The 121,896-nt window shown below is 34.0% G+C and overlaps 10 protein-coding genes, 1 non-coding gene and 1 pseudogene across 19 annotated transcripts; 5 read left to right on the forward strand and 7 right to left on the reverse strand.

Annotated features, from left to right (window-relative positions):
- Positions 1-23,052: 23,052 nt before the first annotated feature.
- Positions 23,053-23,128, reverse strand: TRNAF-GAA (transfer RNA phenylalanine (anticodon GAA)). Its single transcript has one exon. It is a non-coding gene; the product is annotated as a tRNA-Phe (tRNA).
- A 15,226-nt stretch (positions 23,129-38,354) lies between these two features.
- On the forward strand, positions 38,355-39,301 carry LOC108489937 (plastocyanin). 2 transcript variants are annotated; one of them, XM_053027871.1, is made up of 2 exons: positions 38,355-39,044; positions 39,152-39,301. In XM_053027871.1, exons 1-2 carry the CDS (start codon positions 38,570-38,572, stop codon positions 39,157-39,159), a joined length of 483 nt encoding a protein of 160 aa, XP_052883831.1. In that variant the 5' UTR covers positions 38,355-38,569; the 3' UTR covers positions 39,160-39,301. The 2 variants fall into 2 exon arrangements, with proteins under 2 accessions (XP_052883831.1, XP_017650187.1); XM_017794698.2 differs by having other exon boundaries at positions 38,355-39,301.
- A 7-nt stretch (positions 39,302-39,308) lies between these two features.
- On the reverse strand, positions 39,309-44,215 carry LOC108489936 (uncharacterized; annotated as a pseudogene).
- Positions 44,216-57,394: 13,179 nt separating this feature from the next.
- On the forward strand, positions 57,395-58,909 carry LOC108465469 (24-methylenesterol C-methyltransferase 2). Its single transcript, XM_017765790.2, has one exon. The coding sequence runs from the start codon at positions 57,548-57,550 to the stop codon at positions 58,631-58,633; it is 1,086 nt and encodes a 361-aa protein (XP_017621279.1). The 5' UTR covers positions 57,395-57,547; the 3' UTR covers positions 58,634-58,909.
- A 2,644-nt stretch (positions 58,910-61,553) lies between these two features.
- Positions 61,554-62,782, forward strand: LOC108465471 (thioredoxin-like protein CDSP32, chloroplastic). Its single transcript, XM_017765792.2, has one exon. The coding sequence runs from the start codon at positions 61,744-61,746 to the stop codon at positions 62,644-62,646; it is 903 nt and encodes a 300-aa protein (XP_017621281.1). The 5' UTR covers positions 61,554-61,743; the 3' UTR covers positions 62,647-62,782.
- Positions 62,783-72,931: 10,149 nt separating this feature from the next.
- LOC108465472 (uncharacterized protein At1g76070-like) lies at positions 72,932-74,191 on the reverse strand. The gene has a single exon (XM_017765793.2). It carries the CDS (start codon positions 73,925-73,927, stop codon positions 73,178-73,180), a length of 750 nt encoding a protein of 249 aa, XP_017621282.1. The 5' UTR covers positions 73,928-74,191; the 3' UTR covers positions 72,932-73,177.
- A 577-nt stretch (positions 74,192-74,768) lies between these two features.
- LOC108465470 (pentatricopeptide repeat-containing protein At1g20300, mitochondrial) lies at positions 74,769-77,763 on the reverse strand. The gene is made up of 2 exons (XM_017765791.2): positions 76,033-77,763; positions 74,769-75,681 (listed from the first exon to the last, which is right to left on the reverse strand). Exon 1 carries the CDS (start codon positions 77,652-77,654, stop codon positions 76,062-76,064), a length of 1,593 nt encoding a protein of 530 aa, XP_017621280.1. The 5' UTR covers positions 77,655-77,763; the 3' UTR covers positions 74,769-75,681; positions 76,033-76,061.
- Positions 77,764-78,969: 1,206 nt separating this feature from the next.
- Positions 78,970-82,502, forward strand: LOC108465477 (probable prolyl 4-hydroxylase 3). Of its 3 annotated transcripts, none has more exons than XM_017765800.2 (8): positions 78,970-79,342; positions 79,420-79,504; positions 79,965-80,062; positions 80,319-80,416; positions 80,748-80,877; positions 81,026-81,213; positions 81,443-81,530; positions 82,169-82,502. In XM_017765800.2, the coding sequence occupies exons 1-7, from the start codon at positions 79,152-79,154 to the stop codon at positions 81,514-81,516; spliced, it is 864 nt and encodes a 287-aa protein (XP_017621289.1). In that variant the 5' UTR covers positions 78,970-79,151; the 3' UTR covers positions 81,517-81,530; positions 82,169-82,502. The 3 variants fall into 3 exon arrangements, 2 of the variants coding, with proteins under 2 accessions (XP_017621289.1, XP_052884639.1); XM_053028679.1 differs by having other exon boundaries at positions 80,319-80,412; positions 81,031-81,213; XR_008283225.1 differs by lacking the exon at positions 82,169-82,502 and having other exon boundaries at positions 80,319-80,412.
- LOC108465476 (RNA pseudouridine synthase 2, chloroplastic) lies at positions 82,492-85,000 on the reverse strand. 2 transcript variants are annotated; one of them, XM_053028678.1, is made up of 8 exons: positions 84,541-85,000; positions 84,327-84,470; positions 83,996-84,229; positions 83,705-83,874; positions 83,541-83,619; positions 83,283-83,458; positions 83,083-83,185; positions 82,492-82,866 (listed from the first exon to the last, which is right to left on the reverse strand). In XM_053028678.1, the coding sequence occupies exons 1-8, from the start codon at positions 84,880-84,882 to the stop codon at positions 82,849-82,851; spliced, it is 1,266 nt and encodes a 421-aa protein (XP_052884638.1). In that variant the 5' UTR covers positions 84,883-85,000; the 3' UTR covers positions 82,492-82,848. The 2 variants fall into 2 exon arrangements, with proteins under 2 accessions (XP_052884638.1, XP_017621288.1); XM_017765799.2 differs by having other exon boundaries at positions 83,705-83,907.
- Positions 84,972-89,762, reverse strand: LOC108465474 (calcium-dependent protein kinase 29). 3 transcript variants are annotated; one of them, XM_017765795.2, is made up of 8 exons: positions 88,626-89,762; positions 87,389-87,532; positions 87,037-87,189; positions 86,754-86,869; positions 86,412-86,582; positions 86,189-86,316; positions 86,008-86,107; positions 84,972-85,480 (listed from the first exon to the last, which is right to left on the reverse strand). In XM_017765795.2, the coding sequence occupies exons 1-8, from the start codon at positions 89,293-89,295 to the stop codon at positions 85,331-85,333; spliced, it is 1,632 nt and encodes a 543-aa protein (XP_017621284.1). In that variant the 5' UTR covers positions 89,296-89,762; the 3' UTR covers positions 84,972-85,330. The 3 variants fall into 3 exon arrangements, with proteins under 3 accessions (XP_017621284.1, XP_017621286.1, XP_017621285.1); XM_017765797.2 differs by lacking the exon at positions 84,972-85,480 and adding an exon at positions 85,521-85,937; XM_017765796.2 differs by lacking the exon at positions 84,972-85,480 and adding an exon at positions 85,521-85,926 and having other exon boundaries at positions 88,626-89,761.
- Positions 89,763-97,600: 7,838 nt separating this feature from the next.
- LOC108465473 (NEP1-interacting protein 1-like) lies at positions 97,601-98,916 on the forward strand. 2 transcript variants are annotated; one of them, XM_017765794.2, is made up of 4 exons: positions 97,601-97,898; positions 98,011-98,189; positions 98,307-98,453; positions 98,565-98,916. In XM_017765794.2, the coding sequence occupies exons 1-4, from the start codon at positions 97,754-97,756 to the stop codon at positions 98,703-98,705; spliced, it is 612 nt and encodes a 203-aa protein (XP_017621283.1). In that variant the 5' UTR covers positions 97,601-97,753; the 3' UTR covers positions 98,706-98,916. The 2 variants fall into 2 exon arrangements, with proteins under 2 accessions (XP_017621283.1, XP_052883945.1); XM_053027985.1 differs by having other exon boundaries at positions 98,014-98,189.
- A 2,736-nt stretch (positions 98,917-101,652) lies between these two features.
- LOC108465478 (probable nucleoredoxin 2) lies at positions 101,653-105,601 on the reverse strand. 2 transcript variants are annotated; one of them, XM_017765802.2, is made up of 4 exons: positions 105,180-105,601; positions 103,102-103,599; positions 102,350-102,978; positions 101,653-101,992 (listed from the first exon to the last, which is right to left on the reverse strand). In XM_017765802.2, the coding sequence occupies exons 1-4, from the start codon at positions 105,342-105,344 to the stop codon at positions 101,824-101,826; spliced, it is 1,461 nt and encodes a 486-aa protein (XP_017621291.1). In that variant the 5' UTR covers positions 105,345-105,601; the 3' UTR covers positions 101,653-101,823. The 2 variants fall into 2 exon arrangements, with proteins under 2 accessions (XP_017621291.1, XP_017621292.1); XM_017765803.2 differs by having other exon boundaries at positions 103,102-103,596; positions 105,180-105,599.
- Positions 105,602-121,896: the final 16,295 nt, after the last annotated feature.

Raw genomic sequence — 121,896 nt, forward strand, 5'->3', positions numbered from 1 at the left:
ATTCTGATCGGTAGTGATCCTGTATGTGTTGCGGACACACGCAGCTCTTATTAGCATCCCAATATAAGGCTCTCCAGAGTTTCCTGATTAAAAGCTCTTTCATGAGCTTCCTAATAATAACTCTTTGGAGTTACCCGTTAAGCTCACATGAGCTTTCTGATTTAAGCTCTTATGAGCTTCCTGTTATTAAGCCCGGATAAGCTTCCCATTACAAACTCACATGAGCTTTCTGTTATTTGGCTTGGAAGAGCTTCATGTTTAAATGCTCAATGTGCATTCCTGAATATGAATTGACGGAATATAGTATGTACACTTTGTGTGTACTAACCATGTATCCATCGATATTATAAGTGATTTAATGGATGAATTTATGACAAATGACAATATGAATTTATGATAAAAGATTATGGACATATATTTGATCACATGAGCATGACTTGTATATAAAGTTTGAATACATGATGTGGAAAGTACATGAATAAGGAAATTTGATTAATGATAAGTTCATACTTGTTTATTGTTATTCACGTGAACTACATGACTAAAATGCTTGATGAGGATATGTGTCTAAGAAAAAGGCCAATTTGGCTTGAACATGTTTATTTGTTTACCTTAAATGTGAATTAATTGGTAAGTTAATTTCCTGTTATACGAACTTACTAAGCTTAAAAGCTTACTTTGTTTTATTTTTTCTATTTTATAGTACTAGGAAGCTCGTAAAGGTTGGAACTTGGTCGAAGCCACATCACACTATCCCTCAGACTTCTCGGTATATATATAGCAAGTTAATTTTTGTTATAATGGCATGGATAAGTTAAATTAGCGAATGATGACATGTAAAAGTTTGATTGAAACTAGCCACTTGTATGGCTTGTGTTTAATATATTTTGTTATGTATATACATGGTCTAAGCATGTTTGACATGTGTGTTTAAAATGGTTTAAATAATGGAAATCATATGTATGTTTGGATTAAACTAACATATTTGGTAAAAACATGCATATATGTGAATTGGGTCAATTAGGTAAGTTTGAAAACATGAATACATGTGATGATATGTCATGTATAAAACTTGATTTTGGCTTGATTTGAATGTTTTTGTAACAGCCCAATTTTCATTGGTGTCAGAACCAGTGGTTTGAGATCATTAAAATCTAACAAATGAGCTTGTAAATTTTTTCAGTTAGTATTTATGAGCAATTTATAAATTTAGGAAAAAATATGAATTAGTGATTTATGTTTTAGAAATATTTATTAGATTAATTGGTTTCAAAAACGAGGAAACGAGTCCTTGATTTCATAAACCGAGCCGTAAACATTTTTATAAATATTTATGGAGTGTTATTAGGTTAGTATTAAATTTTTATTAGAAAATTTTAACGTCTTGATAGTTAATTAATTAAAAAGGACTAAATTGAAAAATGTGCAAAACTTGCCAATTAAAGAAATAGGGATTAAATAGCTTAAGTGGTAAATAAGGGAGGACCAAAAAGGAAATTACACATTTTTAGAAGGCTGAAATGATTTGTGCAGAGAAAAAATCTTGAAATTTTATGACTTAAGGGCAAAATGGTCATTTGGGAAATTAAGGTAAAAATAAAAATAAGTGACAAATTGCATCTAGACATCTCTTCATCAATCTTCCGCACAAAACAGCCATAAGAGATCCTCCAAAGCTGGTTTTTCATATTTTTACTACATGTGAGCTCAATTCTTGCTCTTTTCTTAAAATTTTTGTGTTTTTGAGACTTTTACAATTAGGTCCAACTATTTAATTCATTAGTTTTTGATTTTATGGGTGATTTTGAAAGTTACCATGCTGGAATTGTATAATGAATTAATATGGATTTGAAGCTTTAATTTTGTTATATGATGAATTTATCAAGTGATTTCAATATAAATTGATTATTAGGACCAAATTGTGAAAAGATTGAATCGTAGGGTTTAGTATTAAATTGTGTTTATAAAAGGTTGTGTAATAGCTTAGAATATTTAGATAAAGTGTTAATTGAGAAAAAAAATTAGCTTATTTGGTGGGAAAATTGATAATGGACTAAATTGTAAAAACTGTAAAAGTTGAGGTAAATGTGTAATTTTAAAAATTAAAGGGCATAAATTGTGAAGTGAATTAGAATTTAATTATATTCTAATGAATGAATAATTTTATCTTATAAATCAAGAACCCGAAGAAAATCGTGAAAAAGGGAAATTAGCTGAATAGTCCCTGAATTACAACAAATTCTATAAATTGGCCCAGGTAAGTTCATATGGTTGAACTTTCATGATTAATTTTTAATTTAGGAATGATATAATGTATTGTTTCATATTTTTGTTATTGAATTATGATTATTGTAAATATATGAAAATTGAATTGAAATTTCAAACTAAGTGGAACGTAGGATTAAGTACGATTGTTCTGTGACATAAGATGAATTGATGGTGTAATACCCCGAAAATTTTTACAGTAAAATATTATCCGTGATATAGTAAAATAAGGAAATAAAGTGACAAAAAGAGAATTTTTGAGTGATGTCAATATTGAGAAGTATATTATGATATATTAATTCAAGAAAGGACTAAATTGCAAAGATGAGAAAAGTCTTGTTGCACAAGAGTAAAAACTCAAAATTTAAGGGGTTGAAGTGTAAATATAAAAAAGTTGAAGGACTAATGGTGCAAATATTTTAAGGGTGGAATGATCTAGAAACCAAAAAAAATTGATGAATTAGGACCAAATTGAATAGGTAAAAAATTATGAGGGACTAAATCGCAATTTTACCGAATTAAGTGATGACTCAAGAATGGAATTCTAAAAGATCATGAAGGGTAAAATGGTCAATTAGTAAGAGAGAGAATTCTAGGATGTAATGATTATGTTGATGATATTTTAAATTAATTAATTAGATAAATATTATTTTATTAATATTTTATGAGATGTTTATTATTATTATATTATTATTTATTTAGTATAAAAGGAAGGAAAGATGAAGAATTATCAACACATTTCCTTTCCCATGCAAACTAACGTAAGATAAGAAGAAGAAAAGAAGTTTGCTTTCTTTACAATTTAGTCCTTCCACCAAAAACTCATTATTTTCACCTAAAAATTGAAAGAATTTCCATAGCCATCAAGAGAGAAAGATAGCAAGGAGATGATGGGGAGCAAGAATATCAAGTTGGATTCAAGAAATCGAAGCTGGAGGAGAGAGAAAAAGCAAGTTAAAGGTTGAAGTAAATAAGAAAAAGTAAGTACATCAAGATTTCAATATGTTTTTAAGTTTGTTATTATTAATAAAGCATGGAAATAATGTTATAGTAGAGTTTTCTTACATAAGGTCCTATGTTCTTGATATGTTAGTGAAGAAAAAATAAGAGAAAGTGATGAGAAATGGTGTAGAAAAAGAAAATAAGGATGTTATAACATGGTAATTAATATCTGGTACTAAAACAGTTTTGGACAGCAGCAGTAGTCTAACTTTGAAAAATCATCAAAAATTGTAGAAATCTAATTATAGGATGAATAAAATATGAAATTAAAGCTTATTAAATTTATATGATGAATTTTGTGAGACAAGGTCAGAATGATTTCGGGTTCCCCTGTTCTGAATTTGTAAAATCATAAAAAAATTGGATAAAAATAATTAGGGGCTTAAATTTATATGTTTAGAATCCTGAATGAGTCTATTTTCAATAGAAACAAATATGAACATCATTCGAATTCTGTACAAGGAGATAATTAATTTTTAGTGAAGAAGGGTCACAATTGTCAGACAGCAGAATAGGGGTAACTTTAAAGAATAAACTGTACTTATTGACTAAACCAAAAATTCTGAAAATTTTATGGTAAGAATATATATGAGTCTAGTTTCAGGAAAAATTATCGGATCTTAATTTGGAGTCCTATAGCTTCAGATATAAATAATTTAGTGACTATGACACAGATGGACAGCTTGAATATTCATAAAAGTAAATAATAAAGATTATAGATAATGTTACTTACAAGTGTGCTACATACATCAAGGATGTGGAATGGAGAGGAGGAGGAGGAAAACATATATGAATATTTATTAAGCATGGCTAATTTTCATATTTTAGGCTTAGGGACTAAATTGAATAAAAGTAAAACTTTATGGGTAATTTTGTAAAATGTCAAAAATGACCAAATTGCATGAAATGGATTATTTTATTATTTAAATTACAAAATTGAATGAAATTATTAATTTAGTTCAAGATCGGGGGAAAACATGTTTTAGGGATTAAATTGAAAAGTGTTGAAATTATGGAAAATTCGATATTTTATAGAATTCATGGACTGTTATCAATATATATGAGAATAATAGCTGGAAATAAGGATTAAATTGCAAGAATTTTATTTTCCTGACCTTAAGGACGAAATCGTCATTAATTAAAAGTTTAGGGGTAAAATGGTAATTTTGCCTAGAGCATTAATTAAATGCATTAGAAGATGAAATGAATGAAAATGATGATCAAATTTATTTATAAAGATCCGACGACTCAAATATGAGACTTGATCGTGGAAAAGAAAAGATATCGGATTAATGAAATTATAAACACAAACAAGCAATGAGGTAAGTTTGTGTAACTTGAATTGTATTTTAAATACTTGAAATATGTGGTTATGTGATGAAAATATGATTTGAATGTTCAATTCATGATATTTGATGAAATATTGATAATACTCGATATAAATTGAAAATAAATCCCAATTGAATAAAAGGAAAATTCAAATAAAAGGAAAATTCAATGGATCTCTGAAAAGGAATTGACGATAAAAAGGATCTAGCCCGGACGGGTGATCCTATTCTGATATAGCCCTCCCGAAGAATACGTGTAAAATGGATTTAGCCAGACGGGTAATCCGAATTAGGGTCTCAATTTAGCTTTGACCGGTAATTCGGATCCAAGCTCATTAAAGTAATTGTTGTTGCAAGGGATTTAGCCTGGACTAGTAATCCCGACAATACTCTATGAGTTTATATTACAGTGGATTTAGCCTGGACTGGTAATCCCATTGTAAGGATGAGGTTCGCGAGTGTGCTCTCGATATGAAATGTGTAAGACCATGGTTGAAAGATACCATGGCGACTGATATGAAATGTGTAAGACCATGGTTGAAAGATACCATGGCAACCTGATATGAAATGTGTAAGACCATGGTTGAAAGATACCATGGCAGCCTGATATGAAATGTGTAAGACCATGGTTGAAAGATATGGAATGTGTAAGACCATGGTTGAAAGATACCATGGCAACGTGATATGAAATGAACAAGACCATGGTTGAAAGATACCATGGCAACATGACAGAAAATGAGTAAGACCATAGTTGAAAGACACTATGGCATCATGTCAAAGATAAATAAGACCGTGGATGGGAGACGCTCTAACATCTTTGAACAATTGATATTCAGGTAATATGTATCAGATGACGAATGGTTATACGAAATAATTATGAAGATAGATAAACGAAATAAGTATAAGTACATGGAATATAATTTATGTTAAGTTTGATATAAGCTATTACCTAATAAATATACATAAAATATATAGAAATGATGGAGCATGAAATATTGATATAATGAAATGAATGATATATGCTTATGAAGAAACAGTAAGAGCATGATATGTTTCATGACATGTACATATATGATTATATTTGATATGTTGATACAAGGAAATTATGTAAGTTAAGACTATTATTAAACTCAAGTGCGATATGTCGAGAAAATAGATATATCAATGTTGAATTTATATGAGATATGTGCAAGTATACTAACAATGTTGCTGTTTGATGCTTATACAAGTGTCAAACTGTTGATTGAATGGTAATATATTTATTTATATGATGCATTGAATCGGTAAGTATTTAAATTTTTTTTTAGTAATCTAGAAATGGTAGTAATGCTCCAAAACCCTGTTCTGGCAGCAGATACGGGTTAGGGGTGTTACAGACGGATAAGACCATGGTTGGACCATGTCAATGTTTGAATGTAAGACCATAGCTGAGCTATGACATTTTAATGAAAAGACCATAACTGGGTTATGACACCTTGAATGTAATACCATGGTTGGACCATGGCAGAATATGTATACGTGTAAGACCATAGTTGGCCTATGGCATCCTGATGATAAGACCATAATTGGGTTTTGGCATTATGAGTGTAAGACCATGGTAGGGCCATGACAATTGTGTAAGACCATAGTTGGATTATGGCATTAAGAAAATGATGTACTCAAATCCGTAAGACGTTCTCTAATTTGACAAGGATTGATAAGTATTACATGAATTAATGTGAAAGAAATTAAATAGTTATTGATATTGAGCTCAATTATGTGAATTCATCAATCGAGGTTGTGGTTGGCAAGAAATGTAGTGAAATACTTAATCTAAATGAATTATTTAGTACGTTCGGTAAGATTTATATTTAAAGCCAGTGAACTTACTAAGCTTCATTAAACATACTCGTGTTTTTTAATGTTCTTTGTAGATTAGCGTGAGGTCGGAGGATCGGATCAACACATAAAGCCACACTATCTAGATTAATCTGGTAGTTTTTGTAATGTAAATTTTGGTTTATATGGCATGTACAGAGTTGGTTTGATAATGAAATAGATTGAAATGTGGTTATGAATCTTAAATGTTTGTATGTAAGTAGTTAGAAATAAAATTTGATAAATCTATAGAATCAGTTAAATAGGTAAGTATAAGTAATGAAATTGTTTGAGATGTTATGTCATGTTGAGAAAATGTTTTGGCATGCATTGGTTGCATGCTTAGGATATATTGGTATATGAGATTGTTGTGTGCAAGTTGATGTTAAAAAGGGTGAGAAAAGTGGCCTTAAAATGTCCTATTTTTGTCCACACGGGCAAAGACACAAACGTGTGTCTCAGCCGTGTGTGACACACGGCCTGGCACATGGGCATGTGGTCTGGCCGTGTGTCCCCTGTACTTTGAAATTTCAAAATAAAATGCCTAGGTTTTTGCACACGGCCTAGCACACGGGCATATGGCTTGGCCGTGTGAACCCTGCACCTTGCACACAGCCTAGAACATGGGCTGAGATACGATCGTGTGTCTCACATCGAATGCCCACACGACCTAAGATATGGGCGTGTCTCCTGGCCGTGTGAACCACACGGTCTAGCCACATGGGCGTGTGTCCCCTGTTTCTAAGAAAATTTTTGACATTTTGCGAAAAAATTCTTGAAGTCTTCAGTCGAGACCCGATTTACTTCTAACGCCTATTTTGGGCTTCGAGGGCCCATGTAAGGGACCATATGAATGTTATATGAATGTGTAACACCCCTAACCCGTATCCGTCGCCGGAATTGGGTCATAAAGGCATTACAGAATATAACACAATTCTGAACAATTGAATAAACATTTAAATAATCACAAGAATATGTTTCGAAAAATTCATTAAGATTTAAAACGTAAGCTAACGGAACTTTTAATTTGAACATTTCATATTATTGATATAAATTAGGCATAACGTTTATAGGTAACTATATTAAGTTATATTGCATCAACAATTCTATAAATACGGCATTAACATGGAAATTTTTATGAACGACATATATTTTACATATTAACTCTGTTAATAGCAAGCATTTGATAATAAGTCAACTTACTTCATCCCTTGGTCTAATTGGCTATCATATATATGTTATACGCATTCATTATTTACACTTATTTAACAAGTTCATATAACCATTAGCATATAAGTATTAGACATACATAATTAGTAATACATCTCCGGTACCAAGCTCATGAAAACTTAATTAACATGTAAGGCCAAATGCATGTACGCATGTACTAATTGAATAAATGAGCATTACAATTGTGACTTGCATATACTTTTCTTTTTACCTAATATTTTATAATTTATATTAATCCAATGTCATTCATAATAGGTTACATGACCGAATGTACATATAATCAAGACAAGTCTATTATATATTATAATTACGTCTTGTATATAGATTCAATTCAAAACCTAGCATACATGTATTTATGTAACATAATCATCTTATGCTCATGCAAGGTACGCATTTACCCAAAAAGCCAAGGCCACACTTGATATTAAAGTATCCAAAATATATCACTACAGGAAAACAGACTTTTAGCGGCGTTTTTTTTTGCCTTTAACGGCGCTTTTAAGCGCCACTAATACTTTTAGCGGTGCTTTCCGAAGCGCCGCAAAAAACGTCACTATATGCAGCGCCACAAAAATTAGCGGCGTTTTTTAGAAAAAATGCTGCTAAAGACCAGGATCTTTAGCTGCGTTTTTTATAAAAGCGCCGCTAAAGACCAGGACCTTTAGCGGCGCTCTTATAAAAACGCCGCCAAAGACCAGGACCTTTAGCAGCGCTTTTTTAAAAAACGCCGCTAGAAACCAGGACCTTTAGCGGCGCATTTAAAAAACGCCGTTATAGACCTGTACTTTTAACGGCGCTTTTATAAAAATGCCGCTATAGACCTGTACTTTTAGCGACGCTTTTTTAAAAAAACGCTGCTAAAGACCAAGACCTTTAGCGGCGCTTTTTTAAAAAACGCCGCTAAAGATCCTGTACTTTTAGCGGCGCTTTTTTAAAAAACGCCGCTAGTTTGCCCGTTTTGCAATATGTATTTTTACACCTATATCCAACCCTCCGCAAGAAATTCAATAAAAACAAAGAAATATACCATGAAATCCAACAAAACCAAGACACATAAATTTAAATAATACAAAATTATCTGAAAAATATATTATATAAATTGTAAATGAATATTCAAAATATTCTTAAAATAATGTTAAAAGTTACAAGAAAACAAATGTCTATGATGGCGGATTTTGAAATTGGTGGAACATAGTCATCATAGATCAAGTCTCTTTTGGAGTTCATTGTATTTCTGCTTACTGCTCCGCCTCCCTTGCTTGCCTCCGCCTCCTCCTCATTGCTGCCTCCGCTCTAAGTTGAGAAATTTGCTCATCTATGCTAGTTTGTATCTGAACTATCTGATCTTTTAACCTCTGAACTTCAGCTTGACTTTGACTCCCGGAAGGCATGTATTGGTGCGAGGTGGATCCAAAATATTGGGTCGGGTTAACACGGATCCTTGAAATCTAACCCGACCATACCTTTCAGGACCCAAAACTTCATTAATAATTACATTATCAATATCCTCAAAATTAACGAACTATCGATCAAAGCGATCGCTTCATACTCGCCTTCTTATCTTTTAATTTCTCCTAATAAATCGGTTAAAGAGTTAGAAACGAAATATACAATAAAAGGAATACAACATAACATTATTTAAATTACACTAATAAAAACGATTTAATTAAAACATTATAATTAAATATTATAAATATTTATAATGAATCAATTTTATTAAGTAAATATACCATAATTTCTCCACCTTAGATGACATCGGAGTTCCATCTTTTTCACATGCGTAATGTCAAAAAGTTGGGCGTCCAACTTTTGACAGACGAGGCTTCCTACAATATAGTAGTAAAAATATTATTTAATAGTAAAAGTTATTAATAGTTGATAGATTTAATAAATCCATAGTACCTCGGCCTGAGCTACACAAGCAAAACTTTTCGACCCTACCGTGTGCGTAAATTTTTGTTTTTGCCTACTGCTTGTTCCAACTCGCTCACGGTCCTACATAATGAAATTATTATTACGTATATAGTAAATACTATAAACCGAAAAATTTATAAGAGTTTGCAAGTACATAATACCTTTTCTTTCTTCGAATTCCAAAATCGAACCGCATCTTCCCATTGGTACCTCAGCATTCCCGGTGGGACATTTTGCAATTTTTCTTGAGGCTTATGGGTTTTTAAAATATTCTTTTTCAAAATGCTTTTATTGTCTCTCCATTTTTACCCAATGCCTTCTTGATATAGGCATCGAGACCTCTAAAGCAAACCTATCCTAAAAAACACAAGTTTAAGAAGTAAATATAAATGAAACTTAAACAAAAGTATTATAATTACATTAACATTTTGTTACCTTAATATTAGAGAGAGCTTGATTTCTATTGCTATCAGGCATGTTATGCCATGATTCGTAGTTGAGGGGCAACATATTGGCATTTCGTGCTATAATGCCCAAATAGCCTGCTAAAAGTCGAGCTTCTTGTCCAACAGTGACCATGGTCATTTCTAGTTACTTTGACACGCTCGATGAATTTAAGTTATATAAATCATTAGGAGCGTCGTCCTCGACCTCTGTAAGCGTCCCACCATTTTCAATTGAAAATAATAAATTATTACTATATTGAAATTTAAAATAAATCAAGAATAAAATTTAATACAATTTGTAAAATAAACTTAACATTACTTTGAATTTCCACAAACTCGTCAAGTGTCTCCTAAGCGCTTGAAGATCCAACAACTGTCTGCATTGCTCAAGACTTACTTCTTTCAATTAGTAGTATTCATACAATACTAAGATCTCTTAATCTTCTTCTAGGCATTTTTCACGCAACACATAAAATAGATAAAATTTTAGTAAGAAATAACAACAATAGTAAATATAAAATAGTTAAATTATATAACATGACCAATGTTAATATTGTAACATTACATATAAATAAAAATCATAAAATCTTACTACATCATAAATCGTAAATATCTTCGTCTACATCCTGACGAACCCATTGAAATTGTGTACTAGTACTAGGGATATTTTCATCTAAGTCTTGTTCTGGAAAAGGCAAAGTTTCTGATCTTTCACCGATGTCATCTCTACTTCCATTCCCCATGTCAAACAAGTCTCTAGGGGTGTTTCGGAGTACAACGTACCAACCCTCATCAATTGGATCTTTCGAGTAAAAAACTTGTTTAACTTGAGAAGAAAATACATACGGCTCGTCTATCAAATGTTCTCCAGTGTGAATTAATCGAGAGAAATTCACCATTGTAAAACCAAACTGATCATTTTTAATTCCGTAAGCAGTATTAGCATCAGCCCAATCACATCGAAATAAGACAACTTTTCATTTTCCATAATAATCCAACTCAATAATGTCGGTTAGAAGTCCATAATACTCCATATTTCCCTCGACAGGATTACTGTCCCTAGCACTAGCGTAACTTGTAATTAAAGAATTAACAACTACTCCACAATTTTGAGTTCTTCTCAATCTCTCGCGATATTTGGTATGAAATCTGAATCCATTCATGATGAAGCCACTATATCTTTTTACTACTCGATTCGGACCTTGGGAAAGCCATTTAACTTCGTCATTAACGATATTCCCATTCCAAACCTATTGAATCAAAAGTAAATTGAGTAATTGTAAATGTTATGAGAAAACATTATTATTTGTCAATAAAATGTTGAGTTGCATACCGTTTGGCTTAACCTGTAACACCCCAAACCCGGCCCAGACGTTATGGCCAAATCTGATGTGCCACATTGGAGTTAAAAATCCGTGTTTCGTTTTACTGTTTTAAAAGCCATATATTTTCTTTGAGTTAACAAAGTGTATGGAAGCTAGGCACCGTGTAGGTATCCGAGGCGGAGGAGGTGAGCCATGAAGGTCGCTTAAGTACCAAGCTCTTTGATTGGATCCAATCTGAACAAGCCCACAACCATAGCCACACTTTGTTATATCGAGTTTAAATTTGTTTAAATGAATGACTTTGATAAATCGATTAATCGTGGTGTTGAACTCTTTTGGAAACAAGTATCATTTTGAAAACACGTCCTAAGTCTAACCCATTTGAATAATTATCAACCAGGTTTAAAGTTATTAAAGTTAAAATAATCCCGAAAAGAAATAAAAGAAAAGTTAAAATGGCCTTATTACAACCCCAAAAAACTATAATAATAAATAATATTTAATGGAAATTTAAAGAAAACCAACGCTATTTAAAAGTCCAAAGACAATCACCGTGGCCATTCTGAATCCCCTCCGGCCCAAGTCCCCACATCAAGGCTCACCTGCAAGGTTAAGGAATCGAACGCCAACTATAGAAAAGAAAAGAAAAGGTTGCTGGTCACAAAGAATCGGCACCCCCTATCTTCACCGATTTGACTTTTTGGTATTTCGGTAGAAGTAGAGATTAAGGAAAGAAACAATGGTGAATGGAGGAAATAGTGGGCTGTTTTGAAAGAAGAAAAGGAAGAAAAAATGAATAGGAGGGAGGTAGATTAAATTGGAAAAGAAATGAGAGAAAAGGCTACACAACAAAGAAGAAATCGGCACAACTAAGACCCTAATGCTGAAATTACTAACCTAATACCCTTCTCAAAAATCTCCTCTCCAATCTCCCTTATTCGCCAACTCTATCTCCATATCACATCCCTAAAATCTCTCCCTTATCCTCCTTAATTTATGCATTTGACTTGATCCAACTCTCCTCTTACGTAATCCACTTAGGTTCCAACACTTACCCTTCCCGCACATAAAATAAATACTCTTATTTGCCAACACAGGAATCGAACCAGGTCTTCCTCTATGCTCCACACGTCACCTTTTAGGAGCTTAGTGGCGTCACCCTTGCCACTTTACCAAAGCTCTTTTGTGATACATTTTACCCACAACTTAATATAAGGGCACCTAGCTAGAACCCCTAACTCCTAAGTCCAAAATTTAAAAATTCTCTGTGGTTTTGGCCAACTCATGGGCCTTCCATAGCCTATTTACATACCCAAATTATGAATTCTATAATCACATACCAAATTTTAGAAATTTACTTAAAATATCAAGAATCGCGAAAAACCCGAAAATCAGGATGTTACAACTCTACCCTCCTTAAAGAAATTTCGGCCTCGAAATTTACGATCCAAACAGTTGAGGGTATCTACGACGCATTGCCTCTTCGGTCTCCCGGTAGCTTCTTTCTTGCCATGGTTCCTCCAAAGTACCTTCACCAACGGGATGACCTCCTTCTCAACACCTTGACATCACGATCAAGTATTTGCACAGTTCCTCTTCAAAGGTCAAATCCGATTGTACCTCAATTTACGCAATCGCACGATATGAGTTGGGTCGAACGATATCGCCTTAGCATGGACACATGGAAGACATCGTGAATGCGATCCAATTCGGAGGTAACTCTGGTGATAAGCCACCGCCTATCCGTTTAGTGATTCGGTGAGGCCCAATAAACCGTGGGCTCAACTTACCCTTCTTACCAAATCTCAAAATCTTCTTCCAAGGCGAAACCCTCAGAAAGACCATGTCTCCTACCGGGTATTCAATATCCTTACACTTCAGATCGGCATAAGACTTTTGTCGATCCACCGCCTCTTTTAACCTCTTCCTGATCACCTTAATCTTGTCTTCAGTATCTGCTACCAACTCTGGTCCAAGTATTTTCCTTTCCCCCAATTACGCTCAACAAGTAGGCGAACGACACCTTCGCCCATACAATTACTCATATGGAGCCATCTGAATACTTGCTTGGTAGCTGTTGTTATCTGTGAACTCCGCCAATGGCAAATGGTCCTCCAGTGCCTCTAAATTCAATAGCACAACCCTCAACATATCCTCTAAAATCTGAATAACCCTCTCTGACTGCCCATCCGACTGAGGGTGAAAACCGTACTGAAATCCAATCGCGTTCTCAATGCCTCATGCAACTTCTGCCAAAATCGAGATGTAAACCTTGAGTCTCGGTCTGAAATTATCGATACTAGCACACCATGCAACATTATTATTCCCGCCACATACAATTTGGCCAACTTCTGAAGAGAGTAATCGGTTCGGACAGGTATGAAATGAGCAGATTTCGTGAGTCTATCCACAATCACCCAAACCGAATCCTTCTTAGAAGGTGTCAACGGCAACCCACTCACAAAGTCCATAGTTACCCTTTCCCACTTCCAAAGTGGTATCTTTACCGGTGTAACAATCCAAAGGTAGTTGATGCTCGGCCTTTACTTGTTGACATGTCAAACATCTTCCTACAAATTCGGTCACCTCTCGTTTTAATCAGGACCACGGTACATCTCTCGCAAGTCTCGATATAACTTATTCCCTCCCGGATGCATAGCACAAGGTCCATTATGTGCCTCTTTCAAAATCATCAATCTCAAATCGGAGTTCTTGACATACAAATTCTCCTCGAAAACAAAGAACTCCTTCACTATTTAACCCAAAGTCGATTCTCCCCTTCTCAACTTCTTTGAACCAGAAACCAACGACTCATCCTCCAACTGTTGCTTTAATCTGTTCTACCCAAGTCGGTCTCACTTGTAACTCGCCAACAAACTTCCGTCGTCATACAAACTTAGATGAGCAAACATCGCCTTTAATTACGCCACATCCCTTCGACTTAGCGCGCCGACCACGACATTCGCCTTACGGATGATACTCGATCGAGCAGTCATAGTCCTTTAACAACTCTATCCACCTTCACGCCTAAGATTCACTCCTTTTGAGTCGCAAGTACTTAAGACTCTTGTGATCCGTATAGATGATGCATTTCTCTCATACGGTAATGCTTCCATATCTTGAGTGCAAAGATTACATTTGCCAATTCCAAGTCATGCGTAGGGTAGTTCACCTCGTGCGACTTAAGTCGTCGTGAAGCATAGCGACCACTTTACCCTCTTGCATCAACACGCACCCAAACCTACATGTGACGCATCGGCAGACACAGTGAAATCCTTACCGGACTACTTGAATCAAAGCTGGCGCTTAGTCAAAACCTTCTTGACCTCTTAAAAGCCTCTTCGCTTATTTGTCCAAACAAAAGGTGCTCCCTTCCTTATAAGTTTCGTTAATGGTGTTGCCAACACGAGAAAATCCTCCCACGAATCTCCGATAATAACACCCAACCCAGAAAACTTTGAATCTCATTATCGACTTGGTGGCTTCCATTCAAAATTGCTTCAATCTTCCGAGGTCCACCTTGATCCCCGGCGGACACAACATGCCCCAAGAAAGTAACTTCCTTCACCAAAACTCGCACTTACTAAACTTTGCATAAAGTTGCTTCTCCCTTAACACTTGCAACAACACGAAGATGCTCATCATGCTTCTCCTCCATTTCCGAATACACCAAGATCTCGTCAATAAAAACGACTACGAACCGATCCAAGTATGGTTGGAACACCGATTCATCAAATCCATGAATGCCGCGGTGCATTAGTCAACCCAAATGGCATTACGAAACTTCGTAATGACCGTGACGAGTACTAAGCGCCGTCTTATAAATAACCCCTCTTTAACTCTTAATTGATGATATCCGATCAAGATCGAACTTAGAAAACACCGAGGCTCCTTTTAATTGGTCGAACGGATCATCGATTCTTGGTAACGGATACTTGTTCTTGATAGTCGACTTATTCAACTGCCGATAGTCAATACACATTCGCATAGTCTCATCTTTCTTCTTTACGAATAATACTGCACCCACGGAAACACTTGGTCTTATAAACCTCTATCCAACACTCTTGAATCGAGCTTTCAATTCTACCAACTCCTTTGGTGCCATCCGATAAAGCGCAATGGACACGAGAGTCGTTCGGTAGTAAATCGATTCCAAACTCGACTTCTCTCTTGAGGGTAATCCGGAAGTTCATCCGGGAATACATCTTGAAATTCCTTAATAGTCCTAACCGACTCTCCGTTATCTCCTCAAGTCCCGTTTGACTTACAAGGGCCAAGTCGCCTCACAACCTTCCGAATCAACTTCTCGGCTCTTAACGCCAAAACAACATTGATAAATAATCCTTTTGTTCCCTATGACCATTATCTCCTCATCTTGGCGATTCTTAGTACCATCCTCTATGCGGCACAATCCAACGTCGCCTTGTGCTTAGTTAACCGATCCATTCCTAAGATAAGATCAAAATCCCCAAATGGCGGCTCCATCAAATCTCCTTCAAAGATTTTATCTTGTGTCACTAATGGTACGCCTAAAAATTTTATCTACCTTAACCGAATGTCCCAATGGACTTATCACGATACCCCACTCACGGTCTTCTCGGAAGCACATCCAAAGCCCCGATACATCACAAGCAACATACGAGTGGGTAGAACCCACATCAATCAAAGCGATGTAAGGCATGTTATGGATGAAGAACGTGCCGTTATAACATCGGAGCGTCACCCTCCTCACGACGTCGTGCAGCATAAACCAACGCCAGTTGTCGAGCTTTAGTATGTCCAACACCTCTGCCAGGTGCCCCACGTCCTCGTCCATTACCATTGCCACCTCTACCTTGCACGACCCTCTGTGGTGGTGGTCCTCCTCGCCGTGGTTGGACATCCCTTTGCTCTGCCGCTAGCTCTCGAAATCATCCTCCGAGGACACTCTCTCGAACTTATGCTCCTTAGACCCACATCGAAAACATGCTCCGGTTCGTTTCGGCCTCCCCATATGCACCTTACCACAATCCACGCAAGCTGCGGTCTATAAGTATTCTTGGCACCGATCGACCGGTTCCTCCATCCTTGCTCTTTTAACATTTCAATTCGCGGCACTTGAGGGTCTAAAATCCTCTTGAATGCAGGTCGATCCTTCTCACGATTCATCGCTCGATCGACTTCACCTCCTCGGCTATCTTAGCATTTTCTACCAATGCAAGAAAACCACGCTCCTCTGTGGAGCTATCAATATCCTAAGCTCATCGCGGAGACCATCCTCGAAGCGGACCTTTGCTACATATTCGGTTGCCACTATGCCACTAGCATATCGACTCGACCTCAAAATTGCGCCTCATACTGCTGCTACGATCTTATCACCCGAGTCAAATTCAAGAATTTCTTCCGACGAGCATCCACATAGCTTGCTCCAACATACCTCCCTTTAAAAGCAGTCTTGAACAATTCCCAGGTTACTTGCTCAATTGGGGTACTCTCCCTTACGGTGATCCACCAACGGTATGCCTCGTCCCGTAGCAGCGACACAGCTCATTTTAGCTTTTGCTCCACTGAGCAGTCTAGATCGTCCATGATCCGTTCTGTTACCTCTAGCCAATATTACGCCACATTTGGGGCTACTCGGATACACCCTAAATACTTACGCTCCGTTGGCGGAGTCGCTCGATATAGACCCCTATTCACCGTCGATATTAGCTCCACCACTCTTTCTAAAACCCTTAACATGGCTTGGGATAAAGCGTCATCCCCATGACCCGATCATAAGACCAGGTCTCCGTTGCTTGTGGCACGATGGCTCCTCGGTGGCCTATGCCACGAGGATGAAGATTCAACTTGCACCCTTCCACGACCACATCCGCGCCTCGTCCACGAGCTCCTCTTGTACTCATATCAAATTTTACATTTACGAGTTTTATGAAATTAGTATAACGTTCTCACATTTTATTAAGAAAATGTCTTATGAAGATATAGCGGTTCAAGGATTGTTTTCGTATCATCGTAGCCTAGCTACGGTCTCATTCCTACTGTTCTGACTCTACCTAGCTAAAGTATCATAGTAGGGTCTCAAAGACTATTCATAATATCATATATCGTAAAGAAAATATACTTACAGACTTGGTGCCGAGGATTCATCGCCACTTCTTTCTCAATCCATTTAGAACTTAAAACCATGTTTTGATCATCGAAAATAGAAATTTGAAAACTTTGATTTAAAACTCCCTCTATTTTGAACTCTTGATTTAAAAGCAGAAAAAGCGGTACCTTTTGACCTATATTCTCCGCAAAACATCTTTAAAATGAACTTTTCAAAAACCATTTTCCAAAGATACCCTTCTTAGGCCTAAATTTTCGAAAAATTTTCGGACCCGATCCACAGCCGAATTGTTGCAACTTAGCTCTGATACCACTTAATGTAACACCCCAAACCCGGCCCAGACGTTATGGCCAAATCTGATGTGCCACATTGGAGTTAAAAATCCGTGTTTCGTTTTAGTGTTTTAAAAGCCATATATTTTCTTTGAGTTAACAAAGTGTATGGAAGCTAGGCACCGTGTAGGTATCCGAGGCGGAGGAGGTGAGCCATGAAGGTCGCTAAGTACCAAGCTCTTTGATTGGATCCAATCTGACATGCCCACAACCATAGCCACACTTTGTTATATCGAGTTTAAATTTGTTTAAGTGAACGACTTTGATAAATCGATTAATCGTGGTGTTGAACTCTTTTGGAAACAAGTATCATTTTGAAAACACGTCTTAAGTCTAACCCATTTGAATAATTATCAACCAGGTTTAAAGTTATTAAAGTTAAAATAATCCCGAAAAGAAATAAAAGAAAAGTTAAAATGGCCTTATTACAACCTAAAAACTATAATAATAAATAATATTTAATGGAAATTTAAAGAAAACCAACGCTTATTTCAAAGTCCAAAGACAATCATCGTGGCCATTCGAATCCCTCCTACCAAGTCCCCACATCAAGGCTCACTGCAAGGTTAAGGAAAGGGGTGAGTTTGGAAACTCGGTGTGCAACAAGCCCTTTCGAGCCCAAAACAATAATCACTGTTGGGTCTAAACCCAAATCCAATCTCAAACATATCTTGGGCCATAGCCCTTTTCATATTCATATTTCATAACACCGGGCGAAGCCTTTTCAAGTTTCATATTCTTGGGCGAAGCCTTTCTTTAGAAACTGTATGGCCCATAGGCCTATTTTATAACACATGTAATGTCAAATGAAAGAATGCAACCCATTTGGGAGACTACTCAACCCACCATTCGCTACTCTCCACCGTACCAACCAACACACCATGTGGGATTAACTCGACCCACCCCGCCATAACTCTCCACCGGCAAATATAGTTTATCATATAACCGGAGGCCTAGCCTCTTTTAATAACTGGGGCAAAAGCCCTTTTAATAACTGGGGCATAAGCCCTTTAATAACTGGGGCATAAGCCCTTTTGATAACTGGGGCATAAGCCCTTTTGATAACTGGGGCATAAGCCCTTTAATAACCGGGGCATAAGCCCTTTTGCACTTCCTCCATCCATATAAATTCCCAACCCAATGCATTTATGAACATCTCATGTGCATATCATACATATCATGTGCATATCATACATGTCATGTGCATATCATACATATCATGTTTATCAAAATCCCATGCATTAAGTTCATATATAAACCCTAGGGGTATAATGGTCATTTCATATTATAAGGGTAATCTTGTAATTTTACCAAAATTAGGGTTTCCATGTTCATTAACATTTATAAACAATTCATGGGTGCAAGCAGTGATTACGGCCCGTTTTTAGCGAAATCGAGTTATTGGGCCAAAAACCCCTAATAGGCCCTACTTAGCCAATTTCGTCATCTAGGCCCATTTAGCCTATATTCCATAATGGTTTTATCAGTCTCGATCATAATTTAACTAGTTTTCATATTCTACCAATTTTACCCAAATGGGCTGAAAGCTTTGTTGGGCCTATTGCGACCCTCGAGGCCCAACTTACCGTGAATGCCAAAAATCATGTTCTTACCGTTTCCAATGTTCCCGATCATCATCTCAATGAATCTAACTAACTAATGAGCATTCGCTTGCTCACGAGTCCTCGAAATGCCAGAATTTCGGCATTTCGGCTTTTCGGCATTTATCGCTTTAAGCTATGAAAGGGTTCGTTTACACACCTGATTTGTGATATTCCTCGACGAGATCTCCTACACGATTTCTCCTACCATCAGTTGTTAAATAGATCAGCTCGCAATAATTGAACCAAATCAAGAACTATCCAATATCAACACTTACACATTCGGCCACCCTCCATAATGGCCTTAGGCACCTTACCTTTGTCGCGATTGATGACTAGGCCTAGCTACTCCGGTGATCCAAGCTACTCCAAGTCGACACTACACCTTGCTGCTCCTTTAATAAATAAACCAAAAATATTAAAAGAAGACCCCATAAAGTCTATGCCCATATTCGGCCATCTCCCTAAATTTGGGGTTTCGACTTTTGGCCAAAGTTACACTAGGAATTGTTTAGAGTTTGAACACTTACCACAGTCTTTCTCCTCTTGAATCCAGATGCCTAAAAGGTAAAGGAATCGAACGACAACTATAGAAAAGAAAAGAAAAGGTTGCTGGTCACAAAGAATCGACACCCCCTATCTTCACTGATTTCGGCTTTTTGCGGTATTTCGGTAGAAGTAGAGATTAAGGAAAGAAACAATGGTGAATGGAGGAAATAGTGGGCTGTTTTGAAAGAAGAAAAGGAAGAAAAATGAATAGGAGGGAGGTAGATTCGGCTGGAAAAGAAAAGAGAAAAAGGCTACACACCAAAGAAGAAATCGGCACAACTAAGACCCTAATGCCGAAATTACTAACCTAATACCCCTCTGCTGAAAATCTCCTCTCAATCTCCTTATTCGCCAACTCTATCTCCATATCACATCCTAAAATCTCTCCCTTATCCCTCCTTAATTTATGCATTTGACTTGATCCAACTCTCCTCTTCTGAAATCCACTTGGGTTCCAACACTTACCCTTCCCGCACATAAAATAAATACTCTTATTTGCAAACACAGGAATCGAACCCAGGTCTTCCTCTATGCTCCACACGCCACCTTTTTAGGAGCTTAGTGGCGTCACCCTTGCCACTTTACCAAAGCTCTTTTTGTGATACATTTTACCCACAACTTAATATAAGGGCACCTAGCCAGAACCCCTAACTCCTAAGTCCAAAATTTAAAAATTCTACCGGGTTTTGGCCAACTCATGGGCCTTCCATAGGCCCATTTACATACCCAAATTATGAATTCTATAATCACATACCAAATTTTAGAAATTTACTTAAAATATCAAGAATCGCGAAAAACCCGAAAATCAGGATGTTACATAACCATTCATGAAAAGATTCTGTGAATAACCTATTAATCTCGCGATGTTGTAATCTTCGTGAGCGTGAACGAGATCTTAAGACTTGCTTGTACTCACTATGTTAAAAACATGTTTAATTTGTTAAAAAATAAACAAATAAAAAAAAAGATGAATATTTATCATATTCTAGAACTTACTTGCGTAATTGTTCAAGTGCATCGTGGTGGAAAAGAACATATCTATGTGCTTGTATCCAAGATCGGTCATCTAATTCTGTAATTTCAACTTTGCCGATTGGTTCTCTATAACTTTGAAATAAATAAGTTCCGGCCAAGCTAGGATCATTGAGTCCGACATTTCTACTTGGTCTATTCAATCTTGTTTTAACATCTTCTAAATATCTAGAATAGAATGTCATACACTCCTCTGCCAAGTAGCCTTCAGCAATCGATCCTTCCGGATAACGCTTGTTACGGCAATAAGACTTCAATTTTCTAAGGAACCAAAACACCATATACAACATTATCAAAACTGGTAACTATAGGTATAAAGGTGGAATGCCTTCGAAATAAATTAGCACCTTTCAATTGGATACATCCAACGATAGAAAACCGGCCCACCAATTATTGCTTCATGAGGGAAATGAATGACAAGGTGCACCATAATTATGAAAAAGGAAGGTGGAAAGATCTTCTCCAAATTGCATAATGTCAAAGCGGCTCGATCTTGTACTTTTTCAAGTTCTTCAACATTCAAAACTTAGCCACAAATTGCTTTCATTATATTGGACAGTTCAATTATACAAGATGTTACCTTCTTTGACATACAGCACCGTAAAGCAACTGGAAGTAGATCTTGCATCAAGATGTGATAGTCATGTGATTTTAATGAATATAGTCTTCGATCTTTAAGACTTACACATCGAGATATATTTGATGCATACGCATCTGGAACCTTTATATCCTTCAACACCGTGCAGAACATTTCTTTCTCTTCCTTTGACATTGCAAAAATTGTAGGCGGCAACCAATATTTTCCATTAGGACGTACTTGGGGATGAAGATCACGTCTAATTCCCATGTGAACTAAATCAAGTCGACTCTGAAGATTATCTTTTGATTTACCATCGACGTTCAAAATTGCCTGGATGATGTTCTCGCAGACATTCTTTTCAATATGCATCACATCAAGATTGTGGCGTAATATGTGATGCTCCCAATAAAACAACTCAAAAAAATACTTCTTTTCTTCCACAAGTCGCCTCATTAGGGTCATCCTCCTCGTCGATTCATCATCGATTCATCCTCGATCGTCTATTTGTTTGCTGTTAGATGGTTGATTCACTTAGTAATCGAAATCCATATCTTTTAACATGAATAAGATTTGAGATCAATGGTCCTTTCAGGAGCTTTTTCAACTCTTGATGCATCAAATAAAGCTCTCGAAATCTATAGCTATGATTTTCATCTAACCACCGACGATGCCCCATATAGCGAACTTCTTCCCATTATATAACCATTGTGAACACGTTTGAGCGGCACAACAAGGACAAGCATAACGTCCTCGGTACTCCAACCGGATAAATTCGCATATCTTGGAAATCATTAATTGTCCACAAAAAGCGAAGACGTAGGTGAAAATTCTCCTTTCTCAATACATCATACGTCTCAACACCGCCCATAATTGTTTTAACTCTTCAATCGGTGGCTGCAGATATATGTCAATATCATTTCCGGGGCCTTTCTCTCCAGGGATAATCATAGATAATATCAAAGAAGATTGCTTCATGCAAAGCCATGGAGGCAAATTATAAAGAACAAGGACCACAGGCCAAGTACTGTACGAGGTGCTCATGATTTTAAAAGGATTAAATCCGTCAGATGCTAACCCGAGCCTTACACTCCGAGCATCACTTGCAAAGCTTGGAAATTTATTGTCAAATGATTTCCATGCTAAAGAATCAGCAGGATGCCTTAATAATCCATCATCCGTTCGTTGATCATGATGCCACGTCATAAACTCGACTGTCTTTGACGACATGAATAGCCTTTGAAGCCTTGGGATTAGCGGGAAATATCGCAAAATCTTGTTCGGTTTCCTTCTTGACTGTGGCCCATATTCATCCTCATTAACATCTTCTACATCTCTATTCATCCAACGAGATTTACCGTAAACATGACAAGACTGTTGATTTCTCCGATCACCCCAATACCAAGAGAGGGTTTACTCTCAGATACCTAGCTAGATAAGTATGTATTATGTCGATCCATATCAATTAATTTGTAGAGTAGATACTCATACAAATTAATCATATGCCAGGAACCAGATTTGAACTGGTGACACGAGGATTTTCAGTCCTCTGCTCTACCAACTGAGCTATCCGTTGGGCAACTATGAATTTTGTTGTAACCAAGGCCCAAATCTTTTATCACTTTCTTCATGTCTTTACATGATTGAGGGATTTTTGCAAACGGGAACATTTCTTCAAAAGCTCTAACAGCATTGTCAAAGAGTTTCCGATCCACCCTCCCAAACATTTTAAGTGGAAAAGGCGAATATAGAATGACATTTTCGAAAATTTTGATCCCTCATAAAGTTCTTCATTCATTTCACCAAGTAACGTGTAGAACTTCGCCGCTTCTTCATTCGGTTGTTCATCCGGTACACTTCTTCTCGTTTCCATAAAAGTATTCCCACCGATATTATAATCATCGATGCAACATAGTTTGGTGGAAATGATTGGAAACTTTCACTCGATATATTAAATGCATCCCGCATCATACCTTCCATGTCATCTTCTCTAACATGCTTGACGGTAACCACTATAAGGATAACCGGATTAATCATCGAAGAGGCTCCACTAGGTGTACACTCTCCATGGAAAATCTATTTTTATACCCCGAATGAAGCCATCAACAATTAGATGTTCGTGAGACAACTTCACGATAATGCCAATAGATATTGCCACACTTCTTACAGGCAAAGAATCATATTCTCTTGGCTTGAATTGTGAAATGCAAAATCTAAAAAGGATTGCACTCCATTTTGATACTCGTTGCTTGCCCTTGAGAAATTCATCCAAATCCTATCCATTTCGTAGTTGTTGAAGTCTAAAGTTGGCAATAAGTTACACGGGTAAGTTGTATATTATGTAAGTCTTGATATGATATATATTTATGTTTTATGTAAGTTATGAAATTTGAACTTTTAAACTATATGCTTTTAAGGAAATTATTAGATTAAACTACATGTATTAGTTAAGTTATGTAAGTTGTTATATACGTTATGTGAGTTATGTAATTTATTTAAGTAATGATCAATATTAATACTATTTTGATAAAAATTAGTTATAATATATTTAAACAATGATCAATATTGTTATATTGATAAAATAATTTATAATTGGCCCTTCATTGTTGAAATTTTTAATTCTTTTTAAGGTCGATAGAATTATTTATAAGCTCCATAGAACATTTTTGGAAATATTTTGATTTTTATCCAAATACATTTAAAATATTAAATATTAAAATCAAACATTATTAATATAACAAAATAGTAATTTGAATATAATAATATCAAGAAAGAATCGTAGTTTAATTTTTATAAGTAAATTGGAAATAAAGTAAGGTTATATAAATATTCAATAGCGATAGAACTTTTTTCAATTCTTCTTGAATTTTTTAAGATTCATCATACGTGGCGTTGTTACACCTAGGGAGGATCCATTATATCTTGCAGCTCGATATAAGGCAACCCGTCAGGTTTCCAGCCTATATACTTTGAATCTTTAAAATATTTAAAATAAGGAATGGACAAGCAAGCTACATATATGGTAATAAAATTAATTCATACTTATTCATACTTCAAATAATTAATACTATAAGGTCAGGTTTCCAGCCTATATACTTTGAATCTTTAAAATATTTAAAATAAGGAATGGACAAGCTCAACTATTGTTGTAATTATAATGGACAAGCAAGCTACATATATGGTAATAAAATTAATTCATACTTATTCATACTTCAAATAATTAATACTATAAGGTCGGGTTTCCACCTATATACTTTGAATCTTTAAAATATTTAAAACGTACCTTAATAAAGCGTGCACTGGTCTACTCCACTCTCACCAACAAGCAGGCTGGAGTCCAAAAAGTAATATTTGTTAAGTAATTTAAAGTGAAAATGCATAGAAATAAGGAAAAAATTTAGCAACTAAACGGCACATGCGTACCTAGAACAAATGTCAATGGTCGTGGTGTATTTAGTTGCACCAAATATTATTTCGGTGCTCGATAGTACCTAGAACAGATGTAAGATTATAAGAGTAGCACCAAATATATTTCAGTTTAAGCAAATATAAAACTTTATCTATATCGATACCAAATTTTAATTGAAGATTAAATGGCGACTTCAGTTGAACCAATACTTGCGGGAGGAGCAGAAGCGATAAATGAAGTCTGTACACCTCAAAGAAAATCGCAAAAGCGCAACTGTATAGAAAGCACACTTATCATCAATGGGACAAAGGAAACTTAAGGATATGATGACAGGAACTACTCAAGAAGACACCGATTATCACGTGTTCTTATTCATACTTATTCATACTTCAAATAATAATTAATACTATTTTGATAAAAATTAGTTATAACTTTTACAGACATTTAAAAATATTAAATATTAAATATTAAAATCAATTGCTTCAACCCCAATCAACTGGAATTTGCCAATGACCATGAAAATCATCATAATATATTGAGTCTTGCTGCAATTTACTATATCCAATATAAGGTTGCCATTCTAAATACCATTATCAGTGCCATTTTCTTCCTTCACCATAGTATTTATTACCTTCAATCGACATCTCATTTTATAATTAGAAATTGAAAAGCATTTTCAAACAAAATATAACAATTTTATTATATAAAACGTGAGCAACAAGACAAAGATTAAACTCTTAAATCAATCTAAGTCCACACTAAACACATAAGTTGGATAGAAACATGAAAATGCACCAAAAAAGAACATCTAAATAACCAAAATGGAATACCATTATTATGTAAACATGAAAATGCATGATTGAAACAAACCAACTTTGCATGTGCGAATCATACTCCACAAAACTCATAAACATTAACTTCTCCTAACCGAATACCAACTTTATGTTTACAGAGGCCTTGATGGAAACTAACATAATCATTGATATATAACTTATCTAATAAGAATCACGAATATGCGAGAAAGTACCTGAGTATTTAGTATCAAGAGAACCATGTATTCAAAGGAAAAGAGCCAGAAATTGATCAATGTAAGATTATAAGAGTAGCACCAAATATATTTCAGTTTAAGCAAATATAAAAACTTTATCTATATCAGTACCAAATATTAATTCGAAGATTAAATGGCAGCTTCAGTTGAAACAATAGTTGCAAGAGGAGCAGGAAGTAGTAACTGAAATACATACAACATTAATTCACTAGTACAGACACATGGAACTATATCCTAAAAGTCAAAACACAAGGAATTAAAGTATATGTACCATATTTAGTATACAATATAATTTTACTTCATATATATTACTTCATATAATTATTATAGTAATAATTAAATTTATTAACAATCGTCATAGTACAAAAATAGGGAAGAAAAAATTAGGTTTTGGTTAAAAGCAGTCAAAAAAATACTTTTGTACAAAATTAATTCAAATACTATGATATATTAATTTGGTAACAGGTACTCGGTATCATGAAGTTTAGTACATTAGTTAATATTGTAAAATAGAACAGTTTCTAAGTAAATCTTGATAGAATAACCCAAATAAGAAGGAATTATAGAACCAACCTGCAGTGTACAAGAAGTAACAGATAGGCATTTGATACTTGATAAGGATGCTAACAAACTGATACAAAAATTATCAATCTGAATGGCTGATCATTTTTCCAATTGCTCCCTGGAATGCATTGATTTATCAAATTAGATTCAATACAGAGAACATAAATGTAAAAGTAATTAAGTAAAAAACTTACTTGCGTCTCGTAAATGTGACATGAAGAATGACCACGAAAAAGTTTAAAAATTAAATGTCGGAAAATCCAACCGATTTGTACCAAATTAGATCATCTTCAAACTACAACCATCTAAATTGAAAATTGATATAAGGCATAATGTGACTAATCCAGTCAATGTTCAAGATCAAGTGATGGAGAATTGAAAGACAATGACATTTCCTTAGTAAAACTTCATGTCGGTTTTGCGATATAATTCATCAAAATAAACTTCTCATTAAAAAATATGCGATGAGTTCTTTGCAAATGTTTTTACATTACATGTATTTATAATTCAGTCAAAATAAACTTCATGTCAGGTTTTCCTAGATATAGAAAAGGGATAGAAATGACATCCATATTTAGACACAAGTAAAAGTTTAAAAGTCTGCGGTGTTTGCAAAAGCTAATCATGAAAATATTGGTCAACAGATTGTTAAAAGACATCAAAATCTTGTTGTAAAAGATTGTTGATATTAGCAAGAAGTAAACTTTGGCCTCTAGCCTTAACAAGTAATGTGATAAGAGAAGTTTCCAACCTAAGTTAAGTGTTAAAAAAAATCATATAAAAGGAAAAAGAAAATGGGGGAAGTAAATGTTTTAGTCGTTCACATCTGAGCCTAAGAATCAAAAGAAGTTTATAAGAAGAAACTCATTAACAGACATTACAAACAATAGGTTAAAAACAAACAGATCTGATAATATGGGTCAAACCATCTAGCCAATGGAACTGATTGGCCAAGAAATTTTCATTAGACATTTCTAACTTTATGAACTTTGAACAATGGATGGGGACCAGCATTTGCAACTCCATGACACCATGATATTTTACCATTAAAATGGGGTTTAAAATTTTAATCAATATCTTGTGAAGTACATTGATTCAATTATGTTAACCATTGTATCAAATATCTACTACATGAATGAACTAATCCACCCAGTATTAACAAATTCAAGAACAAAACAAACATTTTCAAGCCCAGTCCAAATACAAGAAGAAAAGATCAATTCGGATCTCATCATATGAAACGGGGATCAAATAATCAAAGAGCTGAGTTTCAGTTAAAATTCGTTTCTTTTCGTAAATGAACGAGAAAAACAAAGACCCAAAAAATCTTACTAACAAACAATCCCACATTTCTTAAGAAAAAAGAATAAGCAAGAAATGGAATTAATTGGGGAGTTTCAACAAACAGAAGGAGAGCAAAATAAAACAAGGAGAGAAAGGAAGATTAAAACAAGAAAAGCAGAAAGACCCAGAAAGCAGGAAGACGTTAAAACATTCCTTGTAAAATTTGGGTGTCATTGGGAATCCATGGAAAAAGCTAAATCCAAGAAAGAAAAGCACATTGGTAAGAAAGAAAAACCCTAAGACAGAAAGAGGGAGAGAGAGAGGGAGAGGGGAGAAAGTCAACGTGTTCTTTTGCTTCTTCTCTGTCGCTGGATGCAATGCGATGTTGGGAAACTAGGGTAAAAAATTTGGGGGAGAAGAAGTTGGGGGAAATTTGGGGGAAATCAGGGAAATTGACTTTGGCAGAGAGTAAAGCAATTTCGGGCCACACAGAAACGACGACGTTTTAGTTAAAAAAAATTTAGAGTTTGCGGCGTTTTCAGAAAACGCCACTTATAAAAATAACAAAAAACGACGACGTTTCCCACCAATCCCCTAAAAGATATTTGTGGTGTTTCCTTCAAAAACGCCGGTAATGACAACTTTTTGCAGCGTTTGTGATAAAGCGCCACTAATAACAAAATACTAAACGACACCGTCTGCTTTCTATTGGCAGATATTTCTGGCGTTTTATAGAGTTCGCCACTAAAAAATAAAAACGACGACGTTTCAATTGATATAACGTTGTGGCGTTTTTGAAAAACGCCGGTATTTCATGCTGTTTGTGGCGTTTTTGCTGAAAGCGCCAGTAATAACAAAGTATAAAACGACAGCGTTTTGCTTCCATGGATATTTGTGGCGTTTTCAATAAAACGCAGTAATTTTAATATCATTTTGTCTTTATATTTTTATAATATTTTAATTAATCAAAATACTTAATATTATTAACACTAATTAATCAAAACTCTAAACCTTAAACCATTAAACTATATCCTTATAACCTTAAACCCTAAAATATATCCTCTAAACCCTAAACTATATCTCCTAACCATAAACCACAAAACAATAACCCCTAAGCCTTAACCACAAAATGTATGAATTAATCATAACCTTAAACTATATCCCTTGATCCTTAAACCACAAAATAATAACACTAATTAATCAAAACTGTAAACCTTAAACCATTAAACTATATCCCTATAACCTTAAACCCTAAAGTATATATATCCCCTAAACCCTAAACTATATCCCCTAAACATAAACCATAAAATAATAACCCCTAAGCCTTAACCACAAAATGTATGAATTAATCATAACCCTAAACTATATCCCTTGATTCCTAAACCACAAAATAATAACACTAATTAATCAATACTCTAAACGTTAAACCATTAAACTATATCCCCTACTAAAGTACCCTAAATTATATCCCCTAAACCTTAAACCACAAAATAAAAACCCCTAAGCATTAACCCCTAAACCATTAACCCATAACCCATAAACCCTTAACCACTAGCCCATAACCCTTAAACCCCAACCCTTAAACCATAAGCCGTAAACATAATCCCTAAACCCATAAACCCTAAACCTTTAAATAGTAAATCTTAAACCTTTAACCCTAAACCATAAAATGGGCAAATAATGTACTGTTTTAGTTTTTTTTTAATCGAGTTTTAAGCGGTTTAATTTTAATATATATTATTTGGGTCTAGTCGAGATTGATATAATCGTAAAATTTTCCTTCTAATATAATTACCAAAATACTTTTATATCTAATATTAGTTTAAAATAGATGATGATAAAATTCATATCATTATTTTCTCGGCATAATGTTATAATTATAAAATGATTAATGATTTCGTTAAAGATATAATAAAATTTTAAAAATATTTGTTGTATTTTGATTAAAATATAAAAAATTTCAAATACATCATAACGTACTAATAAGTTATTTGTTCTATTTTGATAAAAAATATATATTAAAATTTTAAAATTTTGACATAATTGCGGCGTTTATAACCCAAAACGCCACTAAAGCTTAAATCATAAAACATAGACCAAGTTAAAACTCAAGCTATTGCGGCGTTTTCCACAAAGCGCCGCTATGCCACTGAAGTAAAACGACGTAGTTCTGCTTGATCTTTAGCGGCGCTTTCTTAAAAACGCCGCTAATGCTCAGATCTTTAGCGGTGCTTTCATAAAAATGCCACTAATGCTCGATCTTTAGTGGCGCTTTGCTAAAAACGTTGCTAATGCTCGATCTTTAACGGCGCTTTGTTAAAAACGCTGCTAATGCTCAGATCTTTAGCGGCGCTTTGATAAAAACACCGCTAATGCTCGATCTTTAGCGGCGCTTTGTTAAAAACGCCGCTAATTCTCGATTTTTAGCCGCGCTTTGTTAAAAACGCCGCTAATGCTCGATCTATTCGATTTTTAGTGGCGTTTTCAATTCAAACGCCGCTAAAAACCTGTTTTGCAGTAGTGATATCAAATGGTTGACAGCTTAAATCATGAACCATATGCAGTATTTATCATTATTAATTAATCTAATAAAATTAGAATATAAATACTTAACATTAAAACAATGTCACATCTTATATTTCCATCACATGATAATGAATATACCATACATACGTTTTATCTATACTCATTCAAGGTCGAACCTTCACTGCCTAAAAAATCATATATGCACCCAAACTTCCATCATAAATTATCAATAGATAGACTCATTAAACATTTGACTAAGAATTTTAGCATAATCGCAAGCCATTATCAAAACATATAGTGCTCATCACAAACATTATGCATTCAAGGCACACCACTTAGTAACCAAGATTAATATAAGTCTTACCTATCATAACCAATCATTAATATAATAATTTAGCCATTTTCGTATGGCTTTTATACAAAACCAAAATTCATCAAGTCAAGCACACTTTAGTCTATACATGCCATAATTTGCATTTAATTTATAAAGGTACCCAAAATAGCGAGATAGTGTGATGAGCCTCATTGACGATCCCGAAATGATAACTTGATTTCCAAAATCTAAAAAAAAATAGAAACAAATATACACACGGTAAGCTATTATAGCTTAGCAAGTCATAAGTAAATAATTAACCTAACAAAGTGTTCCACTCAATTAGGCTAATACATTGTAATTAAAAACTATATACTATTTAATCTCGACCTACAACCTATATATAAATCCCCATGTATACATTCGCACCTAGACATTAACTAGGCCGAATGGTCAAAAGGCCAAATTGTCTTATTATCTTACAACTTTCAAAAAAACTAATTATATTATAATCAAACCTGCATATACTTTTACATAAGCTAGTAAATTACAATATAATATCGCATAAATATTTATACATATATGTATATCACCAACAGGGCCATTTATATATATAATCACACACTTGCATATAATTATGAATCATTTCTTGATGACCAACTTTTAAAATCACAAAGCCGAATTCACATACCAACAGCACTTAAATTTATTAATATCAACTTCACATGAACAAACAATTTATTAAGTATAAACTTATATTATCATTAAAAAAACAACAAACTAATTCATACCTGGCCGTTTAACCCGTAATACACACTCGTATCCAATTTACCTTTGCCCGATGAACCATTCGAAATTGGATAGGACACTCGGATAATCACACAAGTCGTTCAATGCCAACGTCCCAGACGTGGTCTTACATGTAGTCACATATCGATGCCACTGTCCCGGACAGGGTCTTACTCGTAAACACATATCGGAATCATATAACGATGCCATGGTCTTACTCGCACACATATATTTGAATCCTATGTCATGACATATGTATCCTAACTATTCCTAAGGTTCATACGGCACTTTCGGACGTCGTAACTCGGTCGAATCGAACTCGGAAGTGTAGTAGTCAAATGTAATCATTTTCGGCCATAGCATATTAAAAATTCTACATTTCATAACAGCATATAAAATTGACATTTAATTACTAAATACACATGTCTATTTGCTTATAAACTTACCTCGGACGGTACAAAACGGAATCGGGCGGCTAGTCGACAACTTTCGTTTTTCCCCGATCCAAATCCGATTTCTTTAGTTCTTGATCTAAAAATATTTAAATTAAGCTCATTCAAACATATTTTCATTCAATTTAGCCAATAACATATAAATAGGAAAATTACCAGTTTACCCTTAACATTTATAATTTTTACAATTTAGTCCCTATTGCACAAAACACAAAATACACAAAATTTCCAATTACCCTTGTTTAGCTGAAAATTACCCATTACTATACAAGTCCATATATTTCATTAATTTTATATTTTAGTCCCTCAAATTATTATTTTTGCAATTAAGTCCTAATTACTCAAAATTATCAAAAATTTCAAAACAAAATATGTTAATCTAAAACATATCTTTCATTTTTCATCATCAAACTACAAAAATCACAAGCTATCAACAATGGCACAACTCAAAATATTCATCAAAATAAAAAATTCAAGCATGGGCTTTGTAGTACTCGAAGCAACGATCTCAAAAACGTAAAAATTATCAAAAACCGAACAAAAACGAACCTTGATTTTAGCTTGGAAGATGGCCGAACCTAACTTCTATTTCTTTTGCTTATATTCGGCTATGGTTGAAATCATAATATGAGCACTTTGTTTTATTTATCATAAATTATAACATATATATTATTTTTTTATTATTTTACTTTTTAACCTTAGTTAATAAATTATAAAATCACATATATCATGCCCACTACCGTCCACTTCATATATAATGGGTTAATTTCATCACAACTACTCCCATTTAGAAAGCCATCAACAAATAAGCCCTTTACAAAACAAATTACCCACTTTTTAATTTACGCGATTAAGTCCTTTTATTTAATCGGACACCTAAACAACAAAATTAAATCACGAAATTTTCACAGACATAAATTGACATAGAGTAAACACAGAAAATAATTTTAAAATATTTTTCGACTCGGATTCGTGGTCCCGAAACCACCGTTCCAAGTAGGGTCTAAATCGGGCTGTTACAGAATGAGTTATGATATATGTATTAAAGATTATGAAATGTTCGTAATTAATCCATAAAGTCCAGTAATGCTTCATAACATTATTTCGGCAATGGATATAGGTTAGGGTGTTACATTTATTGGTATCAGAGTTTCGATTTAGTCTATTCTCGGAACGAATGTAACGTGTAAAGTGTCTAGAAATACATGCCATATAAATATGTGATAATGTGATGTGTATGATCTGATCTAATCTTTGTTTTTTTATAGATTGTAAAGATGTCAGATTAATCTGAATATGCTGAATGCGTAATGACCCGAATTTTTCAGTTATCGAAAAAGTGCATTTTCGGGTCTTTATTTTTGAAAAGTGGATTCGTAAATATTTATTTAAAAATGTGTACGAAGTTAAGTGAATAGTTAATTAAAGCTTAATTAAGAGAATTTAACTTAATTAAGAATAATTAAGTATAAGGATTAAATTGAATAAAGAATAAAAGTTTAATTATAGAATAAAGAAAAATGAAAGGACTAAATAGGCAAATAAGCCAAAAAAGGTGACAAATGTATGGTTAAAATAAGTTAAATGTGTACAAATATAAATGGTACACATGTATTATACATGTGTATTTACTTATTATATAAGTAAAATAATAATAATTAAAGTATATTATATTAATATTATTTTATATTAAATAAATAAATAAATAAATAAAAGTTATGACAAGTGTAAGGTGATAAATGAATACATGTGTATTAATAAATATACACATGTATAAATAATAAATATTATAATAGTTTAATAATAAAAACAATGAAATAAAAGAAATGAAAAAGAGAAACAAAGCAAACGAAACAGATAAGAACAGGGGAGAAAGAAAAGAAAGAAAGAAAGAAAGGGAGAAAAGGGAAAATCAAGGTTTTGAAGCTTTAAACTTTAATAGGTAAGTCAATTTAGCCCTTTTTACTTAATTTTGATGTTTTAAAAGCTTGAGAACAAAGTTTTGATGAAATTAAGTTGATATTTTGAAAGTTATTAGATTTCTAGATAATGTTCATGTTGAGTAAAATGATGAAATAAGGGTTAAATTAATAGAAATTCAAGTTAGAAATGAAATAAGGATTGAATTGTAAAGTAATTCATAAATTTTATGTTGTAGGGACTAAATTGATGAAAATATGCTGAAAATTTAATAGTTAAGTATGAGTTTGGACAAAATTTGAATAGAAATGAAGTATGAATTAAGATAGAAAAAAATTTAAAATTTTACGAAAAATTTTCTAAGCTTCCGAGCGAGCCCCAGTTTGTTTAATGGTTCTTATTAAGTACTGTAGACCCACTAAAGCTACATAAAGAAATGTATAATATTGCATTTATTCTTGTTTTACGTATAAATATACTGTATTGACCGGTAATACTCCATAATCCTATTTTCGGCGACGGGACGGGGTTAGGGGTGTTACAGAATGTAATGAAACTAATAGCAAAGTACAAACATCTGAGCATGGGACAAGTAGTAGTGTCTCAATTTCTCCGATACAAGAACAAGAACTCAAAAATATGTTTTATAGGTTTATGAACCAGTGGTTTAATGAATTTATGTAAGAAAGAAATCAGGCTTAAACAACCTCCTTCCCTTACTACACTATCTGTAGCACCCCTGGTTGCACCTCCACCTCCTCCAGTAATTGAATCCAGTAAACATACTCCTATAGAAAAACTTAGAAATTTTGGGGCCGAAGAATTCTGGGGTAGGTCAGATGATGATCCAGTTAAAGCTGAATATTGGCTTCAGAATACAATGAGAATTTTTGAAGAAATGGCTTGTTCTCCAGATGATTGTTTAAGATGTGCAGTTTCTTTATTGAAAGAGGAAGCATATAATTGGCAGATGACCATTGTGGCTGTGGTGCTAAAAGAGAAAATCATTTGAGAATTTTTCCAGAGTGAATTTAAAAAGAAATATATTGACAAGAGATATTTGGATAAAAAGAAAATGGAATTTCTTGACTTGCGACAAAGTAATCGATTAGTAGCCGAGTACGAAAGGGAATTTGTATACCTCAGTAGATATGCTCGGGAAATTATATCAACTGAAGAAGAAATGTGTATTCGATTTGAGGAAGGGTTAAATGATAAAATTAGAATGATGATTGGGGGTACGGAAAGATGAGAATTTGTTGTTCTGTCAGATCGTGCTAAAAAAATAGAAGAGGTGTACAATAGAAAAATGCAACAGGAATGAAGGAATAAGGAATCCTACAAGAGAAGCTCTTCCAAATTATTTTCAGCATTCCTGGCTAAAAAGTCTAAAGATGATTTCAGTCGACTCACCTAAATGTCGGAATGATCAAGTAAGAATAAGACGACTTAACAGGATTTCAGGGTAACTATTAAACCTACAGCTGGTGTGGGCAGTGTAAAGAATGCTCCCAGGCCTAAATGCAAGTATTGTGGGAAAAATCACTTCGGTGAATGTAGAGGCAAACAGGAGCTTGTTATAAGTACGGGGCCACTGATCATTTTATACGAGATTGTCCTTAACTGCTAAAAGAGGAGGGAAAACAAAAAGAAAAACAATTAGCCACTTCTCAAAAAAGTAGAAGTTCAGGTCAGAGTAGTGCTATTAGAACTGCTCATTCGGATATGAGAGATTCGACTGCCCGGTCAGAGGCTAGGGCACCTGCACATACTTATGCTATCCAAGCGAAAGAGGAAGCTATAACTCCAAATGTAATTGCTGGTACATTCTATCTTTTTAATGTTACTGTGTATGCATTGATTGACCTTGGGTCTACACATTCTTATGTTTGTACTGCATTAGCATCAGAAAAGAAATTGTCTGTTGAACCTACTGATTATGATGCTCAAGTCACTAATCCATTAGGTCAAAGTGTAATAGTTAATTTGGTGTGTCGTGACTGTCCATTAAAAATAAAAGGATGTGAATTCCCTGCTAAACACGGGCGTGTGGTTGGCCGGGTGGCACAAGTCAAAAAGTTACACGGGTAATAACATGGGCTGGGACACGGCCGTGTGCCTCACATCGAATGCCCACACGGCCTAAGACATGGGCGTGTCTCTTAGCCATGTGAGCCACATGGGCGTGTGTCCCATGTTTCTCAGAAAATTTTTGACATTTTGCGAAAAAATTCTTGAAGTCTCCGGTCGAGTCCCGATTTACTTCTAACGACAATTTTGGGCTTCAAGGGCTCATATAAGGGACCATATGCGTGTTATATTAATGAGTTATAATATATGCATTAAAAATTATGAAATGTTCGTAATTAATCCTTAAAGTCCGGTAATACTTCATAACCCTATTTCGGAATGGATATGGGCTAGGGGTGTTACAATTTTGTGTTGGCTCGAAAATGTGTTAAAATGTCATTGTAGGTAGGAGAAAAATTGGATGAGAAATAATGCTTGGAAATGACCTTATTTTGTCCACATGGGCAGAGACAAAGATGTGTGTCTCAGCCATGTGTGACACACGGCCTAGCACATAGGGGTGTGACTTGGTTCTGTGTCCCTTGTATCATTAAAATTCAAAACAAAATGCTCAGGATTTTTCACACGGTCTGGCATACCGGCGTGTAGCTTGGCCGTGTGACCCCTGGACCTACACATGGCCTAATACACAGGCATGTGACTTGGCTGTGTGACCCAAGCCAGAGAGTTACATGGGTACAGATATGGGTTGGGACACGGCCGTGTGTAACTAAGAAAAGTTTTGAAATTTTTTGAAAAATTCTCTGAGTACCTGGTTTAGTCCCGATTTGATTCTAATATATGTTTTGGACCACGAGGGCTCACATAATGGACGGTGTGATTGAATTCTGATATGATTGGTAAATTATATAAAATTTCTTTTATATGTTCTGTAAATTTTGATAATACTCTGTAACCCTATTCCGGCGACGGATACGGGTTAGAGGTGTTACACTCCAAGTTCGGGTTACCAACTAACCTTGACTGCATGCCAAGGTTGAAATCGAGGACTGAAACCACTGAGTGTCTTCCCATCGATAATTCTGAAATTTTCTAATAGGAGCTTTGTAATAATGCTATAAAACCACTGCACAACCATGTGATTAGACTTTTTGCTTCTTGTTCCCAAAACAAATTTACAGGAATTGTTGTTGATCTCTAACCATTTTCCTCGACATTGTATATCAATTTCATTAGAGCAATGCCTAACGAGCATCGCCTTGACATCCATGTCGCCTTTGGCCTCAAATATATCATATCTAACAAGGTTCAGTGGCATAATATATCTATATTTCAAACTCATAATTATCCTGCAATTTGAAGTCGACATTTTCTTCTAATTCTTGACCGAAGCTCATTCAATTTTATGTTCCAATAGAAAGCCAATTTTGTAGATTGGGCTGATACAAAAATGACCCCAATATCGGTGTTATAAATTTGACTATCGTAATAAATAACAACTTTAATTCATCTACTCATCATCACCCAAATAACTTGTTTCACATGTTTAAAACGAAAACATACTACAGAAAAAAAGTATTCACTATTCAAATTAAAATAGAGACACTTACTTGAACTAATTTACTTTGTTGGGTCAATTTTTAAACGTCAAATTTTAACATCAACAATGGCCTCCTTATGCAAACCTCCTTATGAAAACAATCTACTCGAAATTTAACTATGTCAACTTCTACACAATATGTCTTCATTTTATAGGAAATTCTACCACCGAATATGAAATATAATTTCAAATTGTTGAAAAAGATTGGACTTGACAAGTAAAAAATACTTATTGGTAAAAGCATTTTTTTGAAAAAATTTTAAAGATAACATTATTATCTGCCACGAAATAGATTGGATGGAATGTGTGAATTTTATCTTGGGATTCCTAGGTGTAAGGTTAGGGTTGGATTATGGTTTTAAGAAATGCGCTATGGGGGACATGTTTAGCTGAGGGAGGCGTTTTTGTTTTCTCTCTTAAAAAATGACCAATGTCCCTAAATTTAGGGAAAAATAACTTAAAATACTAATTTTTATAACAAGAGAATGATTAGCTAAGTAGATTAAGTATGAAAAAAAATATCAAATCCAATGATTTAATTGTTTGGTAGTTATCATCAATAATGTTTGAATCAGACCGGATTAGTCGGTTGAACTAATTAAATTGAGCATTGATTAAGGCATCGATTGAGAAAAAATTATTAGATTAATTAATCTAGGAGACGATATGAATAAATTGAATTAAATAGTTAAATCAATTTTTAAAATTTTTAATAATTTATTGAATCAAATCCAATTAATAAATTAATAACTTAATTGATTCCGTGGTAAATCCGATTTTGAGCTACCATGGCTTTATTAATAAGGCATAATCTTTTCTCATCCACTCCATCTCTTCTCCACCTCATATTTGAGGGTAGATACCACGTCGTGGGATAGTTATCTGGGCTAGCCAATCATATCAATCCTAAAGTGGATGACCCATTTCTCCATCCATTCACCTTAGCAACCTGATAAACACCTATTCCTCCTCTAATTCCAACCACACAAATCGAACCTCATCTTATTAAAAGCCAACCTCTCATTGTTTTTCCATTTGAGTTACTCTCATTGCAACTCTGGATATATTCAGCAAGCCTTGCACAATGGCCACTATCACCTCTGCCGCTGTCGCTATCCCATCTTTCACCGGCCTTAAAGCCGGTGCAACCGCAGCTAAAGTTAGCGCCACAGCCAAGGTTGCAGCCTCTCCAGTCCCAAGGGGCAGCATCAAGGCCTCCCTCAAAGACGTTGGTGTTGCTGTTGCGGCAACTGCTGCAAGCGTAATCCTTGCCAGCAATGCCATGGCCATTGAAGTCTTGCTCGGCAGTGACGATGGGGGTCTGGCTTTCATTCCCAAAGAATTCAGCGTAAGCCCAGGGGAGAAGATTGTGTTCAAGAACAATGCCGGATTCCCACACAATGTTGTGTTCGATGAGGACGAAATCCCAAGCGGCGTCGACGTATCCAAAATCTCCATGCCTGAAGAAGAGCTACTCAATGCCAAAGACGAGACTTACGCTGTTACCTTGACTGAGAAAGGAACCTACAGTTTCTACTGTTCTCCTCACCAGGGTGCAGGTATGGTTGGAAAAGTCACAGTTAACTGAGTTATACATTTATCTTTTCAACCCCTTTGTGCTTTGTATGTATCATCTCACACATCTCTTCTACTTTTTGAGCACCAGAGTTTTGAGTATTGGGGATGGATGAGGTGATCTTGAAAAATCAACTATGATGCTTTTGTATCTTCCTATCTTGTACTTTAAATTTGTCTCATATTTGCTTGTAACCGGATTTTAGTTTTACCCTTCAACATCTTAGCTCTGGTTACCCAACAGATGATTTAGTTTAATTCTGCTTTGCCATCTAAAGTTTCTTTTTAATTTTAACTGACTCCTAATGATACATAGTTGAAGGGATATTCCCAGTTCTAATGAAATAAATAAAACATAATAAGCCACTCCCAAAAAAACATACAAAGGAAAAAATCATAAATGTGGTGCTCCCAGGACGAGGTAGCTGCACCACCCATCGAGTAGCCTCTAAGCTCTATATCTATGATACATACCACAAGTCAGATGGTTTGACAGAGGACCATTCCAACTTCCAGTGAGGAATGGGTTCAGCGTTTGGAACAGACATTCCTTGCTTAGGCTGTTTCCATGTAGTTGCAGTTGCCAACTCTTTGACTTGAAATTGGAGGGATGGCCCTTATCATGAGACTCTGGACAAAAGCTATCATCTGCTTTATACAAAATAATAACAACAACAAAAATTCAATTAGTAACTCTACCCCTATCATGTAGTTGCAGATTAAATGTCCTTCGCAGCTGCATTTTACAACTCCGAAGTGACAGGACATGGGACTGAATTATTCCTCCCATAACATGTTGTGTTCTTACCGAGGCAAACCCGACGCACATAATACTGAAACCGGGGAAATAAAATGGCGCTCTTTCGGACAGGAACAAAGCTGGAAGAATGAGTAAACTAAGTTAGTCTTAAATCCTGAATCAGTATAAGGATCGAGTTTTGGTTAACCTGTTAGAGGAGAGAAAGCCAAGGGGAAGCAACATTGGCAAAGGAACCTATGCCTGAAATAATCCCTTGAGCCTTCCCCTGAATAAAAGAAGTAGGCATTAGCCTGTTTTAACAAACGCATACAAAGCTTTATCTACCAAATAATACCTGCTCACAGGGCCCAATTTGTTTAGACACGATGCTCCTTATCTGCATTGTAAAACAAACATTGGTATGCTGCAAGTATGTAAGATTTTGTAAACAATAAGTAAAAGCTTACACATGGTTGTGAAAAAACATAGAATAAGGAAAACATGGCCGCTGCATAAGGTACCTGCCATTTTATTTGAAGCAAAACGACAGTTAACCGTATTAAAAGTTCAAGGAAACTAGAATTTTGAGTGTTGGTTAAGTTCAATATTTACCCAGAAGGACCATGCAATGCTATAGAAGATCATCTGCATTCAAACCCATAAATTATTAAATAAAGAATTAGGAAACATTACAATTACAACAGTTTAAATATACAGAATATTAATGGAAAATGTAGCTTACATGTGCAGAGCTAAAAAATAGGCCTACGGACAACAATCTCTCCTCTCCGAGGGCAGGAGCTAGTATGGGCATGAGAAGCAGCTGCAAGATTGTTTTCATTTTCAGATCAACAGAGAAATTGCAAATAAAAGAAGAACCGAATGACTAAAAGGAAGTGTCATGCCTGGGATATGGTCCCTGCAACTCCAGTTATAACCATTAAATCAGCAAACTGATCTTTGTTGAAGTGAAACCTGGCCTTTAAATAGTACTGCAAAGGTTCATCTGGTTCATCTATTGGTAGCACAATTTAAGATTATAAAAGTTGAAATCAAATCAGGAAATTGCCGAAAAACGTACCAGTAATGAAGCATGGAGGCCAACATCCGCAAGATTACTGAAAAATGAAACAATTGCCGCTTGTGAAAATGTCAAGCTGTTACACCATTGCCGTTCAATTAAGAATATTAGGTACTGTCGTTCAAAGAAGAATCAAACAATAAAAGCATTGAAGTAAAAGCTTTAATGCCAACTAAAACTCTTTTTATCAAACAAAGGATAACTTCAGACACCTGCTCTTCAACAAGGCAAGCATATCCTCCATGGAAGGCATGGTTTTGAACACCTGCATTTTCTTGCCCGGCTCCTCGTTTTGATTAGCAACATCATCAGATTTTCCTTCGGAGATAATCGGGGTTGAAAGGTTATCATTTATGATCGAATCCGGGAGGAAAACCCTCATGTAAACCGCTGAAAGCATCGCCATTGCTGTCGAAACCTGGAAAGTGGAGGCAGTCGAGAGAAAGCGAGTAGACAGAGTTCCGCAGACAAATGCACAAGACCCAATACCAGACAGAATCCCAAAAGCTGAAGCTCGTCGCCCTTCCGGAACATTGTCTGCCTGAAAAACATCTCAAGTTTCAGACACTGTAAAACATTAACGGCAGAAAAATCATGGAGAGAATTTGGGTAAAGACCGTTAGGATAAATAAAACTAGCCCGCAGTACAGAGGCAGTCGCTCATTGAGCTTAATGGCAATTTAGGAAAGGGCCGAAAGGCCAATTTAATGAAGAGAAACGAAACAGATGTTTACCACATAAGCAAGAGAGAGACAATGGACACTTCCTTCGCAAAACATGGCAGTGAGAATCTTGAGGATATAGTAGGCATAAAAGAAGCTCCTGGTTCTGCTGTAAGCCAGTATTGCTGCCAAAAGAGGAGTGCGTCATTTCCATGTTTTTCGGTCTTCAACAGTGGCAAACAATTTTGCAACATCATAGTCAACTTGCAATATTATCCAGGTTAGGTTTTGCTAATTCTTTATTGCCACTCCTCCCTGGTTCCTATTTTGGTTAATAGATGTTGGTACGTAGGTTGAAGCTTTCCCTTCTAGTTTAAGTCCTCAGGACTTACGACTAAATGCTACATAGTTTCTGTCATTTTCAACTCAGAAAATGAAATATACATATACAGAGTTTTGCACTGCAATTTTCCATACTTATCAGAGAGATTACCAACCAAAGGCATCATCACAAAGGATCCAAGCCCAATGATCTGCATAAATCGTGTGGCCCTTTATGTTAATGGCTGCTTTTGTTAGTTAATAGTATCGTCAGTAGTAACCCCGAGTAAAGAAAGATAAAAGGGAATGCCAATTGGCCATTTCATGTTTATAAAAGACAGAAGTTCCAATTCCAAGAAAGAAGGGAAAAGAGGGCAACACATGTGACATTAATGTGAGCGTGGGTCCTCTCTGTCTCACTCTACTTTGTTCACTCTCACACACACATAACTGAAAGGAAATAGCCATAAAATATTGTTTTTTTCCCAAAAACCGAGGGGAAGTTTCCTTTCATTAACATCAAAACAAGGAATTTTTGCCCTTAATCAAAATCTGCTACTGTACCCTTGAAAGATACAAATAAAATTAAACAGACAACATTGACCCTTGAAGATGGTAAAAAAAACAAAAAACAAAACAAAACAAACATATTTGATTTGATTTATAATGCAGAAACTTCATCACTCAAAAGAGGTTTAATCAGTCAATTCAATGAAAAATGCCCAGCAAATGATAAAACACTATTATCTAAATTAACGTAAATGTCAACAAAAACATGGATGCAATTACTTTAATAATAATAAAAAAAAAGGGTGACAAGGAAGAGTATTGCTAAATGAGATTTGATCGAGCTCTTTATCCATGTTTCTTTTTATTCAGGCGACACTTAAAAGGATCCATGAGAATGGCACATTGCTTGTGAGTTACTCAATAATGAATTTAATGAATTTTATCCCTTCTTTTTTTTTTTCATATTTAGTAAACATTACGAATTAAAGAGAAAATTTTGATCAAGTTAAAGAAAAGTTAATGTAGTACCTATCATTCGTTAACATTCAGTACAAGAAGGAAATACCAAGTTTACACACTAAGCAACTGTTGATTCATTAGACTCTATCTTTAACAATATTTCCTTCATTGAACCCTGTAAAAATCACGAATGTTGAACTATAAAAGTAAAAGAGACTACGAAAGGGAAATAGTGGAAATTATGTAGAAGGTGCATGGAGGTTTTGAGATTGGTCCACGTGTGTTCAATGGGGAGGAGACAGAATTGGAAAGCATCTCTTTTGAAAGTTGATATAGAAGGGAAGTTTCGTTAAGTTAGTAAGACAAAACAGAGTACCATTTCTGATTCCTAATAGTTAACATCACAGTTTGTTAGAAATTGTATTTCACAACTATATTTTTTTCCATTTAAGATTAACCAAAACCTTCAACTATGTCTAATTTAAGGACGCCCTTGTGTGTGTGTGTTTCTGATAAACTGGAGATGGGAAGGAACTGCATCTTAAATATGTTTGGTTTTGGATGACAATGAACATATATATATATATATATACATGCAAGAGAAAACCTTAAAAAAAGTGGCACTAGTATATTATTACCGCTTGTTGGAATCCGGAGACGTAAATGGCGAGAGAGCATTCATCTCTTCCGGGGCAAAGCGCGGCCATTGTAACGTCCGTGATGGCCGGAATCACCATGAAGGAGGCAAAGTTGTGGAGGAAGAGTGTCATGAAGAGGTGTCTTAGCCCTGACAGCTTCCCCATTGCTCTCTCTCTCTCTCTCTCTCTCTCTCTCTAACTGCAAGCTATAGCTCTCTCAATCTACAAGCAAATAATTTGAAAACAAGAAGACTGTAAAGGATGTTAATTTAAAGCTTAAGTGAAGTGTAAAGTTTGCCGATTTTATATCACAGTTTCGCATGTCATTTTCGCTATTTGTAGTGGTTATTGGTGAGTCATAAGCTGACAGCTTGTTTTCCACATGAAGAAATCACAGACAAATAAGAACAATAACAAACTCGACGTTAGGCGGATGCTTTGGGGGGGTTCAATGTAGATTGCTTGATCCTCTTGATGCCAAAATAAGGAGGCAATGTCACAGGTTGTAGCTTTAACCATGCTTCTTTTCCCTTTCTCTATTTTTAATACAGCCGAAAAGTGAAGTTAAAGATAATTATGTCAGAATGCGTAGCTTGCAAGACCTGTCAAAGGGTTACACAAATTTGAAAAAAGAAAAATCAAATAAGGACCCCCTTTCGAAGCGTTAGTGAAGTATCTGATTACGCCTCGAAGCGTGCAAGCTTGGTGTTTGGCATTTGGATTGGTTTACGTCACTTGAACTAATTCCCCGGGGGGGGGGGGGGTTACTATGTGTGTATATTTGATTGATGACGACATACTGTTCTATATTTTCTTTTATGAGCTAAAGTTTCATTCATCCAAAAAAACAGGAATCTTGCAATAAAGAGTAATTAAAATAAATCTAGCATAATTAGAAGTTGAAAGTAACAAAACATATAGCATTAAGGAATGAGCGAGTTGTGACAGAGGTCAACATTTATAAGCCCCAAGCTTGCAGAACTATTACTACATTTTTATATATTTATAATATTTCAATAATTATAAATGAAATAATTTAATTAATTAAAAGTTATATATTTTGGTTACGAGTTCATTATAATAAGTTAAATTTCTTAAATACGAAGAGTTATAGTATTTAATTTTTGACAAAAATATAATTATTCAAACAATATTATTTGAATAGTTATGTTTATTTAAGAGATATTAGTTGAATAATTAAATCTCTTTTAAATATGTGATTATTAAAAAGATATCTATTGAAAGTTATATCTCTATAAAGAGGCATGAAAATTCCTATAAATAGGAGTGGAATTTCATTTGTAAAATATACCAAAAATTCTCAAAAGTTCATTCTATTCTTCCTCAATGTTCTACTATTCTTAGATTGTTTTGAAAAAATTTACTGCAGAAATTCTTTATAGAAATTAATTTTCTTGTTATACTCTGCTCAGTGCTTAGCAAACTATTTTTATCAATGCAAAACATAAATAGTCATTGAGTTTCATTGTATGCTCGAATTTAATTTGCTTGAAACTCACTTGCACAACGAGTATACGTAGGGCGAATAAAACTTTAAAATTAATTTGGCACAAGATGATAATGCATGGTGGATTGATATTGGAGCAACCAAACATGTATACAAAGATAAAAACATGTTCGCAAATTTCACACAATAACAATGTGAATATGGCAATAACTTGTACATGGAAAGTTCTTCCGCCGCATCGAACTACAAATCACTTCTGAAAATGTTTTAACCTTGAATAATGTATATTATATACTAGAAGTTAGGAAGAATTTAGTGTTTGGAAGTATGTCAAATAAGTTAGAATAAGTTTTTTTTTGTCTAATGGAGGATTTTTGGTAGGAAAATGGTATATGTATGAAGGTATGTTCAAACTCAATATTATTCTTAAGAATAAAGATGTTGTTTGTGCTTATATGGTTGAATATTATTGTTTATGACAAGATAGATTAGATAATTTGAATTATAGAAAATTGAATGACCTGCATAAGTTAGATTTAATTTCTTTTTATTAATAATATTAAAAATTCAATACATGTATGTTGACTAAAATTACTAGAAACCCTTTCCTAATGTTAAAAAGAAAACAAAAATATTTGATTTGATACATAGTAATTTATGTGACATGTATAATACTCCTACATTACGTGGAAAAATATTTTATTACTTTTATAATTTTATTGATGATTGTTCTAGATATTGGTATGTATATTTATTGCATTCAACAAATAAAACGCTAGATAAATTTAAAGTTTATAAATCTAAGGTTGAACTTCAGTGTGAATCATTTATCTAGTACTTAAGATAAAATAAAGGTAGAGAATACTATAACCCTAGTTATTTTGAATTCAATGGGATTATCCATCAAGTTTCAACTCCTTACACGCCACAAAAAAATGGAGTAGTGCAAAGAAAAAACAAATAAAGCCTTGACTAAAATGGTAAATTCAATGTTATTATTTTCAGGTCATAGACAAGAATTTTAGGGAGAAATTGTTCCGACGACGGCTTGTCACATATTGAATAGAGTTCTTAATAAGGAAACTAAAATAACCCCCTGTGAACAATGGAATAAAATGAAACTAAATTTTAATTATTTGACGGTTTGGGGTTGTAGAGCTATTGTCAAATTTCTAACACCTAAACGTAAAAAATTAGTGAAAGAGAAATTGAATGCTTTGATTCATTCTTCAAGTGAGAATGAGATTTCATTGGAACAAGTTGATAATAATGATCAATATTTTCAAGAATTAATAAGAAGTAAAATATTAAAAAGACCAAAGATTTTGGACTAAATTTTATTATGTTCATTGTAGAATGTAAAGATGAAAGTTTAGGCAATAAGATACATTATTGTTATAATACGAAATTTGATCTTATTACATTTGAAAAGGCAATGAAATTTTAAGACTCTACTTTTTAGAAAGAAGCTATAAATAATGAAATGGATTCAATAATGGAAAATCTCTATATGGGCTTAAACAAGCACCAAAGCAATGGCACCAAAAGTTTGACAATGTTGTTCTAGCTAATGGCTATGCAATAAATGAATTCAATAAGTGCATATATAGTAAATTTGAAAGGAAATGGTGTCATAATTTGCTTATATGTAGATGACATGTTTGTATTTGGCACTAAATTGAAACAAGTAGAAAACTCAAAGAAATTCTTGTCAAGCAACTTTGCTATAAAGGATATGGGTGTAGCAGATGTTATTCTTGGGATTAAAATAACCTGAAAGGAAAGCACTATAGCTTTATCACAATCACATTACATTGAAAATATGCTTAAAAAGATTGATCATTTCAATTGTATACCAACATCTACACCCATAGATCCTAAAAAAAAGGATTTAATGTTGGTAAGAAAATTGGTCAATTGAAATATGCAAGTCTAATTGGTTGTCTTATGTACATAATGACTTGTGGCAAGACTAGATATTGTATATGTTGTTGGGAAAATGAGTAGATACTCAAGTAACCCAAGTACTTTACACTAGCAAGCTTTGAATAGAGTACTTAAGTACTTAAAGAAAACTATTAACGATGGGTTGTGCCATAAAGGATAGGGCTGTAAATGAACCGAACTTGAACGAACAAACTTTTGTTCATGTTCGTTTGTTTATTTTTAAGCTTGTTCGTGTTCAGCTTGTGTTCGTTAAGAATTTCAAATTTTTGTTCATTTTTTTTGTTTAATGTTCACGAACATGTTCACTTAACTTAATCAAACATGTTCGCGAATATATAATTGAACATGTTCACGAACAATGTTAATAAATAATAAACAAATAATAAATACATACATACATACATATATACGAACATGTTCATCGAACGCTCTATTTATTTACAGCTCTATATTTTTATAAGAAAATATCACCACTAAATAAACGAGTCAATAAACGAGCTTGTTCGTGAACATAAACCGAACACACATTTGTTCGTGTTCGTTCCTTTATTAAATGAACATAAAAATTTTATTCATACTCGTTTATTTAGCTTAATAAAACAAAAAAAAAGAACGTTGTACGAGTAGTTCATAAACAGTTCATCAAACGTTCTGTTCATTTACATCCCTAATAGAGGACATCCTTTAATTTTAGAAGGATATTCGGATGCTAGTTGGATTACAAGTTTGGAAGATCATGCTTTTACTGGTGGATAGATATTTATTCTTGGTAGAGGTGTCATTTCTTGGGGTTCTAAGAAACAAACATGTATTAATAATTTCACTATGGCAGTTAAATTTATTGCATTAGTTGCTACATCTAAAGAAGTAGAATGGTTAAGAAATTTGCTTTATGATGAACCTTTATAGCCTAAACCAATTTCACATATTTCTATCTGTTGTGATAGTGAGGATACTCTAGCAAAGGCATGTAGCTAAGTTTATAATGAAAAATCTAGACATATTGGATTAAAACATAGTTATGTCCAACAATTAGTTTCTGATGGAGTGCTCGTTATTAATTATGTGAGGTCAAGTGAAAACTTGGCAAATTTTTTGACAAAAAGTCTTGCTAGAGATGTAGTCAACAAGACCTCAAAAGGGACGAGACTCAAGCCCATTAATTAGAGTCACCCATGATGGAAACTCAGCTGTAATGACCTGAATTTTACCGATGTCGAAAAAGTGTATTTTCAGGTCTTTATTTCTGAAAAGTGGATTCGTAAATATTTGTTTAAAAATATTTACGAAGTAAAATGAGTGGTTGATTAGAGTTTAATTAAGTGAATTTAATTTAATTAAGAATAATAGGATAAAAGGATTAAATTGAATGAAGTGTGAAAGTTTAATTATAGAATAAAGAAAATTAAAAGGACTAAATAAGTAAATAAACCAAAAAGAGTGCCAAGTGTATGGCAAAAATAAAATACAAGTAGAATAAATATAATACACACATTTGTAATACATATATGTATCTGCTTATTATTTAAGTAAATATTAATATATTTATTATTATTAAATTAATATTATATGATAAATAAATAAAAAGTTGACAAATGTATGGTATGTATAGTGACATGTGTGATACTAATATACATATATTTGTAAAATACATGTATATTTACTTATTATATAAGTATATTATTAAATAATTATTATATAATAAATAGATTAGTGAAAGACAAGTGTGATATTATAATGGATACAAATGTTAAAAGAATATTTGTTATTAAATAGATTTTTATAATGGATAATTATTAAGTTATTATATATATATATATATATATATATATATATATATAATGGTTTAATGAAATAAAGAAAGAAAAGAATAGAAATAGAAACAGAATAGGTAAAACGAAAAGCAGGGAAAGAAAGAAAGAAAGAAAGAAAGGAGAAAAGAAAGAAGAAAGGGAAAATTGGTTTGAAGCTTGAGGTTTAAATAGGTATGTCAATTTAGTCCTTTTTACTTAATTTTGATGTTTTAGAAGCTTTAGAACAAAGTTTTGATGAAATTAAGTTGATATTTTGAAAGTTATTACATTTCTAAATAATGTTCATGTTGAGTAAAATGATGAAATAAGGGTTAAATTGATAGAAATTCAAGTTAGAAATGAAATAAGGATTGAATTGTAAAGTAATTCATAAATTTTATGTTGTAGGGACTAAATTGATGAAATTTCGAAATTAGGAAAATATGTTGGAAAATCAATAGTTAAGTATGAGTTTGAACAAAATTTGAATAGAAATGAAATATGAATTAAGATAGAAAAAGTAAGTGAATTTAGTTAAGATTAAATTGAGATTAAAGTAGAAATTGAATAGAAATTGTATTAATTAGATATAAATTAGTAGTGAATTAATGAATATGAATTGTTTTAATTCCGTAACTAATGTTGTCTCGGGAAATCTCGACTAAGCAAGGAAAAATGGCAAAGACAACGGAGTTAGCTCAAGAAAATACAGTTTGTATTTCTATAATCTGAACTTAATACTTAAATTGTTGGATTTATTATTTAATATATATATATATATATGTAGTAGGTGTTTTAAGATGATTATTTGAATTGGATTGAATATTGATTATATTGAATTAATTTATGAATATATGTGAATGTTTGAATTGAAATGAATATTGATGTGGAAATTGAATAATAAATAATTGTTATATTGGAAAATATATGTAGTTGGGAGTGTGATGAAATTGATAGAAAATTGTGATTATTGTCAAATTGAATATTTATTAGTGAAAAGTGAATGGAATTATATTGAATTGAAAAAAATATAGTTAATTAATTAAAATATGAATTAATTGAAAACTGGAAAGTGAATTAAATACCCTATTAACTAGTCGGGCTAGTCGGATATAGTTAGCATGCCATAGGATATGGAAGAGTACGGGTTTTGCCGGCTTACTGATCAGGCACTTATGTACCGACTACTATTACCGTTATCGTTACTGTTACCGATTTGGCACTTTGTGTGTCAGATATTGTTATCATATTAGATTCTTTATCTTGTTCGGATTTGTTCCGATGAGGTACTCGTGTACCGTATCGCTCTCAGAATCGCTTCGCTTCGCCGATGAGGCACTATGTGTCGTCTTGGTGTGTTGGTTGGATCCGTGTATCTGCTCAGGTCCGAGTCATGTTAATAGGGTAAATAAAGGAACTGGAAAGATCAACTGTTACTGAATAATTTAATTGTTACTGTATATTTGATTTTTACTGAATAATTGACTGTTACTGGATAACCGATCAATTAATTGATACTGAATAACTGACTATTACTAAATAAATAATTGTTCTAATTGACTGATCGTTAATGAATATTACTGATTGATTAATTGCTATTGAAAAATAATAAATGATTTTGAATTTAAAGTAGACCAAAACATTGGTTGGAAAGTGAATGTTTGAATACTCATTGAGTTTGAATAGTTCAATATATATAAATTAATATGTTTTATAATTGTTTAAGTGTTCAGATTATAGAAATACCACTGAGTGTATACTCAGCGTACGGTTTGTTTCCGTGCACAGGTTAAGTTAAGGCTAGATCATTGAATCAGCATCCCAGGCCGATCCCGAACTCGATGAGGTAAAGAATGTTGAGTATTGGTAATGGCATGTACCTAGGATGTCTTATGAGAGTCATTTAGGTTGTGAACGTATTGATAAAATAAGTAAATTATGATTGGCAATGGTATATAGTATGAATTTGAAATTTGAAAGAAAAATTTGTAGTAATTCGCATTTAGTCCCGAATTGATTTTACTGTTCATATTGGACGCGAAGGCCCATTAAAGGGACGTCATCTTAAAATTATGATGAGTCTGAACGTTTATATTTAATTAATGTCTGTATTGTACTGTACTGATTGGTAATGTCTCATAACCCTGTTCCAGCGATGGTATGGGGTTAGGGGTCGTTACATCAACTCAACGTTTGGTATAATGTCAAGTCTCGAGTTCAATGAGGCAGTACATCATTAGTATGTGACTGCTAGCACTATAAATAAATCCATCCTAAGTTTAAAGTGCTAGGTACTGGTAATGATAAGGGAAGGATGGGTAACATACTCTTAATGGACCCAATTTCACATATTTTTATCTGTTGTGATAGTGTGAAGTGTGACTGCTTCTAGAAGCTCAAGGGCTTAGCTTTAACAGCACTCATGAAAAGAGGACACAGACACATGACCTTAATAGTGCCCCTAGATACTATACATTGACCAATGTTGAAATCCTTGCGTGACGTGTTCAGTTAATCAAATGGAATAGTTGGCTCAAACCTTAGTCTAGCATGCAATTTCGATTAACTTTAACATGTTTTCACTAAGTGAAAGTTCAATCGTAAAATACTTTCATTTATGCAAATTGATCTCCAAGATTAAAAAAATTTTAAAATACTTTGAAAATGGGGGGAGATTCTGGGAATATTTTCAAGTATGTATAGTGTTCTAATAACTATAAACGAAATAGTGTAATTAAACAAAAGTTATATATTTTGGTTATTGATCAAGAGTTATGACTATTCATAATAATAAGTTACATCTCTTAAATACGAAGAGTTATATCACCTGATTTTTTGACAAAGAATTATAACTAGTTAATTGTAATATCTATTTAAGAGATATTTTAGTTGAATAATTATGTCTCTTTTAAAGATGTGATTATTCAAAAAAGATACCCACTGAAAGTTATATCTCTACGAAGAGACATGAGTATTCCTATAAATAGTAGTGGAATTTTAGTTGGAAAATATTCCAAAAAAAATCTCAAAAGTTCTTTCTATTCTTCCTCCATCTTCTATTATTCTTAGATTGTTCTATAAAAAATTACTGTAAAAATTCTTTATAGAAATTGATTTTCTTATGCTCTGCTTAATGCTTAGTAGACTATTTTTATTAGTGCAAAATGCAAATAATCACTGAGATCCATTGTATCTTCGATATTGATTTACTTGAAACTCATTGTCACACCAGGTATAGATAGAGACGAATAGAACCTTAAAGATAGTGCATTAAGACACACCTTGAAACATTTGTTAATTTCTATTAAATTTATTTTATCCCTAGCCACCAAAAAAAATTAGTAGCCTTTCAACCTTTATTTTGCGCAAAAAACACTTAATAGAACCTTAAAGATAATGCATTAATACACACATTGAAACTTTATTAATTTCTCTAAAATTTATTTTATCCCTACCCACCAAAAAAAAAATTAATAGCCTTTCAAACTCTATTTTACCCGGAAAACACTTAAGGGCCAGTTCGTAGCAGCTTGCTTGCTGTATCACATTTTTGAAGATTACTAGTTTAGAAATGGTATGGTACAAGTAAAAACCTGGACTCCACAATCCACATTCTGTTGCATTGCGTAACACGCAAGTTCTACTTGTCATAGAAAGATCTCAATTTTCTTTCGAACCTCTTTGAGTGGCAAAAAGTCTACGAAGAGATAAAGGAATATCGAGGTCTATATGTGATAAGTTGTGCCGATCAACTTTTGTCTGCTTTGTCCCTGTTTAGCCTGCCATTACCAGATGCCTCCTATATGGTATTTTCTAAGCCTAATGATCAACTGTTAGTGACTTTAACGTGGCATCAATGTTTTAAGTGTTGTCCTTGATAGCTATTCCCACCATGTTATGGTGAAATTCATGGACATACGGTAGACTTGTCAACTCCACTTTTGAAGTCCAAATCGCACCACCAAATCAGTCTATACTTCAAACTTATCACGTGTGAATAAAAAATAAAAAAAAATCACTCTTCAACTATTGCCACGTTAACAGGTTGAATCTCCATCTTAAATTCAAAAATATCAAGGTTGATAATTATTTGTATGCTAAATTATTGTAATACGTATAAAATAACACGCGGCTGTATACTAAATTACTCAACGTTAAGTTTTTGGGTTTAAATCAAGATGGCAGAAGATGGACGTACAGATGGAACCCATTTATTATCTTCATGTTGGCCAGCAACCTAATTCTGGGCCTAAGGTGTTGTAATTCGGCCAGTATGAAGTTGGGCCTGAATATCGATCTATGTTAGATACTAAAATGGATAGGATCCATCCAAATGCAGGGGATCTTAGCTTATGATCTTAATTATTATTATTATTATAATTAAAACGAATCAAAACCTGAGTATCATTGTTCTCTACCACATTATCCGTAATATTAAAGGAGGGTGATGATGTACAGATAGCCATTTAATTAAATTTAAGAGTTAAAATTAGACGAAATCCTTAAATTAAAAAAAAAAAAAAACTCTTAGTATTTGTTTTCTAAGCCCACAAGAAGAAAAGCTGACTTGTCTATCACTAACCCAATGAATATTGATATGGAGACTTGCTTTTTTACATATGTATTTCCTCTCTTTTTTTAACGTCATTTTTTTATTATTATTACCATTTAAAACATGACAGGGAGTTAAAAAGGAGGTGAATGTGTTTGGTCCTTTGCTATCTAAAAAGGCAAAAAAAACAGAGATATTCACAGATCCAATGGCAGAAAAAAAGCATCTACTGGGTGATGCTTTTCTCTTTCTTCCTTTAAAGAGAGAAAGTAGAAGTACAAAGTGTGTTTGCATTGCATGATTATTAAATGAAGCTTCCACGTGATTTCTTGACACGGCCAGCCTACATTTGTTTCCCTGATCTATAACTACAACTATACCACACATCTTACCCTCTAGCTTTAGGTAGGGTTCCATCCTGCAGTGCTGCCATTGTGTATTTTGTGTTCTCCACCTAAAATCCGCTTTTGTCCCTTTTCTCTTTCTTGTTTTACCTAAATGACACAATTCTCTTCTCCCCACAACTAGATAGTCGAAAGTTGGAAGCTTTTTTTTTTTCTTCTTTGCAATTAAAATATGTACTTAATTTGTTATTCTGGCCACCCACCCTATATATATTTGTCTTTTTCTTGTGGTTACAAATTAATTTAATTTCAGGAATGTCACTTAACAATATTGAAAAAAAATGGTGACTTTTCGTTTCAAAACAGCGGAATGACATACTTGTTCAGGTGTGGCTGTCTGTCATGCTGGAAGGGCGAGAGCACGTGACAAACATCAAATTTTTTAAATTTATTTTACCGCATTTAGTCAAAGTTAAATAATTATTTAGTAAATATGCATCACACTTGGTAAAATAAAATGCAACTTACTTTATAAATTTAAAAATTTTAATTTACTAATTGATTCTTAATTCATTATTGGTATTATTATTCGTGAAAGATAAAAGTAAATTTGTGTTTTAACATTTTATTTAAGAGTTAGTAAATAGTTATTAATAATTTAATAATTAGTTATTTATTAAAATTTAAAAATTTAAAGATAAGTTAAAATTTTAATTTTAAATTTTAATATTATTGGATTATTAGATTTTAGTCACACGTTCACTAACTTACATTATCCCTTAACAAGGCGAAACATGATACATTAACTCCATGAGTTAATAATTAATTTGGTCTTAAAATTATAATTAAAATATTATTTTAATAATAAATTAAGAATAAAATTAAAACATGATCTTACTATATTATTTAAGTAACGTTAAGAGAAATCCGAATGAAGTTGATTGGTTTCATGCAAGTTTCTCACAACTGCATTTACTTCAATTACCCATCTTTAAAACAAAACCAAATTAAATAAGAATAAGAATTGCAAAAAAAAAAAAAAAAGGAAAAGAAAAAAAGGAGAGACGATCTAAAATCTTGAAAGTGTGTTTGGAAGGGAAAAGAGGGATTGTATACAATCCTACTCAACAACACGAGAAAAGGCGAAGGAGCTGCCCATGCGTATATGCAGGGGTGGCATGGTGCCTAGCTCTTAAATTTTTTTAAAAATTTTAAATTAATAATGGTAAAATTACATTTTAGCCCCCTTTAAAATTATAAAAATTCAATTTAATCCTTTATAAATTATAAAAATATAAACTATAAAAAATTAAAAATTCATCTGGCCCCCCTAAAAAGATTTTCTAGCTTCGTCCCTAAAAAGACTTTTAAATAAGAGAATAATGTGTTTCAGTAATACTTAAAATCCACGTCCTCCTATACTAGCAGTAAGACCCATGCCAATCAAACTAAGACTTGATCGGTACACATGAATATATTTAACCACATTTAGGGACTTGTAGGCTTTTTAATGAAATAATATTTGATGCACTATTATTATATAAATCTTACGCACATCAATGAATAATAACATACATCTCACCATTAAATAAAAAATGTTGTAGACTTACAAATAAATACTAGTAATTTTTTAAACACAATCCAATATTAATTATAACTATTATAAATAAATATTAATAACTCTCGTATATATATATAGGATCTTAGAAAATAAAAATTATGTTTTTGTTTTATTAGAAAATGGAAAACATTCAATAAAACGTGTTTGGTTGAAAATTTTAAAATTAGGATCAAATTTAGAATATTTGTAATTGAGAGTTAATTTTTAAAATTATGACGAAGTCAATATAATATATAAAAGTTGAGGGCTAAATTTGTTATTATATAAAATTTTTAACTATTACGTCAACTTGCACTTTATGATTTTAACAAGAGTGACTAAAATGACTAAACGTAATATGGGTGCTTAAATTACAAACTTTTTATTTTGAGTGCTTAAAATTAAATCTTTTATATAATTGGGTAACTATTTATGTAATTTATCCTTTTAACACCGAAACTTATTATAACCCATCTAAGCAGAATAATATTACTGTTAATAGTTTTTCAAATATTAAATGTTAGTTTGAATACAAATAAATATAAGTTTTCTTTTCTTTTTCTTTACGTTTTATTATAGAAAATAAATATCATTATTTAAAAACATTATTATTTACCTCTTTTAATTTTAAAAATAGAGAATAATAATATAAAATTAAAATATTTTTCTTATTTTGATCCGGATAGGGTGTTATTAGATGGAAAGTGAGAGATGGTACTTCTATCTCCATTTGGGAGTATTGATGGTTACTTGGGTTCAACCACGTCAAAATTAAAACACCAAGGAGGACTAGATCAATTTTGTATACAACTACTAGAACATGGAATGCAATATTAATAGTAAACCCGTATATGGAGGAAGAAGCTCGATGTTCTTGTTTGGAGTCCATAAAATTTTAGGAGTACTCAATTGGTAGTGATTACAGCATGTTTTCAGGTTTACAATACTCTAATGTCCCTAAATACAGTAACCTACCTCATCTGGTTAGTAACACATCTATAATTACATCCCAAACTTACACACTAAGATGTACTTCACTGTTGGAGATGTTTGATCCTTACTTAATTCTTTTAAAGAATATTGAGCTAAAAAGGAAAAAGAAACAATATAAAATAAAACAGTTTATAAAGATTTAAAATTAAGTATGAAATATAACTAGATGGTTTGATAATAATAAATTTTAAATTATGAAAATTTTCTTTTATAGGTTTATCCTTATTTTTCAAAAATATTCACGTTATTTAAAACACATTATTTTAAATAAAGTAAAAATCACATTAAATTATTCTGATTTATTTTTAAAGGATATTATAATATTAAAATAAAATAAGGATAAATATAATATTAAAATAAAATCTTAAATATATCTTTATATTTTCTTTTATTTGAAATTCTTTGAGAAAAATGTAGCTTAAGAAAATTAACACAATATTGTTTTGGGGGACACAACCCAACGAAGATTGAATCTTCAAGATTTATTTCTGAAATATTATAATTTCAGTGAGATTACAGTTTGAAACGTTATGATTCCAATGGGCCGCCTAAAATTAAACAGATTAACAGAAATATTCAACCCCTCTCTAACATTTCTCTTTTCAAATATTATGATTTCTGGAATCTGTTTGATATATTATTATTTCAGTTCCAACGAGAGATACTAGGAACATAGTTATCCATTAATTTTTATATTTATTCATATTATAAATTCAATATTTAATTAAAAATCACATCCAATCAATTTAAAACAAATATATAATGACTATTTTAATCCTCTAATTTTTCAATAAAAGTTATTTTTGACTCTTTATTTAATTTTCGTTCTTTTAACTATTAAATTTATTTATTTTTGTCGAACCACAAAAATAGATAAAAATTAATAATTTTTAATTTTGTTGATATGGCATACAATGAAATATTAATATTTAATTGATTTTAAATTTTAAAAATATAAAAAATTTAATTTTTTAAAATTAATTAATTGTTGATATGACAAGAAATTAAATAAAAAGTTAAAATAATTTTTCTTTTCAAAGTTGAGGGTGCAAAAAGATGATTATGCCTAAAGGTCAAAAAAAGCTTATTATAATAAAATAAAGGGCAGAACAGTAAATCTAGGCGTACATAGGGTAAAACAGTAAATCTAGACATATCATGGTTGAGTTTGTTTTGATAAAAACTTGTTCAACAATTTATCAACACGCGCATAGCGCGTCAACGATAGCTGTAAGTAGATTCTGTTTTTGATTTTTAGGGGACTCTTGAGAGCTGTAGTTTATTAGTAGTTTACCCCCGCTTTTTATCACTGTCACTCACTTGCTCTCTCTCTCTCTCTCTCTCTCTCTCTCTCTCTCTCTCTGTCTCCGCCCTTTTCTCATGGATCCTTTTGGTCTCTTCTGTACTGGGGCTCTTCTTGCCTGCGGTCTTTACTGGTTCGTCTGCCTTTTAGGGCCGGCCGAGCAAAAGGGCAAGCGAGCCGTCGATCTCTCCGGCGGCTCCATCTCTGCCGAGAAAGTTCAGGACAACTACAAACAGTATTGGTCTTTCTTCCGCCAACCAAAGGAGATCGAAACCGCCGAAAAGGTTCCAGATTTCGTCGATACTTTTTACAACTTAGTCACCGATATTTACGAATGGGGTTGGGGTCAGTCCTTCCACTTTTCTCCTTCCATTCGAGGGAAATCTCACCGGGACGCTACGCGCCTCCACGAAGAGATGGCCGTCGATCTGATCGAAGTCAAGCCCGGAGATCGAGTCCTGGACGTCGGGTGCGGAGTCGGCGGGCCCATGCGTGCTATCGCGACTCATTCGCGAGCCAATGTCGTGGGCATCACCATCAACGAGTACCAAGTGAACCGAGCCAGGCTTCACAACAAGAAAGCTGGGCTAGATTCGCTTTGTGAGGTGGTTTGCGGGAACTTTTTGGAGATGCCATTCAAAGACAATACCTTCGATGGTGCGTACTCGATAGAGGCGACCTGCCACGCGCCGAAACTGGAAGAAGTGTACGCGGAGGTGTTCCGGGTGCTGAAACCGGGATCTCTATACGTGTCGTACGAGTGGGTGACGACTGACAAGTACAGAGGTGATAACCCTGAACACGTGGAGGTCATTCAAGGTATCGAAAGAGGCGATGCTTTGCCTGGTCTCAGGAACTACAAGGACATAGCGGAGGTTGCAAAAAAGGTAGGCTTCCAGGTTGTTAAAGAGAAGGATCTAGCCAAGCCACCGGCCTTACCTTGGTGGACCAGGCTTAAGATGGGGAGAATCGCCTACTGGAGGAACCACATTCTCGTCACTGTTCTAGCTGCCATAGGGATAGCTCCTAAAGGAACCGTTGATGTTCACGAGATGCTGTTCAAGACAGCTGATTATTTGACCAGAGGTGGGGATTCTGGGATATTTTCCCCCATGCACATGATTCTCCTCAGAAAACCCCAAGTCCCACCTACCCAATCTTAGTTATTTCTCTTTTAAAAAAATCTTAGGCCTTGAGGTAATTTATTTGCTGCATTGTCTTCCAGTTCCATCTCTTTTTTTTTTTTTTTTCACTACAGCCTTCCTAAAAAACATTAATTTCCTAGGTTTCTCTTTTATTTTATTTTTCTACTTTTCTTAGTCGAAATCATGTACTTTCCCCTTTTTTAATTCAAATTCCAGTTTGATCGTCGGCGATGAAGGAAAAGGAAGGAAATTTTTGTTCTTTTTTTTTGAATGGATGGAAATTTTTGTCGATTTCGAGTGGTTGTTTGTAACTTGGTTGAAACACAAGATCAACTTATCTAAGCTTAAGCTCTCAAACTATGGATCCAAACCAAACACTTCTCTCCCTTAAAATCTATCTTCTCGATTTATTCAACCCCAATTTTGTATAGATTCGTTTGTAGGATAAAGAAAATATCAAGGTTGTAGATCTAAGGTCACGTTATTTTTAAACTGGAAAAGAATGAACTACAATTGTGATTCGTTATATATATAGTTAAAAGGACATATACTAAGAAAATACTCTGGGTAGTGTGAGATGTAAGGGCACATGTAAGGTTAGGAAGTTTTGCAAAGCCGCTTAGGCTTTTAGATGGCGAGCGCTGGCAGGCAAGGCAAACGCCAAAGACCAAAAGGCTGTTCGGATCTCTGCACATCTGTTCGGTGTTTTTGTATGTTTTGTCACATTTTATATAGGGCTACATGTTAGAGGTTACGTGGGCCACAATTATGTTGGATCTGTCAACATTTCCTCTCCTAATGCACTGATCATTATTATTATATTAGTAGCTCTCTACCTAGGCCTGTATGAAAGGGTTAAATCAAGTTTGATAAAAAAGTCCCAAGTGTTGGAGTTCGTAATCTAGTCTTATATTCGATAATGACGGTTGACAAATGGGAGCTTACGGATTTGGCAAATGGAAAGGAGGGTCGTCTAAAGTGGCTTTACTAGGAACCTATACAGGACACTTTTCACATTGAGGATAATTAAATTGCTGTGAAATCAGCCATTAAGTGACGCAAATGCTTTTTACATGTGGAAAGTGAAATCTGCTATTCATTTTAATTTTCCTTTTATGAAAAATAAAATCTATTACCGTCGCCCTTAATACTGCCGGTTTAATATATAAAACCCAATGATGCCAACAATTTCATGACATGAGTTTGGGTTGTCTTCGCACACTTTATAAAAAACAAACTAATTTCTATTACTAGTAAATGGTTAAATTTTGGTATTACTCTATCTACTTTATTAAAGTTGTGAATTTAATTTTTTACTTTAATTTAGTTACTTTTAGATATTATATTTTTAACTTTTAAAATATCAGTTCTCAGTAAATAATAATTGTTAAATTTTATTAATTTTAAAATCGACGCGTGAATATATTATTATATGTGTAATAATATTAAAAAAATATAAAGATTTAAAATGATCAAATTAAAGAATATGAACTGAATCTACATATGTATGCATAGTGCAATACTAGTAATTAAATTTAATTACTATTGTTTGGATTAAGAATAAAATTTTAAATTTTAAAAATAATAATAATATTTAACATTAATAAATTAACTAAAAAGGTGTCATGAAACTTGGTTGTTTTCTTTGAAAGGCATGAAAACTTTTGTTATAATGACAAGTTTCATCTCTGCTTTTTTCATACTCTATGACAATCAACCAACCATGTCTATCTCAACACAAGAGCTTGCATTTATATCTATACTAACAGGATTAATCCATTAATCTATAATCATATTTCAACTTTTGATTGAGTTGATGTCATAAATTAAATGTTCATTAATTCAATTAAAGATTATAAAATTACCTTTTCATGTATGAATAAATTATATCACTGAAATGATATTTTTATCCTTTTATATTTTTAATAAAGCCAGTAAAAATTTAACATAAAAGATAAAATTTAAATCCATACAGACCAATATTTATAAAATATTTTCTTTACTACAACTAAAGTTTTGTTTTTATTTTTTTTATTCGTTTTTAAAACTATTACACAAACCGGTTGATCCACATTGTTTGTATATAATTAATAATGTTACTGATTAAATTGGTGCCGCAAGTCAACTCGATCCAACTCAAGAAAAATGACAATAACATGACAAATCATTAGAAAGCATTTAATATTCTTAATATGACATATTTATCCATTTAAATTTAGTTATACCCATAAAATAAACTAAAATTTTGTTTTAATTTTGTACATATTACATATGTGTTATTATCATTAGCTTCAAATATTACATTTCATTATTTATTGTCTGTTTTGTTAAACGCACACTTATATTCTAAAAATGTTGTTTTCACAAGCATGTGTGTGTGGTAGAAGTTATAGTTTATTTTAAGTGTTTTATTGGGTTAGTGTTATGGATCAATTGGCCACTGACTCAATTACGTAATCATTAAAATGTCCTGTCATGTACAAAGTAAGCTATATTTTTGTCGTTTTATATAACAAATTAATAAAATAATAAAATAATAAGATTTGAATTTAAAATACCATACACGATAAATAATTAAATTTATTATAATGAATGGTTTTTATGTGAATTTTTAATAAATATAATTTTTTGGGGGTAGGCTTGGTATAAATCTAATTTATTCTCTTTGAAACTGAACCTGGCCATACTCCCATTGCCATCAAAATTAAAAAATGAAAAGAGGAAATCAAGCCCAAATGTTCAGCTATAGAAGCCCAACTAATTTCAGTGAAGAAGACCTTTTAGATATCTCAAAGGGTTTGGTTAATAGTATCCTCAAAATGGTACTACTATATCTATATTTCTTTTTCAACAACGAAAAGGACTATGAAAAAATCCAGCCCAGTCAGTGATCGTACAAAAATCTACCATCCCGAGTGCTCAATAACAATGCAGAAAACAATGCCAGCAACATATGTGGATAATATCAATGGAACGAGCCAAAACGAGTGGTTACCATTTTTGAACGATTAGATTTTTAGATTTCATCTTTATTCCATGGTTGTTTTTTGTTCCCGAGGGAGCAGTCCCCTGTACCAACTCCAGAAACACAGTTTCTTTCTCACTTGTCTTCCCCCCCTCACCCCTCAATGGCTGCAATCACTAATTTCTTAACTAAGCCACCTACTTCCGATCTTCTTCACTTCACCCCAAAACTGACTTCTCTTTGCTCTCATGCTTCTTTTCTACCATCCCTTGCGACTAGGCCCAGATCTTTTTCAACAAAGCTAGGAACAAGCACAAGCTCTCGCTTCATTACCAAGGCTACAGCTGCTCCTGGGACCAAGAATGCTCCGAGTGATGAGCGAGTTCAGAAGGTTCACAGCATTGAGGAATTCGATGAAGCTCTCAGGAAGGCTAAAAACAGGCTTGTTGTGGTGGAATACGCCACTAGCTTCAGCTATCATAGCAGTAAAATTTACCCGTTTATGGTAGACCTTAGCAGGACATGCAACGATGTCGAATTCATCCTCGTGATGGGTGATGAATCGGACGAGACTAGGGAGCTTTGCAAAAGAGAGAAAATTACGAAAGTCCCGCACTTTAGCTTCTACAAGAGCATGGAGAAAATCCATGAAGAAGAAGGGATCGGACCGGACCAGCTGATGGGTGATGTGTTGTACTACGGTGACAGCCATTCGGGTGTGGTTCAGCTTCACAGCAGGGAGGACGTTGAGAAGCTCATCGAAGACCACAAGCTTGACCATAAGCTGATTGTTCTGGACGTGGGGCTCAAACATTGTGGGCCATGTGTCAAGGTGTACCCGACGGTGATTAAGCTGTCAAGGCAAATGGATTCGGTGGTTTTTGCGAGGATGAACGGTGATGAGAACGACAGCTGCATGCAGTTCCTCAAGGACATGGACGTGGTGGAGGTGCCGACGTTTTTGTTCATCAGGGACGGAGAGATATGTGGAAGGTACGTAGGATCTGGGAAAGGAGAGCTTATTGGGGAGATTCTAAGATACCAAGGCGTTCGAGTTACTTATTAGTGGGAAGCTCAAAAGTAACTCATACAAAACATCAATTATGAAAATGTAATATGTGTTGGACTGAGTTTACTATAGTGAAATGAATTGTACTCCACATTTATCTATATCTAAAGGACTAAATTTTTCTTTGTTTTAATCTTAATTAGTAATGATAAATATGCTTTTCTTATTGGTCACTTGTATAGGTACTTTAATTTGTTGGTTAGCTAACTCGTAATGGTACAAAGTGTATATGCAAGAATAATGCAATATTTATCATAATTCATATGGAATTAGGATATAATATAGCCTTATTTTTGTAATTTAACTGCCGCATTTTAGCTTTAAGTTTTAAGATTAAATCAGACAACTGTCTACCACATATACATGATGAACAGAGTGTCATACATATATATATACCATTTGCATCATATGACATCCAACCATAGACCGTTGTTAGTAACTGAGGGGAAGGTTGGACGCTGTATAGGAAGCCGGCCTTTTTGGCAAACGCATAATTGGTTTAAGGATTTGGCAAGGAACTCTTTGAATAATCAAAGCATCTTTCGTAAAGCGACTGTAGGGTTATCAAATAAGTTAAAGGTTTGATTCGAGAAACCTTTGGCTTTATTGGCAACTGGAAAAGGAAGATCATGCTCTCGACTCCAGCCAATTTGACAAACTAATTCACTAGGAGCGCCAGTTGAGGGTGGAGTAGCTGAAGAGGTGTTGAATATTTAACAAACGCTTTGGAAGGAAAAATCGAGGGTGGAATGGCAATAGGAACACCAAGTATTTCCACAAATGCCCACTTGCCCGCCAGAAGTAGAACCATAAAGTAGTGCTAGAGTTGAATACGAATACTGGGCTGTGATGAGGATGTCCTTAAAGCCGAAGCAATACGTTTCTACAAAGAAATGTATATGGTGGTGGGCAAGTCTCTACTAACTTCTCCGTTTGTAATTGCTTTTTCCTAAATTGAGTGCGAAAGCTGAAGAGTAGCTCAATTTTGAGATTTCTTCCAAGGAGATATGAAGCACCTTATTTGAAATGGCACCTTTGAAGGCTTTGGAAGTAGACAACTTTATTTGAGCCAGTGGGATATTGTTGGCCAAGCTATTTGTAAGATGGTCAAAGGGGTTTTCATGAGCCAACCTATTGAATCAATGTTGAGCAGAACATTGTTAGTTTAATTCCAAAAACTTGCAATCTTGAAAAATTGGTGGGTTTTCAACCCATCGGTTTATGTTAAATTTTGTATAAAGTTCACATATAGTTAACCACGAACCACTTGAAAGGCATTATGCTATTGCTTATTTCTCCCAACCAAATTTCTTTTATTGAGGATAGAACGATTGCTCGACATTCTTATTGCTCAGGGGTTGATACACTCCATGTGTTTGAAGATAGCAAGAAAGTATGAATAATAATTAAGGTTGATTTAGAAAAAGCTTATGACAGGATCAAATGTGATTTTATTATAGAACCATTGAAAGGAGGATTATTGCAACATCAAATACAAGTTATCCCACATTGCATATTAACTATGTCAATGCAAATTTTATGGAATGATAGTTTGATTGAGGAATTTAGACTTTTTTTAGAGATTAGGCAAGGAGATCCACTGTTTCCAAATCTATTTGTTTTTGGTATGGAGAGATTAGGTTAATCATTAAAAGGGCGGTTGACATTAAGAACAAGAAGTTGTTTTCTGTGGCAATGGTCTTTCAATTTCACAACTTTTCTTTGCAGATGACTTGGTTTTTTTTTTTTTTCCTCGAAAACATGGATTAAGCGAGGGTAGTGTAGGAAACAATAGATCAAATTAGGAACTTTTCTAGGTACAAGATTGATGTTGAAAGGACAATTATTCTCTCACCAAATATCAAGGAGAACGCCATAGATTCTTTACGACATATTGTTTTCTTTACTAGCAAGTGGAGGACTTGGGGATGTATCTCAGTATTTCATTGTTCCACAAGCGGGTAACTTCAATTACATTCCATTTCATTTTGGAGAAAATTAAAAAATGGTTAAATGGATGGGAGAATCACTTTAGTTAAGCCAGTGCTCTTGCTGGTTTTGAATTATTTTATGTAATCTATTATGATCCGTTCTCCATGCACGTTGGTGGAAAAGAGAAAGAAAGAGAGTTTTCTTTTCTTTACAATTTGGTCTTTTACCATGAAACTCTACTTTTTCTCCTAAATTTTTTAAAGATTTCCATAGTCACCGAAAAGGAGAGCTAAAGTAAAGATACTAGAGAGTTAGAATACATCTTGGAAGCAAGAAATTAGAGTTGGAAGTGAAGAAAGTTGAGGAGAAAGTGAGGAGAAAGTGAAGAGATTAAACAGACAAGGTATGTACTTCAAGAACTTTAATTTATTTAATTTTAATATAAGTGTAGAGAATGTTAAATAGTTGAATTAATTATGAATATGCAAATATTATGTATGAAATTGAATTAGTGCAATGAAGTAGTAGAAAAAACAAAATAAGTGATGTGGAATTGAATGTTAAAAGAGAACATAAATAAAGTGTGATGGAATAATGATTACATCAAAAGCAATGGTATGATGAAATTATAAGTTAACTTGCATTTATGATATATGGTGACTAAATTATAAAGTGTACAAAAATCTATAACTTAAATAAATTATTATGATGAAGAGTTTAAATGATGTCTTAGGTGGTACAGGATAAATTTAAAGGTGATATTAAAGTGAAATTACGTTAAATGATGAATTCTCGTGGTGCTAGGGACTAAATTATAAAGTTATGAAATATATATAATTAAAATAAGGTAAATTGTGATAAAAATATATGTTAAAGATATGTGAGTTTAAGGATTAAATTGGATAGTAATCAAAAGCATAATGATTGTGTATGTTAAATGAAAGTTAAAAGAACCACGAAAAAGTAAATGTTACCGCCAAAACAGTTTCTGGACAGCATCGTTCAACTTTGAATTAGAGATTGTATAAATCGAATTAGAGGATTTAATAATTAAAGTTTATTGAGCATAGTTTCACATAGAAGAAATAGTGTAAGCAATGAAATCGTAGATTATGAGATATAATAAATTTTGTGAGATAAGGTCAGAATAATTTCGGGATCTCTTGTTCTAACTTTGAAAAATAATAGTAAATTGTAAAAAAAAATTGTTTAGGTGATGAAATTTATATGAATAAAATACTAATGAGTCTATTTTCAAGGAAACAAACGAAAAAATAATACTGAGATTTGTATTAAAAGACAAATAATTTTGAAGAATAAATTGTATTTATAGGGTTATGTAGAAATTTTGAAATTTTTATAGTAAAAACTTAATGGATCTAGTTTCAAAAATTAAAATCAAATCTTAATTTCAAATTTTGTAGATTGATATATAAATAATTTATTAACTTTTACTCAAGTTGACAATTTTGCTAAAATAATTTAATTAGTAAAAATTGATATTAATGTTGCAAATAGGCATACAATACTAAAAGCCATAAATTCTCGTATAAATACACGTAGATAAATGATGTGGAATGGAGAGGAGGAGTAGGAGGAGGAAAAATAGAAGAAGAGTATGATGCTAAGAAACTATTTTAAGTGATAGATTTAGTAACGCATAAGAATAGTTTAGTGAATTGTTAAAACATTAAGTGAATAATTGTAATATGATGGCTTAATGAAATTATTTGTATAACGTTGATAGTTGTGTCAATCTTATAAATTTGATTGAGAATCAAATAGTGTTGGAATGGGAAATAGAAACATAAGAATAATAGTGAATTTTCATGATATAGTAATTAAATTCCATAAAGCGTAAAAATAATATTTTAATGTGAATATATGATGCCATGAGTTGAGAATAAGTTATATGAATGAAGTAAAAAGTAGAATAGGAAGTAGGTACTAGACTATAAAGAAAATTGAAAATTTGGAGAAATTGAGAAAAATAGAGTGCATGTTGCGACGTGGCCATCTGACGTCGTGACGATGCCCCTGATATTAAAAAAATGTGTAAACAGGTTCTAAGTGGTCGATAAAACTTAAATAGAGCTAATGAAAGCTCAATTGAAACTCGAAATGAAACCGAAATTTTATACTGACAACGATTTGTTTGGTTAACTTGATTAGGGAGAATAATTGAACTGGTTTTCTTTGAAGTTGCTTCGGCAACGAATGTAACATTCTAGTACTCGGACTCGACAAGCGAGTCCGGTATAGGGGTCATTACAATATTATTTCCATAATAAAATTCTCGAAAATTGACCAAATCACCATTTTACGATAAAATTACCATTTTGCCCCCTATTTTCCCCCCTTTTTTCATTATTTCATCTCAAAGTTTGATACTTAGACCAATTCAAGTTCATAATTTATAATAAACCTTTAATATAATTCCACGAGTGATAAAAATTGCACTTCTACTCTTTTAGGGATGCTACAGGTTGCCCCCTTTGTTTGGGCCAGACAAAATTAATATTAATGGAACTGTTAATTCAAACCTATAATAAGTTTTGGCAAAAGGCCTTTTACGAGACAAGAATTGTAACACCCTCAACCCATATCTATCGTCGGAACAGGGTTATAGAGTATTATCGAGAATTTCTAAATAAGTACAGTTAAATCGAGTCAAACTTACTATTCATAATAAAAAACATTCAAATCATCCATTAAGTGGACCCTCGAGGCCCAATATGAATTTTAGAAACAAATTGGAACTCATTCGGAGACTTAGAGAAATTTTCGCAGAACTATAAAATTTTTCTTACATTCAGGGCTCACACGCCTGTGTGGCCTAAGGACACGCCCGTGTCCTGACCCCGCGTAACTCTCTGACTTGTATATCATGAACAAATTGAGATCACAGGGCCAAGTCACATGCCCGTGTGCTAGGCCGTGTGGTGAATTTAATTTTTGCATTTAACGTGCTGACTTCACACGGCTTGGGCAAATGCCCATATCCTAAGACCATGTCCTCCACACGGCTGAGACACACGGCCGTGTCTCTGCCCGTGTGGTCAATTTGAAGCTAAAATTCAAGATGCAGGGTACACATGACCACAACACATACCCATGGGGCAAACCGTGTGTCACACACGGCCTAGACACACACCCGTGTGTCTACCCGTATGGACAAAATTAGGCCATTTTAAGACCACATTTCTCACCCTATTTATAATCAATCCTGGAAACAACCTACCAACACAAAAATATGTCCAAACCAAGCAACCAAATTAACCCAAAACATAAGGTTTTCATCTACTTTATGATATAATACTTCTTTACTTAAGTTTACCAAAATAACTCCATTCATTACCTTACCAAGTTCAACTTCTAAACATAAGTATTCAAACATCAACATATTAATATTACCAAATCACATCTTTCAAAATTTACCCTATACATGCCATATAAACCATAAGATATTTTTAGAATCTACCAGTGGGACTCTGGATAGTGTGTCCTGATGCGATGATCCGATCCACCGATATCTCGTAAATCTACAGAAACAATTAACACACACAGTAAGCTTAAGAAAGCTTAGTAAGTTCATTGGACCAAAACATAAATCTTACCAAAATATCATAGCAATTCAATAAACGAGTATTATACACATATCTCCTGTCATCCACAATTTCACACGATGAATTCATTTAGTTGAGCTCAATACCCAAATATCAATTTATAATTCAACACTTAGCCTCATCTGTCATTTACCCACACATGTCAAATTAAGGGACGACTTACAGATTTGAGTACGTCATTTGCTCAGTGCCACGATTCACAACTCAGTATGGTTAATACCATACCTACGTTTCATAGCTCAGTATGGACAATACCATACCTATGTTTCACAACTCTGTATGGGAAATACCATACCTACGTATTATAGCTCGGCATGGATAATACCATACCTACGTTTCATAGCTCATTGTGGACAACACCACACCTGCGTTTCACAACTCGGTATGAGAAATACCATACCTATGTATTATAGCTCGATATGGATAATACCATACCTACGTGTCATAGCTCAGTATGGACAATACCATACCTACGTGTCATAACTTTTCCATGGATTAACCATGGTCTTATCCGTCAATTCATCACTTGTCACTGAACATACGTACTCAATACTGCGTATCCCTTAATTTTGAACTTTCAATTCGATTTTTACATTATTTCAATTTCATAATTCAATAGCCATATAGGAAGTAATACATTATATCATTTTCACATTAACAATTAATCACAAAAGTTTAGCCATATGAACTTACCTGGTTAATTTGCAGAAGCTATAGAAATTCAGGGACTATTCAACAACTTTTCTTTTTCCTCGTTTATTCTCGGATTCTTGATCTATAATATTAAATTTTATATTCATTAGTATCTAATTCAATACTAATTCACTTTGCAATTTACACCTTTCAATTTTTGAAATTATACTTTTACCCCTAAATTTATTTAACCCATTAATTGAGCTAATTTTTCTCAACACTTTATCTAATTACCTTAAGCTATAACACAGACTTTGATACTCAGAATTTCAATATCAAACTCTAATTCACAATTTTTTCACAATTAGGTCCTAAAACCAATTTCTATTTAAAATCACTTAATAAAATCATCTTGTAATGAAATTAAAGCTTCAAATCCATGTTAATTCATCATAAACTTCCAGCACTCAGCCATGGTAACTTTCAATTTCTCCCAAAAAATCAAAAACTAATGAATTTAATAGCTGAACCTAATTGTAAAAGTCTTACAATCACAAAAAATTACAAAAAAAAAGGCAAGAAATAAACTCACATGAAGCAAAATTATGATAAACCAGCTTAAGAGCTCTTTTCCATGGCCTTTTGGCTGTCCATTTTGAAGAAAATGTGTAGATTTCTTTTTTAATTAGATTTTTATCTATTAATCTTTTCTAAAATTCCAATTTTGTCCTTTTTTCTTAAATTTCCAGATTTTTTCTCTGCCCATGCCGCCAAATATCTCCCTTGGGCTATTTTGCTCTTTAATGCTTCCTTGTTTGACAATTGAGCTATTTAATCCTTCTAGCAACTTTTACACCTTTTTCAATTTAGTCCTTTTTATTTAATTGACTACCCAAACATTAAAATTTTCTAACAAAATTTTAATACTAACTCAATAAAACTCCATAAATATTTCTAAAAATATTATGACTCGGTTTATGAATTCAAGGTCTCGATACCTCATTTTCGGCCCAATTTTTCTAATAAATTCTTTTCAATCACAACATTCACTAATTCAAGAATATTTCTAAAATTCACACTTGACTCATCAATATCAAATAATAGATTTTTAACTCACTTGTCAGATTTTAGTGGTCTCGAACCACAATTTTTGACACCATTGAAAATCAGACTATTACAAGAATGGTTCATGGTTAGTGGTGTTTTGTTGTAGCATTGGACCATGCTTAGTGTCTCAGAAGCTGACTTTGGGGGCATTTTCGATGGCTTGACATTAGTTTTGGAAAATAAATATAAACGAGTGCTGCTAGAGAATGATAATAGGTTAATAATTCATATGTTCATAATAACAAAGAAGAATATATCTACGATTGTGCACTAATAAGCAATGTTTTCGAAATAAGACTAGTGGTTGCACAAGTCAGACAATTGGTTCCTGATTCGATCCGTCTGGTCCAACACAAATAATTTATTAAAAAAATCAAAATTATAAATTATAAAACCCAATTGCATTGGTATTTCAATCAATATTGGTTTGCGAGTCAACCAATTTTTTACCTCTCCTTAGACTATATCCCAACCAATTCCAAGTCCAATCGATCAGTCCAACTTTTTTTAAACAACATTGCTAATAAGGAGTATCAAGGAGCTATGCAATTGTCGAGGGGAGGCCAAGCTTTGCCACATCTATTGCAAAGCTAATAAAATTGTTAATTGCATGGTAAGTTGGTCCAATGCATCTAGTTTCGATCTTAAGGTGTTTGAGAGTCCACTATTAAGTCTTGTTGATACAAGGAAGAGTAGGTGGTAAATGTGCATGGGTGGTTCACCCTGTTTAGGATAGATGGGAGAGCCACCAGATAGGGTAGTTGGAGTAGAAAGGGAGGAGGAGATGATGATGTTGGAAGTAAGTTGGGAAGGGAGGAGGTGTAAGTTGCTTGGTTTTTTTCCTTAGGGCTTGGGCCTTATCTACATATCATGCCACATGTTGAGTTGCTGTTGGTGAGTCAAGTGCAAGTAGTCTAGTATCATAGACTTAGGTAAAATGTCGCTATAATGTACCCTATGTCATCTCATATGAGACATGATAGTTGAGACCTAATATGATAGTTAATGAATGAACCCATTTATCAAACATATTATGAGCCGAAAAATTCTTACGAAGAGTCGTCCAAAAGCCTGCTCGTAAACTCCACTGCCCAAACTATCATAGCAGAGTTTAACAAATTTTATTAATGTAAATTGTGTTTTGTAATAGTCTTGGATGTTAGTACCTAGGCTACTCTTTATTAAAAGAAGAAGAAGAAGAAGAAGATATTGCCCCTTTTTAACTTTTATGTCGCATTTTTAGAGAGATGAAGGTTTTGTCTTTTAAGGATTAAGTTGAAGACATCCTATCCTTCCTCTAATAATTTAGTAGAGTTTGATTTGTTCTCCGGCTGTTGGTGGTTTTGCTATGAGTGAGAGATAGGAAGGTTTTGACTTTTCAATGATTGGAGAGAAAAAAGGCTTCTATCTATCTCTTGACCATCCATTTTTTTTTTCTTTTTTGGTAGAAACCACCGCAATAGAGAGTAGGTAGAAACTTGATTTAAATACAGCAGTTAACTGATAATAAATGGAGTGCTTTGCTTAATGCATTACTTGATACTCTAGTTTGATTTTTAAATGTATTTTTAAAATGTGATATTATATTTTGTTAATTGAAAATAACAATGTTAAATATTTTAGTATTTAATTAATTTTAAAATTAATTTCATAAAATTTATAATTAATTTATAATATTAATAATAATCAAATTTTATTGCATTTAATCAATTCAGCAAATAACATAAATTAAATAAATTCACGATTAACATTAAATTTATTTTATTTTATTTTTGGTTTTTCAAGGTTTGTACTAAAATAAGTTCAGTGATTAATCCTATGTGTTTTATAGGCCCATTAATAAAATCATTGAAATTCAAACTTAATAATATTAATAAGGGATAAATCTCAAAATTATACATGAATTTTATTTAATGTGTAATTATATACACGAACTTTAATTTGGTGTAGTTATACACGTGAAACTTTAATTGTGGTTCAAATATATACTTAAAATTTTAATTTTAATTTAATCATACATATTCAAAGAAATAAATGCGTCAATATATTTTTATATTAAATAAATATAATTATTATTTATAGATATAATATATAAATATAAAATAATGTTATATCAATAATTTATATTAATAATTTATGAGAATTGAATCAAATGAAAATTTTATATATAAAATTATACAAAATTAAATTTATATATACAATTGCATATTAAACTAGATTTTATATATAATTTTGAGATTTACTTACATTTAAATGTAGTGGATGAGTTAAAACGCAAGAAATTAAATTGAACATGAATAAAGTAAAGCCGCGGGTCACGTATTGAATGAGACAAATTTTGAATGGGAAGACGTTTTTAAAAGGATGACTACATATTACTTCAACAGGGTTTTAAAAAATCCCAAAAACAGAAGAAAAGCATAAAGGGAAATCAAGGGTTTGCTTTAAATTAATTACCTATCCATTTAATTTCTCATCATAGAAAGATAAAGTGCCAAAATTAAGGTTGATGAAAGATGGAGCATCATTGTCAGTGGCGTCGGCATGTCGAAATACAAACCCAAACCCCAGCTCAAAGTTGGACCACCCCATCTTCTATAATACAGCTTCGGATTAGACTTTTAAACCACTCCATTCCTGATTGTGGTTATTTAGTATTTTTCCATTTTGGCAGGCGGCCACTTTTTTGAAAGAGATAGATTTCACTTGTACAACCTAGTAACTGTTTAGCTATTTCAACTGTTCATACATAAACTGCAAGTTTCACTGGCAGTCATGGTTGAAAACATTATCACGTGGACATGATCTCGCTGCTTTCATTAATTAGCCTTGTTCAAAGGGATTACGTATAAAGGATAAAAGCGTTGATCATTTCCTTCTTCCAAAACGGAAACAAAATTATTATTAGATTAAAAAAAATTATTCTTTTTACTATAAATATTTTTTTTCTTTTGCTAATCCTTATCCCTTGTTTGATGCAACAATTTTGTAATTAACAGCAATCTCCATGAAAAGGAAAAATGAAGAAGCTGTGAAGCTTAAGCAATCATTTTATATTTATCTGTACACAGGAATCAAAGGAATGCCAGTTATATTACAGACTTCTCAATGTTTCGTCACTCTATATTTGCAGTATTCTGTATATAATAAACGAGAAAAGAAGGAAGAGAGAGGGGAAAAGAGAAAAACAAAAAAAAATTATACATATATATATATATATATAAGAGGAATTACTTTGCGGTGACAATGGGATTCAATTGAAGGGGTCTAGGTGGATTCATGGTTCTTCTTTTCCATAAGTTAATTTCTTTTCTTGGCTGCAAAGGCACCTCTCCACCAACCGTGATTGGTGCCGAGAAAGGAATGATCACTTCTTCCTCTTCAAAAAAATCACTATCTCTTCTCTCATCACCAATATCATCATCCTCAGAGTAGTAACCCCTACGATCAGCTTCCACTGGTGCAATCTGAGTCGTCCAATCGAAACCGGCAAAAGCATCACGCCCACTTGCAAACCGCCTCATTTGGCCCAAGGAAGGTGCCCTATCACACGACTTTGTTTTAACACCTGGTGCATCAGATTTCTTTGCTGGTTTTCCCATGCTGAAAAACCGCTTTAACTTGGACCCGTGCTTCTTTACTTCTCCAGAAGAAGAGGATTCAGAGACGACGGGCTTCGGCAGTTTGGGAAGCGAAACGCGCTTACCTTTTTTGATACACTTCTTGTGCTTGATCTGTCCCATGCAGGAAACTTTGGGTGAAGTTGGTTCTTGAGTCTCGAAGGCTTCACTTTCACTCTTGGACTTCCTTCGAGCTTCAGCTGGAATCATCGAAACGATAGGACCAGAGAATCCTTTCCCTGCAAAGGCTTTATGCTTCACTGGGCTGAACGGGTGGTTTTGAAAGCTCACACTGACCGATGAAGCTGCTTTGGGCAAAAACTTCAACATCTTGTTTCTGGGTTTCGCTTGTTTCTCCATTGTCGTATGTAAAAAATAAAATCACTTTTTGCAGAATTTGGCAAAAAACTCCTTTTTATATGTAATGAATATTGAATAAAATAAAAAAGGTCAGGAGTTGAAATGAAACTATGTGCTTTGAGGCATTTTATTTTGACCGAATCAGATAGGGAAAGGTTGGGTCAAAGCCTATTTAAGACTGCGCAAGCATTGTGTGTTGTTTAAATTTAAAACCATGCATTTACATTACAGCTTGCTATGGTGACGCAGAGTTCCCTTCTACTTGCAGACAAAATTAATTTGTATTCAAAGTTTCCATTTATTATTTTATTAATTACCCAATAAACAAAATGATTTAAATAAATTGGGCATGCCTTGTGGCTTTAGCTTTGTCGGTTTTTGACTATTTTTTTTTATCTAATCATCAAATTGTGTGGGTTATACAATGCAATTCACAATACTATTATTATGTTTGTTTGTTTTTTTACGTATTTATCATTAAAAATTATGATATATTTGATAATTTGAAGGCTTGGTAAGTCCTTATGAATAAATAGTTATAACTCTTTGAATTTGTGTTCCATACCTGACGTAGAAACATGTTTGATGGGATAAGTTTGAGAATTAAAATTGTTTTTGTTTAATAGTAAAAAGAAAAAGTTAATATTTAATTACGGTAGTGAGTATTATGTTTAGGGCTCAGGTAATCATGAGTTTTCAAAGTTAATATAATTTGAAACAGCCCACAAAATTGAAAGTTATTGTAATGCTGAGGGTCTTGATTTAAAAAAAAAAAAAAAAAGAAGTCAACTACATACTTGGTAATATAATCATGTGATTTTCATGGAATTGAAGTCAGAGCTTTTACCTTGACGTCAAACAACTATTTATTTATCCAAAGATCATTGCCTTCCAATTTCTTTGGCTAAAGATACATGAAACAAAGTAGTTGTTTTGCAGTAAAAATAACTACGAGGGAAACAATGTTCCCACAGATATCCACTCCTTGCCATCTTTTAACATTGAAAAACTGTCTTGGGGAGACCTCCCTTATATTTCGAAATCAATAAAAATAACATATGAAATGTAAAACTGATGACAAAATAATACTTGATTGGTGTCCATGGACGTCTGTCAATCATAATATATTGTGATATTCACTTTGGAATTTCCGATCTTCCGAATTATAGGGTTGAGCTTGCCGGCCTGCCCTGGAGTTTCCATACAGCTGTGCTGATTGTGTTTAAAATCTCTCAACTATTGGGTCCGCCGCGGATGTAATCTATTTTTATATCATTTTCTTTATTTATTACTTTCACTATTATTTAAATTCAACAACTTCCAATCAACATAACTTATGGTTCATGTCCAACTAAGAAAGTAATGGATTGAACTCAATTCCCGGCATCCATTGTAGGCCTATAGCAAAGTGAAAAGAGTCCAAGATTTAATGATTCTAACATGCGTCTATTCAAAATTGTACATTACACCCAACGCTGCTTGAATCACTCAATAAAAAAAAAAAAATGCATATTCACTGCTTTGTTGCTTCTTTTACCAAATTTATCAGTTAATGAATGTGTTTCAAACACTAAGTGTACTTGCTTTGCCTGAAACGAAATGGATTTTGCAGAAGGAACCTGATAAGACTGAAAGGTCTGACTGAGATGCTAGATATGATATGCAGCTGTGGCGTCATTTGTCGATCATTTCAGTTTATTCTTAACTCCCATCAATACTTGGTTTTTTTAACTGGTAACCCTACCCAAACTAACCTGCAAATTTATGAGATTCTTCACAAAAGTATTACAAACAGGTACTCAAAAGGAAATTCTCTAGATGTGATGTTCAGGGGGTAAAGACTATCCATAAACAAAATATCATTCAAATATATTGCTTCAACAGATACATGTAACCAAAATTTGAAGGGGATTTGACAATCTAGAAGAGATGATTTATCAGTAAAAGATCTATGAGAACTAAGTATGCTACTGGTGAAAAACCGAAGGGTGAAGATACAACAATGCATTCTAACTTTCCATTCTACATACTTATGACCATACTCAACAAAAAGATGACATTTGAAGCTTTTAATCGATTGATGGCATGAAAAATTGGAAAATTACCTCATGGATAGAACACCAAGAAACTACTTCTACAAAGGACGTGTTGTGAATCCCCTATCAACCATCTTCTCTACCAGTTCCTCATGCTTCTTTAACTGCTCAGCTTTTCTCAACTGCTCCAGCACCATTTCATAAAGAGGCATACTTGGTTTCAAGCATTTTTCCTCAATCATCTCTTTAAATAGCTTGTAAGCATTGTTCCAATGCCCCATCCCACAATACATTGTGATCAAAATCCGATATGTATTCACATTAGGCTCAACCTCATTCTCATCCATTTCCTTCTTTAACTTGAGAACCATATCAGCAGACTTGGCGCTGGCAAACATTCGCATCAAAACATTATAAGTAACAGTATTAGGCATGCATTTATACTCCTTCATCTTAGCGTACATTCGGTGAGCGGCATTCACATCCCTTAACTTCTCAATACACTTAAATATAGTATTGAAAGTAGACGAATTCGGGATACACCCTTTCTTAAGCATCGAATTAAGCACTTTAACAGCCTCATCAAGGTTATCATCCCTACAATGACTCTCTATGAGAAAATTATAAGTTACCGTATCTGCAGCACAACCGAGTCTTTTCATCTGATTATAAACCTGCAAGACCTTCTCTGTGCGACCAGCCTTGACATGAACCCTCATCAAGTTATTAAAAGTAATGGAATTTGGCTCACAACCTACATCAACCATCTCCGCAAAAACATCATAAGCACGCGTAATTTGGCCACATCTACACAATGCATCAATCACAATCGTATAACTATACACATTAGGCTTAATCCCTGCCATTTTCATTTCTCTGAATACCCTTTCGGCCTCTGAGATATTACGGGCTCGACACCAGCCGTAAAGCAAGCTGGTGTAGAGAATCACATCAGGTTCAAATTCGTCCTTCAATTTATCGAAAAAAGTTTGGGCTTCATCAGCCCTTCTTTTTCTGCATAAAATACTAATCAAAACTGAAAACGCAACCTTATCGGGAACGCACCCGTAATCCTCCATGCGATTAAACGCGTGCACGGCCTCTGCAGCCAATCCGGCCTTCACATAACGCCGTATTAGTATGGCGAATGTTTCGAGTGAGATGTCGACGCTTTTGGCTTTCATCTGATCGATCAAATGCCAAGCCAAGCCGAAATGCCTCAACTTTCCAGCAAGGTCGATCATTTCGTTGTAAGGGTCGGGAGAGTGAGCAAAGTCGGGACGTGCGGCGGCCCAATTGAAGAAGGACAGGGTTTGGAGGAAAGGTATGCCATGGCGAACCCCACTGCACTTGTCAATGACGTAGCGCACGAGGGAAGGGGAGACGGGATGGACGGTAGAGATATTGGAGAAGTCGAGGGAGAGAGAAGGGATGGTGAAGTTAGGGGATGGAGGGGTCGAGTTCGGGTCTGGGTTGGGGTTTTTGCGGTGGTGCTCTTTGATTAAGGAACGGAATTGTTCGGCGACTTGGGTTTCTTCGGGGGAAAGTGCGGCGGGTTGGGGTTTTACAGTCGTTTCAGCATCGGCGGCTTCAACTTCTTGTAGTGGGGTTGACACTGAAGAAGAGTAAAATTTGAAGAATGGAAGAGAGAAAGAGGATGGAAAGCGTTGCCTTGCCTTGGTTAAAGCCATGGAAATTGCCTTTTGCGGTTCAAAAATGAGTGTAGAAATAAGATTTAGAGTTTACAGAGTGCTAGCTGCAGCAGCTCAAAGATTAACTAGCTTTTTGAGGGGTTTTAAGAGTTGATAAATGAGGACGCTGGAATTGTATATGGGCTCTTTTCAGGGCCTTTTCTAGTTTATGGATTTTTGGCCCAACCATGTAGTACGGTCTTCTTTGGGCCGCTTATTGACGTGGATTATTATTCCAATAAAATATTAGATTATTATGATTTGCTGCTTATCATCAATAATAATTATTATGTAAAAAGCGTAATCCATCTAATTTAGGATTTCAATTTTTTTTTTTTGGTATAAAGATTTTCTATATATTGTGGATCTTCAACAAAAGTTATTTGTGACGTAATCATCCATCTTCATTTCACTCCTTATTACTTGAGAATGACAAATTGTTTGTAAGCATTACATGCCATTTATACAAAATTTATTTGTTTTCAATACGTTGAATTCGAATATAAAGTTAAATTTAAAAAGAAATGGACAAAAAAATTGAAAAATAAACTAGAATTATTACTTTTAGTGCCTAAACCCGTGTCTGCCTACAACTATACTTGCCCGTGTCCAATTTATTTAGCTCGGCTTGAAGATTCGCTCTAAAAGTAAGAAAATTTAAGTAAAATATAAGTCTAAAAAATAAGTTTGAACAAAAAATTAAAATCCATTTTAAAAAAACAGGTTGAGCTTCAGATAAGATTTTTAGGGCCAGAGCTTGACTTGACTTTGGAAAAAAAAATCCTGTTGTTTCTATTTTTTTTAACAATCTTAATATATATGCTAATTTTAGCGCAATGCAGAGAACTATCCATAGTCTTCCCGCAATTCATAAATAGGAGAATAATGCACTTCAACGCACTTAAACCCACGTCTCTTACATTGGCAACAATGCTTATGCCAATTGAGCTAAGACTCAATCTACTATTGTTTGGATATTTTATAACTTTAGCTTTCTAATTATTTTAGAGACATTTATTAAATTGCATTAATTATTAAGTATCTTTTTAAAAAATTATTTTCAATTTGTTGAAAAATATTTATTTTAATATTTTTAATGAATTATATTTTTAATTTTTTATATATAAAAATTAATACAGCCAGGCTAAACTTGAGATTTTAACATATTTATCTAAATTGAACTTAAGTAAAAAAATTAGACCCATTTTTCGGAGTAAACCTATCATCCAGGTCTAAAAATTTGTTAGGGCCTGAACCGGGCCCGGCCCTGGACAACTCTACCTACAACCATAGAACCAGCCCAGACGTAAACACAACGACAACGTCTTAAATGCTATGCTTACACGGGGGCGTCTGTCAGTCAGTCCTCTAATGGTTCCAAAAGAAAATTTCTCAACATTTTCTAATCTTTGTTTTACCCGGAACTAGGGGTGGTTTTCTTCTATCCATCCTTAGGTTTTGAGTTCATTTCTTTTGTCTTTCTTTTTTAATTCAAGAATGGCGAAATTGAGACATTCTCGATTGCAAGCGAAGAAATTGTCGACAGTAACGCTTGTATTATCGATGTTGTTTATGTTAACGGTAGTTTTATTGATGCTTTTAGGATTAGGGATTTTCTCTCTTCCCATTAACGGCGATGATTCTCCGCCTAATGATCTTACTTCCTATAGACGCATGGCTTCCGAAAGGTAACTGGGTCTTGATGCTTTTATTTCTAAGCTTTGATCTCTTTTGATGGTGTTTTCTGATCTTGGTTTTCATGCAGAGGAAAAGGCTTGGGAAAAAGAGGGGAGCAGTGGACTGAAGTCCTTTCATGGGAGCCTAGAGCTTTCCTTTATCATAATTTCTTGGTTCGTTTCTATTCTACTCTTATCTTTGTTTATAATCTTTATTTATGAATTACTGTTACACATGCATCAAGGTTCCTTGCGTCCTTGAGATCTTTTGGTTGGTATAAATAATTTGAAATTGTCAATCTGATCTTTCTCATTGTATATGTCTGCACTCGAAAGTAATGTCATGAATGTGAATTAACAATGTAGTCGATGTGTCAAATAACGTAAATGAACTTTGTACATCCCTTTTCTTATTACTGAATCGGTACGATTCTGAGTAGTGGGCTCGGCTTGTTTCCATGATCACCTGCTGATGTATGTTGGATTTGAGGTCTTGCTCTTAGTTTTTAGTTAATAATACGAGTAGTAGTAAAACTAAATGATTATGAATGTGATGATAGTATTATTTTTCATTACTTTCTTTTTTCTTTTTTGGGTTGTTATCTTGATTTTCACTTCTTACTCATTCCAACAGTCCAGGGAAGAATGTGAATACCTGATAAATCTTGCTAAACCTTACATGAAGAAGTCCACTGTTGTTGATAGCAAAACAGGGCAAAGTAAAGATAGCAGGTTTGCATTTTCTAACCCCCCCCCCCCCACTTCTTCATGTAGTTATAAATGCTAAGATATGATTTTAAGGTATTGAACATATTCTTTTGTGGATAATGAAGATATTGAACTTCATTTCTCCTGCTTATGCTTTTCTTTCTGTAATTTATTATGCTAAATCTTATTTAAGGAGGCCCTGTTTTGTATGAAGACCAATTATGTGTTGAACTCTGAACCTTATCTTACATCTATCACATTTGACTGGTATTGTTCACAGGGTGCGTACAAGTTCGGGTATGTTTCTGAGAAGAGGGCAAGATAAAATCATCATGGACATAGAAAAAAGGATAGCCGACTACACTTTCATACCTGTAGGTATGAGATTCTAAGACCAAGTGAAACCTTGCATATATATTTTACTTTGAAATCTATAATTGAACCCTTCTTTTTTGTGCAAAAATTCTCTCTGAAAACTCTTTAGTTATGAGTCTTAGTTAAACCTAAGTAGTGATCATGTGCATATGGAATACTTGTACCATTTTCCTCTAGCACATTTATTATCTACAGCTATTGATGTCCAGATTAGATCTTTCCAAAATTTGTTATCTTTTTGTTTCATTTTGGAGTTAAATTGATAGTTTTCAATTTACTTTTGGTTTATTGCATTTTTCCTTGTACAAATTGAAGCTAACTTTGTGATGCCCAGAGAATGGAGAAGGTCTTCAAGTTCTCCACTATGAAGTTGAACAGAAATATGATGCACACTTTGATTACTTCCTTGATGAGTTCAACACTAAAAATGGAGGCCAGCGGATGGCTACTGTGCTTATGTATTTGTAAGTTCTATAATTTTATCTGTACATGTCTATGATGCATTCTATAGCCAATCTAGTTTCAGAGTACTACTTTCCTCATTTCATCTTTCTATATTTGAAAAATAAAAGGATTTGGTATCTCTTACCTTACTTTTTGCTACTCATGAAGGTCAGATGTTGAAGAAGGGGGTGAGACAATATTTCCAGCAGCCAAGGGAAATGTTAGTGCTGTGCCTTGGTGGAATGAATTGTCAGAATGTGGTAAAAAGGGTCTTGCTGTGAAACCTAAGATGGGAGATGCATTGCTGTTCTGGAGCATGAGGCCTGATGCCACACTAGATCCTTCAAGTTTGCACGGTCTGCAATAAATTATTTTTCCTACTTTTTTTTTTTTTTGGCTTTTATCTTTGGTTGCAATTCAAGAATGATTCAGCAGTTTTACAGTTCCCATAGGAAAAAAATTGAGCTCTTACCATAAATGATTGACGCATGTTCAGAGACTATTTTTCATTTTATCATATAGCAACTCTTAGTTTTCTACTGCTTAGAGGACAGATGATTTTAACTGTCTTGTGGAAGATGCCAGGTGGATGCCCTGTGATTTCGGGGAACAAATGGTCCTCAACGAAGTGGCTGCATGTTGAAGAATACAAGTTGTAAACTGCTATATAGAGGTACCTGTCTGCACCTATCGTAGTTTGTTGCGCCAAGAAGCCACTGTGGTAGTTGACTGTGTTCAGCCTTTTGTTGACTTTTAAGTGCACACCATGAGCTATCCTTTTCTTGTTTCCCTCTCTAAAATCCACGAACCACTTTGAAAAAGAAAAAAGAGATTTTAAATGTACGAGGTCCTTCAAACCACCTATAGAGAAGTTCATTTGCTGAGCTAGGTAGCTAGCTTCTTCAGTGATATATCAAGCTTGAGCACTAGTACCCTGTATATGCTAAGAGTCAAGTATCATTCCAGATATTGTTTAGATTAGTTTTTTTTAGCTGAACCAGTTAGCTAGCTTGTTTGATGATTTGTGAATCCTTGGATATTAATACTTTGTATGAGCTAAGGGTCAACCCAAGTTTTCTTTCTTTTCGAGGTCATTGAGGGTGTAGATTTAAATGAAATTATGGAATGCAAAAATACAAAATGCAGAATCATCGTGGGTTTAGCTTTGTTGGTTTTTGATAGTGAGCTGGTTTTAAGGATTAATGTTCTAATTTATTTTAGTAGTTATAGTGTCTATGTAAATAAGAAGATCTTTGGTGGTTGATTTGGTTCCTTAGTAATTTGATACATATGCTGTTTTTTCATTGACAGGATAACAGGGTACATCAGTACATGTCATAATCGGACGGTGCTGAGAATACAGAGTGATGTAACCCCTATGTGATGGGGGCATTTGTATCTCTTGACCTAATTGTTAGGATGGGAAGTACTTGTTCTCATTTTTTTTTTTCTTAAACGCCGTCGGAAACTATCGGCCATTTTCAGTAGTGAAAAATACAATTCATAGATTCGTTAGAAGATAGGAACATTGATAGAAGGTGAATGCACAAACAGCCGATTGTAAAGTAGTTAAAAATAATGAATAGAAATGTATTAACTTTTAATTCCTTGGCGCTATTTAGAATTGGATGGTCTTACTCAGAAATATTAAGTGCCCTGCTATTTCATATTTTCATCCCATGTTTAACACTTAAAATGTGGTTCATAACTCATAACACAGACAAGACGGATAAACTAAATTTTACCTATTTTCAGATAAATTTGATAAATTACAGGTAATGACTTTAGCCTTTCAAAATTCAACAAATGCAATTGCCCTTGGAATTCGGCTCATGGGAAAGGATGAAACCAAAAAAGAAAGTTGTAGCCTTAATGTTCTTGGTGATGGATGATAAGGCAAGTGTCGATTTCTTCTTTTTAATTGGAAGAGCCCCCCTTGATCTGAGTCTGCCCATAGATGAGTAGTATTTGTATGCCGCAAATAAATCTGATTATTCCTTAGAAATAGGCTGCAAGCGAGCAAACATGTTTAGGTTATCTTATGATGCATTTAGTCACAAAACGCTTGCTGGTCAACAGAACATTGCTTTCATGAAAGAACTTTGCCATCTAACATAAATGTGCAACTCTACCACATTAAGCATGCCTATCATTACCACAATGCATCATGCAGAAAATATAAGTCCAATGATACGAGTAGCTGGCATCTCAATCAGAAACTTTACCTTCTCTATGCCAATTTTACGAAGATGATTCAATATTTCACCAAAATCTGGAGGGGGTGGGCATGAAAACCGCATCTTCTCGCCTGAGTGGGGATGTTCAAAACTACAAAAGAATAGGCAGAAGCAAAAACTGATATCACTTTCTGATGTTTATGATTGAAACAGAAGCAAATACAATAGGTTAAGTTTTATCTTCTAACCCAAGGACTAAAGCATGAAGGTATGGCCTCTCCAATCTAGAAACCAGCCGTGAAAGTTCATCATTATAGTAAGGGGGGGTCCTAGGACGAAGCAGTGACAAGGCCATGTTCTTTGTCCCGCCATACACCTCATCACCCAACAAAGGAATTCCCATGTACTTTGCATGTGCACGAATCTACTTCACAAGCATACAAAGAAACAGATTATGAACACTGAACGAGATCTGATCTATGAACAACAAAACTGTAACTGTATACCTGATGAGTACGCCCGGTTTCCAGTCTCCATTGAACCAGTGCGGAACCACCACCAGCGAGCACTTCAATTACTTTATATCTGGTAAAAGGGAACGACCCTCATCTTTCTCCATTATTTATAGAACCATCAAGATAAAATGATGTAATGGAGTACTATAAATCACCTACTAGCAGCATGACGAGCCCGACCATGATGACTTAACCCTGGTACAGCAGCCATCCGAATGCGGTTATTTGAATCACGGCCAATGGGAATGTCCACACGCCCAGCAGAAGCTGAAGGCACTCCACAAGTAAGACTAATGTAGACCCTCTGGATAGTGTGTTGCTTAAACTGTTCCGACAAATGGGCATGGGAATGTTCATCCTGCCATACACTAACTATATAACCTGAAGCTAGCTCCTTAATTTATGCAACTTGCATTAGCCAAGAGAAAAAAACAAAAAGGACTAACCTTTGCAACAACAAGCAATCCACTGGTGCCTTTATCCAATCTATGTACAATCCCTGGCCGAACAGAAGCTGCTCCTGCACTGGCGCCATGGAAAATATCTTGTTCATCATCAGACATATCCTCTGTGTCAAAAAGGACTTCCTTTTCAGACGATGCCACTGTGGGTAAACTACAATGGTGGAGAATTCCATTTACTAATGTCCCATTAGCATTTCCAGGTGCTGGATGAACAACCTCAACCAAATAAAGCAATGCCATTGGCAAATGTCAGACTTTTACAGCCGAAAGTGAACTTGAAATAAATTTTCTTTTAAAGGTCAAATTAAATTACCATGTGGGAAGGTTTATTAACGACAAGAACATGGTCGTCCTCGAAAACTATATCCAATGGAATATCTTCAGGTTCGGCTTTCAATGGTTGCAGATCGGAAATTACACAGTTAACCTTATCTCCAGCTCTCAGGCTATGCGAGACCTAATTAGAAACTTAACAAGTTAAAACTCAGAATTGTCCAAATGTAATAGTAAAGGTAAAAATGAGTTACCTTGTCGACGACGCGGCCATTGACCTTTACAAGGCCTGATTTTATACTGGACTGCACACGAGCTCTGCTGATGCCTTGAATTCGAGAGGAGATCCAGGAATCGAGCCGAAGCTTGCCTTGCTTGGTCTCATCCACGGTTTCTTCAAGTTGAACGCCGGCATAGCTGGTTCTAGTCGGTTCTTCATGTTTGGCGGCAGAAGTGGAAATGGAGGTGGCCCTAAGGATTCTTGAGATCGTGAAGGGAAGAAATTTAGGGTTTCGAGAGGAGAGCAGGAGGAAAGAAGGGGAGATTTGAAGGGCTTTAGATGAAGGAAACGGGCAACAAGTGTAGAGCGGTACCATTCCGACTCCCTGCTCCAACCCAAATTAAGAACCGGTTTAACAAGCTGTTTTGAGAGTAAAATAGAGGCAACAGAACGCCCAGGCCCACCTTATCTTTATAAAAACAATAGATGATTAATTTTTATTAGTATTTTAAGAGTTTTAATTTTTAACAATTCAATCCTATCATCATAATAAAAAAAAACAGCATCAATTCTTGCATGGGAGACTAGAGTCAAGTCTGAATCAAAAGCAAGTGCAAGCAAACATTTAATTAACAAAACTCTGCTAGTTGTATTGTATAATTCATAAGCAACACTTGGGTAGGGGAAAGTATATAACACTCTCTTCCATGCAGGAATGGTTGAATGCCTTGCTGTAGTCTTCCTTCTTATTCTCACGATTGAAGCTTTGGCGGCTGACTTTCGAATCCGTTTTCATGTTGCTGTTTGGCTTGTCCCCTCGCGGCTCATGTTTTCCTCTTCACCATGATTGAGATGAGCTTCAGCTTCTGTTGGCCCCCTGTTTTCTGGTTTCTTATTGCTCCTGTGCTATTTTTCTTCTTTTTGCTTGGATTAGGTCTTCTTATGGTCCGCTTCTTCTCCTGTAACTGTCTCTTCTGAAGTACGAAAGTTTTCAAATAAAAAAAAAATGATCTCTGAACTCAGAAACCCACGGTTCTCCATATGAAAAATAATATTATTACAGAGTACATGATTTGGGGGAGAGAGAAACACACTCTTTTTCTTTTATTTACCTTTCCTCCCACTTTTGTTGAGAAATTTGAGATGCCATTTCTATCTACATACAAAACAAAAGCTAAAAACTACATGGATTCGGAATGATGATCATCATGTCATAATTGGTGTTTAAAGATGGAAAGAGAAAGAGCCCAGAAGTAGCCAACAAGATGATCTAAATTTGGTGAAGTTCCTTTTTAGCTTTTCATGGAACATGCAGTGGCAGCAGCAGTGTTACTTTCTCATCTGTCTTTCACATCCCATCCCCATCTTGAGTTCCCCTTTTCATCATGGCTACAAATTCCTCATAATTGATTCTCCCATCCTATATCATATCTACACTCATGCATCCGACACCATTGGCAAAGGAAGAAATTTATGAAGGATTAGAACAAATAGATTTTACCTTATCAGTATCAACATCCTCAATGACTTCATCTATTGTAGCCTCATCTCCCATCCCATACTGAGTCATAGCTTGTCTTAATTCATCTCTCGTGATAAACCTGAATGAAAGGTGGGGGGGAGAATTATACTAAAGTCAAACAAGCAAAGATGTCATAGGAAGAGTCGTGGAATACACTAACCCATTGCTATCCTTGTCGAAGTAGTTGAAAGCCTTGCGTATGTTATCTTCCCTGTCGAGCCTATGTCGATGCATTGTAGCGGTGACAAATTCAATGTAATCAATGGTTCCACTCTTGTCAACATCAGCCTGGTAATAAAATTTAGACATTCAGAAGTTGGCAGTTGTTTGCATCTCAAGCTTTGTTTCACTATGTAAACCAACAAAAAAAAGGGAACTGTTACAGCATCCATAAGCTGCTTTATTTCTGGTTCAGTTAGCTTAGATCCTAATCGAGCTAATCCATCCCTGAGTTCTTCAAGTGTTATTGTACCACTTCCATCCGTGTCAATGTTGTTGAACATCTGCTGTAAGCCCTTCTTCTCTTCTTCTGATGATAGGTTTTCTGCTATCACCTTCCAGCAATCAAATTTCAAGGTATTAGCTGGAGGTAAAACTAAAGAACAGATATAACCGCCCTACATTATGTTATGTACATTTGATATGGTTATCCGAGAAACATAGTTTAATACCTCTTGGGTATGCAAGTTTCACATTTGTGAAAAACCAGAACCATGAGGTCATACCTTCAAGGCAAGTTTTTTAAGCTTGTTCATTACTCTGAACTGCTTCAACCTGCTAAGAACAGCACTATCAATAGGTTTATCTGATGCCTCACCACCCTCCTTCATCCATGGATGTTCTGATTCAAATACACAAAATGGAAAACAATAATGGCTCACTCATTATCAAACTATGTTCTGCGTTAAGGATGAATGCAACATCTAATGTTGTCAATCCGATTCTTTTGTTTCTTTTTTTCTAGAAATTTGCCTAGTAAAATTTTCAGATATATATATATATCTTTACCTAGGGCTTGAGCAGCTGTAATCCGTTTCTTAGGATCCCTTGCTAGCATCTTTCTGATGAGGTCCTTTGCAACTTCAGATATAGTTGGCCATGGCTGACTTTTTAAGTCAAGGTTACCTTCTGAAACTGCTTTAAAGATTTCTTTGTCGGTCTCTGCAACAAGTATCCATTAACAGATGAAAAGATATCAGAACCAAAAGCAAGCCATCGACAAACCAAATGCAGTTTAAGTTACTTAAATCTCTCTCAGGAAATTAAAGACCGAGTGCAGCCTGAGAGAACAAGTAGCCAGACAAGTTTGAGTCTCTCTTTGACTAATGAAGAAATCATCAAAAAAGGAAAGATCCCATACCACCCCAAAATGGAGGCACTCCACTAAGAAGAATGTATAAGATGACTCCAGCACTCCACACATCTATTTCTTTGCCATATTTCCGCTGTAAAACCTCTGGTGCAACATAATATGGACTTCCAACAAGGTCCTTATACATTCTACCTGAAAAAGTAATTAGCATTCAAGTGCTTTGTAGTTGATTACTTGGAAAACCTAATGCATAAACAAGTAGCAATACCTTTTTCATCCATCATTCGCTCATATCACTCATAAGAAGTAATTAAGAAAGGTGAAGTTGGGCAAAGAGGTTAACACATACACATATGATGTCACCAATTAGTCCATCATCTATTTCTTTTTCATTATGAAATTTAATCCTAATTGTATCAATTTTGATGGTTCAATGGCAATAACCACCAGTTTACCTAGAAATATGAAACTACATATTTAACTTAACCAGCTACTTAACAACCATAATCACATTATCTGATTTACAGATGAACTAAAATAGAGTAGTAATAATCCCTTATTTACTGAGAAAATCTGTCAACCATGCTGCTGAATAAGTAAAATCATGTTAGTTGGTTTGTAAGTATCAAAGAGGAACAGTGCTGCATAGGTGTTACCAAGATTTGATATGATATCACAGTCAGTATGAATCATTGAACCACTATTGGATAGAAATTGCCTCATGAGTGCGTTTATATATATACCAAAGTTGATATATAGATTAATTAGTGCTTTCACTGTCATAGCAATATATATAGTCTTTTGGACGTTAATATAACAGGGAAGCACCTGGTTTAGTCATGAATCATGATGCAACCTACCACGTGTTTCTGTTTCTAATTAGCCTTATTTTTTGCTCTGCCGTATGAACTCATTATTTAGCAAAAAATGAATAAATGATCATTGACTTGGTTGACCGGTCCCTTTCTTCATTGACTTGGTCTGGTTGACCCCATGATTATATCTAGAAAGCATAACGTGCAGAGCCCGCTTCCAGCTCCAATTGCTTCTAGCTTTTTATTTACTATGCAAAACTATTAAAAACACTTATTAAAAAAAATGAAAATCCACAACATAATTTGAAAACAGTTGAGACTTTGATTAAGCTATGATCAATTCATGTTTGATTGCAAAAGGATCGAGAACACATATCATCCAAGATTCAATGGAGAAAGCTTGAATTTTAGGAGCAAAAGCATAATAAATAAAAGAGAAATCGAGTAGTAACAAAGTGATAGAACCCAACCTTCCTCAATGAAGACAGAGAGTCCAAAATCAGTGGCCTTTATTTGAGAATCCTCATCCTTGCTAACCATCAAGAAGTTCTCAGGTTTCAAGTCCCTATGCATAACCCCCATAAAATGACAGGCATGCACCACATTCATAATCTGCCTACAAATGGAAGACGCTTGACGTTCAGAATAACTCCTTTTGGCTGTGATCCTATCAAAAAGCTCGCCACCTGAGCACAACTCCATCACCAAATGCAGATTCCGGGCATCTTCATAAGCACCTTTGAACTCCACAATATTTGGCTGCCCGGTAAGATGCTGCAGTATCGAAATCTCTCTCCTAACATCATCAACGTCCTTGTCAGTGGTTAGTTTACGCCTGGAAATGGACTTGCAGGCGTATTCTCGTTTCGTAGCCTTTTCAATACAAAGATAAGTGATGCCAAACTGACCTCTCCCCAATTCTTTGCGAAGATCATAAAGAGAGGTGATGTCAACGCAAGGTTTGAGCAAAATGGTTCCAGTCTGGGAAGATGAAGGAGCTTTAGAGAAAGAAGGGTTTTGGCCTCCCGAGGTTGATACTGTCAATGGTTGGTACGGAAGGGGAGGAGAATCAGAAGAGGACGACACTGGGATTTCATGAGATTTGCTGAAGCAACGGCAGAGAGATTGGCAGATACCCATAGATGACGACAGTGAAGAAAACAGACGAGTTGGAGAAAAAAAGTAAATGTCTTTTTTTTTTGTCAGAATGGATGGGTATGATTTGCTGAAATAGGCACCCAGCAAACAAACTAGTTTTGGTTACACGGTGTTGCTTTATTAGTTAGGTGCTTTGCTTTTGCCTCCTTGATGGTCTCGAGTATCATTCCTTTGAACTTTTCTTTTTCCTTCTTTTTTTTTTGCCCTTTTTGACACTCACCAGTCACCACAAACTGTGTTGTGCTGTACTGTGCTTTGCTTTGCTTGGATGTGCGGTGAAAGAGAGAGGAAACAAATAAAAATGGAAGAGGCAGAGGAAGAGGAAAAGGATATGCTTGGTGTTTCGTTTCGGAGTTTACATGGGTTGTTAAACCAAGCAATCTTACGCGTTTTAATATCTTCGCCTTTCTTGTTTCATCCGATTTCATAGCCTCATTTTTCATTTGTAAGAAATCCCATCCATAGGCCAAAGCCCAAAGAAACCGTGGAGACCCATTTCGGAAAAGCTGGCGAACAAATCACTAGGTACCTCAAAATTAAACTGGACCATTTTACCAATAAAGGCCCATTTCCAACTTTATTTATGGTAATGGGGCAATTTTTTATTATTTACCGGAAAGGGTTGAAATATGCAATACGCATCCACGTAGGAGCCTTTTTAGGTGAAATTTCAGTAAATTGCGTCCCTAGGGGAGCGATTTTGCCATGTCAGCACAAAATGCACTAATGTGAAAGTGTTTTGCTGACGTGGCAAAATCGCTCCCCTAGGGACACGATTTGCTCCGTGTTTTTCTAGAGTTATGTTTTTTTGCATGTTGCCTCTAGGATTTTTTGGCATAGGGTTTTAAGGTTTTGTTAAAATAATTTAAAGTTAGGGTTTTGTTAAAATAATTTAGGTTTAGGGTTTAGGGTTTAGGTTTTTGTTAAAATAATTTAGATGTAGGGTGTAGGGTTTAAGAATTTTAAAAAATAAATCAAGGTTTAGAGTTTTTTTCTAAAAATTAATTAAATTAGGTTTTAGGGGTTTTAAATAAATTAATTAAACTAGGGTTTAGAGTTTTAAGAAAATTAATTAAATTAAGGTTTAGTTTTTTTAAAAAATAATTTTGTGTGTTTAGATTTAGGGCTTAGGAAAAATTATATTGACAATAAGGATTTTTTTTCCTACAGTAGTTTCAGAAAAATTAATTTTAAGAAGACAATTCTGAAAAGATAATGTCAAAAATGCTTCAAGTAGGATGCATTGTTAGCAAAATTACTGAAAAAAGTTCCTACGTGGACACTCTTTTTCTACAATAGTTCCTAAAAAATAATTTTGAGAAGGTGGTTCTGAACAAATAATGTCAAAAACGCTTTAAGCAGGATGCACTGTCAGCAAAATTACTGAAAAAAACTCCCACGTGGACGCTCTTTTTCTACAGCAGTTCTTAAAAAATAATTTTGAGAAGACGATTCTGAACAAATGGTGTCAAAAACGATTCAAGCAGGATGCACTGTCAGCAAAATTGATGAAAAAAGCTTCCACGTGGACGCTCTTTTTCTTCAGTAGTTCCTATTTGGCCTTAGGCTATAAATGAGCCAAATTTCATTCTTAGGTTGCATAAGCTGCAGCAAGAAAAATTAGAGAGACTGAGCAGAATAAAAATTAAAGATGGGTGAATGTATTAGTGCTATTATTTACCATGATGATGAGGTACGTGACATTGAGGACGACGTTATTTTTTTATAGGAGAACACAACGCAAGTGCTTTTTAACCAGAACATAGATTTGACAGAATTTCGTAAAAGAATTAGGCACAAAATCTTTGGAACAACGCTAATGATGGTTTCGTCTATTAAGTATCGATTTTGTACTTCAATTGATCCCGTGACATATGACTCATTTGATATCAAAAGTGGTCGTAGCTTGAATGCGATGGTGCAAACTCATCTCGTTAATGGATCACTTTATCTTGAGTTATATGTACAATTTTCATCGCCAAATGAAGCATTTGCGACTTCAACATCTACTACTGTTTGAGAAGAATATACGACCCCTACCCGACACTCCACTAGTGGGAGGCAGAACACGGAAGCTTCCGTGTTTGGTGGAAGTATGGAATACACAACTCTTACACGACACTCAGTTAGTAGATGGGATATGCACATCGGTAGGTCGATGTTCGATGATGGAAATACATGTTGGGGAATGACATCAACTTTTAGTGGTTAACAATTCATATCTGATTAGAGACGTTATGAAACGTCCATAAAAAGGGATGATATACTCCTTACGAGGTCCACCGGCTAGGGGACCTTGTACGTTGTAGATGATGGTGGGTTGGATAATGAGTTCGATGTGCATCCACCTCAAAAGCCCAGCCCAGATGGTACAGAAGTTGCATTATTTTCTGAATCGAAACTTGTTCCAACCCAACCTGAAGATGTTGAAAGGGTCCAGATGAAGATGTAGAAGATCCACGATTTAGGACGTACTCGCCTCCAGTCCACATACATAATGTTGATCTACAGGCAGATGATGGGTTGGAGTTTCCAGATCTACCATATAGAAAGTGTAATCGTACAAGCTCATCATTGGATTCGGGTGAATTGGAAGTTAGTAAGGAGTTTTACAGTAATGAAACAATATAGCATTGAAACAATATAGCATCATGAACGGGGTTAACTACAATGTGGTTAAATCCAAATCTGAGAAGTTTAAGGCAGTGTGCAGTGTAAAACGGTACATGTTCATGGAAAATCATGGCTTCACTTAGGAAAAAGACAAGCTTGTGGGAGATAAAAAAGTACAAAGGTCTACATACCTGTGCTACTAGTACAATATCACTAGGTGTTTAGGGTTTTTAAATAATACTGTTATTACTTAATGCTGCATTATTTAAAGTACTTCGTTGATAGATGTTCTATAAGATCGTCTCAATATGAATTTAGATATGATAGCTAGTTTAATATTACCGATAGTGAAGGCATATCCCAGGACTTCTGTATTGGTCTTAATTGCCAATATTCGTAGCCAATTGAGGTACACCCCCTTTTACTATAATGCTTGGATAGCTAAAAAGAAGGTGTTAGAAAAGATGCATAGTGGGTGGGACGCTTCATATAATGAGGTATGGCAGTCGTGTCAAGTACTAGGGAGGTACATCCCAGGTTACATAACAGACATTGGAACGAGCCTTGCGTACTACAACGATCGATTGCTCCGTTGATGCCAAGTGTTCAAGCGTCTGTTTTGGAGCTTTAAGTAATGGCGGGATGCGTTTGTGTATTGCAAGTCGTTGGTACAAATTAACTATACATTTATGTATGGTAGATATACCCATATGCTATTGCTAATTGTGGTGCAGGATAGCAGTGAAAGAATTATTCCGATTGCGTTTACAATAACACTGGGAGAGTCAAGTGAAGATTGAGATTTCTTTCTTTCTAGGTTAAGATGGCATGTCTGCCCCCTACTTGATATTTGCGTTATACTAGCTGCAATTGAGCGATAGGAAAGCCTGTGGGATCGCACACACCATCGGTATTATCTAAGGTACATTGCGTCCAACTACTACGGACAATATCAGTCTACCACTGTACGATCGCAAGTGACCAACATGGGTATTTAATCTCTATTAATATAATTTCGTTTGTAATATTCAATTTATTCTGAATGGTAGAGTGGTATGTGATTTTCGCTATCAACTTATATTGGCAGGGTACGAGATCAATAAAGACCGTTTTCATAAGATGTTGGTGATTTTGTGTTCAAATAACGAACAAGGTGTAGACTACATCTATAACATACCTTTCAAACAGTGGACACAAGCATAAGACGATGGCCTACGATATGGTCATATGACCTCAAATCTAGCTAAATGCATAAATTCTGTTTTAAAAAGAACACGTCTTTTATCGATAACCTCAATTGTGCGAGAGACATATTTTTGTTTAGTGGTACTATTTCCAAAGAGAGCAGTGAGTTATGAAGACCAAATGTAGAGAGGGAATGTATGGTGTCGGAAAGTATTGCAAGAAATTAACAAGGCAAAAGCATGGGCCAACACCATGTACATAATGTGTCACGATTACGAAAACCTATGGTTTCATGTAACAGAGTTTAACAGATCGAACTAAGGTATTACTAGCGGGCAATATCATGTACACCTGAGAAATATAACTTGAGACTATGGTACGTTTGACGTACTTCGTTATCCATGCGCTCATGCAATTGCAGCTTGCCAGAATCTTCGTTTGGATCCCATAAGATATGTTGACAAATTGTACAAAATAGAATACATGTACAATGTATGGAGACATGTATTCCCACTTGTCCCAGATGAACGTAAGTGGTCGTCTGTATCGCTTGCTTCGTTTAAATTGTTATCGGATAGAGAATTGTGTCGCAAACCAAAAGGTTGACCTTACTCGAGTAGAATACGTAATAATATGGATATCTGGGAAAGAACGAACCAACAGAAGTTGTGCGGATGGTGTAGGAACCCAGGTCATACAATTCGATCATGTTCAAATCGAAATAGTTAATAATTGTTGTAATGAAACTATGTTGCATCATTTCTATTGCCTTATTCAAAAAACTTCTATTTTATTAAAAATATAAAAATAATTTACTATTAAAATATTAAAAAAATATTTTATTAAATGAAACAATATAAAAATAGTTTGAACAAATATATTAAAAAAATCAATGTATGTGCCGATCAGAATCAGTGCCACATTGGGGTAGTCGACTGGTACACGCTAGATTTTTCATTGGTTCAGCTTTCGGCGGGAGTTGTGGTTATGGATGTTGGGAGAATGACCTAACTTGATGAAATAAAGAATGCGGAGGTGTTTGCATCACTCACGGGGGAGGTGTTTGAATCTAATAAGGCGATGGGGATTGATAATGAGATGAGTTTCCCGACGGTGTCTCATGCGATCCTTCCTGCGATTTATATATTATCGGTTGAGTCGGAGTTATGGGGAAAGGAGATACACTGGGCTATGCATTCTAACCTGGCATAGGACTAGGAAAATGAAACATTTAAGGGTTGGGATACATAAAAGGGCTAGGATACGCACTTGGCATAATTTGAAGAGGCTATGGTGTAGGTGTCGTCAGTTGAGACGTTGGGTCCGGTGATTATGTAGGCACTGTTGATGGGCCTGTGCCGTTATCCATTCTCATTGAATTTAAAGGGCACTGTCGTTCCCTTTCGACACGAATTTGCCTATGCCTCTGCTATTCCGACAGCAAATATGGCTTGTCATGGATTTTAAATCATGACATGTAATCCGGCGCGCACGCTAACTCTAGAACGATGATCAGTTCGCGAGTAGGTATATTATCATACCTATTTTTCCAAATTTTGATATATTCCGAGAAGAATACTGGTCAATTCATATTCGATTACCGTAAGTCGATTTTGTACTCATCATTAAACACCTTAGGTGCCACGAGAATCGGTTTTCAGAATCTAAATTACCGAAATACTCTATCCGTGTAGTGCATCTGGATAGTAGCATAGTTGACCAATGAGACCTTTACATGCCAAATGTTCGGATTTTTAAAGAATTCATTCGTAATTACTGCCTGAATTGTCAGATCCTCGTATAGTGTCCATTAAAACTATATTAACGTGATAAAAATATTAGTTATATATATAATACTAAATACTAAATATGAAATGACTATTTTATGTATATATATTATTTAATACTTACTTGCGCTTTCGACCGTTGGTCTAATAGAAGCCATATATCTTCAAAAGCGGTTCCAACATAATCCGCTGAATAGTTCCACCTAATTAAATATTTTTTTAGCATACAATTTCAATGTAATAATTGTAAAATCTAATATAGATTTTACCTTGTTATGAGTGGGGATGTATATGGATGGTTCACTCGATGACATAAAAATAGAAAGCGAAACCGAGCCCATGATTGTAGTAGTGATGGGCAACATCCGATTTTGGCTTTATTTGGTGACGTCGCTTCGCACATCTCTCGATACAATATTGCCAACACAGCAGGCCCTCAATTAAATTTGCCAGCTGCTCTAAAATAAACGGGTTTCAGCAGTCACCTTAGATGTATAAGGTTTCGTGATAAGTTCGACATCAGATAACCTCCAATCATCTCAAGGATATATGCCCGAGCATATCGTATTCTTTCTACTTCATTCATTATTCCCTCGCTTCGGGAATGTGTCTCATAACCAGCCCATCTCGATCTAAACTCTGTAAATATTATCTAGAGTCACACCCAAAAGATCGTAGCATACAGCTCCCCAATCAACAGATTGAACGAACTCGGTGAGTGCAGACCTATCCACCGGCAATCCCAATTGTAATTGCACGTCATTCAAAGTGATGATACACTCTCTGCATGGAAGATAGAATGTGTATGTCTCATGTCTCCACCTCTCTATTAATGCATTGATTAATTTTGGGTCCAACTTGCACCCCTGGCCTATAGTGGTCACGTGCCAAAAACTCGCTTCCATCAAGTAATTTTCTATCAACGGTGATAGAGGACCAGACATATTGCTAATATAACATTGTAATAGCCGATCTACAGACTGTTATAAAAAATTATCAAATAAAAATTAATTAAAATTACATAAATAAAAAAGTATTAAATAATATTCAAAAATTAAAATTAACCCTTACCATTCATTTGTTCGATGGATATATATTTATGATTGAGACGAATTAATTCCCCGGTCATTGCTAACACAATCAAATATTTTTGAAATTATAAAAAATACTAATTTAGAAAAAATTAAAGGAAATAATTAATTAAAGAGAGTTTTGAGAAATTTAGGGAGAAATTTGAGAGCTTTTTTTCCAAATTTGGAAGAAATATTGTGTGAAAAAAATATGAGGATTTTTATAGTTTTTTTTTTACTGTTGGACCCCCCAACGATAAAAAATTTAAATGGTCGTTGGGAAAAACATTTAGCAAATCGCATCCACAGGAGCGATTTTGCCATGTCAAAAAACGCTTCCAAGTTAGTGTGTTTTGTATCGACATGGCAAAATCGCTCCCCTAGGGACGCAATTTGCTAAAATTTCACCTAAAAACGCTCCTACATGAACGCGTTTTGCATATTTCGGCCATTTCTGGTAAATAATGTAAAAGTTGACTCATTTTCATAAATAAAATTAGAAATGAGCCTTTATTGGTAAAATAATCATTGAACTGTGTAGGAAAATTAAAATTTAATTTTATTATTTTAATAATTTTAAAAATTAAATTAATTTTTATTATTTTAAAAGATTAAAATATAATTTTATTATCACTAATTAAAAAATTTATAAATTATAAAAAACCTCACCCTGTTAGCTACCGGCTTAACTAGAGCTAGTTAAATTGATAGTGGAAATTATTTATGATTTGTTGATTTCTTAAACCCTCAATATGACTCACCATTCCTTTCAATAAATTAGTGATCGACTGCCAATCTCCAATTTCTTGGGAATCAATATGTTCATAAACCAAATACATATTTTCTTACGTATTAAACAAGTGGTTAGGTAAACTTCAAAAATGACTGATGCACCGTTTACTATTATTTTTCTAGTTTAGAATAATTTTTATTTTAAATATTTATGATAATAAGTTAAGATTTCTTCTCCTTGACGTCGTAACGAGAAGTTGTCGTCACGATAAGAAGAAAATCTTCATCCCGACAACGTGACGAGGTATAAAAATATGTAATTAATTTCTTGAACAACAATTTTGAGATTATTTTTTAATTAAGACCCTAAACATTTAAAAATATATTACATTAATTAGTATATAAAGTGTATTCAAGGTAAGTGGGTATCGAGTAACATATAGTCTATATAAGTCACATTAGAATTACGGGAATTGTGTGTGAGTTAGACCTAGATACAAAAAATAACACAGTTAAAAGAGAATTTTACATTTCAATTTGAAGAGTTTTTCTCTGTATTCTACTGTCTCTTATTAATGGAATTTTTTTTATTGGTATTTTTTATCTTATTTGAAGAGTTTTTCTATCAAAGATTTGCATGTTTGATTATTTCAATTTTTCATTATTTTACTTGTTTATAGCTTACACGAATTTATTGCCAACACAAATTCGGATATATTTCAATCAGCTTAAATTGTATTTTTAAGTTTTGGACTTAAAAAATAAATGAATAAAAGGAGAAAGCCTCGAAGCTGCAATCATCATTTTGTTTTTGTTTAATTTGAGCTTTGAGATTATAGACGACGACTTTGACCAATAACTACAAAGTCTTCGGTCTTGTCTTCACAATATATTGAGTTAAAACCAATATCTTTTCCTGCCAATGCAAACAACAAAATCAGAGAGTGAAATTCGGCCACTTTCCAAATGGGGTGCCTTCCTTGCATGTTCTGTTGTCTAGGCACCATTTCCATTCTCAAATTTCCTTCTTAAGACCCTTATATTATTCTTCCAATGGATCTTTGCATCTGCTTTTCTCCTCCTTTTATCATGTCACGTAATTTACCCGTTGAAGAGACAAGGGAACTGTGCTGCTCAGCAGCTTCAGCACTTGTTACTAAACTGTCCTATGCAATCTTCATCTTTTTATTTGCAGTGGGTTAGTTCTTAATTTGTTTTACAAAATTAAACAAAGAACCCCTCTTTTTACTGTGAAGTGATCTTCGCTTGAATTCCATTACTGATGAGAATTTGGCGTTTTCTATGTTTAGTAGGAGCAACATTAGGAGCCCTGACTGGAGCTTTTGTTGGGACGAAAACAAAGATGGGTTGTCTTCATGGAGCCATGGTTGGAGCCATAAAGGGCAGCTTTTTCTCCATCAATCTCTTCAAAATTTCACTCAGAATTTGCAGTTCCGAAATCCGTGTCTCAAAATCATTTCATACAGAGGTTCCATTTTTTTCTTTTTTTCTCTTGTGAACGCTGTTTAAAGTGGGAAATTGGTCCAACAACAATGACCGGTCATTTTAACTTTACTGCTTGAATATGTATTTGGTTTTTTGTTAGGTAAGTGTATTTTACTCCACATTCAACGAAGTCATCAGGAATGAATTGTCAAAGGATTCAATGGCGAAAATTCCGAAGACGAGAATCACGGAACAAAACGTGTGGGATTCATTCAGGAACAGAATCTCTTGTTCGATTTGCCTTGTGGTTTTATTCTCTTCTCTTTTGTTGTTTACTACTATGTGATTATCCAATTTGTTCCTGCAAATTTCTTTTGAGTGTAGGAACTAAACTTCATTCATCATTCATTGTTTCCAGGACTTTACACCTGGAGAAATAGCCCATAGCTTGCCACACTGTCACCATATGTTTCATACCTCCTGTAATAAACAGTGGTTAATGCAACATAAATCTTGCCCTTTATGCAGGAGGAAATTTCGAAGCTCAAAATGGCATTAGTTTCCTTCGTTCTAATCAAACGAGACTCAAGAATGACACCATAATTATACTAGGAATTTAGAATTTTGGATAACAGTACCTCCTCATTAGTATAGTTTCTTTTTCCTTTTGAACTTTTTGTTGTATGCACATGTTCCTACGTTTATTTTAGAATCTTACCTTTTTTTTGCATTGTTTACATAATAAACGAACCGTGTAGTATTAACTACAAGACAGCTTGGTCTTGGTTCTGAATCGCATCCATCAGCAATTTCATTCACAACTAATTCCAATGAAATTTCCACGTAAATAAATGAGTCTCTGCCAATGTTGACAAAAATAAGAGATTTCAAACCATGCTGGAAAGTGCTGACCAGCGAGCTCACGAGGAAAAGACGGGCTATAATCCCGACCACTTTACTTTTAGCAGCCGGTTTGAATTACAATAATAACGACCCAAAAATATGTTCTTGGGAAAGCTACTTGGGTTCTCAAGAAAAAAAAAATACAGATAACTAAAAGAATCACAAAGCATGAACTTGATTGAGAGTTGAATGGAACTGTATCCAGAAAGAAACCTATGTAGAGTTCAAATAAACACATCAGCATGATCTCTACCAGTAATCGAGAAAGTGAAGGGAGTACAGTAATTGGTGGGTATATCTGTTCAGAAAATAAATATATAAAGATAAGATCAATAGTTACACATACTGTTCAAACTTATGCACTGGCAGTTCCTTTTGAAACTTAGAGCTCTATTAAGATACTTGAGTTCATATCAATTCAACATTATTGACAATATTTAAAAACTATTGCATTATGCTTTCTGAATTTGATAAAAAGTACTGTTGACAGTAGATGGAGCAGGAAGCAAAGTCAGTGAAATAGAACAGTATAACAACAAAGAATATAATGCTGTGCATATGCTACGAAAGATTCTAAAACCACGCCCATTATTAGAACAACGATGAATATTGTTTCAGTCACCTGTCGATACATAACCAGTAAGATCTGGTGCAGGATGTGTTATATATCTGGTTTACAGATTGTTGGGTTTTTGAGCAAAGGAAGAACAGTGAACAAAAACAGCAAGAAGCATGAAACAATTTACTAGCTCACCAACGTCCAGCAAGGAATGAAAAAACAGATTTTCATTACCGTTATCATAGCAATACATGATTTTTATAGACAATCATCTTACCAAACACAACTAACACCACTAATCAGCCTAGAAGTTGTGAAACATTGCTTGTACACTAAAACAAGCCAACTAAACACATCATTCACTACCTAAACACATCAAGCTATCATCAAGCTTGTTCGTTTTCAACCAAACTAAATTACATTGCAACTAAAACAGACAACTTGTTAACGCAGCTTGCACACAAGCTGCAGCATGCACTTTAACAAAAACATAACAGCAGCATGGTTGGCCACTTTTAAACATAAATAATAATTAACCAAATATTATTGCCAGATAACCAGTGTTAAAACTTGAAAATGCTAAATTGTGTTCAAGTTGCCTCTTACTATCATTAGGCATGGTCAAAATAGGAATTGGGGTGATGGAACCTTTTCCTCCTATTCGCCCCCGCACATTCATAAATTGTGGCCAAATCAGTATACATATAACCAGGATACACACGCTTTCCAGGGACTTCTTCAGAGCAGCAGATACCGATAGGCACATGTAAAACAAGATGAATGACATAAGTCCAGCATTGCATTACCAAACGTGGTAATCCAACAGAGCATCAATTCATCATTTTTATCAGATTTTAGGCATTCTAAGTCCCTAGCATTTGACAGTATGAAAATAATTTGGCAAATTTGTGTTCCATATACCCTCCCAATGAATAAAGCATTTGTACCTCACGAACAGCATCTGCCTAAGAACTCATATCTGTCAATATAACCAGAACATGTTTCCCACATTCATAAGCCAAATACTCAGCAGTTGTCAGTGTAATTCGAGGTGTGATAATTCATTCAATTGCGGGGTCATCGGCCTGTAAACGCATCAAATATAGCACTTGTGGAGGGAAAAAGAAGCAGAGTAATGGGACTAATTTCTTCAAATGAATACTCATAGCACATGTCATCGACGATGAAATATAAACTGACAATGACAAGAATTACTTTGCAGGAAAAGAAAAATGGCCGGAAAGAGATTAATTGATGAAATTTACCAGGTTCAAGAAAAAGGATCACTCTCTCCATAGATCAATCTTCCTCGAATTCTCCCTTAAAAATTGAGTGGTCTCCATTGTTTACCCACATAGCAACAAACACTGGCAAAATTGTCTTCTTCCTGATCCTTGAAGTGAATCCACAAAACAGGTGGCAAAGTGGAATAAGAGAAGGGAAACAAAAAAACATTTGGCTTCCAGACAATGTGTATTGGTTCATTTCATCGCAAAAAAAAAAAAAATCACCGAGGTCCACAAAATGAACCAAGATCATCAAGCGTATTGTCAGTTCAAACTTCATTAATACCATCATAGACTATAGTGTAGACATACACCAAGGAGATTATCAGACTTTTCAAGCAAATGTAAACATGACGGTAAATGATTAACTTACCCATTACCATCTCCAGAGTTTTCCTCCTCCATGTCAAATTCAAGCAAGCTACCGCCGTTTTTTTGGCAACTGATCTGATTGAATCTAAATTTACAAACGATCCATATTTCTAACCGCGATTAGAATTTGATGTGATTTCTTTTATCTTTGTATACTACTATTTGGTGTTCTTTTTTTTAATTCGTGGGTTAAGGCGATACATTGTTAGAGTTAAATGTGAGTGGGGTCATCTTGTTTACCTAAGATGCAATGTTGTCCCAGCTCTAGGATTTTGTTCTCCTTAATGGAGATAGTGTGTGTTTTGTTTTTTCTTCTTTTTCCTTCTATCATTTGGTTGAAATATGCTCAGACTAATTATAACTTCTATATATTTCGTTTGTACGACTTTATGAAATTAATTTCAATTATTCTATATAAACAGTCACACTTTTCAATCCCCAAACATTATTTAATAGCTTCATAGCATAGAACTTTACATGTAACCTTATTTTTTTTTCTAAACTCTCGAATTGTATACCCTTCCACTCAAATTAACAATCGATTACTTTGATAGATTTCAAAAGCAAAACACCTGCCTAACTATTCTTTCCTTCTTTTTCTTATATGGAAACTTCGAAGAAGCTTCATTTGCTTGGTTTCTGGCCGGAATGGGCGAAGTGGCCATGTCAGCACTGAAACGCTCATGGCTGACGTCACGTAGTTGACGCGAAAAATCAAGCTGAATTCTGCACCAGAGTTCGTTTCGTTTAATGCTTAATATTTAGTTCGAGCACAACAAGGATCAAATATATTGTACAAATTTGAAAAAAGAAAATAACTTCGAAAAAATAATATTAACCCCAACATGAAAAATTATGAAAGATTTAAAAAAAAAAAAAAAACAGTTGGAACACACATTTTATTTGTTACAGTCAAATGATGTTCACGGCTTTAGCTACAATAACATAGTATTCTCAGTAGAAAACCCACATATCAAGTGATATAGAGAGAGAATTATAGATATTAAGAGGTGATGGCATGATGGATTGATCAGAATTCAATTAGCATAAAAGCCAGTTGAGGTGAGGTGAGGTGACAGTCACCTGTCTTCAATTGAGCTTTGAGGGGTGACAGCTCTGATGCACCTTGGGTGCACCTCGTACCCACACTCCAGACATTGGTAAGCCCAACCAGATCCCTGCTCTTCACAATCGCAGCATATAAAGGGCCCCCCTCCACTGCCTTCTGATACCAACGTTAGCAGATGCCGATGTCCTGCATGGTATTCACTTCTTGGTAAGCTCTTGGCTGCCTCTTCCATTTCTTTCTCTAGCGACTCCACTTTGGCATCTGTGAAAGGGTACGCATTTTCCTGGTACAGATTTATAAGGTTTCTGCCTTGCTTGGTTACCGTTTTGCCGTCGGGGCCTATAATTATCAAACAAGGAATCCATTGCACATCAAAGTACTTGGCAAGGGTTCGGGCCGTGGGGTCTCGGAAAGGCAACGCCAGCCATGGCATGGTACCAAAGTAGGATTCGAACGAACTTTGATCACGATCATTTGACACGAAAACAATCTCAAAATCCTCACCACCACCTTTTTCTTGCAAAGCTTGCTTGATCTTCTGATAGATGGATATCAGTTTCGGAGTGAACTCAACACAAGGCATGCACCATTGCGCTGAGAGGTACAGTCCAACTGTCTTACCTTTCAAGGAATCAACCGGCACCTGCAAAGGAAATTAACGATTGAATCAGCCCAGAAAATATTTTAAAATGTCTTCTCCTCCACCTCGAATAAATTAAACCATTACAAATAGGCAAGTGTAAGCACTAAGCACTGAGTGACTGACCTTTCTAGTTATGGTTTGATCCCAGAGATAGTCCCTTTCAGGGTTTGTTAATAAATTGGTAACGGTCTGGCTGTCATGCTTCCTCTTCTCTTCCCTTCGCAATTCATCCAACTTTTCTTTGGTAAATGGGAAGGCATCAACCCCATACCGGTAAATGAGTTCTACGCCATCATAGTAAGTATCATCATCCTTGGTGTTGTCAGGCTGCAAAATAACTAAGCAAGGAATGCTTTCCACGTCATATTTTCGATTCAATGCCTTCTTTGTCTCCAAATCAGAAAAGGGAATCGAAAGCCATGGCATGTTTTCACGGTAGTTGTTGAAGGCATCCAAGTCTTCATCAGATGACACAAATACAATCTCAAAGTTAGATCCATTGCTCTTCAGCTGCTCATACACACCAATCAATACTCGGTTGAAATTTCTACATGGTGGATACCAGTTAGCTGAGAAGTAAATTCCGATCACCTTGCCCTCCAGATCCGAAATTTTCACCTGCTATATAAAAAAATAAATTCAAGTAATCGTGAAAGGTCAATTGGAGCCATTTAAGGCTAACGAAAAGTCAACTCCATTTTCCCACAAACATTTTTTTAGAACCAACGTCTGTTGTACGGTCAGAACGTTATATTTCATGTATGGAAATGCATCTATGACTAAAACCAAGAAAGTTGGCATGAAGTACATGCCCCAAAGTTTGCTGTACTGTAAGGATAATGCATACGCCACGTGTGTTACGGATATAGCGTGAATGTGAGGCTAAAGGGAGGTGAAAAGCAGCGCCACATGTCTTCTCAGCTTAGTTGTTCACAGCAAAACCGCAATGCAGAAAAGGAATTGACCCATTGACGAGGACAGGCATATTTGGCATTTGTTTCTCGTGACTAAAGAGTATCACAGTGCACCCCCACCTAGTCCAGTAAAAAGGTGATGGATGGGGTGGGGTCTGAATTAGCCCACCAGCCCGCCCGCCCCACTACGAATCCTTCTCCACAAGGGCAACATAACCACGACAAACATCACCGAGAAAGAGTACTTCTTCACCACCGATTTTTCTGGGCAATGTTGGATTGCCGACAACAGAATCACGCATTTACATTATGCATCTAATACACTCATTCACTTCTCAATCCCAGGTAATTACATGTTTCTTCTTTTTTAGTAATCAAAAGATTGATAGTACCATAACAATTGAGGAAATTTGCTGTTCATTCCAAATCTCTCGATTAAAATCTAGTTTAGCAGACGCCCTAATACATGAAATTAACTATTTTTCCAAAATATAAATTCAGTTACTCCATTGTTAGACATTCAAATTAACCCACCATATTATACTAAATTAAAGTCAAAATGGACAAACGGACATGTCAACATTAAAGAAACATACAATGGAGTACACCGAAGAAAGAGAATGAGCCGGCGACTTCTTTCCATTTTGAAAACCCTAATCAACTTTCCTCTCTTTCTCTGTCTCTCTCCAACAAAAATTGTTTAATATGACTAATAGCTCAAGTTTGAAGACTGCCGACTATTGCAGTAATTCTATATTTTCGTCCCAAAGCAAACCAACCAACTTAAAGCCAACTAGCCATGTGTCTGGTATTTCCAGCACTCGCTACCAAACAAATCTCTTCAAAGATAGACAATAGTCATCTGCTACATCATCTTTTGGTATTTTTTAAAAAATTAATAAAGTTTAATTTTTTAGGGTAAAATATTACGAAATAGTAATATAAGTTCTAGAAGTTTCGTATGCGGTTGGTGTCTGTACCGTGTAGTTTTCATATGGAGTCTTGGGTAGAGAAGGGAAAAAAAAAAAAGCTAGAAAACAGAAGTCGTTCTAAGCAGAAAGGTTTGGCAGAATAGGATTGCGATGAAGGCATGAATGAGTTAGGCCAAAAGTTGAGTGCATGCTTTTCATCTCTGACCCACTATTAGATACCGAGAGAAGACGATAAAGAAAAGATGCTTCAGCAATGAAGAAAACAACCCATGAATAACACCCCCCGCCCCAAGGTATATTGCTACCAAATATTATTCCATCCATGGAAAGAAAATAAGAAAGCTGCGTTAATAACCTGATCAGTTTCAGCAGCAGCTGCAGTGGAGCAGAGAAGATAATCACGATCTTTAGAACCCAAAAGAGAAGATAAAGTGGAGGGCGAAAGCTTTTCAGAGTTCCCGTTTGTCGGAGCTTGAACCAGATTGTTGGAATCGTTGTCCAAGTTCATCTCCACCTTCATCACTCTTCTTTCTCTGTGTCTTTCTCTATCTCTCTCTGCCTTTTGGTTTTATGTGTTTTGGTTGAGTCAATTACCCGGCTCCGATGCTTATATTCCATGGATCGGAACCCATCTTTACACGTCACTCACCCCGAATCATAATGCATATCAACTCATAACACGTTGCATTCACACCAATATCCATGAGAGAGAATTCCCAAACTCTTGCTCACCTACATTAACTATAATGTTGCTTCCCATCCTAAGCCGACCGATCTTTTTATATGAACCTTTCGTATTTTATTTGTCAGGTCCGCAATCTGCCACGCGTTTAACTTTTAGGACAAGAAAAAAAAACAGCGTGCTTTTAAGGTTGAAAATTACATTTAAAGAAATGGATGTCCATGTTTTTTTTTTTTTTCCTTTGGGTACCAGGTGTCCATGTTTTGGATATTATTTCAATATCCACCGTTACCAAAAGACATGGTTACAGTGAGGTCCCGTGTTCTCATAAAGAATTTGATGTTTTCCAAGCCCAACAAACAGAGGGGACACATGGCTCTCTACCGCTACTCTTACCTCTCTATTTCTTTTTATCCCACCACATTATTGAATGTAAATATTAAACGTACATATCATGCTTTTGTATCCGAAAGTTTTCATCTTAAACGTAATTCCATTTTCTTTTATATTTTAGTAATTAATTTAGACCCATCTATTTATATCAATTTGGTGCATTTTAGCTTTTTATTTAAAAAATCAGAATAATTAGAACAGAGAAGTGACTATTTTATCAATAAAGGTTCATTTCTAACTTTATTTACGAAAATGAGTTAATTTTTTCATTATTTATTTGAAATGGCTGAAAACTATAAAACGCGTTCACCTAGAAGCGTTTTTGGAAAAAATTTTAGCAAATCGTGTTCTTGAGGGAGCGATTTTACCATGTCAGCACAAACTATGCTGATGTGGGTGCGCTTTGCTGACGTGGCAAAATCGCTCCCTCAAGGACGCAATTTAGTCCTTTTTTTTCCCAACAATCATTTAAAAATTTGATTGTTGGGGGTCCAACAGTAAAAAAATATATATATAAAACCCCCTCCTATTTTTTTCACACAACATTTTTCTAAATTTCTCAAAAAATCTCTCAAATTTCTCCCTAAATCTCTCAAATCTCTTTTTAATTAAATTATTTTCTTCAATTTTTTAAATTAGTATTTTTTATAATTTCAAAAATATTTGATCATGTTAGCAATGGTTAGGAATTAATTCGTCTCGATCATAAACATATATTCGTCAAACAAATGAAAATGGTAAATGTTAATTTTAATTTTTTAATATTATTTAATATTTTTTCATTTATTTAATTTTAATTATTTTTTATTTTTAATTTATAATTTTTTATAACAATCTGTAGATCGGGTGTTACAATGTTATACTTAATATGTCTGTTCCTCTATTACCGTTGATAGAAAATTACTTGAGGAATACGGATTTTTGGCACATGGCTAATATAGGTCGAGGATGCAAGTTGGACCCGAAACTCATCAGCGCGTTAATCAAGAGGTGGAGACCCAAGACGCACACATTTCATTTTCCATACGGAAAATGTACCATTACTTTGAAGAACGTGCAGTTACAATTGAGATTACCGGTAGATGGGTCTATACTCACCAGGTCCATTCAATTTGCTGATTGGGAAGCCATATGCTATGATCTTTTGGGTGCGATTCTAGATAATATATACGGAGGTTGGATTGAGATGGGCTGGTTACAAGATAAATTCCAAAAGCCGGGGAATGATTCGACTGAAGTAGAAAGAATACGATATGCTTGGGCATACATCCTTAAGATGATTGGAGGTTATCTGATGTTGGACTTGTCACGAAACCTCGTACATCTGAGGTGGCTACTGAAACTCGTTAATTTTAGAGCAGCTAGCGAACTTAGTTGGGGGTCTGCAGTGTTGGCGACATTTTACTGGGAGATGTGCGGGGCGACGCCACCAACTAAAGCCAAAATTAAAAGTTGCCTATCACTAATGCAATCATGGGCTTGGTTTAACTTTCCATTTTTACGTCCTCGAGTGAACCATCCATATAGATTCTCACTCATAACGAGGTAAATATTATATTAGATTTTACAATTATTACATATATTTAAAATATAATTTTATGCTAAAAATTTATTTAATTAGGTGGAACCATTCGACGAGTTATGTTGGAATACCTACTGCTCTTGAAGATATACGACTTCTATAAGAACAACGGTTGAAAACTCATGTAAATATTAAATAAAATATATATATAACATATTCGTTTCATATTTAGTATTTAGTATTATGTATATAACTAATATTTTTATCACATTCATATAGTTTCAATGGATACAATACGAGGATCCGACAATTCAAGCAGTAATTCTGAATGAATTATTTCAAAATCCGAGCATTTGACATGTTAAGGTTCCCTTGGTCAACTATGTTACTGTTGAGATGCACCAGACGGATAGAGTGTTGTGACAATTTGGATTCTGACAACCAATTCCCGTGGCACCTGAAGTGCTCAATGGTAAGCACAAAATTAACTTACAGTAATAGAATACGAATTGGCTGGTATTCTTTTCGAAATATATCGAAATTTAGAAAAATTAGTATGATCATTTACCTACTCGAGAACCGATCATCGTTCTAAAGTTAGCATTTGCACCGAATTACATGTCATGGTTTAGGATCCATGGCAAACCATATTTATTGTCAAAAGAACAGAGGCGTCGGCAAATCTATGTCGAAAGTGAACAACAGGGCCCTTTAAATCTAAGGAGAAGGGATAACGGCACGGACCCATCAACAGTGCCCACACAATCACCGGGCCTAATGCCACAAGCGACGACACCCATACCATAGCTCCTTCAAATTATGCCAGGTGCATATCCTAGCCCTTATATATATCCTAACCTTTATATGTTTCCTTTTCCTAGTCCTATGCTAGGTTGGAATGCATGGCCCTGTGCATCTCATTTATTGATGACTCCGACTCAAACCAATGATATATAGGTTATCGTCGCATCAAGGATCGCACGAGGCACCGTCGTGGAGCTCATCCAATAACCAACCCCTATCACCTTATGAGATTCAAACACCTTTGCCACGGGTGATGTAAACACCTTCGCATTTTTTATTCTATTAAGGTGGGTCATCCTCTTAACACCCACAACTAGAACAACCACAACCCCAGCCAGAAGCTGAATCAAGTAAGAATCCAGCGCGTAACCATCGACCACCCCCATGTTGTGACATCCCTAATTTGACCCTAGTCGGGAAGTGGTTTCGAGACCACAAAACCGAGTCACACAAATAATTGATTATTAAATTTCATGTCTATATTATGATTACAATTTGTGTGTGAATTTTTGATACTCTGATTTTGTCGATTGAATGCGAATTTGATCAAAAAGGGCTTATGTGAGAAACATTGAAAATGTGTTGGTTAATTTTTAAATGGCCAAATTGTTGCAGGGATTAAATATGGGGACTTGCATGTCAAAGTCCCCATTTTTCATGATGGTGGCCGGCCATGTTATGGGTTAAACCATATTATATCTATTATATATTAATAATTTATATTACAAAAAAGAAATAATGAATAAATAATATGAAATGTGAACTTATATTAAAAGAAATGGGTGATAAAAACAAAGAGGGGGGTCTTTCTTTCCCACTTGCCGAATTCACTTAGTAAAAAGAAGAAGAGAATTCATGAACAATCGGCACTTACAAATGCTTTAATAAGGTATGTTTGATTTTTATTTTGGGAAATTCATATACTTTTAAGTGGTTATCTAGTATTTTAATTAGCCTATGGTTTGAATTTTATAAATTGTTGGGATAGCTCATTTGGCCATGGTTGTCTTGGCATGAGGACTTTGTGGTTGATGATTTATAATGCAAGTTGATTTGTGAGCTTAGAGATTTTAGTGATTTTAGCTTGAATTCTTATTTTGATAAAAAAAAAAGGGGGGGTGTGAAATCGGAAATTCATTCATGAATTCGGGAAATTTTTTTTATAATTATATGAAAATGTGGTTAAGGTGTTAGAAATTAGAGATGATTAGATTGTAATTGCCGATTATAAGTTGATTATAAGGTATTATTTTAGTTTGAAGTGAAAATGTTTTGTAAATTGGTTATGGACATTCGGTTAAGGGAGAGTATTTGTGTTTGAAATCAAATTTGTTTGTTTATTTATAAATAAGTATTTTAGTTTGACTCTCAGAAGTTTTAAGTAATTTAAGTATGCCTTAAATTATAAATAGTTAATGTTATTTGCATGAATGCTTACAACTGAATATAGAGGTTGAAGGGAAGAAATATGAATGAAATTGAATATGTCGTGGAATATTTATATATATATGCATACTTATCTTAAGAATCCAGATTCTGTTATGTTTGTATACATATATTCGAACGTATTAAAGTGGTATTTATGCATATGGAGAGGCCGAATGGTCATTAGAAATCAAGATTGGATAGTGAGTTAGACATGTGATCTTTGTGTTCGATTATTGAATGGAAAACTAAAGGGATGAGGTTGCATGTTGAGCTTGTATTCGAATAATACAAATGAATTGCTAATGTGAGATGTTATGTGTTAATATGTGAATTAAGTGATAATTGATAATCAACTAAGTAGCTACATTGCATTTAGATATATATTATAGTAGCTGATTTTGGATTTGATTCTTATTGTGAATTAGTAGTTGATATGGAGATTAGACCGAATGAAATTTAAAATGTTAAAGAAATTATTTCGGCTAAGTGCTAACCTTGTTTTATATTAGCCGAATGTGTATATGTATACCATGAAGTGGTTTAGCTTAAAGTAAATTAAGGTTCTTGGAAGGTGATTTGCCGTGGATGGTTTAAGAAATGAATCTAATTTTGTTATGTATGTGATGACATTGCCGAATGTAAATTGTGTTGTTAAATTGGTTGATTTAGTTCATGAGCTCAAGCAATCAATCTTGTATAGCGGGAAGGCGAATATAATTGAATAGCCGTTTTGTAATTGTTCAACAGTATCCGAGGTAAGTGTAATACCCTGAAAATCTTTACAGTAATATATTATCATTGATATAATAAAATAAGGAAATAAAGTGATAAAAAGGGAAGTTTTGAGTTATGGCAACATTGGGAAGTAAATTATGATATCTTGATTCAGGAAAGGACTAAATTGTAAAAGTTAGAAAAGTTTTGTTGCCTAAGAGTAAATACTCAAGACTTAAAGGGTTAAAGTGTAAATATGAAAAAGTTGAAGGACCAATAGTGTAAATATTTTAAGGGTAGAATGATCTAGAAACTAAGGAAAATGGATGAATTAGGACCAAATTGAATAAGTGAAGAACTATGAGGGACTAAATTGCAATTTTACCAAATTAAATGATGACTCAAGGATGGAATTCTAAAAGATCATGAAGGGCAAAATGGTCAATTAGTAAGAGAGAGAATTCTAGAATGTAATGATTATGTTAATGATATTTTAAATTAATTAATTAGATAAATATTATTTTATTAATATTTTATGAGATATTTAATATTATTTTATTATTATTTATTTAGTATATAAGGAAAGAAAGATGAAGAATTTTCATCATCTTTCCTTTCCATGCAAACTAACGTGAGAGAAAGAGAGGAAGAAAGAAAGTTTTACTTTCTTCACAATTTGGTCCTTTTACCAAAAATTCACCATTTTCACCCAAAAATCAAATGAATTTCCATAGCTACCAAGAGAGAAAATGTTAAGGAGAACATGGGAGTTAGAATATCAAGTTGGATTCAAGAAATAGAAGCTGGAGGAGAGAGAAAATCAAGTTAAAGATTGGTATCAAGAGAATAAGGTAAGTACATCAAGATTTCAATATGTTTTAAGTTTGTTATTGTTGATAAATCATGGAAATAATGTTATAGTAGAGTTTTATTACATAAGGTCCTATGTTCTTGATATGTTAGTGAAGAGAAAATAAGAGAAAGTGATGAGAAATGGTGTAGCAAAAGAAAATAAGGGTGTTATAACATGGTAATTAATATCTTGCACTAAAACAGTTATGGACAGCAGCAGTAGTCTAACTTTGAAAAATCACCATAAATTTTATAAATTGAATTAGAAGATGAAAAAAATATGAAATTAAATCTTAATGAGTCTAGTTTCTCATAGAAGAAACAGTGTAAGTAATGAATTTGTAAATTTTGATATATAATGAGTTTTGTGAGACAAGGTCAGAATGAATTCAGGTTCCCTGTTCAGACTTTGAAAATAATAAAAAATGAAGAAAAATAATTAGAGGCTTAAATTTATATTTATAGAATCCTGAATGAGTCTAGTTTTATTAGAAACAAACTAGAACATCATTTGAATTCTGTAAAAGGAGATAACTAATTTTTAGTGAAGAAGGGTCAGAACTGTCAGACAGCAGAACAGGGGTGACTTTAATGAATAAACTGTACTAATTGGCTAAACCAAAAATTATGAAAATTTTATGATAATAATACATGTGAGTCTAGTTTCAAAAAAAATTAACGGATATTAATTTCGAGTTCTGTAGCTTAATATATAAATAATTTAGTGACTATGACGCAAATGGACAGTTTTGAATGTACATATAAGTAAATAGTGAAATTATTGATAATGTTACTTGTTGTATGTTATATAAATTAAGGATGCGGAATGGAGAGGAGGAGGAGGAAAATATGTATGAATATTCATCTAGCATGGCTAATTTGCATGTTTTAGGCTCAGGGACTAAATTGAATAAAAGTAAAATTTTATGGGCAATTTTGTAAAATGTCGAAATGACTAAATTGCATGAAATAGATTATTTGATTATTTAAATTACAAAATTTAACGAAATTATCAATTTAGTTCAAGATCGGGGGAAAACATGTTTTAGGGATTAAATTGAAAAGTGTTGAAATTATGGAAAATTTTGATATTTTATAGAATTCATGGACTGTTATCATTATATATGAGAATAATAGTTGGAAATAAGGATTAAATTGCAAGAATTTTACTTTCCTGTCCCTAAAGATGAAATCGTCATTAATTAAAAGTTTAGGGGCAAAATGGTAATTTTGCCTAGAGCATTAATTAAATGTATTAGAATATGAAATGAATGAAAATGATGATCAAATTTATTTATAAAGATCCGGACGACACAAATACGAGACTTGATCATGGAAAAGAAAATATATCAGAATAATGAAATAATAAACACGAGCAATCAATGAGGTAAGTTCGTGTAACTTGAATTATATTCTGAAATGCTTGAGATTGTATGTTATTGATGTGAATATGATTTGAATGTTCATTGTATGAAAATTTATAAAACATTGATATATTTGATAAAATGGGAAGAAATCCGGTTGAATGAAAGGAAAATTCGATGGATTTAAAAAAAGGAATTGACGGTAAAAGGATCTAGCCCGGACGGGTGATCCTATCCTGATATAGCCCTCCCAAGAATATGTGTAAATGGATTTAGCCCGGACGGGTAATCCAATTAGGTCTCAATTTAGCTTTGATGTAATTCGATCCAAGCTCATTAGAGTAATTGTCGTTGCGGATTTAGCTCGACCGGTAATCCCGACAATACTCTATGAGTTTATATTGCGGGATTTAGCTCGACCGGTAATCCCGCTGCAAGGATGAGGTTCAGGGAGTGTGCTCTCGATATGAATGTGTAAGACCATGGTTGAAAGATACCATGGCAACTTGATATGAAATGTGTAAGACCATGGTTGAAAGATACCATGGCAACGTGATATGAAATGAACAAGACCATGGTTGAAAGATACCATGGCAACATGACGAAAATGAGTAAGACCATAGTTGAAAGACACTATGGCATCATGTCAAAGATAAATAAGACCGTGGATGGGAGACGCTCTAGCATCTGTCGAACAATTGATATTCGATTAATATGTATCGATGACTAATGGTTATATGAAATAATTATGAAGATAGATAAACGAAATAAGTACAAGTACATGAAATATAATTTATGTTAAGTTTGATATAAGCTATTACCGAATAAATATACATAAAATATATGGAAATGATGGAGCATGAAATATTGATATAATGAAATGAATGATATATGCTTATGAAGAAATGGTAAGAGCATGATATGTTTCATGACATGTACATATATGATTATTTTGATATGTTGATACAAGGAAATTATGTAATTGAGACTATTATTAAACTCAAGTACGATATGTCGAGAAAATAGATATATCGTTGTTGAATTTATATGAGATATGTGCAAGTATACTAACAATGTTGTTGTTTGATGCTTATACAACTGTCAAACTGTTGATTGAACAGTAATATATTTATTTATATGATGCATTGAATCGGTAAGTATTTAAATTTTTTAGTGATCTCAAATGGTAGTAATGCTCAAACCCTGCTCGGCAAATGGATACGGGTTAGGGGTGTTACATTTAGTGGTATCGAGCTATGGTTTAGTCGATTCTCGGACCAAACGTAGTACATGTGAAGTCTAAAACACATGTCATTATAATATGTGATAGTGTGATATCTTTCGACTGATGAGATTTGTTTTATTTATAGAAAGAGATGTTTTTCAACCAAGCTAATTCGATAATGTTAAAAGCGATACTCAAGTATATGAGTAGAAAGTTGATTATGATGAATCGGTATAAAAAAAATGGTATGAATAAATGTTTTATAATGCATGTCGATGATGAATATGATGCTATATGTATTATTAAAAGCAAATTATATTACTACATGAAATATTGTGCTGATGACTAAATTACAAAATATATAAAAGTAATATATGAAGTACATGATAAGGATTATTAGAGAATTATGAATAAATAGTGAATTTTGAAATATATTACATGTATGGAAGATACGTAAGATATAAGTATATGAATTATTGGTACAAGGATTAAATTGTAAAGCATGTAAAAGTATCATGCGAAAGGTGTAAAAGTGATATGCGTGCATGAAATAATTTGCCCAAGTAGACAAGATTAGAACTACTAGTATATTAAGGGACCTCAAGATGCTTTCTCGATTATTAGCACATTCAAAGACATTTGTACTTTCAGATAGCACTTCAAGTTCTCTGCTTAATAGTGCATAATAATGCACCTCTATATAAGTCCCATATATCCAAGTGTTCTATCTAGTCTCTTCGGGCCTCTGCTAAGTAAAAAGTAAACAATTTTCATTATGAAGTAAAGGATTATCTCGAGTAAAAATGTTAGTTATGATGAAGTAGAACTCGTAAAAGTACGAATAAATGTTTTATAGTACTTGAGAAAGATAAATGTTATATGAGTAAATATATGACAATTAAATTATGAGACTTTACGATCTATACCCTTTACTAGTACAATTATATGTAATGAAATTCATGAGATTTATATTGATTAAGTTCAGAAGCGGAAAGTGAAAAACTCAATGGTTGAACAATTGATAATGCAGTCGGAACTGAGAATGAGTTAATAAGTAAAGATGGTTTTTGAATAAAGATATCAGATTTTTCTTAAACTAGTTGAGATATATAGTATCACTGTTAAAGAAAGAAGTTATTTATGGGAAAATCGATTTATTTAAATATGGTATTTACAGAATAGTTAACTGAAAATTTCTTCCGAATTAGTTTTTTTTGAGTGGAGTAAATGATGTGAAATTATTGATGACTATACTAGTCAATAGATTGGTGAATAGATTGCAAAAATATTTGAATATAGCCGTTATAACTGGGTATATTATAGTAAATTTTGGGATTTTATATGGGTATCTTATATATATTGATATTTTCGAGGCATATGGAACTGCTCATGTTTGGATGCTATAATCAATATATGAAAAGGTTGGATAAATATGCTAATAGACGTAAATTATCGCAAGTCCGATTGATTCACAAGTGGTACTACTCTATCTTTCTTTGGTTTTTCAAGCCAATATATGTGATAGAACACTTGATAATAAGATTCATATGATATTATTTTCTATTTCTATTGGTAGAAGCTCGAAAGGTAAATGTGAAATATTGTATTGAAAATAAATTATGAAATGAAAAGATAGAGAATGGATATAAATGATAAACTGGGTAAATATGTACAGAAAGAAACTATAGAACTATAGAAATAATGAAATTCATGATAAAAAAAAGAAAATTTCGAGGACTAAATTTATTTTAAGGGAGAGAAATGTAATACCACGAAAATCTTTACAAGAATATATTATCATTGATATAATAAAATAAGGAAATAAAGTGATAAAAGGGAAGTTTTGAGTTATGGCAACATTGGGAAGTAAATTATGATATCTTGATTCGTGAAAGGACTAAATTGTAAAAGTTAGAAAAGTTTTGTTGCCTAAGAGTAAATACTCAAGACTTAAAGGGTTAAAGTGTAAATATGAAAAGTTGAAAGACCAATAGTGTAAATATTTTAAGGGTAGAATGATCTAGAAACTAAGGAAAATGGATGAATTAGGACCAAATTGAATAAGTGAAGAACTATGAGGGACTAAATTGTAATTTTACCAAATTAAATGATGACTCAAGGATGGAATTCTAAAAGATCATGAAGGGCAAAATGGTCAATTAGTAAGAGAGAGAATTCTAGAATGTAATGATTATATTAATGATATTTTAAATTAATTAATTAGATAAATATTATTTTATTAATATTTTATGAGATATTTAATATTATTTTATTATTATTTATTTAGTATATAAGGAAAGAAAGATGAAGAATTTTCATCATCTTTCCTTTCCATGCAAACTAACGTGAGAGAAAGAGAGGAAGAAAGAAAGTTTTACTTTCTTCACAATTTGGTCCTTTACCAAAAATTCACCATTTTCACCCAAAATCAAATGAATTTCCATAGCTACCAAGAGAGAAAAATGTTAAGGAGAACATGGGGAGTTAGAATATCAAGTTGGATTCAAGAAATAGAAGCTGGAGGAGAGAAAATCAAGTTAAAGATTGGTATCAAGAGAATAAGGTAAGTACATCAAGATTTCAATATGTTTTTAAGTTTGTTATTGTTGATAAATCATGGAAATAATGTTATAGTAGAGTTTTATTACATAAGGTCCTATGTTCTTGATATGTTAGTGAAGAGAAAATAAGAGAAAGTGATGAGAAATGGTGTAGAAAAAGAAAATAAGGGTGTTATAACATGGTAATTAATATCTTGCACTAAAACAGTTATGGACAGCAGCAGTAGTCTAACTTTGAAAAATCACCATAAATTTTATAAATTGAATTAGAAGATGAAAAAAATATGAAATTAAATCTTAATGAGTCTAGTTTCTCATAGAAGAAACAGTGTAAGTAATGAATTTGTAAATTTTGATATATAATGAATTTTGTGAGACAAGGTCAGAATGAATTCGGGTTCCCCTGTTCAGACTTTGAAAAATAATAAAAAATGAAGAAAAATAATTAGAGGCTTAAATTTATATTTATAGAATCCTGAATGAGTCTAATTTTATTAGAAACAAACTAGAACATCATTTGAATTCTGTAAAAGGAGATAACTAATTTTAGTGAAGAAGGGTCAGAACTGTCAGACAGCAGAACAGGGGTGACTTTAATGAATAAACTGTACTAATTGGCTAAACCAAAATTCTGAAAATTTTATGATAAGAATACATGTGAGTCTAGTTTCAGGAAAAATTAACGGATCTTAATTTCGAGTTCTTTAGCTTAATATATAAATAATTTAGTGACTATGACGCAAATGGACAGTTTTGAATGTACATATAAGTAAATAGTGAAATTATTGATAATGTTACTTGTTGTATGTTATATAAATTAAGGATGCGGAATGGAGAGGAGGAGGAGGAAAATATGTATGAATATTCATCTAGCATGGCTAATTTGCATGTTTTAGGCTCGGGACTAAATTGAATAAAAGTAAAATTTTATGGGCAATTTTGTAAAATGTCGAAATGACTAAATTGCATGAAATAGATTATTTGATTATTTAAATTACAAAAATTTAACGAAATTATCAATTTAGTTCAAGATCGGGGGAAAACATGTTTTAGGGATTAAATTGAAAAGTGTTGAAATTATGGAAAATTTTGATATTTTATAGAATTCATGGACTGTTATCATTATATATGAGAATAATAGTTGGAAATAAGGATTAAATTGCAAGAATTTTACTTTCCTGTCCCTAAGGATGAAATCGTCATTAATTAAAAGTTTAGGGGCAAAATGGTAATTTTGCCTAGAGCATTAATTAAATGTATTAGAATATGAAATGAATGAAAATGATGATCAAATTTATTTATAAAGATCCGGACGACACAAATACGAGACTTGATCATGGAAAAGAAAATATATCAGAATAATGAAATAATAAACACGAGCAATCAATGAGGTAAGTTCGTGTAACTTGAATTATATTCTGAAATGCTTGAGATTGTATGTTATTGATGTGAATATGATTTGAATGTTCATTGTATGAAAATTTATAAAACATTGATATATTTGATAAAATGGGAAGAAATCCCGGTTGAATGAAAGGAAAATTCGATGGATTTCTGAAAAGGAATTGACGGTAAAAAGGATCTAGCCCGGACGGGTGATCCTATCCTGATATAGCCCTCCCGAAGAATATGTGTAAAATGGATTTAGCCCGGACGGGTAATCCGAATTAGGGTCTGAATTTAGCTGGATTGGTAATTCAGATCCAAGCTCATTAGAGTAATTGTCGCTGGGATTTAGCTCGACCGGTAATCCCGACAATACTCTATGAGTTTATATTGCGAGGATTTAGCTCGACCGTAATCCCGCTGCAAGGATGAGGTTCAGCGGAGTGTGCTCTCGATATGAAATGTGTAAGACCATGGTTGAAAGATACCATGGCAACTCGATATGAATGTGTAAGACCATGGTTGAAAGATACCATGGCAACGTGATATGAAATGAACAAGACCATGGTTGAAAGATACCATGGCAACATGACGAAAATGAGTAAGACCATAGTTGAAAGACACTATGGCATCATGTCAAAGATAAATAAGACCGTGGATGGGAGACGCCTAGCATCCGTCGAACAATTGATATTCGTGTAATATGTATCGATGACGAATGGTTATATGAAATAATTATGAAGATAGATAAACGAAATAAGTACAAGTACATGAAATATAATTTATGTTAAGTTTGATATAAGCTATTACCGAATAAATATACATAAAATATATGGAAATAATGGAGCATGAAATATTGATATAATGAAATGAATGGTATATGCTTATGAAGAAACGGTAAGAGCATGATATGTTTCATGACATGTACATATATGATTATTTTGATATGTTGATACAAGGAAATTATGTAATTGAGACTATTATTAAACTCAAGTACGATATGTCGAGAAAATAGATATATCGTTGTTGAATTTATATGAGATATGTGCAAGTATACTAACAATGTTGCTGTTTGATGCTTATACAACTGTCAAACTGTTGATTGAATGGTAATATATTTATTTATATGATGCATTGAATCGGTAAGTATTTAAATTTTTTTTTAGTGATCTGTAAATGGTAGTAATGCTCCGAAACCCTGTTCTGGCAGTGGATACGGGTTAGGGGTGTTATAGTAAGTTCTTAAGTGTTTGAACTTTACTTTAGTATGCTTAAAGATTATATAAACTTAGTAGCGAGAATGATGAATTTATATAGTTTAAGTGCCGAACTAGTCTTGACAGATTTGAGTTACTGCAGTATTGTAACTTTGAAAATACACCAAAAATTGTAGAAGGCGAGTTAGAAGTTGAATAAAATATGAAAATGAAGCTTATTGAGTCTAGTGTCTTATAAAAGAAACTTGTAATCAAAGGAATTTCCTATAAAGGTATATTTAAAGTTTTGTGAGACAGTGTCGGATTGACTCCGAAATTCCCTGTTTTGTTTTTGGAAAATTATTATAATTTGTAAAAAAATGGTTATAAGATAAGATTTATATGCTTAGACTCCTTAATGAGTCTAGTTTCAAATGAAATCAAATAGAAGACATTATGAATTCTGTACAATGAAAAATTTGATTCATAGTGAGGAGTGGTCAGATTAGTCAAACAGTGAAACAGGGGAGACTTTAAGAAAAATCTGGTATTGATTGGCCAAACCAAAAATTCTGAAAATTTTATGGATGGAAGATATATGAGTCTATATTCATAGAAAATTAACGGCAAGTGATTTGGAGTCTTGTAGCTCCGGTTATAAATAATTTAGTGACCATTGCTCAGGAAAACAGCTCGTAGTGAATATGCGATTTTGTTGTAAACATGGATAAAACTTGTTTTAGTTGCTCATAAGCTATTGATTAAACCCATACTTGAATTCTAAATCGTGATATTGTAAAATGATATATGAGTGTTAAATGGATCTTTGATATTAAAATTTGTGAAATTGTAAGTTATGAGTATTCGAATATGAAATGATAGTATGGCGTGAAATTGAATTATTCATTGGAAAATGATTGATGTAGATTCGGCCAAGACCAAGTCTGTACATGATAGTATATGTGATAAGGCCTAATGGCCGATGTGATGAATGTGAAAGTGTATATATATGTGATAAGGCCTAATGGCCGATGTGATGAATGTGAAAGTGTATATATATGTGATAAGGCCTAATGGCCGATGTATGGCCAATGTGATGAATGTGAAAGTGTATATATATGTGATAAGGCCTAATGGCCGATGTGATGAATGTGAAAGTGTATATATATGTGATAAGGCCTAATGGCCGATGTGATGAATGTGAAAGTGTATATATATGTGATAAGGCCTAATGGCCGATGTAATGAATGTGAAAGTGTATATATATGTGATAAGGCCTAATGGCCGATGTGATGAATGTGAAAGTGTATATATGTGATAAGGCCAAATGGCCAATGTGATGAATGTGAAAGTGTATATATGTGATAGGTAATGAGGCCAACGTGATGGATGTGAAAGTGTATAAATGTGATAAGTCCCGAAGGGCATTTGTGTCAAGATTATATCCGGTTAAAACCCTCGTGCTTTATGCGAGAATATTATCATCGATTAATGTCCGTAGGCTTCGTGCTCGTACTATATTCGAGCTCTAAAGACCCGATGACTACGTGGGAGATTTTGTCCGGTAAGCCCGAACTAAAGGTTTTGTTGAAGATTCAAGTAAAGCGTAAGATTATACGACTTCACAAGAACAATCGGTAATAAATACGCTCAATGCGTTAAGTTGGTCGTGCACGTATTTTGAGATTATATTTAAGTTTGATTTAGACTAAATCACAAGGTCGTTATGTGATGCACATGTGAGTAAAGCAATAAGACTGTTCTATGATTATTGTGCATTTGGTCAATGTGGAAAGTCGTAAAAAAAATATGTAATGTACCTATGATCATAAGAGGTCACTATCAAGTGAGAATTTATCTCCTATTATATATGATGAGATGTGCATATTCGGTAAAGGGATGGTATGCCCAAGGAAGAGTGAAATAAAAATACGAACAACTATGTTATAATTTGATTGTTATCTGTTGACACTGCTTAAAACTTACTAAGCATTGTAATGCTTACTCGTGTACTTTGTTTCCTCTGCTTTATAGATCTCATTTGGAAGCTACAAGCTCGGGATCGTCAAGAACTAGTCACACTATCACTATCCACTGTTTGGTACTGCTACGCTTTTGGATTATCTTATGGCATGTATAGAATAGACTAGTAGTGAGAGGATATTTTGGTTAATGTATATAAGCCATGCGAAAATGGCATCTTTTGAATGTGTACTTATAGAAGTTTAAATTGTATCCTGATCGCCTTTAGTACTTATCTAAAGGAATGTTCAAAAAAAAAATTTACTGCTCGATATGAGTTTCAAGTCCGTAATGCCCTTTATCTATTCCTACGACGGATACGGGATTGGGGCGTTACACATGTGGTATTGATTTAAATACATACATTTATTTTTTAAATATATTTATACAAACTATTTTTATATTGTTTTATTTAATAAAATAAAAGTTATTTTGAATATTTTAATAGTAAATTATTTTTTATATTTTTAATGAAATAGAAGTTCTTTTGAATAAGGTAATAGAAATAATGCAACGTAATTTCCTTACATCAATTATCAACTATTTTGATTTGGACATGTTCGAATTGTATGACCTGGGTTCCTACACCATCTACACAACTTCTGTTGGTTTGTTCTTTCCCGAATATCCATATTATTACGTATTCTGCTCGAGCAATATCGACCTTTTAGTTTACGACGTAATTATCTATCCGATAACAACTTAAACAAAGCAAACGATATAGACAGCCACTTACATTCATCTGGAATCGATGGGAATACGTGTTTCCACACATTGTACATGTATTCTATTTTGTACACTTTGTTGACATATCTTATGGGATCCAAATGAAGATTCTGATATGCTGTAATTGTATAAGAACATGGATAGCGAATTGTGTCAAAAAACCCACAGTCGTAAGTCTTATTTTTCAAGTGTACACA

Source organism: Gossypium arboreum, chromosome 5 (assembly GCF_025698485.1).
Source record: "Gossypium arboreum isolate Shixiya-1 chromosome 5, ASM2569848v2, whole genome shotgun sequence".
NCBI classification, from domain to species: Eukaryota; Viridiplantae; Streptophyta; class Magnoliopsida; order Malvales; family Malvaceae; genus Gossypium; species Gossypium arboreum.

What these genes read in the sequence shown, in the direction of transcription:
- LOC108465471 (XM_017765792.2), top strand. Translation starts at nt 61,744, where the DNA reads ATGGCTGCAATCACTAATTTCTTAACTAAGCCACCTACTTCCGATCTT.
- LOC108465472 (XM_017765793.2), bottom strand. Translation starts at nt 73,927, where the DNA reads ATGGAGAAACAAGCGAAACCCAGAAACAAGATGTTGAAGTTTTTGCCC.
- LOC108465477 (XM_017765800.2), top strand. Translation starts at nt 79,152, where the DNA reads ATGGCGAAATTGAGACATTCTCGATTGCAAGCGAAGAAATTGTCGACA. An exon ending in AGACGCATGGCTTCCGAAAG is followed by an intron (nt 79,343 to 79,419) that starts GTAACTGGGTCT and finishes GTTTTCATGCAG; the next exon opens with AGGAAAAGGCTTGGGAAAAA. An exon ending in CTACACTTTCATACCTGTAG is followed by an intron (nt 80,417 to 80,747) that starts GTATGAGATTCT and finishes TGTGATGCCCAG; the next exon opens with AGAATGGAGAAGGTCTTCAA.
- LOC108465469 (XM_017765790.2), top strand. Translation starts at nt 57,548, where the DNA reads ATGGATCCTTTTGGTCTCTTCTGTACTGGGGCTCTTCTTGCCTGCGGT.
- LOC108465473 (XM_017765794.2), top strand. Translation starts at nt 97,754, where the DNA reads ATGGATCTTTGCATCTGCTTTTCTCCTCCTTTTATCATGTCACGTAAT. An exon ending in CATCTTTTTATTTGCAGTGG is followed by an intron (nt 97,899 to 98,010) that starts GTTAGTTCTTAA and finishes TTCTATGTTTAG; the next exon opens with TAGGAGCAACATTAGGAGCC. An exon ending in CAAAATCATTTCATACAGAG is followed by an intron (nt 98,190 to 98,306) that starts GTTCCATTTTTT and finishes GTTTTTTGTTAG; the next exon opens with GTAAGTGTATTTTACTCCAC.
- LOC108465478 (XM_017765802.2), bottom strand. Translation starts at nt 105,344, where the DNA reads ATGAAGGTGGAGATGAACTTGGACAACGATTCCAACAATCTGGTTCAA. An exon ending in ATCAAACCATAACTAGAAAG is followed by an intron (nt 102,979 to 103,101) that starts GTCAGTCACTCA and finishes TTTCCTTTGCAG; the next exon opens with GTGCCGGTTGATTCCTTGAA. An exon ending in CAAAGCTCAATTGAAGACAG is followed by an intron (nt 101,993 to 102,349) that starts GTGACTGTCACC and finishes ACTCTGGTGCAG; the next exon opens with AATTCAGCTTGATTTTTCGC.
- LOC108465470 (XM_017765791.2), bottom strand. Translation starts at nt 77,654, where the DNA reads ATGGCTTTAACCAAGGCAAGGCAACGCTTTCCATCCTCTTTCTCTCTT.
- LOC108489937 (XM_017794698.2), top strand. Translation starts at nt 38,570, where the DNA reads ATGGCCACTATCACCTCTGCCGCTGTCGCTATCCCATCTTTCACCGGC.
- LOC108465474 (XM_017765795.2), bottom strand. Translation starts at nt 89,295, where the DNA reads ATGGGTATCTGCCAATCTCTCTGCCGTTGCTTCAGCAAATCTCATGAA. An exon ending in TACAGCTGCTCAAGCCCTAG is followed by an intron (nt 86,870 to 87,036) that starts GTAAAGATATAT and finishes TATTTGAATCAG; the next exon opens with AACATCCATGGATGAAGGAG. An exon ending in TTAAAAAACTTGCCTTGAAG is followed by an intron (nt 86,583 to 86,753) that starts GTATGACCTCAT and finishes GATTGCTGGAAG; the next exon opens with GTGATAGCAGAAAACCTATC.
- LOC108465476 (XM_017765799.2), bottom strand. Translation starts at nt 84,882, where the DNA reads ATGGTACCGCTCTACACTTGTTGCCCGTTTCCTTCATCTAAAGCCCTT. An exon ending in ATGGCCGCGTCGTCGACAAG is followed by an intron (nt 84,471 to 84,540) that starts GTAACTCATTTT and finishes GTTTCTAATTAG; the next exon opens with GTCTCGCATAGCCTGAGAGC. An exon ending in AAACCGGGCGTACTCATCAG is followed by an intron (nt 83,459 to 83,540) that starts GTATACAGTTAC and finishes CTTGTGAAGTAG; the next exon opens with ATTCGTGCACATGCAAAGTA.